The sequence below is a fragment of the Enhydra lutris genome, unplaced genomic scaffold, assembly GCF_002288905.1.
Source record: "Enhydra lutris kenyoni isolate GAN:26980312 unplaced genomic scaffold, ASM228890v2 scaffoldscaffold4, whole genome shotgun sequence".
Taxonomy (NCBI): Eukaryota; Metazoa; Chordata; class Mammalia; order Carnivora; family Mustelidae; genus Enhydra; species Enhydra lutris.
This window is the reverse complement of record NW_019154088.1, coordinates 19,492,438-19,636,616: the sequence shown is the minus strand read 5'-3', so window position 1 is coordinate 19,636,616 and position 144,179 is coordinate 19,492,438. Positions and strand designations below refer to the sequence as shown.

General features: G+C 41.3%; 2 protein-coding genes across 4 annotated transcripts in view; both read right to left on the bottom strand.

Annotated features, from left to right (window-relative positions):
* The window catches only part of LOC111160149 (tropomodulin 3), an 83,763-nt gene extending 26,948 nt beyond the window's left edge, over positions 1 to 56,815 (bottom strand). The window contains exons 1-3 of the mRNA XM_022523020.1: positions 56,630 to 56,815; positions 24,153 to 24,352; positions 18,656 to 18,812 (exon numbers count right to left, since the gene is read on the bottom strand). Of these exons, the coding sequence (XP_022378728.1) occupies positions 18,656 to 18,812; positions 24,153 to 24,278 (283 nt within the window). The 5' untranslated portion in view covers positions 24,279 to 24,352; positions 56,630 to 56,815. The remainder of the gene's footprint in view (positions 1 to 18,655; positions 18,813 to 24,152; positions 24,353 to 56,629) is intronic.
* A 15,840-nt stretch (positions 56,816 to 72,655) lies between these two features.
* On the bottom strand, positions 72,656 to 140,110 carry LOC111161406 (tropomodulin 2). Of its 3 annotated transcripts, XM_022525033.1 has the most exons (10): positions 140,028 to 140,110; positions 126,311 to 126,505; positions 124,409 to 124,565; positions 119,785 to 119,907; positions 115,768 to 115,854; positions 112,025 to 112,155; positions 109,902 to 110,009; positions 82,078 to 82,221; positions 76,436 to 76,580; positions 72,656 to 74,542 (listed from the first exon to the last, which is right to left on the bottom strand). In XM_022525033.1, the coding sequence occupies exons 2-10, from the start codon at positions 126,434 to 126,436 to the stop codon at positions 74,508 to 74,510; spliced, it is 1,056 nt and encodes a 351-aa protein (XP_022380741.1). In that variant the 5' UTR covers positions 126,437 to 126,505; positions 140,028 to 140,110; the 3' UTR covers positions 72,656 to 74,507. The 3 variants fall into 3 exon arrangements, with proteins under 3 accessions (XP_022380741.1, XP_022380733.1, XP_022380750.1); XM_022525025.1 differs by lacking the exons at positions 109,902 to 110,009; positions 112,025 to 112,155; positions 115,768 to 115,854; ... (2 more) ...; positions 126,311 to 126,505; positions 140,028 to 140,110 and adding exons at positions 90,871 to 90,978; positions 92,994 to 93,124; positions 96,737 to 96,823; ... (1 more) ...; positions 105,378 to 105,534; positions 107,280 to 107,475 and having other exon boundaries at positions 74,498 to 74,542; XM_022525042.1 differs by lacking the exons at positions 109,902 to 110,009; positions 112,025 to 112,155; positions 115,768 to 115,854; ... (2 more) ...; positions 126,311 to 126,505; positions 140,028 to 140,110 and adding exons at positions 92,994 to 93,124; positions 96,737 to 96,823; positions 100,754 to 100,876; positions 105,378 to 105,534; positions 107,280 to 107,475 and having other exon boundaries at positions 74,498 to 74,542.
* Between the last annotated feature and the right edge of the window lie 4,069 nt (positions 140,111 to 144,179).

The following is a 144,179-nucleotide window of genomic DNA, read 5'->3' as shown; positions in this document are numbered from 1 at the left end:
TAAAAAAAAAAAAAGAAAGTGAAGAAAAAAGCTACAGAATGGTTAAAAAATGTTTTTTAAATCATGTACCTGATAAGGAACTTGTACCCAGAACATATAAAGAAAGCTCATCAATAGTAAGTCAATGACTGATGTAAAACATCAGGAATTTTTTTTAAGGTTTTATTTTAATCACTCAGTGCTCATCATAACAAGTGCGTTACTTAATCCTCATCACCTATTTTACCCATGCCCCTACCCACCTCCCTTCTGGTAATCGTTAATTAGTCTGTTCTCTATAGTTAAGAATCTTTTTCGTGGTTTGTCTGCTTTTTTCTTCTTTTTCAACTGTTCTGTTTCTTAAATTCCACATATGAGTGATATCGTACGGCATTTGTCTTTGACTGACTTATTTCACTTAGCATTATACTCTAACTCCATCCAAGTCATTGCAAATGGCAAAATATCATTCTTTTTTATGGCTGAGTAATATTTGTGTGTGTGTGAGAGAGAGAGAGAGAGAGAGAGATCTGCTTTATCCATTCATCTACTGATGGACACTTGGGCTATTGTACATAATGCTGCTATAAACTTAAGTGTGGATATATTCCTTTGAATTCGTGTTTTTGTATTCTTTGGGTAAATAACTAGTAGTGTGATTGCTAGATCATAGGGTAGTTCTATTTTTAACTTTTTGAGGAACCCTCATACTCATAATGCTACACCAGTTTGCATTCCCACCAACAGTGCAAGACGGTTCCTTTTTCTCCACATCCTTGCCAACACTTGATTCTTGTTTTTGATTTTAGCCATTCTGACAGGTATGAGGTGATAAAACTGTAGTTTTAATTTGCATTTCCCTGATGATGAGTGATGTTGAGCATGTTTTCATGTGTCTGTTGGCCAGCTATATGTCTTCTTTGGAGAAATGTCTGTTCATGTCTTCTGCCCATTTTCTAATTAAGTGTTTGGTTTTGGGGTGTTCAGATGTGTGAGTTCTTTCTATACTTTGGATACTAACCCTTCATCAGATAGATCATTTGCAAATATCTTCTCCCATTCAGTAGGTTGCCTTTTAATTATATTGTTCCTTTGTTGTGCAGAAGCTTTTTATTTTGATGTGGTCTCAATACTTTATTTTTGCTTTTGTTTCCCTGTTCTCAAAGGACCTAGCAAAATAATTTTTAAAAACCTAATTTCAAAATGGGCAAAAGATTTGAACAGACATTTCTCCAAAGAAGATACACAGATGTCTAACAGCACATGAAAAAAAAAAAGTTTAATGTCATTAGTCATTGGGGAAATGCAAATCAAAACCACAACACATTATCACTTCACACCTACTAGTATGACTACATTCAAAAGGACAGACAAGTGACAAGGATGTGGAGAAACTGGAACCGTAATATACTGCTGATGGGAATATAAAATGGTGCAGCCACTTTGGAACAGTTTGGCAGCTCTTCAAATTGTTAAACATAGTTAACATGTGACCCAGTAATTCTATTCCTAAGCAGACACCTAAGAGAAATGAAAACATGTGTCTACACAACAACTTGTACACAAATATTCACAGCAGCATTATCCATAATAGCTAAAAAGTGAAACGATCCAAATGTCCACCAACTTATGACATTTATTCATACAATGACATATGATTCAGCCATAAAAAGAAACGAAACACTGATACATGCCACAACAGGGGTGAAACCCCAAAATATTTTGCTAAATGAAAAAAGCTCATCATAAATACAGATTGCATTAATTTATTTATACAAAATGTCCAGACAGGCAAATTTAAAGAGACAGAAAGTAGATCAGTGGCTAGAAATAGAGTGAGGAATTGGCCGCTAGTGAGTGAGTGAGACTGACTGCTAATGGGTAGGTACATGATTTGTTTTTGGGTGATGAAGATGTTCTAACCTGAAGACTGTGGTGACATTTGCACAACTCTGCAATATACTAAAAACCATTAAATTGTATACTCCAAATGGGTAGTGTTATGGTATGGACTGCATCTTAATAAAGATTTCAAAAAACCATGAAGGGGCTGATATATCAAATATAGGTTTTCTGTCTTCCCAAGTGAATTTATATTCACCCCCTAAAATGTAAAGAAAAAAGATAATGTTCTAGGATATATTAAGTGAGACAGCAGGTTTGGGCTTCTTAACCAAAACCAGCTGTTTTCTGAGAAGTACATCATTAGCAAAATGCTAGACTGATCCCATATACCAGAAAATCCCTTTCTAAACGTGTGCCCTAATTAAGTCTTTTATCAGTTAGATTTAAGCTAAAAATCTTAATGACTATGAGACATCAACAAATATAACAGACCTTTATAATGGTTAGTTTGATTTGCGCCCTCAATATCTCACAGGATGAGTGAAATGTTAGGCTTCTGTCAGATGCAGAGGTGTTTTGTTCGGGGGTGTTTCTGCAGACAGTAAGGAAGTGCACCACAAATTTGGTATTGCTTTTACATAAAACTATTGAGCTTATTAGTATCATACTTTAGTATGATCATCTTGATTCTTTTGTGTTTTTTCAAAACACAGATTATTTCTTTAAAGAAATCTCCATCTCATTCTGGTAAAATGACTTAACATATACAAAGGAATTGGTATATAACAAACATAATAGATACACATTAATTCTTTATTCTTACATTCTCATTCTTAATACTCTTATATTTCTCCTGGAATTTCTTGCATATGTGTGTGTGACAGAAACAGAGATGGAGTTTTCCAAAACAAACTAACAAACCAAGAAGACTGAAAACTATATAGTCCCAGGTATCTTTGTTAGTGGTTCTTAAACTCAAGAATGGAAATAGGCTAGGCATGGTTATTTTTAAAAAAGCTCCCTAGGTGATTCTGATAATTACCTACTCAAATTAATAACTACTAATCTGTATAATTAGAGTTCTGAAAAGATTAGGATGAGTTACCCTGGACTAGTCTAATTTAATTTCCATCTCCTTGAACTATGGTCAAAAAGCCCTGACTTATAACTTTAAATATGTGCATTTATTTGAAATAATATAAATGTGTGAGGAAATAACTGCTCATTTTTGTCCTTCAGTAGACAGCACTCAATCTAAATGACATTAATTTCCTTGTTTAACATAGCAAAGTCCGAAACTGGAATTTTTTTAAAAATTGAAACTACAATTCTTTATATTGAAGCAAAATAAGAAAATAAACAATGACTAGATCAGAAAAAAATCTGTCAGACAAGTATGATATGACATGTTCCCCCCCCCACCTCAAATGGAACAAAACAAACAAAAAAAGGGTTATGACTCCTGGTTGCTAAGAATATTAAAATAGTTCAGTAATGTTTATGCAACTACCAATGACAGCTAAGGAAATAAAAGAAACCAAGATAAGAATTCATATAATAGCAATTTAAATGCATGGCACTGAGCCAAACTCCTGTTTGTGCCAAGGGGGAGCAGCAGGGAAGGAAAACCTTGCCAAGACTCTTGTTATTGTCACAAAATCAGTAAGAGATATTGCTAACCATGTTAACAATTTTATTGCCAGACCTTTCTTCACTAGTCCTCATCTCTTTTGCTATGATACCAAGTTACAGGTACCACAAATGCTAAGAATTATCTTAGTCATAGCTTCAGCCTTGCTGAGCATATAAAAGGTATAGTAACAAGAAACAGAGATGGCTCTTATTTATTTCATTTCTACAGAGGTGGAAGGCCCTAGCTAATTTTACTGTTTGTTTGTTTGTTTGTAAGCTACCTGTTCCAAAACAGAAATGAGGTAATTAGGCCACTTTAATGTCCAAGGGGCTTGGGGATATGCCTTTTGACCAGATGCAAACCAACCTCCAATCAACCAAACTAAAGAATGAAAGATTGACTAATCCTGGAAAGGCATTTTTGCTTTCATCCAATGACACATGATAGCTGCTTAATACTGTAATATGATCACCGATAAATGCTCATTTATTCAACAAATGTTTAGTGAGTTTCTGCATACTAGATAATGAGCTAGAAGACACTATAAGGAAAGTAAGAGATCTTTACTTTGCGGAGAGATGATTCTGGAGACTTCTACTTCTGACCAAAGTGAAATTATAAAGACAGGATTTACCCATATGCCTGAAGCCCAAAAATGGGCAGACTATACGAAAGTTTTCAAGACACTAATAATCATCAGGCAACTTAGGACAGTGATCCCTGAAAGATGAGAAACAAAGCGAGCCCTGTGACCGCTCAGCTTCCTGCCTAGAGAAAAGTGTCCAGCCACAGCACAAGGGAATGGGAACCCAGGCAGGGCCTGGGAAATGTTCTGAACTAGGAGCCAGAGCTGACAGAAAGACCAAAGCAGCTGGCATCTGCAGAACAGCATACCAGAGAGGACAGAGTTACAGAGATGAAGCTCTGGAGTTCTGGAGCTCTGCAGAGGGCTACCTTTTCATCCTCAGCAGAGTACTACTTGGCTTATGTGTGAGGAAACTACCTGGGGCCAAGGAAAACACACCTGAGAAGATGCCAGGTAATAGTGCCTGTGCTCATGCAGAGCTGGGAGTAAGACCTGTTCCCAGCAGCCAGACTGAGAAACCTCATAAATCACAGGGCCCTGGGGAGGGAACTCAGAAGGGTCTTGTCTAGTGGAACAAAAATTAGCCCTAGAACGAGCACTGCTCCAGTCCCACCCAACAAGTCGTAAAAATAAGACACTAAAAATCAAACTGTTTCTAAGTCACTTAATCATGTTCCAGAATGAAACTCAAGGATATTTACAGGGATACCAAAATATCTAGTACCCAACAAGTTAAAATTCATGTCTGAATCCAATAAAATAAAAAAATGACCACTATGGTAAGTAGCAGGAAAATTCAATCCATAAGGAAGGAAAAATAGTCTATCATAACTGAGCAATGGCAGATGTAAAATTAGCAGGTAAGGATATTAAAAGTTATTCTATTTCATGGGTTCTAAAGTTAAATACGGACATGGAAGATACAAAATAAAAAGGAGGAAAAAGAGAAGAACTGATGGGACAACAAAAAAGATATAACATCCTAGCACTAATGAAAAGATTGGCTGTATTAATATTAGTGTGATTTCAGAGTAAAGAATATTTTACCAGGAGCAAAGAAGATCACTTTATAATGACAAATGGTCAATTCATCAAGAGTATCTGCCAATCCTAAACGAATAGAAACTAGTAGGAGAGCCTCACAGTATATGATTCCAGAATAATTAATACTAGTATTGAATAGTATGTAAATCATATACAAAAATGTTAGAAAGGAATATCCAGGCCCTGGATATGGTTATCTAGGGAAAGTTTCCCATAAAACGAGGTCTTAACATGAGTGATGAATGGTCCATCTGGTTAACTCCTTACCCCAAAGAGATAGTGAGTGAATTGTTAAAAAGACACAGTGGGAGGTCTGAAAAGGAGACCCAGCATCTGCACTGCTAACTTAAAGAGCTCCTTTCAAACACCAGCTTCAGTGCCAGAGAAAACCACTCTTTGGAGGTCCATATAAGGTACATTTAGACTCATAAGACATGAACAGAAAAATAAGATCCCATCTACATCTTGAATTTAGTGAAAACCAACTGCCCACTGGCAGTTACATAATCCTGCTGATTTAGGCAGGTTATAATCACGATCTTTCTGGTTTACTAAGGGATGACGCCTGCCTTTTCTCAAAGAAATCATGTATTCAGCAAGGTGAGGGAAGCTTCCTTTAGTGTAAGAGTGAATACAGTTAAGTTTTCTGGAAAGCCAATATAATTGTGAATAACTTGGAAAGTGTATGAGAAGTTTTTAGTTTAAAATAATCTGGTTAAATTTGCCTTCAGTAATAAGCGGGGTAAGGTAGGGCCTATAGCATTTGTGGGAAAGAAACCCAAGGGCATTCTCTTCCCCGGGAGGGGAAGGGGGGGGCGTGGGAAAAGGCATAAATGACTCTACTCTGAGGGCCAACAGGGAAAACAGGAGGCTTGGCAAGGAAGGGAGGAGCCTCATGTGGGTGAGCCAGTGGCTCAAAAGGAACTCTCTGGTGCACCTGAGTATAGTGGACACGGTGCATGCAGCCTGGCTCCGGTCTTTCAATGAAATAAGGGACGCTCGGGGGGGAAAACTTAGGCTAGGTTAAGGGTGAAGTGTGATATCAGAAATGCAGAGGAAGACTCCTGGCAACGAAAAGCAAAATGAGAGGCAGTAAAAAATATTAAAGACTAGGGCAAATTATTTCTCCAAGTGTCAAATTCATGGCAAGGATCTATGCCTTCTCTGTCTTGGAGACAGAATATTCAAGATATATAAAAATACGATGGGAAACAATCACCAGCTAAACAGTCAGCACTGTGCATTTTCACCATTCTCAAGAGGGAGAAAGAACTGGATGAATGCTCTCCTTCACCCTTGTCTTGGTCTCTACTGCAGTTACATATTCTGTAAAATTTCAAGGAAAAAGAGATAAAAATCTCCCAAATATTTTAATATTTTATTTTCAAATACAAGGGATGTATGTTGGAATTACATTGTTTTGACTTTCTTACATACTTAGTTTCTCAACATTTTGAAAATAGTAGACTCCTAAGAAAGATCTTTTTAATACTTGCCCAGACTCTTGATACCATATCAGACCTAGCAAGAGCTTATTCGACTTCGATGAACTTAACAGATGCATCCTGTGAATTCTACTATACATGATGCACTTAAAAACAATCTTTAATACATCTTTTGTCAGCTATGCCTTACCTTCTTTTTGCTAATAAACTACAGTATTAAAAGCAGAACATTTACTAGTGTTGGACAAAATGTTCCCCAAATGCACCTAAGACAAAATGCCTTGAAGTTCACTTCATTAGGATTAATTCCCCCTTCACGGATGTTGATACACTTTAAATTCTGTAAAATAGACAATTATAATCATTTCACAAATCACAAAATGCAATTACTTGTTTATCTATAAATCCAACTCTCAAGCGTCCTTCTTAGTCTGTCGTATCTTTTTTAAAACATCTTGAGGTGGTCTAGAAAGACAAAATTTGGCGTGAGTATAGTTTTTGTTCATGGCCAAAAGGAAAAAAATCCCAAAATGTCCAATTTTCAGTTTTATGGATTCCCTTCTGTCACACCAATCCTGTGTAATTTTAGCTCCACAAAGAAGGTGTGTCTTTTAGGTGAACAACAAGTATAATTAATCATTTAATTAATCTCAGAGTATGAAAAAGTAGTCAACTTTAATGACTGGATAATCATTTTAGTGGTTCCCAATTCTTGGCTTAAAAAAAAAAACCCTGGTGGGACTCTTGGGTGGCTCAGGCAGTTAAGCATCAGACTCTTGATCTCAGCTCAGGTTTTGATCTCAGAGTCATGAGTTCAAGCCCCACACTGGACTCCATGCTGGGTGTGGAGCCTACTTAAAAAATAAAATACAGGGGCGCCTGGGTGGCTCAGTGGGTTAAGCCGCTGCCTTCGGCTCAGGTCATGATCTCAGGGTCCTGGGATTGAGTCCCGCATCGGGCTCTCTGCTCAGCCGGGAGCCTGCTTCCCTCTCTCTCTCTCTCTCTCTCTCTCTCTCTGTCTGCCTCTCTGCCTACTTGTGATCTCTGTCAAATAAATAAATAAAATATTAAAAAAATAATAATAAAATAAAATACAAAAAACTGAGTAATAATTTTTTTGACAGTGTTAACCATGTGACAATAATTTACAATGTGAGATCACTATGTGATTTTGGCATACAACCTGGAGCTGAATGACTTTGCTAAAACGCCCTGGCACCTGTTACTGGTACTCAACTCTGCAACATGTCATCCTAGTGTGACAAAAAAAAAAAAATTGAGAGACTAATGGCACATCTTATAAGATCTAACGAGTCCAAGTACACCAAAAAAGTGCATGCTTTTGTTTCTTAACAGGTTTGCCAACTTTTTTACAAAGAACTAGGAGAACCTCTACTGCCTAGAATGCATCCTCAATCTGAAAGGCTATCTCCTATGTAGTAAGTTAAGAAATTTGGGGCTCAATGAAGGTGTTCAGGGTAAAAAATCATAGGAGAGGCACTGAAAAAAAACAAAACAAAAAAACAAGCTTTGGGATTTTCAGAGCTAAGGAGGGGATTCACATTTAGCTCAACTGGGAGGTATGCTAATAAGCTGTGGGTGAATTATTGTCAGAATCTTCCGGAATGTGATCAAGAGCTTGAGGATGAAACCCAAAGAAAGGAAGACATATTAGTGACAAAGGATAAGCAAAGCTAACTGACTGAAGGCTGGAGTCGAGGCTGGATTTGAGAACATGAGAGCTGGCTTTGAGCTCTAGTTCAAAGTAGAGCTCTACAACCAAAGTTTTCCAACTGCTGAAGACGAGTTTGTGCCTCTTGGGGTCTAAGGCACTGTAAGGCTTTTATGGCTTGACCCATCCCATCTAGGGTGGTGGCATTTGCTTCCATCAGTGGGACTGCTGATAGTAGGCAAAGCAGATACTCAGACTGTATGGTTCCTTTTACAGAAATTTTCAAAATAGGCAGAACTAATTTACTGTATTAGAAGCTCAGATGATGATTACCTCTCAGAAGGGAAAAGTGAGTAGGAAGAAGCCAGGTAGTGACTACACGGCTATGTAGGTGCTCACTATATAATCCACTGAGCTATATCCTTCTGATTTGTGCATTTGCTTTTAAGAGTGTTATGCTTCAAAATAAAGTTCATTATTTTTAAAAATGCCAGTCTTAGCCACTGATCATAGCTGCCCATAAACAGTATTTAACAAACATACACAGCTAGAAGAAACAGTAAAAATACTGAATGTATTTTTTTTTAAAAAGACTTTACGTATTTATTTGAGACAGAGAATGAGTGAGCAAGCGTGAGTGGGGGTAGGGAGAGAGGGACAAGCAGACTCCTTGCTGCACACAGAGCCCAACACAGGACTTGATCCCAGGACCCTGAGGTCATGACACGAGCTGAAGTCAGACCCTAAAAGAATAAGCCCCCCAGATGCCCCCCAAATACTCAATGTATTATAAAAAGAAAACACTAAGGGGTACCTGGGTGGCTCAGTTGGTTAGGTGTCTCTTAAGTTTGGCTCAGGGCATGATATCGGGGTCACGAGATTGAGCTCTGCTTCAGATTCTGAGCCAGCAGGGAGCCTGCTTGAGATTCTCCCTCTCCCCTCACACGTATGAGTACGTGCATGCATGAGGACACATGCACTTTCTCTCTCTCTCTCTCAAAAATCTTAAAAAACAAACAAAAAACCCCCAAACCCCCCCCACGGATTATGAATGCAAAATTACCTGCTTTTTAACCCAACTATTTCTGTTTATTTCATACCCATCCAAAACCTAATAAGATAAAATTTTAAAAAGTTAAAAAAGGAGGTTGGTTGGAGTCAAGATGGCGGAGAAGTAGCAGGCTGAGACTACTTCAGGTAGCGGGAGATCAGCTAGATAGCTTATCTAAAGATTGCAAACACCTACAAATCCAATGGGAGATCGAAGAGAAGAACTGCAATTCTAGAAACAGAAAATCAACCACTTTCTGAAAGGTAGGACTGGCGGAGAAGTGAATTCAAAGCGACGGGAAGATAGACCATGGGGGGAGGGGCCGGCTCCCGGCAAGCAGCAGAGCAACGGAGCACAGAATCGGGACTTTTAAAAGTCTGTTCCGCTGAGGGACATCGCTCCAGAGGCTTAACCGGGGTGAAGCCAGCGCAGGGTCAGCGTGGCCTCAGGTCCCACAGGGTCACAGAAGGATCGGGGGTGTCTGAGTGTCGCAGAGCTTACAGGTATTAGAACGGGGAAGCCGGCTACAGAGACAGAGCGGAGGAGTGAGCTCTAAACTCGGGGTTACCTTGAACCGGTGGCAGGCTTGGTCACCTCGGAGCGCAGCCGGAGGCCAGGGTGAAGGGAGTAATTGGGCGCTGTTCTCTGAGGGCGCACTGAGGAGTGGGGCCCGGGGCTCTTGGCTCCTCTGGGCCAGAGAACGGGAGGCCGCCATCTTCCTGTCCTCCAGAACTCTACAGAAAGCGCTCAGGGAACAAAAGCTCCCGAAAGCAAACCCGAGCAGATTACTCAGCCCGGCCCCTGGTAAGGGCGGTGCAACTCCGCCTGGGGCAAAGACACTTGAGAATCACTACAACAGGCCCCTCCCCCAGAAGATCAACAAGAAATCCAGCCAGGACCCAAGTTCACCTACCAAGGAGTGCACTTTCAATACCAAGGAGAGCAGCGGAATTGCAGAGGAGGAGAAAGCAAAGCCGGAGCTCACGGCTTTCTCCCCATGATTCTTTAGCCTTGCAGTTAATTTTTTTTTTCAATTTTTTTCTCTTCTTCTGCTAAAGTTTTAAAACTTTTACCCTTTTCTTTTTTAACGTTTTTTAACTAGTTTATCTAATACATTTTTTCCTTTTTATATTTTTTCTTTATTCATTTTCTTCTTTTAATTGTTTCATTTCTTTTTTTTTTTCTTTCTGAACCTCTTTTTATTCCCTTTCTTCCCCCTCACGATTTGGGATCTCTTCTGATTTGGTTAAAGCATATTTTCCTGGGGTTGTTGACACCCTTCTAGTATTTTACTTGCTCCTTCATATACTCTTATCTGGACAAAATGACAAGGCGGAAAAATTCACCACAAAAAAAAGAACAAGAGGCAGTACCAAAGGCTAGGGACCTAATCAATACAGACATTGGTAATATGTCAGATCTAGAGTTCAGAATGATGATTCTCAAGGTTCTAGCTGGGCTCGAAAAAGGCATGGAAGATATTAGAGAAACCCTCTCGGGAGACATAAAAGCCCTTTCTGGAGAAATAAAAGAACTAAAATCTAACCAAGTTGAAATCAAAAAAGCTATTAATGAGGTGCAATAAAAAATAGAGGCTCTCACTGCTAGGATGAATGAGGCAGAAGAAAGAATTAGCGATATAGAAGACCAAATGACAGAGAATAAAGAAGCTGAGCAAAAGAGGGACAAACAGCTACTGGACCACGAGGGGAGAATTCGAGAGATAAGTGACACCATAAGACGAAACAACATTAGAATAATTGGGATTCCAGAAGAAGAGGAAACAGAGAGGGGAGCAGAAGGTATATTGGAGAGAATTATTGGAGAGAATTTCCCCAATATGGCAAAGGGAACAAGCATCAAAATCCAGGAGGTTCAGAGAACCCCCCTCAAAATCAATAAGAATAGGTCCACACCCCGTCACCTAATAGTAAAATTTACAAGTCTTAGTGACAAAGAGAAGATCCTGAAAGCAGCCCGGGAAAAGAAGTCTGTAACGTACAATGGTAAAAATATTAGATTGGCAGCAGACTTATCCACAGAGACCTGGCAGGCCAGAAAGAGCTGGCATGATATATTCAGAGTACTAAACGAGAAAAACATGCAGCCAAGAATACTATATCCAGCTAGGCTATCATTGAAAATAGAAGGAGAGATTAAAAGCTTCCAGGACAAACAAAAACTGAAAGAATTTGCAAATACCAAACCAGCTCTACAGGAAATATTGAAAGGGGTCCTCTAAGCAAAGAGAGACCCTAAAAGTAGTAGATCAGAAAGAAACAGAGACAATATACAATAACAGTCACCTTACAGGCAATACAATGGCACTAAATTCATATCTCTCAATACTTACCCTGAATGTTAATGGGCTAAATGCCCCAATCAAAAGACACAGGGTATCAGAATGGATAAAAAAACAAAACCCATCTATATGTTGCCTACAAGAAACTCATCTTAAACCTGAAGACACCTCCAGATTTAAAGTGAGGGGGTGGAAAAGAATTTACCATGCTAATGGACATCAGAAAAAAGCAGGAGTGGCAATCCTTATATCAGATCAATTAGATTTTAAGCCAAAGACTATAATAAGAGATGAGGAAGGACACTATATCATACTCAAAGGAACTGTCCAACAAGAAGATCTAACAATTTTAAATATCTATGCCCCTAACATGGGAGCAGCCAACTATATAAACCAATTAATAACAAAATCAAAGAAACACATCGACAATAATACAATAATCGTAGGGGACTTTAACACTCCCCTCACTGAAATGGACAGATCATCCAAGCAAAAGATCAACAAGGAAATCAAGGCCTTAAATGACACACTGGACCAGATGGACATCACAGATATATTCAGAACATTTCATCCCAAAGCAACAGAATACACATTCTTCTCTAGTGCACATGGAACATTCTCCAGAATAGATCACATCCTCGGTCCTAAATCAGGTCTCAACCGGTATCAAAAGATTGGGATCGTTCCCTGCATATTTTCAGACCACAACGCTCTGAAGCTAGAACTCAATCACAAGAGGAAATTTGGAAAGAACCCAAATACATGGAGACTAAACAGCATCCTTCTAAAGAATGAATGGGTCAACCAGGAAATTAAAGAAGAATTGAAAAAATTCATGGAAACAAATGATAATGAAAACACAACGGTTCAAAATCTGTGGGACACAACAAAGGCAGTCCTGAGAGGAAAATATATAGCGGTACAAGCCTTTCTCAAGAAACAAGAAAGGTCTCAGGTACTCAACCTAACCCTACACCTAAAGGAGCTGGAGAAAGAACAAGAAAGAAACCCTAAACCCAGCAGGAGAAGAGAAATCATAAAGATCAGAGCAGAAATCAATGAAATAGAAACCAAAAAAACAATAGAACAAATCAACGAAACTAGGAGCTGGTTCTTTGAAAGAATTAATAAGATCGATAAACCCCTGGCCAGACTTATCAAAAAGAAAAGAGAAAGGACCCAAATAAATAAAATCATGAATGAAAGAGGATAGATCACAACGAACACCAAAGAAATACAGACAATTATAAGAACATACTATGAGCAACTCTACGCCAACAAATTTGACAATCTGGAAGAAATGGATGCATTCCTAGAGACATATAAACTACCACAACTGAACCAGGAAGAAATAGAAAGCCTGAACAGACCCATAACCAGTAAGGAGATTGAAACAGTCATCAAAAATCTCCAAACAAACAAAAGCCCAGGGCCAGATGGCTTCCCGGGGGAATTCTACCAAACATTTAAAGAAGAACTAATTCCTATTCTCCTGAAACTGTTCCAAAAAATAGAAATGGAAGGAAAACTTCCAAACTCATTTTATGAGGCCAGCATCACCTTGATCCCAAAACCAGACAAGGATCCCATCAAAAAAGAGAACTACAGACCAATATCCTTGATGAACACAGATACAAAAATTCTCGCCAAAATACTAGCCAATAGGATTCAACAGTACATTAAAAGGATTATTCACCATGACCAAGTGGGATTTATTCCAGGGCTGCAAGGTTGGTTCAACATCCGCAAATCAATCAATGTGATACAACACATTAATAAAAGAAAGAACAAGAACCATATGATACTCTCAATAGATGCTGAAAAGACATTTGACAAAGTACAGCATCCCTTCCTGATCAAAACTCTTCAAAGTGTAGGGATAGAGGGCACATACCTCAATATTATCAAAGCCATCTATGAAAAACCCACCGCAAATATCATTCTCAATGGAGAAAAACTGAAAGCTTTTCCGCTAAGGTCAGGAACACGGCAGGGATGTCCATTTCACCACTGCTATTCAACATAGTACTAGAAGTCCTAGCCTCAGCAATCAGACAACAAAAGGAAATTAAAGGCATCCATATCGGCAAAGAAGAAGTCAAACTCTCACTCTTCGCAGATGATATGATACTATATGTGGAAAACCCAAAAGACTCCACTCCAAAACTGCTAGAACTTGTACAGGAATTCAGTAAAGTGTCAGGATATAAAATCAACGCAAAGAAATCAGTTGCATTTCTCTACACCAACAGCAAGACAGAAGAAAGAGAAATTAAGGAGTCAATACAATTGCACCCAAAACTATAAGATACCTAGGAATAAACCTAACCAAAGAGACTAAGAATCTATACTCAGAAAACTATAAAGTACTCATGAAAGAAATTGAGGAAGACACAAAGAAATGGAAAAACGTTCCATGCTCCTGGATTGGAAGAATAAATATTGTGAAAATGTCTATGCTACCCAAAGTAATCTACACATTTAATGCAATTCCTATCAAAGTACCATCCATTTTTTTTAAAGAAATGGAACAAATAATCCTAAAATTTATATGGAACCAGAAAAGACCTCGAATAGCCAGAGGAATATTGAAAAAGAAAGCCAAAGTTGGTGGCATCATAATTCCGGACCTCAAGCTCTATTACAAAGCTGTCATCATCAAGACAGCATGGTACTGGCACAAAAACAGACATATAGATCAATGGAACAGAATAGAGAGCCCAGAAATAGACCCTCAACTCTATGGTCAACTAATCTTCGACAAACCAGGAAAGAATGTCCAATGGAAAAAAGACAGCCTCTTCAACAAATGGTGTTGGGAAAATTGGACAGCCACATGCAGAAAAATGAAACTGGATCATTTCCTTACACCACACACGAAAATAGACTCAAAATGGTTGAAGGACCTCAATGTGAGAAAGGAATCCATCAAAATCCTTGAGGAGAACACAGGCAGCAACCTCTTCGACCTCAGCCGCAGCAACATCTTCCTAGGAACATCGCTAAAGGCAAGGGAAGCAAGGGCAAAAATGAACTATTGGGATTTTATCAAGATCAAAAGCTTTTGCACAGCAAAGGAAACAGTTAACAAAACCAAAAGACAACTGACAGAATGGGAGAAGATATTTGCAAACGACATATCAGATAAAGGGCTAGTGTCCAAAATCTATAAAGAAATTAGCAAACTCAACACCCAAAGAACAAATAATCCAATCAAGAAATGGGCAGAGGACATGAACAGAGATTTCTGCAAAGAAGACATCCACATGGCCAACAGACACATGAAAAAGTGCTCCACATCACTCGGCATCAGGGAAATACAAATCAAAACCACAATGAGATATCACCTCACACCAGTCAGAATGGCTAAAATTAACAAGTCAGGAAATGACAGATGCTGGCGAGGATGCGGAGAAAGGGGAACCCTCCTACACTGTTGGTGGGAATGCAAGCTGGTGCAACCACTCTGGAAAACAGCATGGAGGTTCCTCAAAATGTTGAAAATAGAACTACCCTATGACCCAGCAATTGCACTGCTGGGTATTTATCCTAAAGATACAAACGTAGTGATTCGAAGGGGCACATGCACCCGAATGTTTATAGCAGCAATGTCTACAATAGCCAAACTATGGAAAGAACCTAGATGTCCATCAACAGACGAATGGATAAAGAAGATGTGGTATATATACACAATGGAATACCATGCAGCCATCAAAAGAAATGAAATCTTGCCATTTGCGACGACGTGGATGGAACTAGAGGGTATCATGCTTAGCGAAATAAGTCAATCGGAGAAAGACAACTATCATATGATCTCCCTGATATGAGGGAGAGAAGATGCAACATGGGGGGTTAAGGGGGTAGGAGAAGAGTAAATGAAACAAGATGGGATTGGGAGGGAGACAAACCATAAGTGACTCTCAATCTCACAAAACAAACTGAGGGTTGATGGGGGGAGGGGGGTTGGGAGGCTGGAGTGGGGTTATGGACATTGGGGAGGGTATGTGCTATGGTGAGTGCTGTGAAGTGTGTAAACCTGGCGATTCACAGACCTGTACCCCTGGGGATAAAAATATATTATATGTTTAAAAAGAAATAAAAATAAAATTTAAATTAAAAAAAAAGTTAAAAAAGGAAACAAAAGTTATTACACTCCAGTTGAAGATAGTGTTTTTTGACTTTTCACTCATATTCCTCACCTCTATCATTTCTCCCCTCTGATAATTTTTTGTTTTCCACAACTCTTCTCTACCTTCTTTCCTACGTCCTCTAATCCTCCAAGATCTTTCCCTAGGCAACTGGAGATTATGAAACAAGAGTATACTGGAAAGCTTCCTGGGTCAGCCCAGGACAAACTCAGCTCTTTCACATCTCTTATTTTCTCTTCTTGTCCTCAAATTCCACATTTTTTCCTGACATCTTTTTCTCACATCTTTTCCTCTGCTTCTATCTCCATAACTATACCCCTTGAGTTTACCTGAAACACACATAATAGTTAAAGGTAATCAATATTTATTCTCATAAAACTATGTTTTCCTATATAAACAGGACTGAAGCTATAAATACTGTGTTATTGTAGGTATGGCTGTTCAGATGAAAACATAACCAATAGTTGTTTCTGTAAAAAACAAAGAACTGATGCTTTTACTCATCTCTGTGATTCTCCATACTTCAAACTATGCATTAATTGGTTCTTAATCCTTTTTTCTGGCCGTAGACATCTGAGGGACAAAACACTCCCATCTCGAACAGTAGTAACATGGTTAACTTTATGAGCCAATGTGGTTGGGCATGGTGCCCAGATAATTGGTCAAATATCATTCTGGGTGTTTCTGGGAAGGCGTATTTTAGATGAGACTGACATTTGAATCAGTGGACTTCAAGTAAAGTCATATGTGGTGGGCCTCATCCAATCAGCTGAAGACCTTAACAGAACAAAGACTGATCTCCTCTGAGAAGAAGGAATTGTGCTGGCAGACTACCTTTGGACTTGAACTGCAACTCTTCCCTAGGTCTCCACCCTGCTGGCCTATCCTATAGATTTCAGATTTAGTAAGCCTCCATAATCACACAAGCCAATTCCTTACAATAAATCTCATCCTCTCCTCAACACAGGCTTCTGGTTCTGCTTCTATTTCTCTGGGGAACTCTAATACAAATAGCTACAGTAGTGTGCTGAATTACAGATAAGGGGGAAGTGGGGTCTAGTGAAAGAGCAGAGGAACTGGGGATGACAGATAATTTTTTTTTTTTAAAGATTTTATTTATTTATTTGACAGAGAGATCACAAGCAGGCAGAGAGGCAGGCAGAGAGAGAGAGAGGAGGAAGCAGGCTCCCCACTGAGCAGAGAGCCTGACGCAGGGCTCGATCCCAGGACTCTGAGATCATGACCTGAGCCGAAGGCAGCGGCCTAACCCACTGAGCCACCCAGGTGCCCCGACAGATAATTTTTTAAAAGGCTTAATGCAGACCTCATGAATTACCTACTCAAAAGTCATTTGCTAGCCTTCTGCTATTACAGAGACCAGAATGCTAAAATGAATTTTCCAGCCTCCCTTGCCACTAAAGGGTAGCCATGTAACAGACTAATTCTTGAGAAGGGCTTCCTTCCTAAGTTAAACGCTAAAGCCTTACCAGGAGAAAGCACTACGCTCTTATCCTTCTTCTGGTCTGGACTACTAAGGATTCAGATGTAAAAACAATCCCTGGAAGAGCTCATCTTCAGATCTTGCAACTGCTGCCATCATTCCCTAATGTTCCACACCCTCAACAAGAGAGTGCAAGTACACTGTGGCTTCTTAAGCCAATCTGTATTGAAAGTGGAGAAACTTAACCTACTTCACATTGTGTTATATAGAGAACTTTAAGATATATATCTGTACTTGGTCTCCAGTCGGTTTGCCTAAGGTCTAACTCTGCAGTGGGAGGGACCTAGACTAGAAAACTTTCCTGAAAGTAACGGTTATGAAGCGATGACAACTATAGCTATGAATTACTAAGGAAGGCTGTAGGATACCCTTTAAAAAGGGTCTTTGAGGGTGCCTGAGTGGCTCAGTGGGTTAAGCCTCTGCCTTCGGCTCAGGTCATGATCTTAGGGTCCTGGGATCGAGTCCCGCATCGGGCTCTCTGCTCGGTGGGGAGCCTGCTTCCTCCTCTCTCTCTCTGTGCCTGCCTCTCTGCCTACTTGTGATCTCTGTCTGTCAAATAAATAAATAAAGTTTTTTTGGGGGAAAAAAAAGGGTCTTTGAAAATATGGCTTGGGGCGCCTGGGTGGCTCAGTGAGTTAAAGCCTCTGCCTTTGGCTCAGGTCTTGATCTCAGGGTCCTGGGATCGAGCCCTGCAACGGGCTCTCTGCTTAGCAGGGAGCCTGCTTCCCTTCCTGTCTCTGCCTACCTCTCAGCCTACTTGTGATCTCTACTGTCAAATAAATAAATAAAATCTTAAAAAAAAAAAGAAAAGAAAAGAAAAAGAAAATGGCCTGAATTATTTGATGGCACGTATCCTTAGAGAGAGGAGTTGAAACAGAGAAGTGTTTTGTCGTCATTTGCATTCTGAAATACACTACTGAATTTAAAATTTTACCTCAGCACACTTTTAAATTTATTACAGTAGAGAACTAGAGTGCTATATAAAATCACTGTATTATAAAACCTCACTTACAAATCATTAAAAAGGAACTTATTGGCCAAGTTGATGAAAAATGCAAATGAACTGCCAAATTACCTAACAACTTTTTAAGTCAACAGTCAACAGCGTCCCGTCTTTAAAGCTACTAATGAGGCATCTCTACAAATATTATTTTTCCAGACTTACCCTACCTATAAAAAGAAAAATCAAGGGGCGCCTGGGTGGCTCAGTGGGTTAAAGCCTCTGCCTTCGGCTCAGGTCATGATCCCAGGGTCCTGGGATCGAGCCCCACATCGGGCTTTCTGCTCAGCGGGGAGCCTGCTTCTCCCTCTCTCTCTCTGCCTGCCTCTCTGCCTACTTGTGATCTCTCTCTCTCTCTCTGTCAAATAAATAAAGAAAATCTTTTAAAAAAAAAAAAAGAAAGAAAAATCAAGTGCTACCAAAAAATGACTTCAAAGTTCTGTGTTTACCTTTCTTTTCTCCAGTGTAGGGCACATAGTCTTCCCTGTCCTTATGCTCCAATGCTTCCTTCTCCAGGTATGAAAGGAGGTGTTCTCTATCAAATGGCCCCGTGGCGGACTTTGATGTCTGGTTCTTCTGCCGGAACCCTGCAGGCAGAAGGGCATTCTGCCAAAGAGAACGAATCAGCCATTATGACCACCAAGAATGCCAATACTATATGCTTCCATAGATTACCCATTTAAGAAAGAATTACAGACTGGAATGTGATACAGACACTAAACACCTCGTTAGAGGATTTTAGGGTAGCAATGTAAAAGTGTCTCACACAAAGTTTTTCATTAGGTAGAATTCAATCACGTTATTAAAATAAGCACATACACATTTTCTCCAGAAGTACTCTACTAGAAGGAAACACCCTTTATTTTTTAAATGTCCTAGATGGTAATAAAAAAAAGTTTTCTTAATGACTACTAACTGCTCAGCATATATGCATATATGGAAAATAATTCTATTACACAAGAATTTTAAATGATATATACATTGTATTCCTTCATAGATTACTATTTCACAGTAAAGACTTTTTCATATAAAACCATGTATGCTGTATAGTAAGCTATCAGGACATTAATGTTCACTTGTTTGTGTCTAAACACAATGTGAAAGGTTCAACTTCTTCAAGCATGTATGTACACGTCAGTACTAGGATGTATTTGCAGCAACCACTGTCATTGCTATTCATGCACCAAGGCATGCCTCGGTAGTCATAGCAGGAGCTACATCCCCGGGTTTCCCTGTGGGTACAGTCTTTTTGAGTGCATGGAGGGACTCAGAGTGGGGAAGGGGGTGAGATGATAGACTAAAGTTGTCTCTTACAAGAAAATTTTCTGAATTTTTACTAAGTCCAGGAATAACAAGCAGTGATTAGACAACATGAGCTCCATCCTTATGCTCAGTGAAAGGCAAAAGTGGTAATATGGCTTTGTCTCACTATTCCTAGATATTCCTTTGCTTTGGAAATTGAAGGCAGCCTGAGAAGTCACACAAAAGGGCCACCTTCTTTTGTAACATATCCCAAAGTTGGCAATAATGCTGAATCTTATGGATGTTATAATTTTCATTATAAAGGGAGATCTTACATAGATAATAATAGGGAATGTACATTTTATAACTAGAAAATATAGCACTTCGATTATGGCCATTTGCTGAGATCCATAGTAATTTTCATAAAATCCACCTTTGTGTTTTCCTCTAACGGTAGGCATTACACAGAAAGCTCACCTATAAATATGAAACACAAAGAAGGTCTGTTCCTAACCCTACACTAAAAACGTTTTTTGTAACACAAAATTGTATATGGGGACATAAATAAAGAAACAAGATTTCTACCTACCAACTTCGAAAAAGGGAGCTACACTTGAAGAATCCACTCCCAATGAACCATCAAGTTCTACCCATTTACTTCCTAAAAAGCTTATTCATCTGTTTACCTTCCTCTATCTCCAACACCATTATTTTGATCCAAACTATGATCAAGCTGGCATGGAATATTACCTTAGCTTCTCAAATGGTCTCCCCAGCTCAGTTGTCTGATACTCTTCATACCTCAGTCTCACACTCCATGATGTTTCTCTAGCCTCACCTCACATACTCTCCCCATTCTAGCCACTCTAGCCCTTGTTCCTCCCCTGTGCCTGTGACATACTTCCTTCTACCAGAAGCCTTCTCTAGAAAGCTCTGTCCACCATTTTTTGCTACTCATTTTTGAAAAAGATTTTTTTATTTATTCATTTGAGAGAGAGCAAGAACATCAGCAAGAGGGAGAGTCTGAGTGAGAGAGACAAGCACACTCCCTGCTGAGCAGGATGCCTGACTTGGGGCTTGATCCCAGAACCAGGGGATCATGACATGAGTCAAAGGCAGACACTTAATTGAGCCACCTACGTGCCCCTTACTACTTGTTTTTAAGACTGCAGCTCCATTTCCTCAAAGAAAGCTTTTCCTGACCTACCATTATATGCTCTTATATTAATATGGCATGATTATTCGATTAATGCCAACCCCCTCCCATTCCTCCCAGCCTGCATCATGAGGGCAAAGACCACATTTGTTTTGCTTACTCTTATATTCCTAAGCCTAGCATAGTACCAGAATCTATTAGTTGCTCCCCAAATATTTACTCAATAAAGACTTGAGAATACTTTTTTTTTTTTAAGATTTTATTTTTTAGAAAGAAAGAGAGAGCACAAACAGGGGGAGGGGGAGATAGAGAAGCAGACTACCCACTGAGCAGGGAGTCTGATGCGGGGCTCCATCCCAGGACCTCAAGATCATGACCTGAGCCAAAGGCAGATGCTCAACTGACTGAGCCACCCCGGCGCCCCTGAGAATACTTTTAAGGAAAAATGCTCATTAAGGCAAATTAATCAAAGTTACTCTCCATCCCAGTCAATAATGCATACTGCTCTTTCACTGTGGTAGTAAGGGAGTTGCACTATTCACTGTGGTAGTGAGGGAGTTGCACTATTCCCAGGTATGCTCAAGCCCATGCAAAACATGGAAGTTTTGAGTGATACGTCATCTGGAATCATGGTTCCTTAAATACAGTCTCTGAACACAAAATAAATGACAGGTAACTGGCTTTGTAGGGTTATTGGAAGTATACTTTAGTCAAGTTAATAGATCATAATTACTCAAGAAACAGGTAAAGATCTCATTAAAATGACTGCCACTAAGAAGTACAGGTTTCTCCCTCATAGAATTTTGTTGTAATTATATATTCCAAGCCTTGGAAATGGGGGGAAAAAAAAAAAGCTTTTGCCTAGGCTGGCTAGCTGGCTGTCTTTAGAGATGGGTGTTTTGAGAAAATGCAGTAAATTGGCAAGTAAATATACTGAATGCAGCATAAGGAAAATAAAGTGGCCCTCCAAAACACAACAAGGAATCATATACAACCTCTGTCCACTCTTCTCTTCCTTATCTTCTGAGACTTTGTAAGTTCCAGAGGGGTTTCTCTGCCTGGAGTAGCTGCTACTACCCTTGTTCTCTTTTCTTACCTCATCTTTCACTGGTACTCTTCCCCCAAATTTTACCCAACAAGTGGCATGTTGTCAATAAACATCATTGTTCTTCTAGTTTCAACTAATAGTATCTGAGGTTGGGGGAGTTGCAACTGGGGTTGGGGAGCTGGAAAAATACATCTAAAAGTTAGAACTCAAGCCTCCCCATATAAGAGCAGGCCACAGTTTTGCAAACAAGAAAATATAAACCATGGGCTTTTTCACACGTATAGCATAGAGCACGCATTAACAGGGGCCTCACTGCAGCTGAACAGAAGGACCACTAGACTTTGCCAGGAGCAATGAGGCAATAAGGGATCTGGTCTCAGTTCTTTCTCTAACTGCAGTAATTGAGGCAAGTCACCCAACTTTTGTTTTCCATCTGTAAAACAGAGGGCAAGTGCTAACCCAGTGTTTCTCAACCAAGGTGCTCCCAATAGGGGACAACTGCCAATGTCCAGAAATATTTTTGGTTGTCAGAAGTAAGGAGAGGAAGTATTAATCACGTTTTTTATTTTTTGGATTTCATGATTCTTTGCCTCTGGGAGCCTTGCTAATGTTAGAAAGACTACCCCTCCTTGGGCTACCTAATTCCTAGAGATAGCAAACAACTCTCCCTGCCCCTACCCAACAGTGTGCTTTCCATATGAAAACTAACCAATCCAGAGCTCAAACCCCAACCACATCCTTTCTCTCTCTCACACCAAGCCAATATCCCCTGCAGACACACCCTGAATCATCCAGAACTAGTTAACTAGACAACTGGAGACTACTCCTCTGGCCCAAAGCCCACTGAAATTACTCAAATTATCCAATACTAAACTTGCTCAAACTTGCCAACCATGTCCCACCCATTCCTTCCCTTGGAAACCATAAGAAAGGTTCTGGGCCCCTTGCTGCTTCTGCTTCCTGACCAATCCAGGTGCTTTCCCGGGCGGCCCTGTGTGCTTCCTGCTTTTGGAAACTAAGAATTAAACTATTTCTCCATGTCTGTAATCTTACCCTAGCTAATTAAAACAAAGTCCCAGGCCCATTTTTAAGCAGGGGACTGTGCTATTGGCATGTAATGAGTAGAGATCAGGATACAGGATAACTTAAAGACACAGGATAACCGCCATAACAAAGAATAATTCAAGCCCCCAAATGTCAATCGTGTCAAGGTTAAGAAACACTGGGCTAGGTGAGCACTTAACACTCCTGCCAGTTGTACAATCACTTGATTCCAACAGGTCTAACAGGGTGAACTGCCTGTAGAAGATATTGCCGTGACATGATCAAAACAATACTGTTATCCTGAGTTATCCCCCAGACTCAGGAGTACCACAAACTTTTCCTTGTGATAACAATTATGGTTAAGGGTTTTGATCTGCATAGACACATTATTGAAGTGCTCAAGTAATGCTGAGAAAAAGAGTTAATTCTCAATAAAAATTTAAACACATGCCAGCAGGAAATGTGTTGTAATAACAAGAACAATTTTATAGAACAACCTCTGCCTCATTCTTAAAAGGCACTAAAAATCAATGTCTCAACATAAAGAAACATGTAGTAAAAAGAAGCCTAGCAAACAACCCTTACCTTCAAGTTAAGCAGCCATAACCTTTGGGCTCTGCCTTCAATGACTAACCCCCTCCCCATGTACCTACCAGGGAATAACAGTTCAGAAGTCAAGGGGCTCTACCTTAGCCCCGTGTAACTTATAAGACGAATAACACCCACTACGCAAATTAAAACATTTATACATATATTCAGATCTATCTGCTCCACATAGATTGCAATATTGCTGTGTACTTAGATCTAGTCTACTAAGGGCTAGAAACTTACTCAATTTGGTCAGCATGTTTCAGAAAGGTACAGTTAGATTTAAGGTCACAAAGAACCTTCGAGAGACACTCTACACAGGGCCATCATAGTATAGAAGCTCTGAAGAGGCACAGGGGTTGGCAGACATCAAAGAGCTAATCATCTGCTTCAAAAATGTTCCTCCCTGCCCAGAGAGAAAAAATTTTTTCTTTTTTTTTTTAAGACATTATTTGAGAGGGAGAAAGAGAGAGAGCAAGAGAGAGCACAAGAGCAGGAGGAGAGAGGAGAAGATTCCCTACTGAGCAGGGAGCTGATGTGGGGCTTGATCCGAGGACCCAGGGGTCATGACCTGAGGAGAAGGCAGACTCTTAACCAACAGAACCACCTAGGCACCAGAGAAAAAATTTCTTCCAGGACAGACTTCATAAACTTGAGAATAAGGGTGCTGGTGAAAGTAGTTCAGAACAGGCATGTCAGTGGAGCTGAGGGGGCAGAAGTGGGGGAACTGAGAAGAGGGAAAAAGTTCATCTGGATAAAGAGAGAATGGTGGGGGCGGAGAGTGCCAGAGAAAAGTCATGAGAAAGATAACTGCTCAAAGGAAGTTATTTAGTTTCAAAGGGTCTGAAGTTATCTCATTACCACCTACCTCAGGGTCAAGGTCATCCAGAACAGTCTCCAGTTGTTTCAGTTCTGTTTCTGATAGATTCCCAAGGAGCTCATCTTCATCTAGATCCTTGTACTTTTCTAAGTCCTTCCGGAATGGTAGTGCCATGATTTGCAGTATAGGAAATCACTAAATTTTTGCTATGCAGTATAGTCAGGAGTGATTTCCACTTTTCCTTAAAGCTATAGAGAGAAAGAACATACACATTTCAAATATTAAGTCATCTCCACCTACTTCGATCTATTTTTAGGTTGAGTGAAATGTAATTTCCAGCTGTTGTATATTCTTTGGCCATCTACTACACACTACCCTTGTCTATGATCATTCAATATCCTTACCTTTTATTTTTTGTTGCTGAAAAACAAAATCAACTGGGAAAAATAGGAGGAGGAGGGAATATAAAATTCAAATCTATAAAACATCCATTTGGTAAAATTTAGAATTTCTCATAACTAAGTTTTAGGAGGAAAGAACTCATGTGTGCCAAAATAAAATTTTTCCCATCAGTGACTTTCAAATTATTGCTACTAGAGTACTTTGCTTAAGCACATTATGTTTAAGACACATCTGTTTTACTGTAAATTGTACAGAACACTATCTTCTGACTCAATATTAATAAGGGGGGATATTAACATACTCCCCCAGTAAGGAGTGGCCAGTTGCCACTAGAAAAAAAACAAAAACAAAAACAAAAAATGAAACAAAAACAAAAACATGGGTTTTGTTCTAAAATTTTTTTTGGAAAGGTCCTTTTAAAGGAAAAAATGCAGCTTTTTTAAAATGTTTCTATAAAAAACTCCAAATCATGGTGGGATATGTCACCCACTGACTGGCAAGGGTGGTCACGAGGGTCTCATTATAGGAAAAGACCTTTGTCATTTCTTCACCGTGTGAATCTTTCCTAAATGAGGTAAAGCTCAACAAGCAGCCTTTTTCCAGGTACAGAATTGTTCCTATGAAAGATAGTTTGAATAAATCCCACAAAATGTGCAAAGTAAAAATAAGGTATTTCTGTAAGTTCTAGCTGTAAATATGGATCATTTGTTTCATAAAATGTTCCTATGTGAACAAGGAATAATCCTTAGACTGTGATTTGGCTCAATTTTTCTTGGCTACAAAATACCCAGTACTTCAAAGTCTGGATATATTTCTTTTACTACTCCTTTCTCCCAAGTTTTCCCAACTTAATATTTAAACAAATATATTTTCCTCCTCAAACCAGTAACAGTTTATGGATCCTTTTACATGTTTTCATCCCCTAAGAAGAAAGGAAGGTTCACCGCAGGGGTCAGCTCCTGACCTGACTAGCAGCCACCTGGGTCCAATAACAAGCAAATTAACAGAACTGTACTGATGCAGACGTTAAACTGCAGGCATTTTGTGTAACTGCCCGAGACAGGTCTGGCTTCCACCTGTTCTACTTGGCATCTCATCTGGTTTAGCAATTACCCTGGATTTTTTCGGGTTTTTTTTTTTTTAATCAAATTATTATCATTGTTGTTATTACTAAGTTTGGTAAATGTCCACTTGATACTTCCAACTTAAGATACTAAGCTTATGAGGTATCTTCAGGATATATCTTTCTCAGTTACCACTCTGGGCACCTGAGTGGCTCAGTCATTAAGCATCTGCCTTTGATCATGATCCCAGGGTCCTGGGACGGACTCCCCGCTCTGTGGGAAGCCTACTTCTCCCTCTCCCACTCCAACTGCTTATGTTCTCTCTCTCTCTCATGGTCTCTCTCTGTCAAACAAATAAATAAAATCTTTTTAAAAAAAATAATACACTCTGCAGAGAAGATTTAATAGAAGGTATAAGTACTTTCAAATATATTAACCATCAAATGCAGTTTTAAAGAAACTGGCAGGCAATTTGGGGGGTAAAAAGAAAAATTAGGGGGACACCTGGGTGGCTCAGTCGGTTAAGCCACTGCCCTTGGCTCAGGTCGTAATCCCAGGGTACTGGGATCGAGTCCCACATCGGGCTCCTTGCTCAGCAGGGATCCTGCTCCTCTCTCTGCTTCTGCCTGCCACTCTGCCTGCTTGTGTGTGCGCTCTCTCATTCTCTCTCTTTCTCTCTCTGACAAATAAATAAATAAAATCTTAAAAAAAAAAAAAAAGAAAAATTAGGAACATTTGGAAAAAATAGTCCCTTCATAAAAATACCAATGACATGGTATTTGAGACAGATAAGGGTATGAAATTGATAAAAGCTTATGAGCACATACCAAGAGTAATTATTTAGCATATACTGTTTTTTAATGCTTAGACAATCATTATAAAAAAGTTTTTACTGTGGTTCAACAGAATTTATTTTTGAGGTTTACAGTATATAATAAAGCCAATCTCTTAGTCAATAAATATTTAAAAAAAAAAACTAATTATTTTGTGTATCCGCTCCCTTTACTTTCAAAAGTGTTCCAGTATAGGCCATAAATTCAACAGCCATCCTACTACTACAGCACTATAATGGACAAGATAATGTTAGAGGCGAAGGCAATGTTGTGTCACCCAGGTTCTATAGGTTTGGAACACAATAGTCCTTGGAATGATGAAGAGCTTACTCCAACACATTGCTCTTTATCTCAGAGTAAACTCTGTCACACAAAGCATGTTTATAGTATGGCTGAAAGAATAATAAAATATAAAAAAAAAATAAAAATAAAAAAAGAATAATAAAATAAATACCCACAAACACAGTGTCCAGCTTCAGAAAGAGAACATTAGAAGGACTCACATGTTCCCCTTTCCAGCTGCATCTCCTTCCCCCAACAAAGCAGCTACTGGACTGCATTTGGAATTAACCATTCTCTTGCTTTCCCCTACAGCTTTACATTACATGTATACATCCTTAACAGGTTTAGGTTTGTTCTTTTTTTTTGAACTTTATACAAATGGACTCTTACAACATATTATCTTTTAGTGACTTGCTCAACTTTTTTTGAGACCATGCTTAGAGCTGTACTTCTTACATTTTCATTTTTGTATAGTATTTCATTGTGTAACTGAACACTTGACTGAACTTGCTCTTTCCCTGTTTTTCTGCTATAAACAATCTTGTTACCTATTTCCTGGTATACATGTGCAAGAGTTTCTCCAAGTTATTGAAACCTGGGAATGGGAATTGCTAGGGAAAGCATATAGTAATACTCAACTTCACTAGGTAATGTTAAACTATTTTCAAACTGGTTTTATCAATCCACATTCCTAGAAGATTCAGCGCATGATGATTCACACTGCTCATCCTTGCTAACAGGTTAGCTGTTAGCTAATTGTTGGTCCTAATGGTTCCTTATCTATGTTGCCATTATCCCTGTATATATCTCCATTTTAACCACAGATTGTACCTAAGTATCTTCAAGACTTAAGGGTTTAACTGATATTTATCAACATACAATGGTAAGAGATGATTTCCCAAAGAAGCAGATAGAATAATTTACTACTGAATGGTGGTAACATAACTAAAGAAGCCAGTAAGAATGCAGGTGTAAAGAAAATGCGGGTCATCAAGCAAGATCTGGCCACGTTCAGTAAGCACAAGGGAGGCATGACATCCTGACCAGCAGATGTGACTGGCTTGCTCTCATTCCAATTACAGTGCTGGTATGGAGAAGCAGCATCAGGCAACCAAAGCCTGATACCATTTGACATTTACATCACTCAATTACTTCCCTTTATTCTTCTACATGCTCACCAAGTAATCTTCTTATTAAAACTTGCGCTATTCACATAGCTTTCCTCACTGTAAATTACTCAACTGGTATTTTGGCTTATGGGTGTGGTTAGTATGGACCACTTTTTAGGAGATTAGGCACTTACTGGTGGATTGAGATCAGGTCTCTTTAAAAGTAAAGCTGAGGACCACCATGTGAAATCCTAAGCATGGACTGGCTGACCAGCAACTCCTAAAGATATCTATCTCCTATCAAACCTACAATAATACTGCATTAGAAGTCATCATTCATCTGTCTTCCTTGCTAGACACTGTAAGCCCCCGAAGAGCAGACATTCCCTCCTATGTCTCATTCCTCTGGGTTGCCATCACCAGGGACAGCACCTGATGCCAGGTAATTAAACCAAATTTGACTGAATTGGATCATATATCACCTTCCTTTGCCCTTTTTAATAGTTCCTCTTCCTCCCCCAGATATCTAGAGTCCCTCCGGCTCCCTAACTCTACTCTCTTTACCATAATTCAAAAAGCACTGACAATTCGTTTTTGATACTTCTGTCAATCCTGTGCAGCCTCTGCATTACTCACCTTCTCTTCCCTCAGTGTCAGCCCATTCTGGCTTGATATCCAGAGTTCTCCACTATCTAATCTTCCCCAGTTAAAACAAACACATCTAACTGTCAGTCATCAGAGCTCTGTAATTAAATACAAACCCTGATGAAAATTTCATTTTCTTTTGGGTAAAGAAATGAGTTTTGTCCTCAGGAGGCACCAAACCTCACTGTTCAGATTTACTAGGCTCAAGACTGTGTGTCTGTTCCTCACTGGCTTCCCCTAGGACCCCTGGGTACTGAACCAAGGTGACCTACCACATCAGAAAGTTTTCTCTCAAGATCCCAGATGAATATTTGTTTTCCAGTATATGTGCTGTTCACTCAACAAATATTTTTGAGCATCCTCTGTATCAGCAATTGATTTGTTCCAGACAATAGACATGCATAGTATACAACACAGACTAGTTCCTTGCTCTATTCTGAAGGTGACATACAGACAAAAAATGACAAAGGAACAAGATAATATCAGATAACAACAAATACTGTAACGAAAAACCCCTGGACAACTTGCTATGGGGGAGATGAGGATCAGGAAGGTTACTGTAAGTGGTTCAGAAAGCTGTTCTGAAAGGTGACTTTTGAGCCGGGACCAAAAAGTCCCTAGCCACTCTCCCAGTCTAGGACTCTGCTATCTAGGTGAGAAACAATAGTTGTAGGGTTGTAGCTGCGCAGATGGAGAAGTGAATAAATGTGTGACATATTTTGGAAGCAAACTAAAAGGACTTGTGCACAGATTGATTGTAAGGGGTAAGGACAAGAGATGCACTAAGGGATGACTCTTATGTTAATTTCAGTTAGTAGTTAGTATTATTTTTTTGTTCTATATCTATTTTTTCCGAGAGTTTAATATGGCCCTGCAACACCTCTATTTCTCAGTCTGGTTAAATAAAAAATTTCTTGGTTAGTATTTTCATAATGGCTTTGAGATCCACGCTGTGAACTGTTCACTATGACTACTGTTGAACAAATTTTTGAACAAACAATTTTTGGACAAATTTTTTAATTATAACCAATGAACTAAAAAAACAAACCAACTGTAAATTACTAAATAAAACAATGGCTGGCTATGGCCTTTAATACATTTTTATGCTAAACTAAGGCACATGTGTTTGTTAATATTATTTCTGGTATCATCTTTTCCAAAGAGCTGAATCTAAAAAGTGAAACAAGCAAATAATTTGTCATGATTTTTAAAAAATGTTACACAATTACTCTTTCTAATTTATTTTCTTTCCAATATTTTGCATTAGGATCACATAGGTGGCAGGGGTCCTGGGATCAAGCCCTGTATCAGGCTCACTGCTCAGCAGGGAGTTTGCTTCTCCCTCTCCTTCTGCCCCTCCCCTCCCTCTACTTGTATTCTCTCTCTCTCTCAAATAAAATCTTTTTAAAAAGCCCCCAGGGCACCTGGGTGGCTCAGTTGGTTGGGCGACTGCCTTTGGCTCAGGTCATGATCCCAGAGTCCCAGGATCGAGTCCCGCATCAGGCTCCCAGCTTCATGGGGAGTCTGCTTCTCCCTCTGACCTTCTCCCCTCTCATGCTCTCTCACTCTCTCTCTCAAATAAATAAATAAAATCTTTTAAAAAATAAAGAAAAAAAAGCCCCCAAACCCCAAAATAGTCATTTCAATATTTTCCGTGCTTCAAGTCAAATTGCTAAACAAGAGATGGTCATGAATTTGGCACCCAGCAATCATAGTGATTTTAAGATCTGCACAGCTACCCTTCTAACACCTAGTCTCTGATCTCTCTTCTGATGGTACAGTCCTTCACCCTACCTCAGTCCTACAGTCCCATGGTTGTAACCTAATCCTTGTCATTACCAATAATTGTACCACTCCACTACTCTCAACAATTTTGATCCTCTCTGTCTCTGACCTCCTCTAACAGCATCCCACCCCTGGTTAAAACTCTCTTCCTACTCCTCCCAAGAACAGGGTGGCAGATCAAGTGTGAGAAAAACACACATACTGAATGGCCATATTTAAAATTTATAAAGAATACTGCCTAGGAATCCTATGGCATGTCCCTCATCCAGTCACTCTCCCACTCTCTTATATGACTATTTTGCCTCTTTTTCCCCCTCAAATCTTTAATATTTCTTATCACTCACTCTCACACAAAGACCTAATCCTAATATTTCACTGAGACCGTGGAAACAATCATAAAAAGACAGACACCTAAGCTCCCACTGCTACACATAACAGCCTACCTACATCAATGCCCCTATACTCTATCTTCCTTTTTGCCTTTCCTTTTTAAGATTTTATTTATTTATTTGTCAGTGAGAGAAAGAAAGAGAGGGAGCATACAAGAAGGGAGAGCAGCAGGCAGAGGGAGAAGCAGGCTCCTCACTGAACAAAGAGCCCAATGCAGGGTCTATCCCAGGACCCTGGGACAGTGACCTGAGCTGAAGGCAGACACCTAACTGACTGAGCCACCCAGGCACCCCTGTTTTTTTTGCTTCTATAGATGAAATGTCCACACTTTCATCTAAAGCCAATCTCACCTCTTGTAATTGCACCCCACCTCTTTGCCTTTATACATGATTGCTCCAGTAATTGTGACCCTTCTTTACTGGATCATGTCCATGAGCATACTAACTGTAATATATCCCCCCAATTAAAAACAAACTTTCCTTTGACTTCATATTCCCCTCCAGATACTACCTTACTTCTTGGTTTCTCTCTATAGAAAACTCCTTAGGGTAGGGTGCCTGGGGGCTCAGTAGGTTAAGTGTCTCTCTTCAGCTCAGAATGTGATCCCAGTATCCTGGGATCCAGCTCCAAGAGTCGGGCTCCCTGCTCAGCAGGGAATCTGCTACTCCCTCTGCCCCTCCCCTTATTCATGCTTTCTCTCTCACCCTCTCTCAAATAAAATCTTAAAAAAACAAACAAACAACTCCTTGAAAGAAAAACTAGTATCCCTAGCCCTCTCCCTCCTATTTTCTCAAAACTTCTCCAGTCTAGCTCTCGTCCTCAGCACTCACTCCACCCCAACTGATCTGGTTAGCAATAACCTGCACAATGCCAAACCCAAGTGTCAGTTCTTAACCCTCATCTTAAGGAGCCTATCAGCATTTGACAAAAGATCATTCCTTCCATCCTCAGTTGGCCCTGGAGACATTATTTGCTCTTGGTCGCCCTTTACTTCTTTGGCTGTCCCATCTCATTCTCCTCTACTGGTTCCTCCTCATCTTTCCTATCTTCAAGTGTTGGAGTATCCCCAGGACTTAGTTTTCCAGACAGCTTCTTTCTATATTCACTTACCAGGTGATTCACATATTGACAGTTCTTGGATTTATATCTTTAATCTGGACCTCTCTCCTAAATGCCAGACTTAGAAATATTTCTAAATTTCTTCCCTATACCTGCTCTTACTGTATTTTTCACCTTTTAATAAATGGCAACTCCATCCTTTTAGGTGATTGAGCCAAAAATCTTGCTGTTCATTTTGACTACTCTCACACTCTACATCTGTAGATGTAGCAGTTGTCTGCTACAAATCCTGTTGTCTCTAACTTAAAAACATCATGTTATACTACCTCCACTGCTTCCATTATAGCCCAAGTCATCATCACTTCTTACATGCCTACTGCAATAGCCTGGGGACCATACTCCCACTCTAACACCCATACAGTCTATAGTGTATCTTCTGCAAAGGTGCCAGAACTATCTTGTTCTTTTTAACTGAAGTTTTTATTGAGATCATTATAGATTCACATGTAAGAAATAAAACAGAGGGATCCCTTGTACACTCTGTTCAGTTTCCCAGTGGTAACATTTTGCAAAAGTGTAGTACACCTACATACTGACATTTATATAGTCTGCTAATCTTATTTTGATGTCCCCAGTTTTACTGGTACTCGTGTGTGTCTGTGGGGGAGTCCATACCATATTATCACCTAGTAGGTTTGTATATCCACCACCACAGTCAAGATACTGAGTAGTTTCCACACAAGAAGTCTTCGTGTGGTCCTTTTATAACCACATCTGCCTCGTTCTCTAAGCCCTGGTCAACTACTGATCTGCCTCTATTTCTAAAATTTGGTTTCAAAAGTGTTACATACATAGAATCATACAATATGCAACTTTAGGAACTGACATCATTAAACATAAATCTCTAGAGAGTCATCCAAGTAGCTGTATCAATAGTTCATTCTTCTGTTTTTTAAAGAGACTTTTTTTTTTTTAAGATTTTATTCATTTGACAGACAGAGATCACAAGTAAGCAGAGAGGCAGGCAGAGAGAGAGGGGGAAGCATGCTCCCTGCTGAGCAGAGAGCCCAATGCGGGGCTCCATCCCAGGACCCTGAGATCACGACCAGAGCCAAAGGCAGAGGCTTAACTCACTGAGCCACCCAGGTGCCCCATTCTTTTTTTTTAAGATTTTATTTATTTCTTTGCCAGAGAGAGAGCGCATGTGTACAAGCAGGGGAGCAGCAGGTAGAGGGAGAAGCAGACTCCCTGCTGAGCAAGGAGCCCGATGTGGGACTCGATCCCAGGACCCCAGAATCATGACCTGAGCCCAAGGCAGATGCTTAAACGACTGAGCCACCCAGGCGTCCCAGGTCATTCCCTTTTATTGTATTCCATGGTATGTATGTACTACAGTTTAACCATTTAGATATGGAAAGCCATCAGGTATGATTCCAGTTCTTGACTATTACAAATAAAGTGTCAGTGAACATTTGTGTACAGATTTTTATGTGATATTAGTCAAATCGCGTTAATTCTATTGCTCACAATCTTCTAATGGCATAAAATAAAATAAAAAAATGAGAATAAAAGCCAAATGGTCTAGAAGGCCCTATATGATCTCCCTACAAGCCCCAACTAATTTTCAACCATTTCAAACTGGGCAAATACTGCCTCAGGGCCTTTGCACTTAATGTTCCTTCTGTGTAGCACACTCTTCCCTAACACAGCTAAATAACCTGCTCCCTCACTTCCAGAAGGTCTCCGCTTAAGTGTCAACTGATTAGCGAAGTCTTCTCTGTTTATTATATATAAAAGATGAACCCCACAGCCCCCCCCGCCGTGCTGTATATTGTTACTTGACATTACATATTTATTGATTCACTGTCTGTATTCTGTCACTAAAATCTAAATTATATTCAAGCAAAGCCTTTGTTTTGTTCACTCCTGTATCCTCAATAGAGAACAGACTGTGGAACATGCTAATAAAAAACAGCCAATATAATTAATTTCAATGCTAACAGTGAACTTACAAAAGTCATATAAGTTAACCTGGAGTTGGGGTACCTGGGTGGCTTAGTCAGATTCCTGGGATTAAGCCCCACATCAGGCTGCCTGCTCAGGGGGAACCTGCTTCTCCCTCTCCCTGGGCTGCTCTCCCTGCTTGTGCTCTCTCACTCATGCTCTCAAATAAATAAAATCTTAAAAAAAAAAAAAGAAAAGAAAAGAAAAGAAAACGTTAACCTGGAGTTACACTAACCTCTTAACTTTATATGAAAGTAACTTTGTTTTAGGATGGTTCTTCCTGGATCAGACCTTCCTAAATTAGGAAGCTATTTAAGAAATAAAAAAATCAAGGGGCGTCTGGGTGGCTCAATCAGTTGAGCGTCTGCCTTGGGTGCAGGTCATGATCCTGGAGTCCCAGGATAGAGCTCTGTCAGGCTTCCTGCTCAGTAGGGAGTTGCTTCTCCCTCTCACTCTGCCCCTCCCCCCACTTGTGCTCACTTGCTCTCAAATAAAATCTTATTTTAAAAAAACTTAAAAAAAAAATCAATAAATGTTTATTTCTTTTTTACACCAAAAATAGAAAACTTAACGCTCGATTAATATGGCTCACTCCATATTCTTAAGTTTTTCATGTTAAATTGCTAGGCCTAAGTTCTTCAAAATTTGCCTTTTATTTTAAAAGTTGTATTTATTTAAGTAATCTCTACACTCAACGTGGTGTTCAAACTCATGACCCCAAGATCGAGTCCCATACTCCCCCAACTGTGCCAGCCAGAGGCTCCCCACCAATTTGCCTTTTTTAAACACACACACACACACACACACACACACACACACACACCCCGGCAAGGCTAAACTAAAAAATGATGAAACTGCCAAGTGCTGACAAAAAGACATGAAACAACTGCAACTCTCATAAGTTGCTAGTGGAACGCAAATGGATTCAACCACTTTGGAGAACAATCTGGCAGTTATCTACCAGAACTAAACACACTCATACCATAATAACACAGGAATTTCTTATGTCCAAGGATATTAGTGTTTGTTAATAAAATAAGATAAACAAAAATCTTAATGCAGCTTTATTCATAATATCCCCAAACTAGAAATGATGCAAATGCCCATTACCAGGAGAATACACAAATGAATTGTGGTACAGTCTTAAATAGAACACTCACAGTAATAAAGTTCTGGACATGTAAAAACATGAGTGAACTTAACATGTATTATGTCGAAAGGAATATAAAAAGCTAGACATGAAATACATACTGCATGTTTTTATTATAAATGAAATTCAAGAAGAGGCAAAAATAATCCATGTGGATGGAAATCAGAATAGCTATTGGGGGGTTACTGATTAGGTATGGACATTAGAGAACATCCTGAGGTGATGAAAATAGTTATATCTTAAACTGAGTGATAGTTATACAAGTATATACACATGCATAACATTTATTAAGCTGCTCTCAAAGTTTTCTTCCTTTACTCTAAGTTACATATCAAAAAATCAAATAATATACTTGCTTTGTGCAAGTAATGACATGTACTTGATGTTGAGGATTAAAGTTCCCACAAACAGAAAAGGCTGATTTATCTGTAGCCATGGTAACAAACAGTCATCAAAAACCCCAAAAACCAAAACCAAGGATTTGCCTTTGCAAACCAATCAATCACTGGCAGCTTCTCAGTTCTGAAGGTCAGCCAATCAGGAGGAGACTCACTCCATTAAGCACTCCTCAGTGGCAACCAATGAACAGACTCACCCAAATAACCATGCTTCTCTATGATGTCATTTGGGCCTTGGAAAAATTTGCCAGTTCCGGAATTCCACACTTCCCAAAACCCTATATAGAAAATTGGTCTCCTTGTTCAGGCTATACCTAGCCAGCACAGCTTTCCCTTATTATAGTTTAGTATTATTTAGCTTTATCTTCTTGTTTCAGATACTGACTACTGACTGATAGTCCTATTATCCTTTCATGCTAAAGTAAACTTTTAGTCATTATTTGTGTTTAATTCAAATAAAAGTATTTCAGTGTTGATACATAGTAGCTAATAGTAGTTAGGATCAAAATATTCCCTCTAGACAAATACCCATCTAATCATTTAAACTGGATTACAGCTCACCATTCAATAACTTCTAAGTATCTGCTTCAATTTGCTTTCAAGAAAAAAAAAATTCAAATCAACATTGCCTTTTATTGTTTGAATCTGGCTTCAGAATTAATCCAGAAACAATTTTAAAGTAAATTAACTCTGTCTGGAGATTTTAACATTTAAAGCATCTAAAATGCTCTCTTATTTGAATGCTAGGCTTGAGTTTCATCTCTGCTGGTTTGAGGAACAGTCCCTGTGATGGAGAGGCTGGAGTAAAAGAGAGTCATCTGTTCCTTCCCGGCATTATCAAAGCAGAGGCTGAGTATGAATATCTGTCAGGGACAGTGTGCAGCTGCTTCCTCAGCTAGAAGGGAGTTGAAGAGTCTCATAAGATCATTTCCCCTTTATGAGCTAATGGTCTTAGATAACACTAATTATAACCAAAACATGTACTTCATGTCCACTGCATCCAAAGTACTATGCATGGCGTTTACCTTCTAAAAAGTAAAACCATTTTATTTTTAGTTATACATAATATGTATTACTTTTATAGCAAATAAGACGTTTTTTAAAGAGAAAAAATCGGATGCTAAATCCATCCTTCTGCTCACTACATCTTTTATACAATGAGGCCTAAAAGACAGTACATGAAATAATTTTGTGAAGTTCCTGGGATGCTATGATTGACCCGGATGAGGACACATCTGAGTGAGGTAGCTGCTTTGCAGACAGACGTTTGAGAAAATGGTAGCTGATTATTCTGTGTAAAAATTCCATGAAAAGAAACCAACCCATATATGAGATTAGCTAAGTAGCCCCATCCTTCTGCCATTGCTACTGACACTACCACAAATTGCAAAAAATGAGATCTACAGATCTCATAAAGAAAGAAAATAAAATGTGAAGTCTGAAGGCAACCCAGAAAAACTTGTTAGGGTGAGAAAAAAGAAGAGATTTAATTAGAAGCAGGTCACTCAGGGCATCCCGAACGTAGAAAGCAGCCAGATAATTTCTGTGACTATTACAAGAAAATACTTCACAGGTTACTCATACAACTACAAAAACCACCTCTCGACAAAACTGAGAGACTTTGTGGCTCCCATGTACCCCACTTCCTTCTCTGGTTCAAAGCAGCAAAGCCAGCTCCCAGTCCTGGCCCACCTCCTCTCTTTTTATACTTCTTGGTGGTATTGTGGCATCAGAAATACAGGCCAACGTCAGAGAGGAACCCACTCTGTGCACACCACTGGTGAATGCCAAAACAGCCACACCCTTGGCACACCCAGTTTCTTAGAACCAAATATTTTTCAGTCTTCTCCTTTTCCTCCTCCTCCGTTTTGATTTAATAGATTGGGTAGGTTAGGAAATGCTGAAGCTTTTTAAAAAATTGTTGCAAACTCAAAAAATCTTAAAATAGCAATTACATCATATGAACAAGTCTCTCGGGGTAAGAAGGTTACAGAGCTCTTTATCTTTGCTGGTTAACCTAAAAGAGCCTTCTACCAGCCATACTGTGGACAAAACCAAATATGAGATGAGGTAGTTTGGGGGAAGCTTAACAGTGCTCAGCCATCAATCAAAACGCTGAATCCATTCCAAGTATATAATGGAGAGAACAATGTGAGGGCCTTCTTTCTCTTTCTCTCCCAAAGGGAAGTATCGCTATGACTCATTCCTCCTCTACCAAGAATTTTCTTAATCCACCAAGTTAGTAAGCATTGAACTATACACACAATCTTAAAATAAACGAGGCTAGGTCTAAAAGAAATCATGCTGAGAGCAAGCTGAATTTCATGCAGTGAATAAAAGGTGAATGGTAACATCTTTCCTCAGTTTCATCCCTTCTGAATTTCCTGGGCTTCAGACCAGGTTCTTTACTTCTCTTCATTCTGAAAAGCTCTCCTTTTTCAACCTCACCAACTACTGTATCTTCAAATCAATATATATTTGTATGCATTTATGAAGTACCTATTATTATATTTAATGTACTGTCCTGGGGAAGGGGGAGCAATGAACTGGAGGGGTAGGACATGGATAGAGAAAGGGACCGTGGGACAGGAGGAAAAGAATTTGAGAAAATTTATAGAACAGATTCTTGGTTTTTTTTCTCCCCACTTTATAAATGCTTCTCAAACTGGAATTTAAGACATCACAGGAATCAAAGACGGTACAAATAGGGCATAAAGACTTTAATAATCATAGACTTAATGTTAAATGTAGGTACATACTTAATAGTATCAATTTTGATACAGTGTCCCTCTCTCTCTGTTTTCAAAAGTGGTGACCAGAAAAGTTGGGTATACAGCAAAAGTAAATCTGATTCCCTCTCAGACCCTCCTGCCCCCTTGACACCAGAGTGTAGCCTGGGCAGCACACTGCAAAGAAGCCATCACTGGGATGTCTCTTCTTTCTCCACTCTACCTTTTCATCCAAGGGTATGCAGAACCCTATTCTCTAGCAATGCTATACCAACTGTGCCACAAAAAAGATTAAGAAGCAAACTGCTATTAAACTGAAAATGGGTTTATACAGAAAAATATACTTCCAAATGAGAAACTATCCTGGGAAAAATCAACAAAATGTGCCTGGATGAAGATATACATGATGGTTGTTAGCCATACTGGCATGGCTGCTGATTAACAGTTAATAAGGCATGGAAATGCCTTATTATGAAAGCTGCCCCAGCATTCTATAGACTGTAAAAAGGTAAGGTTTTGGTAAAACATGGGAGAAAGTGCTCTAAGGGCTTACCACAACTAATTTAAACCACCAAAACAAACCTACAAGATGTGGAAAATGGCAGAGAGAATATTTTTTATATGAAGATTTCCCAAATCAATGTTTAAAAAATACTAGTGAGCATACAGTATAGAGTAGTATTATTTGTGTTTATTGTATTATTTGTAATTGCAAAATAATACACTATCTTGACCAAAATGGCAAGCATTACAGTAGACAAACATCTAAAATAAAAAATTCTTTTTTAAAAAAGATTTTTATTTATTTATTTGACAGACAAAGACAAAGATCACAAGTAGGCAGAGAGGCAGGCAGAGAGAGAAGAGGGGAAGCAGACTCCCTGCCGATCAGGGAGCCCGATGCAGGGCTCGATCCCAGGAACCTGAGATCACCACCTGAGCCGAAAGCAGAGGCTTTACCCCACTGAGCCACCTAAAATAAAAAAATCTTAAAGTATCTCCTTATCCTGTGTCTCATGCTGCTAGTATTTTAATCCTTCATGACCAGATTTTGTTTTTAACCAACAACTGATCTTCAAATAAAATACATTCTTTCTAAATAAAATTCTACTTTTCCCTCCTTTTTGAGGAGGGTGAGTCTGGCTGATTATAATGGGGATACAATAGTATGAAGTTCTAAAAATTGAATGGGAAAGCCTTCAGTCTTAAAAACAGATGAAAAGAAAATTCTCAATTTTAGATAGACTATGTAACTTCAGCCCCTATTCTCTGCCAAAATAAGGACAATCCTATCTTTAGACTCCCTGACGAATACTTCTGAGTCTTTCCCGAAGATACAACAAACTGTGACAAACTTAAGTACCTGACAGAATTCAGTTATTATTTTTTTAAGATTTTATTTATTTGACAGACAGAGAGATCACAACTATGCAGAGAGGCAGGCAGAGAGGGAGGGGGAAGCAGGCTCCCCGCTGAGCAGAGAGCCCGATGAAGGGCTCGATCCCAGGACCCTGGGATCATGACCTAAGTTGAAGTCAGAGGCTTTAACCCACTGAGCCACCCATGCACCCCCATAATTCAGTTATTACTCAAGGAGGAAAAACGACCCAAAAAATCCAGAAGGAATATCAGAATTCTTAGGGAGAAAATGCCTAGCACTTAGCTCCTAGCACTGAACTGGGCTTAAGAGCTCTGTGACTGGGGCACCTGGGTGGCTCAGTGGATTAAGCCTCTGCCTTCAGCTCAGGTCGTGACTCCAGGATCCTGGAATCGAGGCCTGGGATCAAGCCCTGCATGGGCTCTCTGCTCAGCGGGGAGCCTGCTTCCTCCTCTCTCTCTCTCTCTCTCTCTCTGCCTGCCTCTCTGCCTACTTGTGATCTCTGTCTGTCAAGTAAATAAAATCTCAAAAAAAAAAAAAAAAAAGAGCTCTGTGACTATGAGCAAGTCACCTCCCTTCTCAATTTGCTTGGGTAGATAAGGAATAACCCAATCATGGCCTCAGTTCTGACAATGGATTCATCCACATGCACAGTGGACACTGCAAATCAAACAGCCTGTTCCCCAGGGAGCACAGACTCCACCTCAGTCCTTAAGCAAGCCACTACCAACAGATGAGAAGTGGCAAGAGGACGAAGCTTGTTCACTTTATCCCTGGGCTCATGGGCCTCCGGTTTTTTCCTAGCTCTAATAGTCCATCATCTTAAGGAAACCCTATTTAACTCGACCTTGGAAAAAAATAGTAACTTGCCCTCATCATTGCCAAGATGAACAATGTAGAAGTAGGAAGGAAATATATGAAAAGCTGAATCATGCTAGATAAGCACAAAAACAATAAAGTAAAATACTTCAGGAAAGGGACCTGAAAAACCAGAACAGACAGATTAAGCAACAAGAAAAGTAAATAATGAAGTCAAACATGGGCCAATGTTGTGTAATAGAGAAAAAGAAATTAAAGTGGAATGACCATATTAATAAATGCTTTCCTGAAAAGTCACCAAATAAAGCAAATTTCTATCATTTCCTATTTTCCTGTAATAAAATAGACATGGTTTATGAAAACATGTATTCCCAAGACATAAATTATATGAATGCAAAACAATTTTAATCACAAAATATAAATTTTATTAATACAGTAAAAATCTAAAGTAGCACATTCATTTCTGCCTTGTTCTTTATTTCATTTTCTCTTTTTAAATTTAAAAGTATCTAACTATTGTCGCTATTTTTATTAAATTTTAAAACCAAGACACTCAAGAGTATGACAGTACTGGATATTACAAAGACTTAAGAGTAAGGAAAATAGGTGAGGATTTGGAATTTTAGGAAAGAGATCTTTGGGAAACAAGCTTCATAAAGGGTTCAGTTTCAGACAGTGACACTTATTCTAAGGAATTTTAGAGAGGTCACCCAACCCCATTATTAGTCTACATCCATTCCTCAAATGTGGTCCACTTTTCTCCTTTAGCACAAGAAACTGCAAGGGTTTCTGTGGCTCAGGTCATGGTTTACGGGGAAAGTCCTGGGATTGAGCCCCGTGCTATCATTCATCATGTCCCCTGCTCAGTGGGAAGTCTGCTTCTCCCTCTGCCCCTCCCCCTGCTTGTGCTCTCTTTCTCTCAGATAAGTAAAATCAGAAAGAAAGAAAGAGAGGGAAGGAGAAAGAAAAGGGAAGAGAAGAAACGAAATGAAACTGTAAGGGTTAACAAATGACTCCTAAGATGCTTCCAGATCTGAGTCTAAGATCATTCAACTTTTAAAAATGGGTGTCTTGGGAATAACTCTGGAAAGATTCACAAGAACCAAAGACAAACTGGAAAACTAAAGACACAGGGAGAGTCTCTCTCTCTGTATATATACAGTGGTCACTGTATATCCAGTGGTCTCTTTTGAGTTATGTTTCATATGCATTTATTTTATTTTGAACTTAAAGAACCTATCAGCTGTTGCATTGTGATGCTGTATATGAAAAAATAGTAACAAACACTGTCTTTGACTTTTGAATTATGCATGTTACACCCAGGAACAGCAAAAGTATTTTGGTGGAAAAGCAAAACAACAAAAAGCATTAGCCATCAGAGTCCTGGTAAAAGAATTTCAGAATGTTAATTAAGAAAAAACCTAACAATCTATGAGACCAATATTAAAACCATTTAAAGAGTTTTAGGAGGTTTTTTCCTTTTCCCTAAAGAAACATCAAGAGAATAACTAACTTTTCTGAAGTTCTGCTCAGGCCTTCAAAGCCTTGTGTTTCTGGACCCTGCCCCTTCCAGGAACAATTCCAATACCTAGCGAAATTTCTGGAGGCTTATAAAGAGAGGAAGTAAAAACAATGCTTTTACCAAGCCCTCTCTCCCAGGGACAAGAAAACTCCTAGTCTGACTCTAAGCTCTCGTTCTCCACTCTAACGATCTGGCTTACAGTCATTTAACTATGCTTCCTCTAACAGTGCTTTTATATTTCATTCTTTTGCTTAAAATTTTTGATTTGTTAGGTGTTTGTATTTTAATAGTTTCTCAGGTGATTTTGGTAAAATTCCACCTTCCTTTCACTAGGAATTACTAGGAATCCTCTGCTCTAACCTGACTGGCTTCCTCAGGGTCTCACAAATAAGTTCACTACACCCCTTTGCCTCATTTGTTTCCTACAGTGGTGTGTATTTCTCTTCAACAATCTTTCCTATTCCACCCTCAAATTTCACTTCTCCGTTCTATCCATATTCTGTACATGCTACAAACACTAGCTGAAGTCCAACCTCTCAGAAGCCCTTCCTAGCTTTTCCAACACTACTTGGTCTCTTTTCTACTCTGAAGGTCAACAATGCTTCACACCATTTGGCCCTAATATTTGTCACTGATTCAAGTGTCTGGTGCCCTGACCGGTATGAACACAGGCTCCTCCAGACCATGCCTCACTCCAATACGGTGAAGACATTTCATACACCTTCAGAGACACAGCACACTTTTGATTTTTAGAGATACCACCAGTTTTGCTCTAATTAATTTCAGGAGCCTGGGGATATAACAAGCTTTGCTATAGCAATTAAATTAATTTTCAGACTAACATGGAAAAGCAGTTACAATGTCTGAAAAGGCACATGCCCACAATGTGTCTTGATGCCTCAAAGGGGAGAAGGGGACTACAGAACTGATCAAAGAGATTGTAGATCCTGGAGTTAGGGTATAATTATCTTCAGGTGGAGAATATTAAGAGAGAATGAGTTCCATCAGTCAACAGTTAGGCAAAAAAGGAGCCATTCTTCAAGACAATGGCACTAACCTCACCCCAACCTTGACCCAAGTGTAGAGAACCTCATTCTTAACAAGTTACTAGAATATTTAGAATGAATAACTGAAGCCAATACCTGAATACCAAGAGATGTGATACTTGTAAATAACCACATGGCAGCTGGGAGCAACATCCACACAGACCACCTATGTGATCTTGTGAACAGAAAAGGGCAAGTTGACTATCATCTTCTAGACCAAAGAGAGCACTGAAGTGTTTTTGATAGGAAAAGTTATTTGGTATTATTTAATTGTACACTTACAATGGATGAATTTTATAGTATGTAAATTATACCTCAATAAAATTGTTTAAAACAGATTTAGTGACTTGAGCTGGAGTATCTGCATGTGGTGAAGCACCCAACAGTCCAGTAAGGACAGGGTATCACAGGTTTTTATTTGGACTAATTTAAGACAGAAGGCAAAAAAAAACCCTGGTATAAAAATAAATTTTTCTTGATACTAAGATAGGAGAGTTCCTTATAAATAATAAAAACTACAAAAAATAACCTTTGAAAAATACATACACACAGGGACGCCTGGGTGGCTCAGTTGGTTGGACGACTGCCTTCGGCTCATGTCATGATCCCGGAGTTCCAGGATCGAGTCCCGCATCAGGCTCCCAGCTCCATGGGGAGTCTGCTTCTCCCTCTGACCTTCTCCTTGCTCATGCTCTCTCTGTCTCTCTCTCTCAAATAAATAAATAAAATCTTAAAAAAAAAAAAAAAGAAAGAAAGAAAAATACATACACACATACTATAAAAACCAAACCACATAAAACTACTGAAATAATGAGGACCAGACAGCTAATGGGAGTTTCTAGGAAAGGAGAAATGGAAGGGAGTGGGGAGGAAAAGAAAAACTAATATTTAAGACTGATGATAGCTTAAAAAAAAAAAGAAAAAAAAACCCAGAACTGATGAAAGAAGGGATGTCTTAGGAATCACTGCTATTAGCCAAGAAGCTTGGTTACTGCCCTCAGGGTCATAAGGTTTGCCTTGGCACAGGTTCTTTTAAAAGGGGCTGATGGACAGTTTTCCTGTAATAGTAGACAAGGAGAATCAAGAGAGCCACACAGAATTAAAGGCAATTTAATGCAAGGAAGAAGAGGAGGTTGCTGAGAGGACCCAAAACAAATGTTCATGATAATATTTCTCAAATTAACAATTATCATATCAACTGGGGGAAAAAATTTATATATATATATATATATATATATATTTACTCATTTGAGAGAAAGAGAGAGCATACAAGCAGGGGAAAAGGCAGAGGGAGAGGGAGAAGCAGGTTCCCCACCTAGTCAACCAGGAGCCCAATGTGGGACTGGATCCCAGGACCTGGAGATCATGACCTAAGCTAAAGGCAGATCCCTAACCATCTGAGCCACCCAAGCGCCCCTGAAATTTATTTTTAGTGATAGAATAAGACCATATCTTACATCTTAAAAACATAATTTCTTTCATTTGCCTGAGTTTCTCAAATTAACAAGGAATCCAGATGCCATATCCTGATATTATGGAAACAAACAAAAAAAAAGGAATCAACTTTTATCTGCATACCTACTATATGCCAAGTACTTTACTATATACATCACTTCATACTAATTCTGAAAAATATTACTATCCCCATATCATAAATGAAGAAACTGCAGCTCAGACAATAAAGTGCCTGCCCAAGGATATAGCTTCTTCCTCAACAGTGGATGTGAGATTTGAACCTGACCCCAAAATCCATGCTTTTTACACTGTATCACACTGCCTCTATAAAATACTTTCTACCAAGGTTTTACTTTTATGTGACAACACACTACACAGTAACAGAAACAAATTACGAAAGTGAGAGTAAATGGCAACAAGAAGCCACAGCTAGAGGCAAAAGAGAAGGACAAACAATAAAATAACAAAAACACAAAATTGTGGAACAATGTAATGCAATTACTAACAGCCTATAAATCAAAAATCTCAGAAGGCAAATCAGTAGCACAGAATAATACCCAATGCACACAATGAATTCTCAATTTTATATCCTCCAAATCATCTTGGTTAAATTAAGTTTGAAGGATTCCATTTAAGAATTTCATTTCATCAACAAATGGTGCTGGGAAAACTGGACAGCTACGTGCAAAAGACGCCACTAGACTACTTTCTTTCACATACACAAAAATAAACTCAAAATGGGTTAAAGACCAAATGTGAGATCTGAAACTTATTAAAATCCTTGAAGAGAGCACAAAAAGTAATTTCTCTAACATCAGCTGTAGCAACACATTTCTAGATACGTCTCCAGAGGCAAGGGAAACAAAAGCAAAAATAAACTATCAGAACTATGACAAAATAAAAAGCTTCTGCACAGCAAAGGAAACAATCAACAAAACTGAAAGGCAACCCACTGAAAAGAAAATATTTGCAAAATATATATTCAATAAAGGGTTAGTACCCAAAATATATAAGGAACTGATACAACTCAACACCCAAAATTAACAAATAATCCAATTAAAAAATGGGTAGAAGAACATGAACAGACTTTCTCCAAAGAAGACATACAAATGGCCACAGACACATGAAAAAATGCTTAACATCACTCATCATAAGGAAATGCAAATTAAAACTACAATGAGATACCGCCTCACAGCTGTCAGAATGTCTAAAATTAAAAAAAAAAAAAAAAAAAACACAAGAAACAACAAGTGCTGGTGAGGATGTGGAGAAAAAGGAACCCTCTTGCATGGTGGGAATGCAAACTGGTGCAGCCACAATGGAAAACACTATGGAGGTTCCTCAAAAAATTAAAAAAGAACTACCCTACAACTCAGCAATTGTACTACTAGGTATTTACCCAAAGGATACAAAAATATTGATATGGAAGCAGTCCAAGTGTCCATCAACAGATGAATAAAGAAGATGTGGTATAGAGTGGAATATTATACAACCATAAAAAAGAATGAAATCTTACAATGTGCAACAATTAAATCTCCCCAGGTGGGGTTTGTATTCTAGGATGCTGGTGGGAACAGATGGTTACCGGAGAGGCGGGGAGAGGAACAGGTGAAATAGATGATGGAAATGATATAGTACACTTATCATGAAGAAAAAGAAAGAAAAGAAGAAAGGAAGAAAGAAGATTAGGAAAAACTTTATAATACATTTTACAAAAAATGACATTTAAAATAGCTTTGAAAAGATTTCAGTCTTCCCACAAAGATTTCAATTGGTAACCTTGGACAATATGATGAACTATCTTTGTCCCTGTGTTCTCATCTGTGAAACAAAAATAATAATAGAACCTATCTCATGGGCCTGATATATTAATTCATTAGATGAATTAATATACTATATGTATTAATATATTCTATGTTATATATTATATGAATATATATTAATATATTATATGAATTAATATATTATATGTATTAATTCATTAGATGAATAAATACATATAAATCACTTAGAATACTTATTGACACATGGCAGGTGTTCACTAAATGTTAGCTAATGAAGTCATTAATTATTCTCAAAGTTCATTTTAAAGTTCATTCTCATACTTCATTAGTTCATATTACTATGCTATAATCCATATAATGCAGTTAATTGCAGAGATTAGGTAAGAAAGATGAAGACTAAAAAAGAATACATAAAAGTGAGAGATGGATGTATACAAAGAGAACAGTAGAAGATAGGTGCCAAATTACCATCTTGCCCACATTTCTATCAAAATTTATCAAAATATCTCTTTCCTCCATAGGCTGTGAGCACTTTGAAGGCAGGTACTGTTATATTATTTTATATTTTACGTTACTTTATGTCATTATTTATATTATGCCATCATATTGCCTGCAACACAAGAGACACTAAATACGTGTATAATAAGGGGGGAGCAGAAAGTTTTTGTTTTTTGTTTTTTAAGATTTTTATTTATTTGTCAGAGAGAGAGAGCAAAGAAGCAGGTTCTCCATGTAGCAAGGAGCCTGATGTGGGGCTCGATCACAACCTGAGCGGAAGGTAGCCGCTTAACCAAGTGAGCGACCCAGGTATCCCTGGGGATCAGTAAGCTTTGAGATCAATGATGGGAGTACCTGATTTAACCATATCCTAACTGGGCCAGGGGTTAGAGTCAATAAAGACCTATTATCACTTTTTACTCAATGGATTATCAACACGCTATTTCCCTTTTCTTTCTGAACTAGAAAATAAATTTCTAAAATGTTTAAAAATAGTTAACTTGTTCTAAAATTAGAAATCATTCAAATGATAAAACAAATTTCAGTAATTTATGTTAAATATTACAAATATTGCTCTGATTAGTCTGTTATCTCCAAGGTTAATTCTAATGGTCAAAAGGTCAGAGTTATAGCAATAAACAGACACTACATAAGAGACACACCTACTTTTTAGCTGTTAATCTGCCACATGCAGTGCAGATACAAAAAAGTAAAGGCACAGGTACCTCTGACCTCTGGTACCAGAATAAGCATGTTTGGGGATGACCAACCCTAAGCCCCCTTGTCTGGGACCAACCTTACCCCAGATCCTATTTAGTATACAGCCTAAGCAACCATCAATTCCCCTCCCTCACAGTTATTTGGTGCAAGGGATATCCCTACCCCGAGCAGGAGAGCAGTCCAATTCTTCACCAGGAATATGGAAAGCTGGGAAACAAAACCTGAATTGAGAGATCACATGTCTCTCGTCTGGGGGCAGCATCACAGCAAGTTTAAGTCATATGCTGAAGCTAAGGGGAAAGCAAAAGTCAAGAGAAAGCCAGTCCAAAAAGGAGATAATGAAGCAGGGCTGGGGCAAGGGTGAGGGAGAAAGGCACTTGCCCTGGGTGCAGGATTTAAGAGGGCACCAAAAAAACCTCAGTGATCAAGAAAGGTAAATACTATAATGCAGTCTTAAAAAATCCAGATTAGTGTCCTACAATAGAGCAGAGGCACAACAGGAAAAAGAGAGTCCATGCAAGCTGCAGGCGGAGGAGGGAGTACAAAGGCTTTCCAAGTGCCGGCTCTGGGTTCCCAGCTGAGAACCCAGCTGTAAGAGAGATCAGCTATCTTAAAAACAATCCACTGCAATTCCCAACCCTGCCACCATACCTTCTGGAAACCTAGCTTAAGTGTCAGTCGTTTTCCCTGAGACCTAAAAACCTTGGCTAATGCATAATACACCTTTGGGAAAATGAGACATGCACATAAAACTACTTTAAAAAAAATCAAAGCAAAATAAAATTAACTGATTAAAGAATGGGACTGGTAAATAGTGCTACAAAAGATCAGAGATCACTGTGGGTGGTAAGGGAAGGACAGATTTAGCTAGAGAGGAGAAGCATATACTAAGCAAAGAGATCAAAGTACGTGCAAGGGGTGGGGAAGGAATAGGAAAGGAGCCAGCAAAAGGACAGGAAAGGAAAAGGGAAGGAGTGATCTTCACATACCCTGTATTCTGGCAAAGTAGTACAGTTCCTTGCTTTTCTGCCTCCAACCCTCAGATCACACTGCTCATTATCTCTTTTCCCCTTTTCTCCTGTTCAAATCCTTTCATATCTTTCAGGGACAGTTCAAACAACATTTCTTTGAAGAGGCTTCCCTGGTATCCTTTTTTTTTTTTTTTTTTAAGATTTTATTTATTTGACACAGAGATCAGAAGTAGGCAGAGAGGCAGGCGGAGAGAGAGGAGGAAGCAGGCTCCCCACTGAGTGGAGAGCCAGGACCCTGGGATCATGATCTGAGCCGAAGGCAGAGGCTTCAACCCACTGAGCCACCCAAGTGCTCCTTCCCTGGTATTCTCTTCAGAAGGAGATATATGCCAGAAGTGAGGTATTGGCAGTGGGAAAAGACAAAAAGAGAAGAGGGTATGGCAGGGGGGAAGGCTAAGGAGCTGAATGCAGTGATAAGCATTACTCTCTTGAGAGCAAACTATACCCAGGAGTTCACCTGGGATGCAGTACCATGTCTTAGGAGAGCAGAAAGATTGTTTGAATAGCCAAACTATGGAAACAGCCCAGATGTCCATCAATAGTTGAACAGATAAAGAAGATGTGGGATATTAGTCAGCCATCAAAAATAAAATAAAACAAAATCAAATCAAATCAAATCATACCATTTGCAATGACATGGATGGAGCTAGAGGGTATTATGTTAAGCAAAATAAGTTAATCAGAGAAAGACAATTATATTATTTCACTCATATGTGGAGTTTAAGAAACAAAACAGAGGATCGTAGAGGAAGGAAGGGAAAAATAAAATTAAATGAAATCAGAGACAAACTGTAAGAAACTCTTAACTATAGAGAACAAACAGGGTCACTGGAGGGAAGGTGGGTGAAGGAAGGGGTCACCGGGTTACGGGCATAAAGGAAGGCACTTGACATAATGAGCACTGGGTGTTAAATGCAACTGATAAATCACTAAACTCTACCTCTGAAACTAACAATACACTATGTTAATTGGATTAAAAAAAAGATTGTTTGACAAAAAGTAATAATGAGGGCTCAAAGTGGCAAAGCAAAGGCAGGTGGAAAGGGTGTGCTGATGACTTACAAGGGCTTGGAGAGGTGAAAATATGCATTTGACTTTCAAATAATCACACATTTATTGATATTTGCCAATCTAATTAAGCATTCTGCCCCACCACCAACCCACTTCCACCTACTCCCATACTTTCACTAAGGAGGTATAACACTCCAGTGGCAATATTAAAGCGGAAACAAAGAAAGAGGTCTTTAAGAATACTAACTTAGGTTAATGATCACCCACCATGAACAAAAATAAATCTTGGGATTATTTCAAATTTTGCAATACCTGCCCCAGGGTAAGGGTTGCCTGAATAGACATGGCACTTAAAATGTATACATTAAGGGGCCTCCTCTCTTTTCACTGCATGCATATCAAAGAAATACTCCATAATGACACTTCATTAAAAAGATAACACCACACCCAGGGAACCAAAATATTTTGTTGGTTATAGTTCCCCATATAGAAATCCCTTTACCTTATAATAACAATTAATAACCTCCTGCTCAAAGGGTCTTCTATGCAATAGGCTCAGGAACTTTAAGACTCTTTCCTATATGCCTATATACGTATTTAAATAATACATAAACGCCAGACCGTTGCTTCTGGTTAAAACAACTAAAAGCTCTGGGGAGTGTCTTAAACACCCAGAGAATACACGTGAAATAAATTCAACCTGCCATCACATTCTCCTCTACTCTTGTCCTCAGCCCTCATTTTCTTTCAGCTTGCCCTATTTTCATCCATTTTTTTCTCACCCACTTCAGGAACTGTATTCACTTGCATGTACTTGTAATGATATTAGTGCTCAGATATGCTCTGATAGGAAAGTGTTTATTTGTAAAGGGTTATCTCTGTGTATCAGGTACCTTAGTTTGCAAGTTTGTCTTGGTGTGTTTGTGTTCTTTAGTGAGTAGGTGTAGGTGTTTGAGCATATGTACCTGAGGGAGTGTATATCTTTACAGGTCAAAAAGTGTGCACATCTGTGAATGATAGCTGCTTCTCTGTATTTCAACAACTCTCAAACTATTCAGAGCATAAGAGCAAAAGAAATAAGTCACAAAAGATTATATACTGTATGATTCCATTTTGATGAAATGTCCAGAATAGGCAAACCCACATAGACAGAAAGCAGACTAATGGCTGCCTGGGGTGGCAGGGGACGGGAGAGGTTGGGGAAAGCCATCAGCAGCTGTTAATGTGTAAGGGGTTTCTTTTTCAGCATGATGAAAATGTTCTAAAATGGATTATGGTGATGGTTGCTCAACTCTCTGAATATACTAAAATTCACTGACTGGTACTCTTCCAGTGGGTGAATTGGATGGTGTGTGAATTTCAATAAAGCTGTTATATATTAAAGAGAGAAAATAAGGAAACCAGAGCTGTCCTGTATTTCTACAGAAAGGTAACCTGTCTTTGAAAATGTTAACTTTGCTTTATTTTACTTAAGCTTTGGATTCAAGATTCCCCACTAAAAAGTCCCCTAACTGCTCTTTTCTCCATCTCCAGCTTTCTCTTTACTAACAATGACACACATGTGGGAGACAGTGTTTCCTGATTATTGTTCAGTGTCATAACAGAAAAGAACAGATACACCATGATACACCCATATAAAAGTATGTATATGGATGAACAAAGCCTGGAAGGAAATGAGGAAAAATTGAAATAGTTACATTGGAGTAATACAGTTTGGCATGGAAAACAAAGGCAAAGGAAAAACTATACTTCCTTACTACCTGCAGTCCATTGACAAGTCCCTGAGACAGGCAGAGTAACATTCCTCTAGGAACTCAGCTGCCTGGATGTTAATGCTTTGCTAGGGGCAAAAGGCATCTTAGCCCCACCCCCAGAATCCTGGGGGTCTACCTTAGGGTACGAAAGTTCCTTTGGAAACTTGCTTTATCTCTATCCCCAAGATATATGCTGGCAGTTATCCCCCATATAACCCACTGATATACACCAGAAGGGTCTCATGACTAAGGTTTATTTAGACAGTAAAAAATGACCTTTTCCTAACAACACCTAGCCCTATTCAAGGTCCTCGAAACCTTGCTTCCAAAATTCCTTAGAGACATCCCCATCTCTAACCCCCTCCCAACTTGAAAGTATACAATGGGCCACTCTTCACAACCCTAGTACAGCCCCTTCTGCCCACAAGTTCTTCCCCATGCTTTAATAAAACTACCTTTTTGCACCAAAGATGTCTCGAGAATTCTTTCTTGGCTGTCGGCTCCAAATCCCAACATCTTTCCTACCTCACAGTTGACGTGACACTCTTTAAAAAATAATATTGTATTGTGTTATATTGGTCAGTAAAATCTGGGAGAAGAAAAAACCAACCTGTCTCCTTAGAAATTGTTCCAAGTCAAAGTCAGGAATTGTGTTGCACAAAGGACAGGACTAGAGTAGTGGAGTAAAAAGATGGAAACTAAAACACATGGATTATATATAGTTTTATTTATTTTCAGCAAATCAATAAACAAGAAAATATTAAGCTCTCTATAGCTTGCTCTAATAGAGGAGATCTCTCTGGGCTTGAATCTCCTTTCTCCTGGCTTATGGGCCTGGGTGTAACTGCCTGGCTTATGGGCAGGGTTTAACTGCTACTGAAACTAAGGGTGCCTCCATTACCTCAACCCACAGGAAAGCCATTTCAAATTCAAATTCATTATTGGCATTTCTGCATCAAAAAATATAAGGTAACCAGCCCTGGATTAATCTCAGGGTAGCTGCAGTCTGGAAGAAGTGCATAAAAGGTTTTTGTATTTTCCTTTTGCTTTTAAAGATACAGGGCCCACGCTTAAGACACTACAAATAAAAGCACAATGAAAATAAAAAGTAGCCCTACTGATTTTCAATTAAGATACCAAGTCCATCTAAGGGAGAAAGGCAAAAAATTTTTTAACTATGTTGCTGGCACAACTAGATATCTGTATGAAGGGAAAATGAACCTAAATCCTACCTCCCATCTTTACAAAAAAGTTAATTTGAGAGGGATCACAGACCTAAATGTAAAACGTGGAACAAGTATGCTTCAGAAAAGAAACAGAGAATATCTTTGCAACCCTAGGGATAGGCACAAAAAACACTAACCATAAAGTTAAAAACTGATAAAATTGACTTCATAACAATTAAAAATTTCTGCTCATCAAATCATCAAGAAAATAAATAGAAAAGCCAAAGACTGGGTAAAAAACTACATCTGAAAAGGACTTGTACTCACAATATATAAAGAACTCCTACAAACAACAGTTAAAAGATGAATCACCCAGTGAAAAAAATAGGCTACTTTAACAGATACTTTACAAAAGAAGTCAATTACTACATAGTGAAGTTCCTTAATTGTCCAAAAAAAACCCACAAACAAACAAACAAACAAATTAAGGAACACCTGGGTGGCTCAGTCAGTTAAGCAGCTGCCTTTGGCTCAGGTAATGATCCCAGCGTCCTGGGATGGATTCCTGCATAGGGTCCTTGCTTGGTGGGGAGCCTGCTTCTCTCTCTCCCTCTGCCTGCCGCTCCCTCTGCTTGTGCATGCATGCTCTTTCTCTGACAAGTAAATAAAGTCTTAAAAAAAATATATGAATTAAAACCACAACGAGGTACCATTTTACAGCTTCTAATGTGGCTAAAATAAAGTCTGACAGCACTAAAATTCACCAACATTAAAAAAATGTGAAGCAACTGGAACTCATATATAAACCACTTTGGAGAACTGTGTGGCAGTTTTTTAGTAAAGTTAAACATACATCTACCCTATGACTCAGTAATTCCACTCCTAGGTATTTATCAAGAAAAATGAAAACATCTATCCCCAAGAGATTTGTAAAGGAAATGTTCATAACAACTTTATTTCTAATAACCCAATCCTGGAAAAAACCCAAACATCCATCAAAAATAAAACAGATAAAGAGCTTAGGCTATATTCTTATAATGGAATACATTCTTCAATAAAAATGTACCAACTGGGGCACCTGGGTGGCTCAGTCTGTTAAACACTCAGGTCATGATCTCATGGTCCTGGGATCAAGCCCCCCCCCCACCTCCCGCTAAGCCTTGAACTCCCTCCCTGCCAAGCTCTGAGCTGAGTCTGCTTGTCCCTCTCCTTCTCCCTCTGCCCCTCCCCCTGCTTATGCTCTCTCTGGCAAAATCTTTTTTTAAAAAAAAGTACCAGCACACACAGATCAATCTCAAAAACATTATATAACACAAAAGAAGCCAGACACACAAAAAAGCATATACTACTGTACAACTCCATTTATGTCAAGTCCAAGACTAGGCAAAACAAATCTATGGTGTCAGAAACACGAGGCTGAAAGTGGTTGCTTTAGTGGAGGAGTGTGGGTGAGGAATGACTAGAAAGGGGCATGAGGGAACTTTCTATGGTGATAAAAATGTTTTCTATCTTATTTTGCTAGAAGTTACAGTGTATAAAGTTGTTAGAACTCCTTGAACTGGACACTCAACATATGTGCATTTTATTGAACGTTACTGATACCTCAATAAAAATACAAAGTAGCACTTTGCTTTAAGATACGTTAATCATTTTGTTTCAAATGAAATTCTAGAATATGGCATAATAGACAACTACATTTTCAATTATTTGCCACTCTCAATTACTCACATCTCTATTCCTTCATACTGCAAATACCAAAATGGATTACAGACACAGCTATCAGAATATATGTTCACGTTTAATTTTCATAAATAGCAAATTTAGTTTGATCCTACACAATTTTAATAGGTACCTACGGACTGTCAGAAATCCAGTAGACTTTTCTGTTTTCTATAGTATTTTCCTCTCAATATGATTTTATAGCTGTGATTTATAATTGTGTTGATCTGCTATAAAAATGAGATAAGTGGCGGCTCCTGGCTGTTTTGGTTGGTGGAACATGACTGAATCTTGGGGTTGCAGGGTATAGAGATTACTTAAAATAACAACAGCAAAACAAACAAACAAACAAAAAAAACCTTAAAAAAACAAACAAAAAGAATAAGTAAGACATATAAATCAAATGTCTTCAAGGAAAGTCACTGACAGAACAATAATGCTTTAGCCACTATGACAGCCTAGAAAATAATGCCCTCCTCAACTATTTTAATCAAGACAGAGCCCATACATATTTAACTTTAAGAACAATTGAAAAGCAAAAAGCATGATGAATAGTTTGCCAGCTAATTGGAACCATAAAAAATAACAGCCTAAATAACAAGATTTACTATATTAGTAATATATATTAGTACATCCAACTGATACCTGAAAACCCACGAGGCCCTTTTCTCCTGTTTTACCAAGTCCTCTTTCATCTTTCTTTCTCATCTTTTCCTCTCCCTCTTTTGGTCTCTATCCCGGTATAGTTTTATCCCCACCGCCTCTCACTCTCCCTATGATATTGCTAATTGATTTTCATACAGCCAGCTCGCCCCAGGTTCCAAATAAATTTACAAAATTGTAGTGTATTCTATGTAGATTTGTCACATACTCAAAACTGTATAGAGAGTATAGGTATAGCCTGAGGGCTACCTTCAGGTGAAGTTATTAACTGCAGAATAATTTGGCTTGGAGGGTATACCACAAAACTTTAGTATTAGTCATAAAAACATGATTAAAAGAAATTGAGAACTGGGACAGTAACATTCTCAGGAAATCATTTTTGTTCCTTCAGGTCTACCACAGGACTTGGAATGACAAATGGGGCCAATGTTTCCTGAATGAATAAAATAAATGAATATTAAAAATCAGAGATATTTAGGGCTAGAATAATCTTGGGATCATCTGGTCTAATAACCTCATTTTATTTATTTATTTAATTTATTTATTAAGTTTATTTGTCAGAAAGGGGATAGCATGAGCGGGGGAGGACCAGAGGGAGAAGCAGTCTCCCCACTGAGCAGGGCAGCAGAATGGGGGCTGGATCCCAGGACCCTGGAACCAGCACTTTAGCAAAAGCAGACCCTTAACCAACTGAGCCACTCAGGTGTCCCTAATAACGAACTCCAGACACCTGGCTAGCTGGGTAGAGCGCACGATTCTTGATCTCTGGGTTCTAAATTGGAGCCCCAGATGAGGAGCAGAGATTACTTAAAAAAATAAATAAATAAAGATAAGCAAACAAGAAATCCTCACCAGAGGGAAAGTAAGGAAGCTTATAGAGTTAGAATATACTGGGTTTTGCATTTTAATTCTCTTTTTCTTTCCTAGAAATGAGTTAGAAAGGGGACTGTAAATATAATGACTTCGGACTCTGAAAGAAGGGGTAGGATAAAAGAAGCCAAAGACTAGAAGGAAGAGACTAGCAAAAATAAATGAGGCTGGACAAAACTATTTTTCTAAGCCTAATATATTTTTTGACAGGCCAATTAATTAATCAAACTAATCCTCCAAAAAATTAATCTGAAGGATTCTCAGAAAAAGAAACATGAGCTGCATGAAAATGTTACAAACCATGGGAGACAGCACAGAGCTAACTTAAATGTCCACAGGCTTATTTCCTGTGCAAGTATGACCTCCTGGGATAAGTTTTACTGCAGTGTTCATCACCAGACGGCTTTTGGTTTTAAGAGAAGCACGTTGGAAATGCGATTCTTAACTAAACACTAAAAAAAAAAAAAAAAAAAAAAGAAAGAAAGAAAAAAGCTCTTTCCCATTTGTTTGTAATTAGATTGCAGGCTTGCAGAGGAAACACACCAACTTCATAAGCAGGAATACAACGACCCAGTCACGTCCTCAAAACAAATCAACACACAAACTTCACAGCTGGATCCAGCTGTGCTGCACAGGAGCCAGGAATTTATTTTAAGGCAGAGGATATAGATCAAAAACGGCAAATCCAAGACAAGCCAGATTTAAACCCCCCTCCCCGCCCGCAAAAGGGTGTGACCTAAGGTTCGTTTTTTTGTTTTTTTTTTTTCTTTCTCCTCTTTCTTTCTAACTTTCAACTAGCAGAAGCCTTTGAAGGAGTGTTGCTGAGAAAGCCTGTTTAAGAGGATCGCCCCTCAGCTACTCCTCCGTGGAGTAGAAGGGGCGGACAGGCACCGCGAGCTCGCACAGCTTCGGCAGGCGCGGGCTCCGGCGGGAGGGGAAGGGGCCGGTCCCGAACCCGGGGAGGCTGGGCCCCCGAGTGATTCATCAGCAACCGGGGGTTCGCGCGCCTCCAGCGCGGGCGACGCCCAGCGCGCCCCACGGCCCCTACCCGGGCCCGTCCCCCACCCTCAAGCAGCCCCCAATGTCTCCACGCTCCTCCCAAGAGACACCGGTAGGGTTAGGAAATCGGGGCTGGCGGCTGAAGGGCAGCAACCTCTCCCTCCTCAGCCACCATGGCCGGTGCGACTCCCTGCCTGAGCCCGCAGACGGACTTCCTGGAAAGCACCGGGCTAGGTTTACCTGACTGGCACCCGTTGGGGCCGCCGACCTTCTTCACAGACCCGCGGGAAAGGTCTGTCCCTCGATTCCCGGGACCCGCCCGTAAGCCCGCTTCTTTCTCCTTGGGAGTTGCCCGATCCACTCGCGGATGCCCCAACCCGACGGCTCTGTCTGTGCTGCTGGTTCCCCCTCCGCCACAGACGCGCGTGCGCACTCCTGGGTTGCGGGGCATCTTGGGAGTTGTAGTTCCGGCAAGGAGGGCGACGCTCTGAGCTGACCCTGGTTTTTGCAATTTGCAGGATGTTTGAAGCAGCTGCTGATAGCAAGCCTTACTCCAGCCGGCGACAAGGATCTTTACTAGTGGAAATCTCTACCCTGGACCCTTTGGGAGCTATAAACAGCAACTCGAGGCTCTTTGGGATAGACTTCCTCTTTACTTTGACTTTTACTGAAGAGGCATACAAGGCAGGGCTTATATCCTACCCTTGCTTGCTAATGCAAGGACATGACATCGAGCCCTTTAAGCTCGTCGTGAAAAACTGATAGAAAAGTAAACAAAGGCGAAGTCAGAAAAGGGGCATAAATCACGCAGATGTCATCTCAAGGACGTAGTGACCCTAGGGATTTCCTTGGGCATGTACAAGGGATGATGTCTCAGCGATAGCCCCTATATACCCGGACAGTTTGGGCCGCAACCCATCTTCCCATTCCAGCCTCAAGCTCTACACCAGGTGGTGAAGCTGGGTTAGTATGAGTGGGAGAAAAAACCAGAAGTGCCGCTCAAAGAAGGGGACTGGGACAGATGGGTAGCCTATAAGGAAGGATGAGGAAAGTGGGAACACCTCAGAGGGCGGTGCTACGGTGGCCAATGAAGTGGCTGCCTTTTGTGCAGGGCTCTGTGGAGAGGGGACAGCAATGGCCTTCCGTTCATTGGTAGTTGCTCATTGGTAATTTTTCTGTCCTGCTCTTCATGACTAAACCTTTCCCAGGAGTCATGCTCGGCTTTGATACACCATCTCTGAAGAACGCAACCAGGAAGAGGACGAAGTGCCTGCTTGAGGTACATTCCAGCTACTCCTAGTGTGGAAACCGACTAATGGTTAATCCTCTCCTGTCATTTACGTGTTCCCTTCAGAGCAGGAAGCACCCTAGGTAAAGTAAACACCCTGGAATTTCATGCTAGTTGTATCCATTAATCCCTGAAATGAAAATCACTCATAATTTGGAGTTTTTAAGGAAAAAAAAAAAAACAAAACCTTGTAGGTTGCAAGTACTCTTAGAAGACCGTTGACATTAAATCTCATAGCCACTACACCTTATTTTCTGTAGCATTTTAGTGTTTATGGATTTCTCCAATATTCTTGGATATAGCAGCTTTCTGAGAGCAACTTCCTACAGAATTCAGTTTCAACTAATATTGAGTACTTAATCCACACCATGCACTGTACCAGCACATTTATAATATTTCATCCAGTCCTCCAAATAACCCTACAAAGAATATATTTGTATCTTCCATTTCTACAGATGAGAAAGCTAAGACTCAGAAAAGTTAAGTAATTTGCACAAAGTCACACAATCATAATTCGGAGATCCAGAAATAAAGCACAGGTATGCTGATTAAAATTCTAGCATGCTTTCCACTGTTGATCAGACTGATGTATCTCCTAAACTCATCAAATTCTTGAAGGTAATATAATCTGTGACTGTATCCACTGTACATGAAAAGAATTCTCTCACACAGTCCAGGAACATTGTACTCTGACTGGATAAGAGATTCATTTGATCTGGATTCATTTGATAGTTCTATATTTCATTATATATTAATATATAGGAATTTTGGCTTACCAGCAAATGTCCTATAAATTCCTGTAACACCTCTGGGGCATCACTCCTGGGAAAACTGACAAAATTTCCTGAACAAGTTGAGTTCTTGAACAAGCAAAGCAAACTACAGCCGTCGAGATATAGTTTGTGTCTTTAGGCATGGAGGGCTTTTAATTCAGTATCTGATAATCTATGACATGTTTCCTCTCTGGTCTTCCAATATGGGGTGTTAAGAATACCTTCAATGTATTTTATCTTTCTCACTCTCCCTCTCTCTCTCTCTCTTTTTTAAGAGAGAGAGAGAGAGCACACATGTGCATGGGGAAGGTGTAGAGGGAGACAGAGAGAATTTCAAGCAAGCTCCACACTAAGCTGAGCGCAAAGCCCCAAACTCATAACCCTGAAATCATGACCTGAGCTGAAATCAACAGTTGAATACTTAACCAACTGAGCAACCCAGGTGTCCTTGTATTTTCTCTTTTAGATAAGTTACTCATTTAAAATTTTTCCCAACAAGTGTCTAACTCTTTTTTTAGTTGCTTTTTCTAAAATAATGTGATTCGGTGCTGGGTTTTTCCCCCTTTCCTCAGACAAATATTAACATATTATAACCACAGAGCTCACAGACATGAATCTCCTAACCCCATGTGATTTAAATATTACATATGAGTGGGGGGGGCACCTGGGTGGTACAGTCAGTGACTCTTGGTTTTGGCTCAGGTCTTGATCTCAGGATCATGAGATAGAACCCCAAGTGGTGCTCCACGCTGAACACAGAGTCTGCTAAAGTTTCTCTCTCTCTCTCTCTCTCTCTCTCCCTCTGCCTCTCCCTGCCTTATGCTCTCTCTAAAGTAAAAAAATCTTTAAAAAATAATTTAGAAATACTACACATGGGACCTGCGGTGTTAACAATCATATCCTGGTGTTGAATAAGACTGTAAAAAATAGAACGTGCTTCCACTGCTGTGATTCTCCGCACTAACAGTTTCTGATTTAAAAACAAATGAGATCATGTCACCTTTCTGCTCCAAACCACTCATAGCCTCTCAATCCATTTTGAATAAATCCCCAAGTTACCACCCCTACAAGTTCTTATGTGACTTTTTCCTACCATACTCTCTCACTCTGCTCCAGTACCCTGGTTTCCTTGAGGTTTCTCCATATTGCCAAGTACATTCCCACCTCAAGATCTTTGCACTACACAGGAGAATGCTTTTCCTTCCAAATACTCATGGCTCGTGCCATCATTTTAATGAAGGTTCTGCTCAAGTGTCACCTCCTCTGGTCACCCTACCTTGCCTTCCTCTCCTTTCCTTACTGTCTTTAGAGCACTTGTCACTACCTAATATCATCTTGCTTGTATACTCAGTGTAAGCTCATGGAGGACTTTGTGTTGTTTACAACACATCTTTGCATCTGCTACAGTGCCTGACACAGGCTGGAGATTCAATAAATATTTGTAAATATGAATATTGAATCCTTCCCTCCCCCTCCTCTTCTCAGTTGAGGACACAGAACAAGAGGGTTTGCCTGTAAATGCCAGCCAGTGACCTCATGCAGATATAAACACCAGCTGTGAGAGGGTTGGCTCCACAGGACAAGATACAGTGAAGCTCATCCTGAAATGGAGACAGAGCTCTCTTTTAAAAAAGACTATGCTTTGGGGCGCCTGGATGGCTCAGTCACTAAGTGTCTGCCTTTGGCTCAGGATCCTGGGATCGAGCCCCGCATGGGGCTCCCTGCTCAACAGAAAGCTTGCTTCTCCCTCTCCCACTCCTTCTGCTCGCATTCCCTCTCCTGCTCTCTTTCTCCCTGTCAAATAAATAAATAAAAATCTAAAAAATAAAAAGACTATGCTTTATGGGTTGTCATTACTAGCTTACGGTTAGCAAAACACATTCTTTTTTTTTTTTTTTAAGATTATTTATTTATTTATTTGACAGACAGAGATCACAGGTAGGCAGAGAGGCAGGCAGAGAGAGAGGAGGAAGCAGGCTCCCCGCAGAGCAGAGAGCCTGATGTGGGGCTCGATCCCAGGACCCTGGGATCATGACCCGAGCCGAAGGCAGAGGCTTTAACCCACTGAGCCACCCAGGCGCCCCAGCAAAACACATTCTTTTTTTTTTTTTTTTTGCAAAACACATTCTTAAAAAGAGAAAAAGAAAAGGAAAACCCTACAAGTTAGATTGATATAAATAAGTGAAAAGATAAAGCCACTGAAGTCCTGTGGTAGATTGAGATATTTTCCCCAAATATTTGCTCTCCTCTACAGGACAGAACAGCCCTACCCACTGCTATGTGACTTGCAATGTCCTATAGACATTTTCAGGCTTGGCTATGATCTGGTAATACATTTTTCCTTCTTTCTTCACACAGATCTTGTTATACTGTAATCTCAAAGTTTATATACATGGACCTTTTTTTGAGCCAATGAGATGTGAGTGGAAGGGACAACAGGACAGCTCTGAATAGAAGCTTTAAGAGTCATTGGTATTTCTGGGGTGCCTCAGTCAGTTAAGCATCTGCCTTGAGTTCAGATCATGATCCTGGGGTCCTGGGATCAAGCCCTGCATCAAGCTCTCTGCTTGGCGAGGAGTCTGCTTCTCCCTCTTCTCACTCTCCCTCTGTGTGAGCTCTCTCTCAAGTAAATAAATAAAATCTTTAAAAAAAAAAATCACTGGTGTTTCCCACTAGTGTGCTTACTCTCTCTCTCCGGGAGGAGTGTGACATGTCCCAAACGGCAGTTGGTCCACCGGCCCGGGGTTGTAGAATGAGAAGTCACATGGGGCAGCGCCTGAGACAGACACAGGTGCTGACATGTAATGTGCACAAGAAGTAAACTGAGATCTAGGTTTGTTTGTTCCTAGAGACTCACCCAGCAAGAGCTGACTGCTGCACTGCCTATTCAGTGAAAGGCAATAGAAACAGAAGAGGTATGGCAACCCTTCCCCATGCAGTGAATCCCACTTTGAATAATGGAAAACGGGAAGTTCAGCATACTGTCAAGAACAAATATGAGACTGTTAAGTAAAATACATGAATGAGGGACAGAGTATGGTTCCTATTAGTTTTTGGGGTTTGGTTAGAGTGAATGTGATTGTTAAAATGTCACTGTAACTCTACTTAATGTACTATAAGCCCTAATTACTGTTATATTTAAACTTCCAGCCAGGGGCACGGGGGTGGCTCAGTCGGTTAAGTGTCTATCACTGGCTCAGGTCATGATCCCAGGGTCCTGGGATCGAGCCCTGTATCGGGATCCCTGATCAGCAGGGAGCCCGCTTCTCCCTTTGCCTGCTACTTCCCCTATTTGTGCTCTTTCTCTCTGTGTCGAATAAATAAATAAAATTTAAAAATAAATGAATGAATGAATGAATGAATGAATAAACTTCCAGCCAGAGTAATTCATAAAGCATGTCACACTGACTCAATATATGCAAATCAACACCAGTAGCACTGGTGTTCCTTTAGCAAATAGTGTCCCTGATATATTTATGCATTTTTTTAAACACACACATATAAATTAAATATCTTATTTATTTATTTGAAGGAGAGCAAGAGAGGGAGCAGGAGTGTGGCAGGGGGAGGGGCTGAGACAGAGAGAAGCTGGCTCCATGCAGGGCTCCATGCTGGACTCGATCCCCAGACCCTGTGATCATTACCTGAGCCAAAGGTAGATGCTTAACTGACTGAGCCACCTAGGCACCCCTTAAACGTGTATTTTATAGGAGAGCTAAGAAAACTTAAGCTAAAGATGTAAACTTGAAACTAAGAGGTAAGGATTTCATTCTGGGAGCTTGGAGTTGGTTAAAGTGGGAGGTAGGAATCAGAGAAGACAAACACCAAGTTTGGAATATACAATTTTATAGAAAGGATTCAAGTAAACTCTATTTGTTTTTTCAAGCAAGCTCTTTAGCTTGAAATGTCCTTACCTATCACCCACCTCTGTCAGTTAGAAGCTTTCTCGTGTTTCCTTGTCCATCTCAAATGCCTCTTTCTCCCTCCAACTTCCCTAATGCCATCAGCTGGAATTAATTTTGCTATTCCTCTTATTTTCATATCCTATTATGCCTTCACCGGAGGTGCATTGAATATACATCTCAGCCAAACACCAGAGAGCTGAGAACTAAAATTTTCAGTTGAAGCCAAGGTTGCTGGAAAATATCACTACCAACGAATAATTTCTAGAATACACAAATAAACCTCAAATTTTATGCCAAAAGTTAATTATTTTAGTGTTATTATGTAAAATATTAGTGCTAAAATGGTGAAGTTTTACACTGTACAGAAATAATAATTTCCCAGCATTGTCAGCTGTTAAGACTCATCTGCAGACACTAGAGAGTCAAATTCAGCTGATGGAAGGGGATGAACAAGATCCATGTCCTAAATGGAATTAAGTAAGAATTAAATTCTGGTCTTATTTTATTTTTTTTAAAAGATTTTATTTATTTATTTGACAGAGAGAGATCACAAGTAGGCAGAGAGGCAGGCAGAGAGAGAGAGGAGGAAGCAGGCTCCCCACCGAGCAGACAGCCCGATGCAGGACTCGATCCCAGGACCCCGAGACCACGACCCGAGCCGAAGGCAGAGGCCCAACCCACTGAGCCACCCAGGTGCCCCTAAATTCTGGTTTTAAATTATAAACGCTGGTTATACCAAACAATTCTACAAAGAACTGAGTTATGATATGAAGTAACCTCTATTTATGCTTCCTTATATTGTTTAAATTTTTATAAACATTTGCTGACTAAAAAAAATTTACTGTTCTTCGTATGTTATCTAGGTAATGTGTACTCTGTGTTTGTAGTTACTGTCATTTATCTATTTGAAAGTTCTTAATGATTTTTAATCATTTTGAATTGATTATTAAATTAGTTTTGAACATAAAATAAACCTTTCACAATCAGCAGTTATTACAGCATTTTACTTACCAATAATTAGTACATATTTATACCTACATAGAATTTTGACAAATAATACAGAGATTTTTCATTCAGATTATATCTAAAACACTTGCCTGTATCTGAAAATGATTATTCATATAATAAAAGCAAATCCAAGTTACATACTTGGTTCTTATCAGTGTTACTGTTGACTGATTAGCCATATGAATAACCTTTATAGGGGCACCTGGGTGGCTCAGTTGGTTGGGCACCTGCCTTCAGCTTGGGTCATGATCCCAGAGTCTAGAGATGATTCCCACATCAGGTTCCCCGCTCAGGGGAGAGCCTGCTTCTCCCTCTGCCCCTCTCCCCACTTGTGCACACTCTCTCTCTCGCTCTCTCTCTCATAAATAAAATCTTAAAAAAAGAATAACGTTTATAAACACATAAATACTTACCATGCCAAAGTTCGACGATAATGGAAATATCAAAGTACACATTCCAAAAACTGAGGCCCAGAGCCCAAGACAAATAGATTTTTTTTAAAAGATTATTTATTTGAGAGAGAGAGTGTGCCAGAGAGAGAAAGCACGAGTAAGGGGAGGGGCAAAGGGAGAGAGAGAAGCAGACTCACCACTGAGCAGGGAGCCCGATGAGGGCTTGTTCCCAGGACCCTGAGATTACAACCTGAGCCAAAGGCAGACGCTTAACCAACTGAGCCACGCAAGTGCCCAAATAGGAGACTTTTGGCCAAATGTCAAGATTCTTTGTCTAATGTGACTTAAGATAGAGTTAGCTTTTAGGTAGGACATTCTACTTCTTATCTGCAGTTAAGATTTTAGCCAAGACCAAAGTCTCTATCTATACAGATGGCAGTTGAGTCATATTTTTCCCATTCTATCTTCCATAGTTTATTTTTTTGGATTAAAAATTGACAACTACATTGTTACTTGTATTAAATTTTACCTGATTATATACAGGCTTAGACTTTGGCCTGTTCAGATATTTTTGCACCTCTCAAAGAATTCCTCATTCCTTTGAAGACTCAGTATTCTAGCAGTATACCTCTAAATTCCTGATGAAATGCTGATCCAAACATATCAAGGAAAGAGCTGTGTGGCGGCTACTAAGCCCTTCTGTTTGAAATTCTTCCATTCGTCAGCATTTACTTATGATTAAGAGTCAAGAAAGATTGTTTAAAACAGTCATTTCACTATTAAGTTTCACTATTATGCAACCCACATTTTCTCAAGGATGTTGCGAGACTCTGTCAAATGTCTTGCTGAAAATTACAGTGTGTTCTTTTCCCTGGACTCTCATGATTTTCGATTTTCTCTAAATGAATCTGTGCTTCATCTTAGAGATCACTGTTTCATTTCTAAGTGCCTAAAAACGACTAAAGCACTAAAAAACACTAAAATTTTGCTGAGGATTGCTAAGTTGAGAGAGTGTGTGTTGGGGGAGGGGGTTCTCCAAATTGTAGGTTTACAATTTGGAGAACCCCCTCCCCCAACACACACATACCTTTTGAGTCATGAAGCTGCCTGATTTTCCCATTTTATCTCCTTAGGTTGCTTGGGCCCCCTGCACAGTCCACTCTCAGTCAAGAACACTTACATCTAATTCCTCCTACTGAGGTCCTGTAACCTGTGGGACACCTGCTGGAGGCTGTGGGCGTCTCATCATGTTCCCCAGCTGGTGGAACCAGGACAGGGGTAAGTACTGGGGCAGAGGAGGCATGGGACACTACTTCTCATAGCCATAAGAGGAAGGCTGAATAATCAATCTAAGAGAAGGAGGTCCATCACAGAGTCAAGCCCAGCACAAGACAGACCCAAAAGTCAAGGAGTTGCTCCTGGATCCTGACTGCCAAAAGCCAAGGAGGGTACCAAGAAAGCAGAGCAGGTACAAACAAATGAAAACATCAAGGAAGAGACAAGCAGAGCTAAATGACAGGGCATGTTAGGAGTAACTCTTGAGTCAGCTCTATCTTGTTTATATTCAATTACTGGAGTGAGGAGGGAGGGCTTGTTTGCCAGAAGGCTTTGACAGTAGAAACACAAAAATAACTAAGATAGAGTCCTGCTTAAATTCCTGACATTGTCAACATAAAAGGGACAGCTGTATTGGCACTAATATTCATGGATATTTAAGTTACGGTTTAGGATAGTAATACCACGTGCCTTCTACATGTCAGGCACTGTCCTAAGTGTTTTACACATTAATCCTCATAACAGTACTACTGTCACTACTGTCACGTAGGATTATGATTCCTATTATACTGGTGAAGAAATGGAGGCTATGAAATCTATACAAATTTATACAAGTGAGATTTGAACTAGCAAGTTGGACTACAAAGTGCATATTTGTTTTTTTTTTGTTTTTTTTTTTAATTTTTTTTAAAAGATTTTATTTATTTATTTCACAGAGAGAGATCACAAGTAGGCAGAGAGGCAGGCAGAGAGAGAGATAGAGGAGGAAGCAGGTTCTCCGCTGAGCGGAGAGCCCGATGCGGGACTCGATCCCAGGACCCCGAGATCATGACCTGAGCCAAAGGCAGAGGCTTAACCCACTGAGCCACCCAGGTGCCCCCAAAGTGCATATTTGTAACTCCTATTCATTAAAGGCCCACAGCCTGAAGGAATCCTTTAAACAAAATAATTACTGTACTTGTGCACAAGAAGGTGTGGAACAGCAAATACAGAAGTTAGACATAGGCCCTCTGTGTTTTTTCTTGGACCTTTCCAACAGTCTAAGTTGACAAAGAGGGTAGAGTTCAGCAGGAGGACAGGAAAAATAGGTTTTCTTATTTTTCCAGGGCAAATCTTTATAACTTTGTTATTTTTAGTGTTCTGGGTTACCAATCCCAGCATAGTTTTTTAAAAACCCACACATAGGGGTGCCTGGGTGGCTCAGTGGGTTAAAGCCTCTGTCTTCGGCTTGGGTCATGATCCCAGGGTCCTGGGATCGAGCCCCGCATCGGGCTCTCTGCTCTATGGGGAGCCTGCTTCCTCCTCTCTCTCTCTCCCTGCCTCTCTGGCTACTTGTAGATCTCTGTCTGTCAAAAAAACAAAAAACAAAAAACAAAAAACAAACAAAACAAAACAAAACCCCACACAAACCCTAAATCCAAAGTTAACATAAGAAAATCAAGGTAAAACAATGAACCCATTGGGATTATCTATATTCCTGCTCCCATTTATTCTAACAATTTTTAACTGTTTAGCCAAGTGTGTGCATATTGTTTTAATAATGTTTTTTTTTCCCTCTGGCTACTTCTCATTGTCCATACTTCTTATCTTCTTCATAATGACACTTTGTAGTCCTTTCTGAAAATGTACTCGTCTAATATGAGAACTCAGTGCCAACCATTCATTTTAAAAAGAAAACCCATCTAAAAATTAGCCAGATTAAATCAGTCTTTACTTTCATTTTAAAAGGAAAGTTTATTAATTCCTAGCGTTCTGTAAATTTTCACTTGGAAACTTCATTCCAGACATAAATGAATACATCATATCTTTGAAAGCAGAAAGATCTTGATGAATTAAAACAGTATACATTTACCTTACCATTAGGTCTGGCTGGTTAATTCCAAAGGGTCAAACATTGCACCTGTTTGTGTCCATTGGGATTCTTATTAATTATCCCAATAAGAGGATGTCACACCTCATACATTTTGCTTTATCACATACTTATTTCCCACAATATCCACTTTCACATTTAAAAGGCAAATTAGTCTTTAATCCCCTAATGAATAAATGTCTACCATTGATTGAAAAGTTTCAAAATGAAAAGTGAAACTATATGAATTTTTCAATAACTGCCTAGCCAAATAAATGTCGCCAATATAAGTTTAAACAGTTTACAAAGTATTATTTCCTTTGTTCTCTTCAAAACAACACAGGTACACATAAGGTCACACATTACAGGCATCCAAACTGGTAAGATATTACGATTGATGGCATGCAAGTATTTTACATTTTTAAATGCAATGAAAAATGCTGCTTGTTTTCCTTGCGTAGATGAAACAGAATTAAGATAAATGTTTAATTAAAATATCAATATAATTCCATGAATATTGTGGGGTTTTTTAAAAACCAAAATAACAGAGATAAGAATTTTAGGTCAGAATAATTTCATTCTTAACTAAAGATTGTCACTGGCAATGTTTGGAACTAAAAATTTCCTTTAAAAGCACATTTTCTATTCATCTCATTCCACCATATGGCCAATTCCTATCTATTTGGATTTAGATTATCCATGGGAAATTTTAAAACCTGGGCCAGCTTGCCTCCAATTGCACAGTGTATTTCCGATTGGTTTCTCTGTGTTATCAATATGTGCTCAGAAACGCACACTCATACACACACACACTTTAAGCAAAAGCCTGTGAAAAACCCGCTGTGTTTACTGCACTCAGTTTCCCTCTTTGCATTTCCTCTTCTCCGCCAATTTTGAGAAGAAAATATTGTGTATTTTAAAATCTCCTTTCAGAGAAGGCTGCTCCTCCAGCACTATCCTGAAGACAGTAAAAGCCGCTGAAGAGGAACAGATAACTGTCTGTGGAATGTTCAGACCTCTTCTGGCTAAGAAACCTTCTGAAGAGAGATGGAACTGCAGTGGAGGCATTACTCATGCATGCTCAGAGGCAATGGAAACTTCAGAATCACAGGGTTATTGTAAAGCTTGGAAGCTGGGAGGATCTTAGAGAGCATCTAATCCACTCACTTCATTTTACAGACGAAATAAAGACGAGAGAGATGGAAAGTCTTGCCCAAAGTCACACACAGCCAGCATCTGAGTAAGCACTGTTTTCCAAAAATCATGTGATGACCAATGGAGCATCATTCTTGGGGGACAGGAGGACAGTTCAACTCAAGCAACATTTATGAAGCACCTGATATATATAAAGCACCTCACTAGATGCTACTGAAGACACAAAGCTTGATGAGATGGTCCCTGCCTCCACGTGCTTATGAAAGCCCCGTGATACCATGTTTCAGTATTTTTCTAAGCACAAAAATACTGACTAGGGCAAAGGTTGCTGGTGATAACAAGGCAGTTGCTGCCCGGGAGAGCTGATCTCACAGGTGACACTTCCTCCCCTTCGCTATCAGGACTTGAGCCTGTCAAGTAGCTGCTAGAGCCTTAAGGATAATCTTTTCTCCTAGGTCTCCTGTCCACACCTCAAGTCATAGATTACCCCGGTGGTGTCAGAGCCTGGCAGGAGTAGCACTGCCCCAGACTCTCCCCTCAATTCTTAATCACTATTTGCTCCCCCAAGTGTCCAGCCTTAGACTCACTGCAAGGGTCCTTACCACGTCCAGGTACTGTCAAGATGACCCAGGGAAAATGCTCTACCACACACATCACTGGTATATAACACCCACCTGTCAACTACCTCTCCCGTCTCTGTGTTAAAAATGAAATAATTCCAGTCCCCTATGTCATCTCCATGCTGTGATTGCTCATACTCAATGCTCGGAAGGAAAAAAAAAACAGATTTAAGAAGCAGTGGAAAACATTAGTGAATAGATGATGAAAATGATCTCCAACTTCTGTAGAGCCCTTTCCAGTATAGTGTTTTCATCCCATTATCTGATTATTTTCTCACCACAAATCTGTGAGGTAGTTAGTGAAGATATTATTCCCATTATAATATAGCTGAAGAATCTTAGGCTTGAGAAACTAAGTGGCTTGCCACAAAGTCACCCAGCTAAGAAAGTGTGGAGCCAAGTGTCCAGGTGTCTTGACTCCAAATCCAGTGCTCTTCCCCCTATGTAGACTATAATTGTCAGGCAATTGAATGAATTGCCCATGATCATATACCTGCTAAGTGTTGGTGATGGGATTGGGAGTCAGCCTCTGAGTCTGTTAGTATGGTGCCCTTCCACCATACCAACTAACAGAGCCGGTGTGCTCAAAATGACTACCATGGAAGATGTCAGAGGAAAGTCCAGTCTCCTTCATCCTCTCCCAAGTCAATGATGCATCACAAAACTGGGATGACTTCTGCTAAGTGTATGGCCTTCCTAAAACAGTACCCAGAGCCAGGTAGCAACTTTAAACTTTGAAGCACTTTCTCCACCCATCTCCTGGATGTTTAATCATTACTGTTATGGGCAGATAGGAAGGCGGTGAGCTGAGCAGAGCTTACTTCTCCCCTTAAGCAAATGGAGACCTTCAATTTCCATCTTCCTCCCCACCTCACCCAGCCCCTCCACTTAATAACTTCTGAACCACAAAACAAAATTTGATCTAACCTAGAGTTGGGGGCAAGAAAACGATAAATCCATCTTGAGGTTCTGGGTACTCTTCTTTCTCAGGCTTGTTCCTGGGGGGGCCCAACCCTGTGACTTTCATCCAGAGGGCTCAGCCTGGTTCTGCCAAGCGTTCTCACACCTTGTGTCCCAATCCTTGAGCTTTGAGGGGGGTCTGGTAAATGGCAGGGATATTTGAAGTGAGGAGCAGTAAGGGGAACCTGGTACTGGAAGGCAGAGCTAAAACATTTCTTTTTTGTTCTCTGCTCATTAAAATGAAAACCGCTATTATTGCATCATTAGTGGAAGAGAGGAAGGAAGCTTCAGGATCACGATTCAAAATCTGACACTAGAAACAATTCCAATTCAGTAGAGAGAACATACCACAGAATGTAGTATTTGTACCTTACTGCCCCCTGCCCGCTTCCACTGATGCTATCAAAACTTGAACTAAAAAGATGGTATCCACTTTGCAAAAAGGCACTCTACCCCCAAGACCCAGAAACACATATCAAATTGTATTAATCCAGAATTCTTACACTTTCTCAGTCTGCTTTACACTGCCTGGGAGAGGGCTAAGTACATCATTATCTCTGAAAAAAGGAAGTATCTACAAATCTTATGTAAATTTAAATGCCTCTCCCACATTGAAAACATGCTGAAGCTTCACACTGGTTTCAAGTTTGAGCGTCTGAAATGTTCTCATGGTAGTTCTTCAGAGCACACTGGTTTCCCTCATGGTGGTGCCCTGCCGGGGGCCACCTTTCTGTCTGGAAGAGAAGCAGGTGTTCTTTTGGTGGGCTGTACCAAGCTTCCCTTAGGGAAATTGTTCTGAGGAGTATAGGCATTGGGATGATTTCTGAGTTTTTAAATGGAGATGGGCTTTTATTGTAAGATGAACTGGTGTTCTAAGATGGGGGAGCTGCGCGTGCCCCTCTAGGCTAGCAATTCTCTAAGTTAGGCTCGCAGCAACTCCAAGAGGGTAAGGGAAGAGGGACTGGGAGATAGCATCTCCCATCGATGTGGCGTCCAGCTTTAGCCAAATACCACTTACAGTATTTGGTGATCTTTATGTACAAAATATTTATATACAGCCTACCCTACCACGATGGAAGGAAGGGGCGTAATAATCACATTGATGAAGATGAATGTGTTTGTACTTACACACTTTAGGCATATGAAGAGTTTGGTGCTGGAACAATAAAATGATTTCCAGGCTTCTAATAATTACTCCCTAAGAGTTATCTTCTATACATGCTGTGAAATTTGGTGCTTGGTGACCTAAGCTGCCAACTCCAGGCAGTGATCTGCATTGAACCTGGGCCTGCAGCAGTGCTAAAAAGGATAAGGGCAATGGAGCCGGGGAGAGCACATCTCCCTTCAATCAGTGGTCCAGATGTAGCCACATACCTCATTAGATAATTAGGTATTTGGCCACACACCCACACATGCACACACACACACCCACACATTTATTTACATTATGCCCTTCCAAGAGGAAAGGAAAGGATGTAATTGTGTTAATGAGGATAAAATAGCTTCCATTACATGCTTCAGGCAGATGGGGAGTTGTAGTGCTGGACTAATTATATGATCTCTAGACTTCCAAAATTCTCTCCTAAAGAGTTGTCCTCCACATGTGCTGGGATGGGTGCCAGTGATAGGAGCCCGCATATCCTAATGAGTGATCTGACACTAGCATGGGCCTGTACAAGCCCCAAAGGGGAAGGGAGGTGGTCTGGGGAGAGACTGTCTCCCTTCAATCAGTTGTCCAGATGTTGCCAAATATCTCAAAACATAGTATTTGGCAAAATGCACACATATAAAAATATTTTATATACCTTATGCACCACCATGATGGATGGTAAGGGGTTAATCATGTGCAGGATTATGTAAAAGCTTCTACTTACACACTTTGGGCAAATGGGGAAATGAAGTCCTGGGCTAATTCAATGATTTGTAGGGTCCCCAAAAAGTAAGTTTATCTTCCAACATTTAATATGTGAATATTTACGGAAATGTCACCTTTCAAGCTACTTTAAAAACACAATTAATGAAAAGATAAACTAATTAGTAATAAATATTTGGTTTTATAAACTCTATTACCTGTGACCCAACTATTTCACTAGCTAAAAACAGGGCTAAGTTTTGTTAACAGCCCACTATTTTGCTTTAATACTATCAACAACCACAGAATGGTCACCATCAAATTCTGACTTTTTTTTTTCTTGCTTTCTGCCAGAGTTTGTCAGGAACTGCTTTAGCCCCCAGCCCTTAGGGCTGCAGGGAACACTCTGTAGGATAGAGGATTTTGTAGAGGTGAAGGTAAGAAAGAGAATGAAAGAGAAAAGAAAGGAAAAAGTTTTCCTTGAAGGGCATGTCAGGGACTTGGCACTTATATCTGCAACAAATCTAAAGGGACAGGAGAAAGACACTTAAGAGAAAGGTACTTCCCTTACCATGTTGGTTACCATATTGTAACCAAAACGTGTACACAAAAAAGGAACTGTGTACATTCTACCCTGTGGTGTGCTGATGAATGTTTATCAACCAGCAACCTAGGGGGGCAAACATCTGATTTGTAACATTTGCTAATTTTCATAGTAAAAGTACTCCCACCATGGCCAAGTTCAAACAACCAACAAGAAACCCTAAACTTCTGAGTTGGGAAGAGATTCACAACAGCACATCATTAGACAATAATTTCTGTCACATAGACACAATATAGTTGTGAAGAATCTCAAGAGTAAAGAAAACTAAAAGATAGTTTTGAGTATTACTTTTGTTTTAAAAATAAACAAACTAATTTCAAGTGCATGCTATTTAATTTTTAATAATGGCTGTATTTAATGAGTTTGCAAAAATTCTTGAAAATTTAATACTTGAGGGGTGCCTGGGTGGCTCGTTGTTAGGTGTCTGCCTTTGGCTCGGGTCGTTGTCCTATGGTCTTGGGGTCGAGCCCTGCCTGGGGCTCCCTGCTCCGTGCTTGGCTGGAGGCCTGCTTCTCCCTCTCCCACTCCCCCTACTTGTGTTCCCTCTCTCGCTGTGTCTCTGTCAAACAGATGAATAAAATCTTTAAAAAAAGAAAGAAAATTTAGTACTTGGTAAGCCTGTATGAGTTGGCTCCAATATACCACACCTATATGAATAGGGAAGGAAAAATCAAATTGAAAACCACCAAAAGGTATTTACTATGTCTTTTGTAGAGAGAGATATAGTCAAAAGCTAAAGGATTTGAGGATTCAAAATCTATCAACATATTCTGCTCATTATTCCCTCAAAAAAATGTAAAATATTGTCAAGAAAATGAGATGTCTCAAAGGATTTTAGAGATGTGAGTTCTTACAAATCAGATAAAACAGCCAATGTCATGAAGGCTCTCCTAGCCAGATTCCATACGTTTTACAAGCTAACTGGAATAATACACACATTGTTTTCCCATTAGCTTGTCTTACTACTATCGAGCAACTCAGGAACGCTCAGTCACTGAACACTTTTGGACTTGGGCCCATCTTCTTCTGAGTCAGCACTCTCTTTAGCTCCAGGTGGAGGGAGGTCGCCTTTACAAGGCTCAGGATTTCAGACAAAAGGGAAAAGAGAAAGAGTTGGAAGGAAGCGCGGGGAGAAGAGAGAAGAAGGGAGAGAGGCCGAGGTGCCTGAGGCAGGGTCCGAGTGCCACCAACGACAGCCTCTGGCACTGTCTGCCATCAGAGGCCTGGGAGCTTCAGCCAAAGGCTGAAGTCCTGAGTTTCCTTAGTTGAGCATCATACTGTTGCAATGCTAGATGAGAAGCTACTGCACACAACCACACAATCATCTCAGCTGTACATTCACAGGCTTTGTTCTTGAGATGACATCTGGAGAAGCGATCATTCCCATTTTAACCCCTGATGTCTGCAAACGTCTGGATAAAGCATGCTGTATGGACAAATGTCTGTATACATAACGGGAACATTCACATTTCATTCTGTGATCTCGTCACACTAAAGGTAAAGCAATAAATGCTTTTAAATTTTGCCCAAATGACTCAGTCATATGTATCAGACGATTCTGACTAAGGTGCAATTATTTTTGTTTTATTGAGGAATGTACTGTTTTAAAAGCCACCCTGTTTCTAAAATTTAAAAATTTCCCATCACGTCTGGAAAAGTTTAAAACAGCTTTGTAGAAAGTTATCTATTAGAGTCATGTTAAAGATCGAATTTGTGTTGAATCATCAATAAAAGTAGGTGTGCTGATTAATTTTGCTGCCTGTAAGTCTGCCTTGAAGACCGTTCATGGGTGACTATTTCAGACTTATTTGCTGATGTTGTATTAAAAGTATCATAATGCTGCCTTGCTTTCAAGAAGATGATTCCACTGGTCTTCAAACAGTGGGGCATGTGCATTTAGTGATTTTTCTGGAACTAGGGGAGAATTTGTTCCAAGTTAGTCACATTTTCTCATCCAGTGAAAGATTGGCAATACTAACTTCTTATGTGGTCAGAAGAGTACTTCTGATGTATTCAGCCTAACTCAAAGCTATGCATGTAAACAGAGATAGGCCTCTATCGTAATCAGTTATAAATACATGTATATACTAAATTCCTTTCAGTGATTTGAAAAAAAAAATTCACATAAGAAAGCCAGACAACCCAACATGAAAGTGGTGAAGTAATTTCCAATTGCTGTTACCCACTTAAGGTCTGCTGAGGTCCACTGGTACAAGTGGCCAGAGGTGCCCGTGAGCAAATGAGACAACTGTATATATTAAAAAATCCAAGATAAATAAGTAGTGCTAAAAAAGAACAACAATTACATGATTAGCTGGGTGGTTAACGGAAATGCACAACCTTGGGTAAAATGGTCCTGACGGGGAAGGAGAAGAGTTTTTGCTTGCTTCTTTTTCATTGGCCACCATGGTACAACTCTGCCTTCTCTTGCAGAAGTTTACCTTCGGTCTCCTTCAACTCGCTTTTTACGAACTAGGTGAGAAATAAAGACAGGAAAAAGAAAAGGTAAATTGAAGGAACGGTCCTTCAATTCCAGACCAACAACATTAATCACACTAACAGCAATACCACCTGTTTAAGGATATGATTTTCTTAAATTTCAATACTCAATTACCCACTACATGATATAAATGGAAATTACTTCACTACCTAGTGTCTTGTGGAATTTACATTTTAAATAAAGTCATGTCTGATATTTGGGAACTTGAGTGTTAGAAATTTCTACGGAGTAGCAGGTCCGGAATAGACCCATGAAACAGTGAACTTGTGAGTATTTCCATGGTCACTTATCCACAGCACAGCTCAGCCTCTGTGCAATCTGACCTCCAGCTGCCTTTAACTCCCCAGGACGACACATTTATAATCTATGAATGCTGCTTACGGCCTGACAACCAGGAGGAGCTGCAAACAATGTTCCAAGTTTCTAAACCCATTTTATATAAAACCCCCCAAGTATCAGCTTCCAAGGAAAGGATGATTCAGATGGCAGGCAAACTCAGAGATCAGGGTTCCCCAATGGCCCATTCCCAGTTTCTGCAACCCATGTCCCCCTTTCACCTTTCCACCTGCAGGCCTGTCTGGTGGGTCAGAAAAGGGTTACTGTAACCTTCCTCGATTTCGCAGAAAAGGTGCCCTGGCTGCGGTCCTGCTCTAACTTTCCACTTTAAATAGCCCAGCCCACAGAAAATGAGACAAAAGCTATTGCCCATCACCACCACTCCTGGGCTCATGATCGTTTTTCCATTTACTCCCAGCCTCTTCTTTTGCCTGTTTCTTTTTGGTCCCCATGTTGTTCAGCTGCGGACTCCCTGCCGTTCTCCTAGTTGTCCTCTGACTGCTGTCTCTATCCTTCCCCAAAGCCCTATTTGCGGGGCCGCCCCCCTCGCCTCATTCCCCACGGGAAGAACTGCCATATGCCTGGCCAGCCTCTAGAGGCCACATAACCTACCTCGCCCGGGGCTCAGCATCTTGGCTGAGGATGCCTGGGCAGGGAGATGTGCATTTATCTTTACCTGCCCCTTCTGGCTCCAGCTCCTGGTTTCTGTCTGGTCTACAACCCAAATCCTCCCTGTGGCCAGCACGCTTCTTGGTAGAACAAATGTGCCCAGTTCTCCTGTTCAAGGTCTAGCATCTGTCCCTGAACCTCAAACTGGGGACAGAGTTCTGCTATTGGCTGGCTGCTTGCCAAGTGACTGTCTGCTCCTGAATGTCCTTTTGCCATGCTGCTTCAGGTGACTGAGCTGTGCCCAGAACAAGCCTTCCCAGTCTGTCCCAGTCTTCTGTGCTGCGGTTGACCAGGATATGCCCCCTCTCATCCTAACAGAAGAAATGTCAAGGATCCTCAGCAAAGAGTAAGGAGCAGGAAAAATTAATGAGGGGCTACCTGAAAAAGCTACTTCTAAGTTTAACCTTTATAACATAGCTCCACTAGTTTATTTCACGTGGAAATCACCAAAGTATCAGACATAACTGTATTTAAACCCAAGTGCAAGAGAGGAGTGTCGGGGGTCAAACATAAGTGAACTGGGAATCTCCATGTCACTGTATCCATCGTCTGGTGCAGATAACAACATAGGGTAATACGTGTAAGAAAGGAGAACCAAATACATAAAGAAAACCAAGCAAAAATCAAAGGCTGTCTGGAAAAAAAGAACAAACAGCTCTTCTTGAGAGAATGTTACAATAAAACTGAAACACTGTGAAATTCATGAGAATTCCTACGATAACGTAACAATGTGCCTTTGATCCAGGGCTGATAGGAAAGGCCAGGGGAATGAGGTCTGTGAGATACCGTATCTGAAGTGGAGAAATAAACCGTCATCCTGCTCTTCTAATTGCTAACAGCACACATTAGGGCTGCATTACCCAGGTCATTATTCTTTGTGATGGCAGCTGCCACCCTTGTTCGAGGCCCTTGCTTGGTAAACTGATATCCAAACTTGAGGATCCTTGAATTCTCCTCGAGCATCTGGGCAATTTCCATCTCCACAGCCGTTCCCAACTGCTGCCTCTGGTTACAGGTGCGGAACAGACACAGGACGATCAGGAAGAAAGAGGAAACAGTTACTTGCATGGGAGAGATGCAAAGCTACTTGCTGGACAAAAAGGGAAGGGGGCAAAAGTCTCACATGGAAAGGAATAAAGTCACTGGAGATATTTTCTCCCATAGTCATTTGAGACCTGCTCCTTGTCTAGAAGCAAAATGCAACAGACAGCCAAATCTGCTGACATGCTGAACTGAAAAGACTAAGCAAATTATTTATGAGGGAAAAAATGATTCCACATGTAAAATTAGAGCAAAACTAAATATTCAGTGTTTCCAATTTACCCCAGTTTCTACAGTTTAAACAAAGGTGTTTTTTTTTTCTTTTTTAAAACAAAGGGTGTTTTTAAGTAGTTGAAACTGTCTTACAGCAATCAATCCAATTACTGAAATTTCTATTCTGGAATCCATTTCCAAAAATAATTAAAGGTCATCAACCAGCTGGCCATTCTTTCTCACCAGCGTCTCAGTGGGAGTTCCCAAAGAAACTACATTGTGGTTTGAACCATAGCCACCGGAATTAAAAAACACTGAAGGGGTTATTGGGCTGTAGATAAATCCCCAAGTTTTTTAAGTTGGTGAAAAGAGGTTTCTTGGTTGGTTTGTTTTTTTTTTTTTGGAAGTTGAGATATATAAGAAAAAAACAATTAGAATTAAAAAGAAAACCCAGGGGCATACAAATATAGGAATTTAAAATCAAAATTTAACAAAAATTAAAATTCAAAAAAAATTCCATAATATATTTATTAAAAATTTTTAAATTAAAAAGTATAGGCTTACTTAGAAAAAGCACACAAGAAGTGTATAAAATACAAAAGCTCCCTTCCCTCAGTATTTCCACTCCCCATAGAGAAAGCCAGTTTGGCATATAGTATTTATTTAAAGACATTTTCTATACATTCATATGTCTGCCTAATATGTACATGTGTGCTTTTTCATATAAATGGATTATATGAGCATTTTGTTATGAAACATTTTATTTTTCCATTTCTACTATTCCAAACAATGCTGCAGTGAATTTCCCTTGCACATATAGTATATCCTAGGACATTTCTGCAAGTGTGCCTGTAAGGCAAATTAGGGCTGGGCCCAAGAGTAAACATGTTTCAAATTTTGATATTCACTTACCCTCAAAAGTATGACAGTTTTTTACTCCTACTAACAGTGTTTCAGATTTACTATTTTCCCTATGCTGGCCAACATGGGATATTATCAATCTTTTCCCCCTCTGTCAATTTAACAGGTGAAGATTTATATTTCACTTGTATTTATTTAATTGCCTTAATTTGCATTTCTCAAATTATGAATAAGAACAATTACTTTTCTTATGCATCTGTATTTCTCTTTTTGAAAATACCAATCTTGGGCGCCTGGGTGGCTTAATGGACTAAGCCTCTGCCTTCAGCTCAGGTCATGATCTCAGGGTCCTGGGATCGAGTCCCGCTGGGGCTCTCTGCTCAGTGGGGAGCCTGCTTCCCCCTCTCTCTCTGCCTGCCTCTCTGCCTACTTGTGATCTCCGTCTGTCAAATAAATAAATAAATAAATAAATAAATAAGAAAATACCAATCTCTGTCATTTGTGTATTTTCTTTTTTTACCAGCCCGTGGTTCCTTTTTTCTTGTTATTAATTTGTAAGTTTCTTATATATTAGGAAACTACCCTTCTGTCAAATGTGTTGTTAAGTTTGTCTTTTGACTTTCTTTTTGATTCTCTTTTCATTTCATATGGCTAAATTTGTATCAATCTCCTAGATTTTACATCATGTTTAGGAAGGCTCTTTTGATCTCTTCTATCAGAAAACCTTCTGACTTCTTCCATTTTATGATTCCATATATTTTCATATTCAAATCTTCATTTCATCTGGAATGAATTTAAGTATAAGAGTCAAGATAGAGCCCCAACTTAATCTTGTTTCAAAATGCTAATGAAATAGTCCCACTATCTTCTACTTTATCCTTTCCTCACAGGAACTTCGTTACAAAATTCTCAGGTATACTTGGATGTGTTTCTGGAATCCATTGTTCTGCCAAGTCTATTTCTGTGCCAGGATCCTGCAGTTTAAAATTTTTTTTTTAAAGATTTTATTTATTTATTTGACAGACAGAGATCACAAGTAGGCAGAGAGAGGAGGAAGCAGGCTCCCTGCTGAACAGAGAGCCCGATTCGGGGCTCAATCCCAGGACCCTGGGATCAAGACCTGAGCTGAAGGCAGAGGCTTTAACCCACTGAGCCACCCAGGCACCCCAGGATCCTGCAGTTTTGATTGTTTGTTATATTTTTATTATATTTTAAAATATACCTTTTAAATTTGGAAAATTTAAGTATTGAGTAGATGAAGGAGAAAAGTTTAGGGAAAAACTTTTGTGTTCTAGGTGAGTCCAAAGGTTTAATTCTTTGCTCCTTTTCTTTCTTTTCACCCAGCAACCTGTCAAACCAGTCTCTCCCCCCCAAGAAATTAACAAAATGTGGTATTTCCAGTCAGACAATAACAACTCTGGGTATCCAGTTTAGAGCTTAGCATTCCAGGCTAATAGGAGGGAGAGGCAGCAAAAAAGGGATCCTGACCTCACAGTTCCATGAACAACTTTAGCTCACAACATGCTTTAGAATAGTGGGCTGTGCTAAAGATTGAGACCTGAGCTACGGTTGGGGCCCCCTTAGCTATGCCCTATGCCCCTGAATTAAGCCAAGTAGTGCTATCCAAGTGCAGAAGGAGCTCATGCTGGATGTGGCTGATGGGGAAGGATGACATAAAAGTCCCTTTACTACCCCTCACAGTTCTCACGCCTTCGGAGTCCTGTGCTTGGGTAACATGCAGGATGGGTTTGCTGCTGGCTATATAAGGGATGTAGGAGCTGCAGAAAAGCATACTGGGGAGGGGCTGAAAATGGAGGGGAGAAAGTAATGTAACATAGGGCATCTTTCTTTCTCAGCCTGAGTCTTTTTATTTGAGGTCTTTTGTGTTATATAAACCCAGGGCAACAAATGGAGGTCTAAATTTCTTATAATTTATTTGTTTCCTCTTTATAAGTCACTAAATACAAAGGAGAAGGGAAATAAAAGTTTAAACATACATTTCTTCTGTTTTTTTTTCAAATGACCTTTTTTGTTTACTCAAATTTATTTAGCAGTTACCCATCTGTTTCATTAATATGCGTCACCGATTGTTCCTCTCACATGGAGCATCTGATTAAATCATTACCTATTTACCTGGAGCCTAGCCACGGCAGCCTGCCCCAGTGACAGGTTCTCAGCAGGCCTTCATTTCAGTGCAGCTGCCCACTCCAAAGGATGCTAAATTGGTCTAAGCTGCTGAGACCAAACGGTCTTGCAGATTATTTTATTTCAAACCCTTCATTACACAGATGAGGAAACTGAGGTCTACTTCTAATAGCCTATGAGTCAATAAACAAAATTTGGATGGAAATCAAGTTCTGACTCTGAATTTCCTCTTTCTTGGAATAAAGCAAAGAATTTTTCCAGTTGCTCTAGAAAGTCTCAATCCTCTTATAACAAATGCAAAGAAGATATTTCAGAGGCATATTGGGGAATAAAGTGGAAAAATGACATGCTCTCATCCCAGAGGACTGAAGAAGGGTGATAAGGTTGATGTAAGGAGATTTAAGACAGCAAATTCAGGCTTTGTATTTCAGGATCTTCTTCACATGCATTATGAAAAGCTGTTCTATTCTCAATGTTTGGGATTCCATCTCATTCATCAGATGTCAGGTTGCCAGGTTTAGCAAATAAAAATACAGGACACCTAGTTAAACCTGAATTTTGATTAATAATAACAAATAATTTCAATAAATAAAAAGAAATATATATATATTTTAGTATAGTGTGTCCCAAATATTCCATGGTACATACTTATACTAATAATTATTTTTCATTTATCTGAAATTCAAATTTAACTATATTTTAAATGGCCATCTTAACAGGTGGTATCTTACAAGAAATCAGGAACACAGTATCTGGAACATCAGGTCAGATATGGGGTTTTATAATGACGTAAACCAACATAAGAAGTTAAATACACATATCCACCTCTGTTGTAGATGTCCTGGAAATAATATGCTAAGAGCTCATTTCACTTCTTCCTAATACTAGTTCATTTGGTAAATATTCCTGAGCTATCCCTGCTTTTCTCTCAGTTCATATTTCTTTCTGGCTCATTTCCCCACTCTCCCACTCCCTGACAAATCCTCTTCTTAAATATACTAGCAGCTGGACACACACCAGGATAACGGCTTTGAGCTTCCTGAGGGTGTATGGCTGGGTGTGCATACTCCCTTCACATATCATCCTTTGGGAAAGCTGCTTTGGGGATGCATCCCTTCTGGGGAGAGAAAGAGGAAAGGAGCACCTGTCTTCTGTATGTTCCCCTGCTCCCCCAGCAGCAAGCCTCTGGAGGAGTGGAGAGGAGGAAGACCTGCACTGCAGCAGCCCACATGTCCTCATTAGCCAAAAAAAGGGAAGTAGAGTTATTCATGGGACCTATTCATGGGGGGTTTCCATACTTAGGGAATAAGTCCTGGTACAATCCTGGAGCTCTATCAGCTGTTAGACTGGGGAATTTCCAGACATGCAGGGGGCACTCTCAGCAGGTGCTCCCCCCATGGTCCCTGCCACCACTCCATAGGAGAACTGTTCCATTGCAGGGTCCTTTCTTCCCACTAAACAGGGTCTAGGCCTTTCAGAATCACAGAGTCCCATGGCAGACAGTTCCCTGTACGGAAAGGGGCAGGGCACAGCATGGTGCTGAGAACTGAGAATTGCCGTCCAGCAGGAGCCAGCTGAAGGCTGCAGAGCAAGTAGAAACATGGCAGGCGGATGCTGGGAAAAGGTCTTCGGGATCTGGGAGGATGTGGCCGCAGGGACAAGCAGCTTGCTTTGGCTGTTGATGGGAACCTAAGAGACACTGCAAAGAGCTGAGACTGTGACTGCACTGTGGGTGTGGCCTGCTCCTCTAAGCCAGACCATCTTCTAGAACCTGGATTCCTCCAAACAGGCTTGACAGCTAGCCACAAACTGCAGGAGTCCAGTTCTGCTCGTTTTTTGTTGTTTTTATCCCCCCAGCACTGGCAACCTCCAACTGAGAGCAAGGAGTCTGTTTCTGGGTACGGCCAATCTGTCACAGCCCCAGTGAGATGCAACAGCAAGGCTGGAACAGGACTGGCTGAGATTCCTGGTGGGAGGCAAGGGTGGTGATGGCTGTCAACACTTCTGGCCCCACCTCCTGTCTCCCCTGGTGTCTGACTAGCCGAGGACTGGGGGAGAGCTGGCCCTTTCTGTCTTACCATATGTCATATTTTGTTACTGACAAGCACGCTCACACACACTCCACCGGACCCCAGATATTGTAACTTACAGGAAAGCCAGAACATCAAATTGAGTCACAGAATTTGACTTTGAACTCACTGCCGTGTGGCTCCCCAGTTCACATGTACCCTGTGAGTCATACCTGGTTGTCGATCTTGATCTCGGTCAGGGTGTCATTCTCTCTCAATGCCTCCACCAGGGCCAGGATCCCAGTCCCAGTGATGAAATTGGATTCGATGTTGAGGCTTTTCAAGGTCTTATTCACTTTCAGCATATCTGCAAAAGCCTTATTATGCAAAAAGTAACCATTAATGCTTCCAAAAATTGATTTACTGAACTCCCCAGCCCCAAATTAAACACAGAGGTTTTTTATACACTTAAAGAAAAACTTAGTTAAATCAAACTAAGAATAATTCAGTCCAGCAGCCCAGACTTATGAATTTTGTATACCTGCAAAGCAAAAACAAAAAACAAAAAATCCTGACATAGGATTACAAAGTGTTGGGTTGCCTGAGTGGCTCAGTTGGTTAAGTGGCTGCCTTTGGCTCAGGTCACGATCCCAGGGTCCTGGGATGGAGTTTCGCATCGGGCTCCTTGCTCAGTGGGGAGTCTGCTTCTCTCTTTGCCTCTGCCTGCCACTCTGCCTCCTTGTGCTCTCTCTCTCTCTCTCTGACAAATAAATAAATAAATTTAATTTAATTTAAAAAAAGGATTACAAAGTGTTTACCTTTGTTGGGTTAGAACATTAAGTAAAATCCCACTACCATCTATTATCATTATCAGTTTGTTTTCTGTGTGTGTGGGGGGGGGTCTGTTTTTTGCCTTTTTTGTTTTTTGAGAAAAAGACATTTATTTATTTTTAAAGATTTTATTTATTTGGCAGAGAGAGAAATCACGAGTAGGCAGAGCAGCAGGCAGAGAGAGGGGGAAGCAAGCTCCCTGCTGAGCAGAGAGCTTGACACGGCGCTCGATCCCAGGACCCTGAGATCATGACCTGAGCCGAAGGCAGAGGCTTAACCCACTGAGCCACCCAGGAGCCCCAAGAAAAAGACATTTAAACATTAGAAGAAATGTAGAAAGGACCTGATCTCAGAATTATTTTGCTGTTGACTAGAACACTTTATTGTTGACTAGCATGTGGCACTACTGGTTTAGTCATATTATTTCAGGTCATCTATAAATTAGAATTCCTCGAAAATAACTTTTGGAATATAATTACCATTCAGAGTGGCAAATCCACTGGACACTTCTAGTTCAAAACAAGAGATATATACATGCACCAGCCTGTTCTCCTTTTACCCAAAGTTTGCCACAGGCATGAAGAAAAGATACCATTTTTAAGTGACCGAACTCTCACAGTGCAAGAAAAACAAAAAACAGAGGGCCACTACTTTGAAGAATTGCTGAAATACAGAAAAAAGACAGACTGGTGGAGAAATGACCACCAAAAAAGCTGTTGCCTGAGACACCAGAAGTAAGTCCCGACCAGGGCATCTCATTAAAGAACTGTCTTAAGAATGGACTGGGGGCACCTGGGTGCCTCAGTGGGTTAAGCCTCTGCCTTCAGCTCAGGTCATGATCTCAGGTCCTGGGATCAAGCCCCACATCGGGCTCTCTGCTCAGTGGGGAGCCTGCTTCCCTTCCTCTCTCTCTGCCTGCCTCTCTGCCTACTTGTGATCCCTCTCTCCCTGTCCAAAAAAAAAAAAAAAAAAAAAAAAATCTTTAAAAAAGAACAGACTGGAACAGCTAGAGCAGATGGAAAGCACATCCTCCCTGCATCTTCCTGGAAAAGAAACACCTGCCAGCACCACTGTCAATGAAAACCTTCCCAGGAAGAGCCTCTTGTGAGGCTAGGACCTGAGATGGAAGGTGTGCAGAAACAGAGGCACCTTCACACCTCCCATCAGATACTATGTGGGAGAAATGGAGAGGAGAGGCAGCCATGTGCAGGAATGAACCCCTCCCAGAGTGAAGCCCTCCTAGCTGTGACTTGTGGCATACTCCCAGCCACCTGTCAGCTCCTCACTCTTCAGAGGGCGCTGCCAGTGAATCCACCTGCCTGCTTACAAAAGCATTCATTCATTCACAAAAGACTATTTATTGGGCTACTACAATGTGTCAGCTGCAGAGAAAACAAAAATCTCTGTCCTAAGAAGGCAGTTGATAAATTAATAAAATACATAGCCTGTTGGATGGTGACAAATAGGAAACAGAAAGGGCTTCCCTTTTAAGGAGAGGTCTATTGGTGAAACAGATCAACACAACTTCGAGGAAATGATCCAGGTTTACACAATACCACCTCGTTCTCTGCAAGTCTGGCAACCAGTGATTGCCAGAAAAAGTAGGAAAACCAACCTCATGGAAGAGAAAAGTCAAGTTAGCCAAATGGACAATATGCCATAGAGAGAACAGAGATTATTCAGGGAACAGAAACTAATGTAAAATTTCTAATTGTTATTCTCCCTCTTCTTTCCCACCAAAAAAGAAAAAGAAAGAAAATACACTGTATCCATAAAATAAACACTGGCTATTGTGGGGAGAAAAAAAGAGGAATTTGAATAAGAAAATGTTCTGAGAAGTTCAAATACTACCTTGAAATAAGGAAAAGTAATGGACATCCAGAATTACAAAATGAGCATGGCTGAAAGACTAAGTTGGTGAGTGAGAACATAAATCTGGGGATATTCTTGAGAAGGATAGAGTAAAAAGACAAAGCTAGGAAATATGAGACAAATTAAAAGGTATGGGTAAAGACAAAGGAGTTCAACACTCATTTAGTAGGAGTTTCAGAAGGACAAAAGAAAAAAAAAAGACAAGAGAAGGGAAAAAAATTAAATAGGAAACAAATTTCCTAGAGTTGAGAGTTATGAGTCTTCATCTGAAAGAACCCACTGGATGCTCGGGCACATACAAGTGAAATTTCAGAACTCCAAGGGAAAAGAGAGAGTCCTAAAAGTTTCTAGTAAGAAAAAACAAGTTACTTACAAAGGAACAAGACTCAGACCAGCATTAGTCAGTAGATAGCAAGGCCCATGAAAACGGAGATTTACACATTTACATAGCCAGGTAATTGTAAATACTGGTGAAAAGTTTTAAATTTTTGTAATTAATCCATATACAAAACATAGACTATAAGGGCATAAACATATATAAAGCTGAAATATGTGAAAACAATGGAATAGCTACAATTTAGAGAAAGAAAAAGGAGAGGGATGAAGGCAGAGTATAGAATCGCTCTCAGCTTTTCTAATAGAGAAACAAAAATTACCTAAGATGATAAATCAAAAACAAAAAAGTATGTATATCAGGGGTTTTCTACTCTGCCTGCATGTTAGAATGATCTAGAAGCTTTAAATATATAAACCGCCCCAGATGAATTAAATCAGAATCTTGGGCTGTAGCTTGGATTGCTATATAATTTTTTAAAAGATTTTATTTATTTATTTATTTATTTATTTATTTATTTATTTGAGAGAGAGAGAGAGAGAGAGAGTGAGAGAGAGAGTAGAAGCAGGGGGAGGGGGTGGTGGTCGTGGGGAGGGAGAGGGACAAGCAGAATCTATGCAGAGCACACGGCCTGACACCAGGGCTCAATCCCACCACCCTGAAACCACAACTGGAGACAAAACCAAGCAGCAGGACACCCAACTGACTGAGCCACCCAGGCATCTCTGGACTTCTGTATTTTTAAAAAGCCCTGAGATCATGGCCTAAGCTGAAGGCAAATGCTTATCTGACTGAGCCACCCAGGTGCCCCCCCTTTTTTCTTTTTTAAGAAAAGATTTTATTTCAGGATTGAGAACCACTTTGATTAAAGTCATAAAGACAACAATTAAAAGAATGAAAAACAAATTGCTAATACTGATTGCTCTGGGAAATGGAACAAGGAACTTCTTAATGATTTTAATTGTTTTTATGGTGGAAAACATAGGAAGAAGGAAGAGAAGGAATCTAACTTGGGACCAGAACAGGATTTCTCAACCTTGGCACCAATGACGTTTGAGACCAGAGGATTCTTTGTTGTGGGACGTTATCCTGTGTCCTGCAGGATGTTTAGCAGCTTCTGAGACCCATTAAAAGCCAACAGCACTCTTCCCAGTCATGACAACCAAAAAATATCTTCAGACCCTGCCAAATGTCCCCTGGAGGGCAAAATTACCCCAAGTTGAGAAGCACCAGACTAGAAGAATAATCCTTTTGTATTAGTCAAACAGTTGCTTTAACTGCAAAGAAAGCTCAAAGATTTGGACTGACATCATTGTACACCATGTAAATTAAAGCGTTATTTATTCACTGCTAGGTCCTTAATTAGAATTAAATGTACACATTTTAATTACAGCATCAGAAGGAAATACATCAGGCTTTTCCTTATGGACACTCAAGGCTTCAAGATTTATGTTCATTATTAGAATAACAGAATGTCGAAGCAATTAGGCCTTTATAAAAAAAAGTTGCAGGACTTCCTGGCAAGTAGCCAGGATCTTGCCACTTTCTTTTAAACTGAGAAAACACTTTTCTCATACTGAACAAAACAGGGGAGACCCAGCCAAACATAACCCTGGGCTGCAGGCCCAAGTTAATTTCAGTTCAGCAAATATTTAAGCATCTATTACATGTGCTAGGGATAGCATCAGTAAAACGAAGACTAGATTTCTTAAATGTTATATAAATAGTTACAGTAGAAATACATTTTTAAAAAAGATTTTATTTATTTATTTGACAGGCAGAGATCACAAGTAGGTAGAGAGGCAGGCAGAGAGAGAGAGAGAGAGAGGAAGCAGGCTCCCTGCTGAGCAGAGAGCCCAATGCGGGGCTTGATCCCAGGACCCTGGGATCACAGCCCAAGCCAAAGGCAGAGGTTTTAACCCACTGAGCCACCCAGGTGCCCCTAGAAGTACATTTTTAAAGAGGAGGTTTTGCTTTCTGTGCTTTACAGGATTATATGGAAAGCTAGGGTCCTGCATTATCCAAACCTGGACCATCCAGAGGGTAGCCTCAAGACGCATGTGGCTCTTAAGCCCTTGGAAAATGGTTGGTCTGAATTAAGACATGCTGTAAATGGAAAATTTGCACTGGATTTCAAATATGTGGTATGAAAAAAAGTAAGGAAAATACCTTATTACACTTTCAAATTATATTTTGAAATAATATTTGGGACATACTGGTTTAAATAAAATACATTATTAAAATGATTTCCATTGATTTCTTTTTTTTTAATGTGGCTACTAGAAAAATTTTTAAATCATACCTGTGGCTTACATCTGTGGCTCTCATTTTATTTGTTATGAACAGTGTCATCCTAAACTCATGACTTATATGGCATCATTGTTAATAGTAAAAGCATTTTTTAATGTATCTGGACTTTTCTGCTCCCTGCTAAAGATGTGGCTACACAGAAGTGCTTGGGGCATGGTGAACTGAACTTGATTACAGGTTCCTTAAATGCACTTCCTGGCTTGTCTACATGCTGTGTAATCTTAGTGAAGTTACTCAAGCCTCAGTTGCCTCATCTGTAGAATGGGGATAACGCCATCTCACATACACATAATCTGCGTACGTTCACAATAATCCCACAAGTGCCTCACTGAATCTGTTTCTGAACTTAATTTTCTGCAGCTTTTTAAAAGATTTTATTTATTTGACATGGGGCAGGGTGGGCAGAGAAAGAGAATGAGTGAGGTGGGCAGAGGGAGAGGGAAAAGCAGGCTACCCTGAGAGCAGGGAGCCTGATGTGGCACTCAATCCCAGGACCTGGGGATCGTGACTTGAGCCAAAGACAGATGCTTAACTGACTGAGCCATACAGGCACCCTTCTGTTTGTGAATTTTAAAAAGAAAAATTTCTTGAAATTCTTTGCTTTAACACTGATCTTTAATTCTTTTCTTCTTCTTCTTTTTTTTTTTTAAAGTAATCTCTATACCCAAAGTGGGGCTCAAACTCACAACCCCAAGATCAAGAGCCGCATGCTGTATCAACTGAGCCAGCCCAGCCAGGCAGGAGCCCCCATCTTTAATTCTTTACAGTGAGTTGTTCAGTCATAATCACCTTTTGAAGCTCTCTGTTGCCTCTGGGGTAATCAACCAATTTTCAACCTACAGAAAGGTTCTTTCTTGGATCTGGCATGGCTGAAAAGAGAACCATCTGAGGGCTACCAGGTGAGGGCTGGACCATAGGATCCCACCCAGGAATCAGGCCAGAGAGGCTTGTCGCTTCACACCCTAAGGACTGCAACTATTCCTTTCAGTTGTGTGGTGTGCTTGTCACATGATATGCAATCAACACATGGTTGCTGCATTAGAAACAGTATGGAAGAGTTTACTAGATTTAGAATTTATTTAGTCCTTTAGCAAGTTATCTATTTGACCAGGTAAAAGAGTTAGACTATTAGCTGGTGGTACTGACAATGGACTATAACCTATTTCCATCCCTGCAATTTTACTGCAACGTATTATATTGAGGTGACAATCATTTCTTTATTCATCCCTTTAGTCACTTAGATACAAAATGTACTGCGAATATTTTGCTTTATTGAAAACAAATCTACCAAACAACAGAGGTTATATAAATCATATACTGATAAAAATCCTTAAATTGTTAACTTCACCTTTACCAATGATCTGGTTCTGCTCTTTTTCTTTTTCTTTTTTTTAAGATTTTATTTATTTATTTGACAGAGAGAGAGATCACAAATAGACAGAGAGGCAGGCAGAGAGAGAGGAGGAAGCAGGCTCCCCGCTGAGCAGAGAGCTGGATGGGCTCAATCCCAGGACCCTGGAATCATGACCTGAGCCAAACGCAGAGGCTTTAACCCACTGAGTCACCCAGACACCCTCTCTTTTTCTATTTTAATTATAGGTTTCAAATTCAAAACTGCTTTCAACTTACACATTTACATATGTAGTAACTGCTGGTGAAAACATCAGTTCTGTAGCTTAGGCCCTGTTACATGAATACTTACACTTTTTATACATGCTATTGACAGCATGGAAATAGTCTTGATTGCTGAGAATTTGGAGAGCATGTTCATTCATTCTTTTAACAAGTGGTGTTCGAACATGTACTGTGCCAGCACTGGGATAGGTAGCCACTACTTTCATGTTGTCTGTTATTTTATTTTAGTTATTTTATTTTATTTTATTTTATTTTTTAGGGATGGAGCAGAGGGAAAGAGAGAGAATCTTAAACAGGTTCCACGCTCAGTGCAGAGCCCAGCTTGGGGCTGGATCTCACCATCCTGAGATTATGACCTGAACCGAAATCCAAAGAGTCAGATGCTTAACTGACTGAGCCACCCAGGAACCTCCCACAAGTTACCTATTTTTAACGCTATTTTAGGTCTTCCAACAGACATGTTACTTTAAATCACATCAAGTCAAGAAAACTTGTTTTTCCAGCTTGATTCAAGGGCTGAGCATTAGATGTTTATAGAACCACAGCCTGATGCTCAGGCTGCCCCAAACTGACATATTTTAGCAATTGTATGACAGGGAGGCATGGTGTACAAATGTACATCAAGCATAGCTTGATGGCTAAAGCATCCTGCTTATAGTACCAGAAAAACCCAGCGGTACCACTTATTGGCTGTGTTACCCTGGAAAAGATACTTAACCTCTCTGAGCCTGAGACTGCTTATTTGTTAAAGTGGGAACTAATAATAGTACATACCTCGTAATATTACTGTGAGGATTAGGTTAGCTGATGTGTGTAAAGCACAGAGATTACTGCTGACATTTACTAATTGCCCAAGAAATGTTAGCTATTAATAGTAATAACATTGATGGTGGTAATAGTTGTAGTGCTTACTTGGGTCCAGGGAGTCCTTATTTAGTCAAATTACCTAAAATGCATGGAAGGAACAGGGCTTTTTTTTTTTTAATTTTTATTTATTTTTAAAATTTCTTTTCAGTGTTCCAGAATTCATTGTTTATGCACCACACCCAGTGCTCCATGCAATACGTGCCCTCCTTAATACCCACCACAAGGCTCACCCAATCTCCCACCCAGGAACAGGGCTTTTGATTGGTTATTCTTTTCACATTCTGGTTAACAGTGTTAAAAAAGTGTTTTAAGATTTCATTGTTTAAAGTATTTTTGAAACATACTACTCCATTTCAAAGATTAAAATGAAATATCCTTTTATATGTGCTGACTTCCTATGGGATTTGGGGGTCTTATAATATCCATGGACTGTGCCAGAATGTTCACGTAGATACAAAAGTTTCAGAAAACTTGTACTAAGCGCAGAGCAAACTCTAAATATTTATTTAGCTAAATGACAAATCCAATCTTATTTCTTTCACCTAAAAGTGTAGTGCTCACAAAATTTTATTTAATTCAAAGTGCCTAACATTTGGGTTCTGTTTTATTGTCTCATTATAACTGATGGTGTTTAACTGTGTAGAAAATACATTTATCAGATCTAAAAATTGTTAATTGGTAAAACAAATTAAAGATAGTTTCTTTTTTTTTAAAGATTTTATTTATTTATTTGACAGAGAGATCACAAGTAGGGAGAGAGGCAGGCAGAGAGAGAGGAGGAAGCAGGCTCCCTGCCGAGCAGAGAGCCCGATGCGGGGCTCGATCCCAGGACTCTGAGATCATGACCCGAGCCGAAGGCAGCGGCTTAACCCACTGAGCCACCCAGGCGCCCCTTAAAGATAGTTTCTATTGAATTAAATACTTTCATGTTATATTTCTTTTTTTTTTTTTAAGATTGTATTTATTTGAGAGAGAGAGAGAATGAGAGAGAGGGAGGGGGGTGGGTGAGAGGGAAATACAGACTCCCCACTGAGCAGGGAGCCTGATGTGGGACTTGATCCTGGGACTCCAGGATCATGACCGGAGCCAAAGGCAGTCACTTAACCAACTGAGCCACCCAGGCACTCTTAGGTTATATTTCTAAAAAAAAATTTTTTTTTTCTAAAATTTTACTCACAATTGCCACAGGGTCATTGCTACGGGTTGCAGCCAGGCTGAACTTCTTTACGTGAGTGTTGGTTTCCAGAGCTTTTGCAAATTCCTTCAGGGTTGGAATTGGAATGTTCTAAAATGAAGAAGACACAGACAGTTGATAAACCGTTCTGTAGTCCCAGCTACCCCAAGTCAAGGACCCACAGCTTTTAAATACCTGATGGGTTTAGATAGCTAAATCCTTTCTAAAAGACTCATTAGCCATCTTCCAGCCACCACGCCTTCCTGGCCAGTAGCACCACTTAGTGTCTAATAAGGGAATCTAACACAATAAGACATTCTAGCATCACCTTTCTGTTCACTTTAGCCAAGAAATTATGTACATACCCAACTTCCCTCCTTTTCTCTTTCATTCTCTATATTCTAGCCAGACTGACCTACTTGCCAATCTTTAAACATATCATGCTCTTTCTCTCCTCCACACCCTCAGGTAGGCTTTTCCCTTCACCTGGAAATTCTATTGTCCTTTTCTTTGATTAATTCCTAGCTGAAATATCACCTCCTTTGTTTATTGACTCCCCTAGGCAAGATGAAAAAATTCCTCAGCTGCAATTCCATAACACTTGGGGGTTTACCACATCACGTTGTAATTATTTATTTAGTGTTTTTCTCCTAATATAAGACTTTCAGAATAAAGACCAAATGATTCCTACTCCCTCTTCCACAGCACTCAGCACGGTCCTGACCACTGGGAGGGAGGCAACATGGGGTGCACTAGAGGGTGACATGAGTCCTGGATGCCTACAGATTATCTCTGTGGCCATGAGCAACTTAACCCCTTTAAGTGGCACTGAAGATTAAATGAGATGCAGTAGTCTCCCCTTATCCATGGGTGCCTGCAACCACAGATAGCACTAAACAATATATGTATTTTGTTTTTTTCCTATACATACATACATACCTATGATAGAGTTCAATTTATAAGTTAGGCACAGTAAGAGACTGACAACAGTAACCAATAATAGAGTAACTATAAAAATATATTATAATAAAAGTTATATGACTGTGGTCTCTCTCTCTCTCAAAATATAGCTATACTCACTCTTCTTCTTGTGATGTGAGATAATAAAATGCCCATGTGATGAGGTGAGGTGAGGTGAGGTGAGGTAAATGACATAGCACCGTGATATAAGGTTAGGCTACTCCTGATTTTCTGACAGTACGTCAGGAGGATCACCTACTTCTGCACTGTGGTTGACTGAGGGTAAATCATGAAAAGCAAAACCACAGACAACAGGGAACTACTGTAATAAATTTCAAGTATTTAGCAAAGGGTATGGCACAGAGTGAGTACTCAATGTAAGCCAATTATTATTATTAAATGGCAGATGTTGGCCCAAAAAGAAGCAACAAAATAGATACAGGCAATGTTCTCTCTCTCTCCCTCTATCTGTCCACCTATCTATCTCACACACACCCTTCTTTCCCCTCTCTTTGAGAGTGACATGACTAATTACCAAAGAGAATAAAGCAGAAGTAACAATTGTAACTTCAGGGAATAGGCCATAAAAGGCACCGTGGCTTCCTGTTTGTTCTTTTTCTCTTTGACCGCTTGCACTGAGGGAAGCACATCGTCATGACACGAGGACACTGAGACAGCTCTATGGAGAGACCCATGCATGTGGTGAGAAAAGGAGGCCTCCTGCCGACAACCGCATGAGTGTGCCATCTTGAAAGTGGATCCTTCCACCCCAGTCAGGCCTTCAGATGATTACACCCCTGATGACAGCTTTACTAACAGCCTCACTTGAGACCCCGAGCCACAACTACCCAGCTAAGTCCAGATTCCTGACACTCAAAAACTATGTGAAATAATGTTTGTTGTTTTAAGCCTCCAGGTTTTAGAGTAATTTACTACCCAGCAGTAGGTAACCAATATTATATGTTTAACACAAATACTATGATTCTTTCCGAAGAATTCCAGAAATCACTTTTTAAAAATTCCTTCTTTGCAACAGGATATCTTGCCTCATAATTGGGGACTACAAGGGATTGGAACCAGGTGTGAAAGCAGGCAATCGGTTATTGCTGTTAAATTTTCTAACTTCATGATACATCAAGTGACTGACAATAACCATAATGAAATACCTTAATGTTGTTGAGGTTGACTTCTTGCAGGCTGGGATCATTGGCTTTCATCTGCTGCAGACTCACTTCCACATTAGTAGGATTGGGCGGTTCCTCAAATATTGGCTTGACCTTCTCACCTTTGACCACATCTAACACATACATTTTAATTATATTTTATTTTTGCCCTTTTTTTAAAACAAATTTTAATTTTAAAAAGAAAATGTAGGGGCTCTCCTGCCAAAATCAGAGATGACTTCCCCCAAAACGCACTTTCCTTCCTATGCTCAGATTCCGATAATACTCTAATATCAATGATAGTACAGCTTATTCTCAACAAAGTAAGCATAGGAATGGTATGGTTCGGAGTTACAGTTTCACCTGCTGTATATGGACTACTTTCAGACTATAATAATCAAGCCACAGGATCTGAGATGCAAAAAAGAAATAGAGTCTTTTCATTTCCAAAACCATACTGTTCTTCTGGAATATTTTTTAAAAATATTTGTTTACTTATTCTTTTTAAGTAGGGTCCATGCCCAACATGGGGTTCAAACTCATGACCCCAAGATCAAGAGCCAGCCAGGTGTCCCCTCTGGCCTCTTGACTCTACCCACCCTTCTCAGATACCCATTTTGGAGCTTTAATTTTGACAAAGATATGGAAAGAGAAAGGGATAGAAAGGCAAAATGGAACAATTCTCAAAAGCAGTTAACAGAAAATGTTTGCAGCATATATTAAACATACACAGTGTTAATATCTCAATATACACAGAGCTCCTACAGATCAGTAGACAAGTCAATTAGAAATGAACAAATAATATGATCAGAAGAGTCTTTGCCACTCAACCAAAAATATAAAAAGTCATTAAACTGTGAAATAAAAAAATGAAATACCTTTTGAGTAGCAAAAAAAAAAAAAAAGTGAAAAGAGATAACATGTGCCATTGGCAGCAATGTGGAGGGAAACACATTGTCTTATGTTGTTGGTGAGAAGATAAACTGATGCAAACTTTCTGGGAGAGTCATGTGGCCTCACCTATCAAAATGGAAAATGTCGGTACTCTATGACTCAACAGTTATGTATTTAGAGTCTAATCTACAGAAAAAATAGCATGGACACATAAAGACATATATTAGGGTTGTTCACTGACCTGTTGCTTGTGACAGCAAAACATGATAAACAAAATTTCACCAATGTGAAAATGGCTAAAGAACTTACAGCATATCACATAATAAGGTGCTACCTATTCATTAAAAGAATATGGCAAACCTACATGTACCGATAAAAGAAGAGAACCACAGTTTGAAAAAAAGTTAATGTAAAAGGAAATACATATAAATATAACAAAATATGTACAAGATCTATATGAGGCAAACAATACAACTTTATTGAAAAGAATAAAAGAGAACTAAATGGAGAGATACTGGGAGATGTCAGTTGTCAAGATGTCAAGATGTCAGTTCTTCTCAACTTGAGCTATAGATTAATGCAATTGCAGTAAAAAACCCAGCAAGTTCTTTTGTATTTATCAACAAACTACTTTTAAAGTTTATATGGAGAGGCAAAAGACCCAAAACAACCAACACAATATTGAAAATGAAAAACAAAGTTAGAGTGACACTACCAGACTTTAAGACTTAATATAAAGCTACAGTAATCAAGACAGTGTGGCAGTAGTGAAAGACTAGACAAAGAGATCAATGGAACAGAAGAGAGAGCCGAGAAATAGAGCCACATAAATACAGTCAACTCATTTTTGACAAAGGAGCAAAGGCAACGCAATGGAGAAAAGATGGTCTTTACAACAAATGGTGCTAGCATAATGAGACAACCACATGCAAAAAAAAAAAAAAAAGGAATCTAGACATAGACCTTATACTGTTCATAAAAACTAACTCAAAATGTATCACCTAGATGTAAAATGCAAAACTATAGAACTCCTAGAAGACAACCCAGGAGAAAATCTAGATAACCTAGGGTTTGGCAATGACTCTTCAGATACAACACCAAAGGCTTGGTCCATGAAAAGAAAGAATTGAAAAGCTGGACTTCACTAAAATTAATACAGATCTAATAAAGGATTATTATCCAAAATACACAAAGAATCTTAAAACTTAACAATAGGACAACAATCTGGGTAAAAATTGGGCCAAAGACCTTAATAGACACCTGAAAAAAGAAGATATACAGATGGCAAGCAAGCATATGAAAAGATGCTCCACATAATATGTCATTGGAGAAGTGCAAATGGAAATCATGAGATACTACTACCCACTTAGAATAACCTCAATCTGGAACACTGATAAAACCGAATGCTAGCTAATGAGTGGGGCAACAGAAACCTTCATTCTTTGCTAGTGAGAATGCAAAATGTTACAACCACTATGGTAGATAATGGTGGCTTCTTACAAAACTAAACATGCCGTTATCATTTGATCTAGCAATCATGCCCCTTCGTGTTTACCCAAAGGAGTTGAAAGCTCATATACACACAAAAAATCCACACATCGATGCTTATAGAAGCTTTATTCATAATTGCCAAGACTTGGAAGCAACCATGATGTCCTTCAGTAAGTGAATGGATAAACACATCCTTACAACAGGGTATTATGCAGTGCTAAAAAGAAATGAGCTATCAAGCCTGAAAAGGCACGGGGGAAATTTAAATGTATATTACTAAGTGAAAGAAGTCAATCTGAAAAGGCTACAAATTGTATGATTCTGACCATATGATGGTCTGGAAATGGCAAAATTATAGAATAAGAAGGTGAGTGGTCATCAGGAGCTAGAGGGGAGAAAGATGAATAGGTGAGCAGAGGAGATTTTTAAGATGGTGAAACTACTCTGCATGATACTATAATGGGGGACACATGTCACTAGACATTTGTCCAAACCCCAAGAGTGAACCCAAATGTAAACAATGGACTTTGGGTGGTAAAGATGTGTCAAGGTAGGTTCATCAAGTGTAACATACTGATGGGGGAAGTTGATACTGGGGGAGTCTGTGCATGAATTGGGGCAAGGAGTATATGGGAAATCTTTGTGCCTTCTGCTCAATTTTGCTGTGTACCTAAAATTTCCCTAAAAAAATAGTCTTAAAAAGACTTAATGATATGTATATGCACAAAAGCCCAGAAGACAATGCATCAGACTTTTAATAGCCAACGTGTTGTCAGAATGTTACCCGTTGATATCCAAGTTTAAAAGGATAAACATTTTCATCTGCACATATTAAAAGCTAAAAAAAAAAAAAAAAGAAAAGTAACATTGCTATGGTCTGGATAAATAGCCCAGTATAAATGATGGTTTGTAAACATGCTGCTCAGACTAGAAAGTACCTGCTCAAACTCCTTCAAAGAGAATAAAATACAATTAATCTAAGAAGAGCTATGATCTTCTGTAAGTTTTTACAGCACCTAGATCATGCTGGAGCAAAATTACTGATTTTATTGGTCCATCCTAACCCTGGATAGGTAAGTTCCTTTGGGCAGAGGCCATTTTTTATCTTTGTACCTAAGCCTAGAACCTTCCTGACACACGGCAGGTATTCAGTAGATGACTAATGAATGAGTCAGTGAGAGAACCTAATAAACTGTACACTTCTCCAGTGACTGACCCTTGGCAAACTGACAGAATCCACCTGCGGAGTCTACAGGGTAGAAATCTGATTCAACAGGCAGCCCAGTCAATAGGCCTCCCTCTTACCAACAAACTCTTGGAGCTCCCAAGTTTCACAGACCATGGACTCCACATTAACTTACTTCTCACAGGTGCTTTGCCACCTTTAGCGCTGGTCACTTCTTCATCAAACTTTGGATTGTTGAGTAAATTGTGTACCCCAAGAACAGCTAGAAACAAAGATAATCAGTAAATGTATCATAAGCTTGGGAAGGCATGTTAGGATGTCCACAATGTTAACTTGCCCCTTGAATATCAACTCTTCATATTATAAAGTAAGTCTCCAGAACCCCCTTGCCTTGCACAGTGTGTGGGACACATGTAGTGTTGAATAAGCTTACATATTTTAAAAAATCCCTTTCCAATCCTTCTCCATTGCCACTAGCAATCTTCACATATCTTTCTGTGGCTATATAGGGAGACCCATCTGCAGGGCAGTGGTCTAGTTATGCCTCAAGTTACTGAAAACTTGCTTAGACCTCCTAGTTAAGTAGACTCAACCTTTCTGTTTTCTTGCCTGTAAAATGTGAGTGTGGGACTGAGTCTAAGGATATTGTAGGATCTAACATTATACAGATTATAGCAAACGGCAGAAAGATCATGAGCCTCTTTCAGGGAAAGCCACCCCAATCTCTCAGTACCAACAGCAGTTGTTCTCTCCAGTTTAGAGCACTGTGGGATGGGAAAGAAAACAGATGTCAGCAGTAAAAGGTCGGATATGCATACCAAGATTTTGCAGCTCCTGTATTATGGGGAGCTTACACCAGGAGGCAGCAAAGGATGGAAGAAGAAGCACCCGGCCAGAATGTGCTGAAAGGCAACCACTGCCTTTGATAGTGAAATTATACAAAAGAGACTGGCAGCCTGGAGAAGGATCCCAGAGCAGGTCATCTGTCAGCAGGAGGCAGAGGAATATCTCAGAGCTCCTCAGCTGTACTGTAATCTACACATTAGGAGAAGGGAGGCAGCCAGTAGCAGCCTAGTAAAGGGCAAATGTTTAGAGCCAGCAAGTCTAGGGTTAAGGGCGGCACTCGGGAGCATCAGCCAGATCCGGAATCCTGGTTCTGTCCCATAATACCTGTGTGCCTTGGGAAGTTCTAAATGCCTCTGAGCATGCTTCATCATTGGCAAGGTAGGGAAAATAATTATACTTTAAGTGTTACAAAGGGGAAATCACTTCTCATGCGTCAGACACTGTTCTGAGCACTTTACAAATTCTTGTTAAATAAATAAGAATTTGTCACTATGTATCTGGCACTGCCTAGAGAGGAGACACCCTATTTAATAAACATAGGCCACGGATCATCCAAATATATCTTGCTTTGGCCCTATACTCACTAAGCAACTTCTAATTATAATTTGGCTCCCACTGCCAACTTTTAACTTTTGTTTCATCCATTCCCTGTGAATCTGGCTAGTAGATTAGCCTCAAACCGACGGCTCCTATGTGCACTGACAAGATGGACTCTCTAGACCCTCAGAATTGTGACCATGCTGAGCTCCAGCTGCTGTAGGAAGGGCTGTCTTGGAAGTCAGCTGCTGCTCCCTTGATGACTGTCTTTCTGCTCTCTACCAGCCAGAACAACATGCACAGAGACTGGCATTCTTTCTTACCTAAACCTCACTGCTGTCAGCCCATTCACTCATGGGGTTGCTCTCAACCTTCCAGAAAGATCCACCCTAGAGAAGATGCTGTCACCCACCCCCCAGGTGGGCTTTCTCCCGAGTTTTAAGGGAGTATCTGATGAGGGAATGAGGGTAAGCAGAGAGGAACAAGACAGTTTTCTATCTGGAGTATTCCCCTGGTTTTATTGTATGAATTTCAGAATCTAGACTCTTCCAGATGACTGGAATTTTTCTCCTTCTCCTTTCTTAAGCATTTCCTGGGAATTTAAGCCCAGCCCTGCATTCTCCCTTTGGGGAATTCTAGTAGAAACCATAAGACAACCCGTGAGAGGAGCAGTAACCATGACAGGATCTCTCCACAGCAACCAAAGGGCTCAGAAGAAAGGTCACTGCAAAATGCCTTCTTAACTGTGTGATGCAGGTGCTTCAATTCCTGCAATTATTTCTTTTTTTCTTTCTTTCTTTTTTTGATTTTATTTATTTATTTGACAGAGAGAGGCACAGCAAGAGAGGGAACACAAGCAGGGGGAGTGGGAAAGGGAGAAGCAGGTTTCCCACTGAGCAGGGAGCCCGATTAGGGCTCGATCGATCCCAGGCCCTGTGCTCATGACCTGAGCCGAAGGCAGACACTTAATGACTGAGCCACCCAGGTGCCCCATCCTGCGGTGATTTCTTTTTTTTTTTTTTTTTAAAGATTTTATTTATTTATTTGACACAGAGAGAGAGATCATAAGTAGGCAGAGAGGCAGGCAGAGAGAGAGGGGGAAGAAGGCTCCCCGCTGAGCAGAGAGCCCAATGCGGGGCTTGATCCCAGGACCCTGGGATCATGACCTGAGCCGAAGGCAGAGGCCTCAACCCACTGAGCCACCCAGGTACCCCCCTGCGGTGATTTCTGAGAGAGGTTCAAATATGTGAACTTGTATTGACCACTGACATCATCACAGTAGGAATGAAGATGTAGCTGAGATAGTAGGCATGCTATTAGAATAAGGCATAGCTGGTTCTCCTGGGAGGGAGGATGGATTATTATTACAAATGTCTTTCTGTGGAATAAAGATGTGAGGATTCTTGCTAAGGCTCATGGACTGTTTTTTATTTATTTTTTTTTTTAAAGGTTTTTTTCTTGGGGCACCTGGGTGGCTCAGTGGGTTAAAGCCTCTGCCTTTGGCTCAGGTCATGATCCCAGGGTCCTCACAGCTCAGCGGGAAGCCTGCTTCCCCAATCCCCCTGCCCCGCCTGCCTCTCTGCCTACTTGTAATCTCTGTCTGTCAAATAAATAAATAAAATCTTGAAAGGGGGGGGGTTCCTTTCTTTCTTTCTTTTTTTTTTTTTCCAGAGAAAGAGAGCACAAGTGGGAGGGGTAGAGGGAGATGGAAAGAGAATCTCAAGCAGACTCCACATGGAGGATAGAGCCCAACTCAAGGCTTGATCCCACAACCCTGAGATCAGGACCTGAGCTGGAATCCAGAGTCGGGCACTTGACCAACTGTGCCACCCAGGCACCCAACTATGGGCTATTTTTAAAGCACCTTAACCTCTAGTGACCTAATGACCCTAATAATCTAAATTTACATCCCACTTGGAAAAAAAAAACATCCCATGAATGCATAAATATGCTGGTAGATGCATGGGATCTTTCTCCAACGATATAGTAGAAAATGGGAGAGGACTTAATTAGGGTGAGAAACTTACTTTCATTACATATTCTTTTGTTGTTGTTGCTATGTTCCAGTAAAAGTTTATTTACAAGCCCAGGAGGCACGTCGCGGTTTGCAGACCCCTAATCTAGTGCCATCTTGTCTACCCATTCTTTGTCTACCACGTCTAGCGCCATCTTGTCTATCCATTCTTTTATACCATGTGTGTTTTGTCTCTCTGCATGTGTAACCAATTCAAATAATAACACCAATTATTATTTTGTTGCTACTGTTTAGAAAGCTAGACAAAGATGAGCAGATCGGGCTGAATGTGGCTTTCATTACTGTGTGGGTGTAATGGTAAATAACTCCTGCTCTGTGGTTAGGCTAACAGCCCTCTTTGTGGCAATCAAAATGGAACAGCGACCATGGGGAACAGCAGGAACTTCACGGATGCTCCGTGATGGTAAAATGTGATAAAATGCCAAATGTGAAAGCTTCTTAGAGGAACGGCTATTATTTCATTGTTTAAGTTTGCAACACTCTTTTAGATTCCTTTTTTTTGGTTTCTCTAACTCTTGAATTTCGTAGGAAGGGTATTATTAGGGCATTTTATAGCTGAAATAGGATTTTACATTTTACAGCTGAGATACAGCAAAGTAAGATTTGCTTAGAGAGGTGAAGTCACTTCCGTCAAGTCTGATGGCTACATACAAGCTGAAGTCACCTGGTATTGCAATATTGATGAGTAGTTATCCAAAAGCTCAGAGGCTGCTGCCAGTGTGTGCCTGAAGGTCCAGAGCCAGACAGAAAAGTGTCCCAGAGCTGAGGACTAACCTGCAAGATCATAGAGTTCGGTGTCGGAGGCACTGGCCAAAGCTTCTTCCAGTTCTGGGTCAAGGGTCACTTTTTCTTCTTTACGAGTTTCTATGGGCTTTTCTTTGGGGATGAAGACTCTCCCTTTAAATCAGAAGGAAAACAAAAACCACACTGTGCTGCTGACCAAGGCAGGGTAAAAGGACTGACCAGACAATGCAGTTCTGAGAGCCACTGAGAGCCAAACCTTAAGCCCATTGCGCACGCAACTGGGATTCCTTCATTGCTGGGATAATGTCAGTATCATTAATCCACCATTAGAGGGAGGGAACGTCAGAGGAGGAATCCTGCATTCTGCAACACAGAGATGTGAGGAGACTATGGTCCTTAAACGTAGAAGGAAATGGTGGTTTCTACCTCTCTACTATGGATTGCCAGCATTGCCCTTAGACCTGGGCAAGAGAGGCCCTGCCATGGGCCCCGTGCTTTATAGGGCCCACTGTGGTCCTCTTCTCCTGCAATCTCCCTGGTCCCTGGCCCCTGGTCATGGGGCCAAAGGGACATTCCCACCGAGAATCCCATCTGCTAGGCTCCACTCCAGGCATCTGGGACCTTGGAATTCCCTGCTCAAAGACCCCTGAACTTGCTTCCAGGGCCTGTATGCATCCCTTCCCCATGTCCATCCACCCAAAGGCATGTCACATTGCTGGAGTGGGCACCCCTAGGCCAAGGGGAGGTTATTTGTGGGTGAGATGAATGCAGCTTCAATCTGTAGGCTGTGTGCCAAATATGTGTGAGGCTCTAGCAGTATAGGACAGATCCATATGCTTGCATGGAACTTTTGGAAGCCCAAGAATCCTGGGCTTCTAGGTGTATGTGTAACAGGATAGAACATATTTTAACAGTTTATTAGTTTTTAAACATTTATTAAAAATGGCACATGGGCTTCTATTTGTATTCTTCCCTTGGATCCTGCAAATACTGGAGGCAGAGTTAGCCACACAGCCCCAGGGGTTCCTGAGGGACAAACCAGAGCTCTCTTGAGTTTTTCTTGCTAGACTGAGATTGTAGACCACTAGGATGCTCTATCTGGGGTCACTTGGAGTAGCGTAGTGACCCGGGGATACAGCTACTCTCCAGACATACCAAAGGAAGTCAAATATAAAAGGAGAACTCAGGATTGACGTGTTTAGAAGTTGTAGAGGTCTGTGAACAGCAAGGTACAATGTGCTTCCCACATGGGGATACTTTGCCTTCACCTCCCACTTCGTCCTCGCAGTCAGATTCCATTTGTCTTGCCCCTGCCTCACTTCTGAATATGCTGACATCTATGCCCTACCTCCTCAGCCCCAACCTCTGAAGATCACATCGCTGGGAGGATGGCATATTACCTGCTCCTAACTTTCAGCCAGTGCAACGTACCCACATCCCACACGCGCAATGACTCATAAGGGTAAACCTAGGACATCCCAGAGTTGCCATAGCAATACTCCAAACCTGCTTACACTCTTTCCCAATTCCTGCCAGCTTTTCACTCTTCATTTCTTTTCTGGAGCTGCTCTTCTTGGCATGATCTTTGAAATTGGTCTCCTCCAATTTGATCTTTGGAGTTCCCTATAGACTCACCCTTCCACTGCCTTCTCTTTGTCATCTTGGGTAGAACACAGAGCTGGCTCCCGGTTCAGCCAATGGAGACCAACACTCTTTCCAGATCTCTCTGGCTGGCCAGCCCTCCCCACTCCCACTGGAAAGGTAAAAGTCAAACCCAAAGTCAGTAACTCTCCTTCATAAATCCTCTCCAACAGCTGTCCCTGGTTGCAGGGGCTGCTGACTTCTTGATAGCTGACCAGATCTTCAAATGGCTAGACATGAAATCAGGGACCAGGCAGCACTGGGCACCCTAGGGAAATACCACTGCTTGTGGTCAGACTGGGGTATCCTGGCCACAATGTCTCCTCCACTGACCATCACCCTGCTTCCTGCCTCCCCATCATGTAAATTGCCACCTTTCCCAGAAAGAAAGAAAATACACTGGAGCTTAATGAAAAATATAAGGAGAATGGCCAGAAGATAGAAAATGGAAAAGAAAACAACCAATCAATAACATTTCAGACACTGGGGTTTATCCCAGACTTCTTTTTCAGAATATCTGCAACCTGAAGCATTTTCTTTGTGGCTCCAGTGACTTTGGTTCCAGAGTTACTGAGATGTCTACATTCCACCTTCCCATGAGTGTTCAGGATTACCCTCAACACCATGTGCAGAGGGGACCCACAGCTTTTGAACTTTAGGACAGCTGCTGCTGCACATCATTCCTGGGGGGCGGGGGGGCGGGCAACCAAACAAGTTCTAAGTGCATAAAGCTACTGCAGAGAGTAAAACGTGGCCCAGGCACCCGAGGGCTTAGTGCATACGGTGTTCAGAGCTGAGGTTGCATACCCCTCCCATGAGACCTTTACTGTAGCTTCCACTGCCTCCAGATCACCCATTGGTCCTTCTGGTGGTGGTGGGGGGGTGGGTCTGCACGTTCCACTCTATTCCTTCTGCTCTGTTTGGAAAACTTGCTTTCTGAGTATTTTGCCCAAACAGTGTTGATTTCCAACCTTCTCCTAAGCTACTCCGGGCAACTGTATACCCCTTTTGTCTCCCCATTTACTACTCAGACTGCCCCTTTTTTTCCCTGTGAATCACCTGCAGATTAATCTGGATCAAGAGATAATTTACTGTGACTGTTTCTCAGACCTTGACTCTAAGAAGAAGAGACAAAGCTTTCCCCTTATTATTGTCACTACCCTAATACTGGATGTTTGTTGGGATTTTATTGAAGATTTGACATTGTAACTTTTCTTTCACAATGAACTCAGTCCAGTAGCAGCTACACTGCCATAGAGACAGCTCCGTATTTCTATGGTAATCCTTAGTTATCTGCTCAATATTTCACTGTCCAACATCACTTTCTTAATAAATTGACACGATCAGTGGTGCACGATCCATCAAATGAGCACGATTCAGAGGAGAGCCAGATGTTGCGTAACAGAAGGCAGCAGCGCTCAGACTCACGCCAGCTGAGGAAGCATGTTCCTGCTGCCCAAGGCCGCTTCATACGCTCCCAGGTAGCGGCCATTCGAACCTGTATTTCTCAAGAGCCTCCCCTGGGCCAGCGTCTATGCTGGGGGGCAAGAGAGACACAATCCCACAGTGGAGACCTCATCTAAGGTGGGAAACGCACAAAACCCAAAGTAAATAAACCAAACAATGAACGTAGCGCCATGAAAGCAATCCACGAGTGTCATGGCAGAGAGAAGGGATCTATTTTAGACAGAAGGGTCAGGAAAAGAAAGCCCGAAGCCCTGTGTTTAAGCTCAGACTTACAGAATGTGAAAACTGGGGACGTGGGTTGGAGGCAAGAGATCATGAGGAGACCCCGGGGTGGGAAAAGAGCTGGGCAGTTTTGGGGAACTAAATGCAGACAGCGGGGCTGAGGCTTGGCAGGGAAAGGGGAAGGTGATCAGAGAAGTGGGTAAGACGAGCTCTCCCTGGGCGCTGAGGACCACAGTGAGGCTTTGAGGTTTCAAGCAGGGCAGTGACATGATCTGATTTGCATTTTGAAAAGACTGTCATTGCCATGAGGTTATAGATGATTCTGTTAGGATCTGCGGGCCCAAGTCCCTCTCTGTAGCTGAGGAAACCACACAGGCTCTTGGTAACTACTTTTTGTCCCAAAGGGAGCCCAGGGTTGGGAGCTAAGGCGGACTGTTTTCCCTGTCTTGGTTCTAAGCTCAGTCGCGGCATGGAGGAACATCCCTTTGCTCCTCGGAGCCTCTCCAGGACAATCACAGAGCTTCTCTCACTAGACCAGAAACTCCCTGAGGGCAAGACAGGAACCTATGCACTGTGGTGCCAACACCTGGCACATGGCTCTGCACAGAGCAGATGCCTGGTAAATGCTGGGTGAGGGAATGCTTGACTGCATTGGTCTCTAAGAGTAGCATCTTAGGTTAGGGGTCTGGTGCCACAGCTATCCTAGATATGGAACAGAAAGGCCTGGAGCGGATATCTGCAACTGGTAAAGGCTCAGGCTAAGAGCAACGCACCAATGCCTACCGGACCTTCTCTCAGGCACAACACCTCACACTGCCAGAGCTTTTGCTTTGGGGCTTCAGATATTTTTCATAGAACTAATTTGAGTACCTTGAGCATTAATTTAATTAGCTTCTATATTCTCATATTATTCTTACAGAATTTTTTGGGTAACTAATAAACCTTATTTTTTCAGAGCAGTTTTAGGTGTGTAGAGGATAGTATAGAGAGCTGCCATATACTCCTTGTCCCATGCTTACAAACCCTCCCCCAATGACATCCTGCAGCAGAGCGCGACATTTGTCACAACTGATGAAACCTACGCTGCCATCGTTATTATCCAAAGTCCATAGTTTATGTCAGGGTCCTCCTGACCCTGGGTAGTGCACAATCTATAGGTCTGGACAAAAGTATACTGATGTGTCTCTACCAGCCATGATTCTTTTTACTAATGAATCCAGTTCTTGGCTTCTTTCCCACTTCTAGGTCAGTTCACTTGCTGGAGCCACCGTGACAAGACATGAGGAGTACCTTAGTCCCGGGATGTGGTGCCTGGAGTCCTTACCTTTCTTTTCTCCAGTGAAGGGCACAAAGTCTTCCCTGTCCTTCTGTTCCAAAGCCTCCTTCTCCAGGTACATGAGGAGGTGCTCACGGTCAAACGGGCCGGTGGCTGCTTTCTGGGTCTGGTCTTTCTGTCGGAATCCAGCTGGTAGCAGTGCGCTCTAACGAAACAGAGATGTGAGCAGGAAGGACGGTGTTCGCCCTACTGACACTCTGGGACTTGGCCCCCACCCCTGGCCCTGCTGTCTATGGGGGAGGCAGGGAGAAGGACACCTGTGCAGAGATGCAGGTGTGCACTGAGGGCTGGGGACTCTGGCACGTGCCCGAGGCCCTACCTGCTCTAACCTCCTGTGCTGAGAGGGAGCCCCTGCCATGCACACAGGCAGAATACAGCCGGCCAGAGCCATCTCTGGGTCTTCAGAGCTGCATTCTAGAATGTGGTAGCAAAAGGCCAGGTACCCTCCATGGCCTCCTTCCTCGTAGATCACACTTGGGTTTGGCCAGATCTCTATCCAGGGTTCTCCCAAGCAGGCATACAGACACTAACAAGGAGCCAACATGGCTATACTCTCTTATTTCTAGCCTCTTTCCTGGGAAATCACCCAGCACATAAGCAAGTATTAGGGTAGATGCTGACACCTGCTTGACTGAGCTGGACGATTCCTTCCTTAATGTTCAAACATAAAAACTTTTTTTTAAGACTGTGTTTTGGGTTATTTATTTATTTTTAATCTATTTTTTAAATTTAAAAATTATGTATACATATTCTTTGGTTCAAGGGTACAGGTCTGTGATTTGTCAGTCTTATATAATACTCGGTGCTCATTACAACACATACACTCCCCAATGTCTATCAAAGATAAAAACATTTTTTTTTTTAAAGATTTTATTTATTTATTTTTCAGAGAGAGAGAGGGAGAGAGCGATCACAGGCAGACAGAATGGCAAGCAGAGGCAGAGGGAGAAGCAGGTTCCCTGACGAGCAAGGAGCCCGATATGGGACTCGATCCCAGGACGCTGGGATCATGACCTGAGCCGAAGGCAGCTGCTTAACCAACTGAGTCACCCAGGTGTCCCAAAGATAAAAACATTTTTAAAAGTAAATAAAATACCCAAAATGTCTGGCATATCAGCACATTGTATATATAATTTTTAGTGATATTTTTCTTTATAGTAAAATCACTACTTTGGATGCCTCTGATTCTAATTTTAAGAAAATACCATCAGGACTGAAGAAAGTGCTTGCGAAACAAACACTCTAACAAGCTACTTTGTTTTTCAAGAGCTCATAAAAATATTAGAATCTCCACTTAAATTCACATGATATTGTTGTTATAATTCAAACATCTCCATTGTTGTGAGATCACCAAAGATTTCTAGTTATTTATGCATTTAAAAAAAATGAAGTATAAAAAAGATCTACTTAGGGGGTTAAAGACCTGGTTTAAATAGCATCTCTGACGTTTACTAGTATGAGCTCTTCTGTAAATTACTTCTTCACATCTGTTCCCCTCATTTATGAAATGGGAGTAATATGATTTACCCCTAGGGATTCTGTGCCCAGTAGGGTATAAGACCTCAAAGAATAAATTTGGTAAGATTTGTCCTCTTTTCCTCTTTCCTTTCTTCTTCCCTAAGTCAAAGTAGTCCTTTCTCAAGCAATGGAAAATATGTTTTACCATTTACATTAAATTGGTTTTTGAGAAATTTGCCATATCATATTGTAGACGTGGCTACTGAGTTTCTTTATGAATCTGTCAGAGTAAGTGATCAAGAACCAATCAGGGAAAGAACACGGAATTTGTATTTGGAGCTAAGGGATTTCTGCACTATTGTTTAAGGACCAAGCCACACCATTTATCCCCTACTACCACTGACCACGATGTTTCCGTTGCAGCTCACGAACCTTGGGATCCAGGTCATCAAGAACATTTTCCAACTGTTTCAGTTCCTCTTCTGAGAGTTTGCCAAGAAGCTCATCTTCATCAATGTTCTTGTATTTCTCCAGCTCTTTTTGAAAAGGGAGTGCCATGGCTTCTTATAAGTCCTTCTCATGGGTCGCGGACATTTAAACAGGCCAGCCTCCTGAGACTTCAGAATACTACCAATCAGAAAGAAACACCATGATCGTACTCTGCAAACAGGACTTAGTCACAGGAGACAAAGCCTGTGCTATCTGCCAATGGAGTCTTTATTGGACAAAGGATTCCACAAAACGGTCACACCACCTCCATTTGCAGAGCGACCTGACAGCTTAGAATGGGTTTCCATGTGTACTCTTTCACTTACTTAGATCTTTACAAACACCCCAGAAAGGAAGTCTGGACAGATACTACTATCCCATCTGACAGGCAAAGATTCTGAGGCAAAGGTGGCTAAGTGCCTTGCTCGAGGCTCCAGAGCTGCCATGTGCCAGACCTCCTGGTTCCCAGCGTGCAGAGTGCCTTTCTGCCACACTACTCTGCCTCCTCCGCTTTCCATAGAAAACAGAGAAAAACAATGAGCTAATTGTAAGGCCTTTGTAAGAAGCATACTTGTGTCTTTTCAGGGAGAGAGTGATGTGAAGAATATAAAATGGGGCTCATTCAGGAAAGAGAGTTTGGAACGTCCATGTGAGAAAGCATTGTCCAGTAACTCCCTGCAATTAATCTCAGTAAGATCCTAACATCCTGACTGCATAGTCTCTCCACACTTCTCTCTTTTTGTTCTTCCCCCGTCTCCTGTTCTCTTTCTAGTCCTGTGTTTTTTTGTGTCCTTAATCACGCTGCCTAGTTCGTTAAACCTCTAGTCTGCTCTCCTTTCAACCCCTTCTTTTATCCTACCTCACTGCTAAACTTCCATTCAGAATGTAATTCTTACTCAATCCCATCTTTCTTGCAAAGGATTTTCCATCTCTCCTCTAGAAGGATAATATTGCATTTAGGAAATAGCAAGGCACTTAGCTGATTGTGTTTCTCCCTAGGCAATATTAAACTCAATCAGATCTTTCAAGACAATTAGTATTTGCTGTGCACCTACTGTTTGCCAGGCACACACCTAGAAAGCAGGAACCTAAAGATGAACAAGACGCAACCCCTTCTTCAAGAAGATCACAGCTCAGTGAGACACACAAATAGAGATAATGCCATTTGATAAGTGCTACAATAGAAGTAAAGCATAAAATAGGTCTAAAAACACACGAAGTAATCATTGGGTAAAGTGGGGGAGGGGGGTTAAGGGGAAACTGTGAAAAAGAGGTTGCCTTTGAGCCTTGAAGGAAGAGACCATAGTGGGGATGTGGGTGGGGAAGGGTTATTCCAGGAAAAAAGGAACAGCATAAACAAAGGCACAAAGATAAGAAAGGTGGATGGTGGTGTGTTGGTGAATGGTTGGTGTGCTACAGGGAGAGGAAAGAACTAAAGTCAAGAAAGGGACATTTGTGAAGGGCCTTCCTTGTAATCCCTGCCAAGGAACCTGGGCTCTGTCCTGTTGGAAATGGGAGCCACTATAGATGTTTAAAACAGAGGAATCATCTGAGAAGCCAGTTTTTTACATAAAGTAATTCAAAAGGTAAGAATAAAGAATGGGTTGGCATAGGAAGAGACCATTTGAAGGTGAGCCACTGAACAGTTATTAGAATGTTGCTTCCTTCTCTAATTCAGCTGCTCACCACATTCAAGTTTGTGGTTTTCTGTTTAGATACCTTTTCTATGTACAACGTAACTGTCTTTTCCACTAGCCAACCTTCTTTTAATCTTCCATTGCTATAGTACAGGAAAATGAACAAATAAACAGAACCCTCCCCCAAAAACCATCCCACTAAAGTCAGAGACCAATTAGATCATGGGTACTCTGTTTTGGTCCCAGTTACCACTAATTTATCATGTGACACTGGGCACAGACCTAAATCTGCCAGGCCCTTAACCATCAAATGAACTGGCTGAACCATCCTTCTTAATGGACTTGACGTTACACAGTTTCCCACATTTAACATTCTGAAATTCAGATGTGTTTTACAATTGATGATCCTACAATTACTGTGGGCCCAACAGCAGTCAAGATGTCCCTGACATTGCTTATAAATGCGTAATAGCAAAAGCACCAGCTTCAAAACTAGAAGAATGGGTGTCAGGGATTCGGAAAACAAAACAAAACAAAAAAGTCCCAGGGACTTGTAGCCCGATGCGGGGCTCGATCCCAGGACTCTGAGATCATGACCCGAGCCGAAGGCAGCGGCTTAACCCACTGAGCCACCCAGGCGCCCCTTAAAGATAGTTTCTATTGAATTAAATACTTTCATGTTATATTTCTTTTTTTTTTTTTAAGATTGTATTTATTTGAGAGAGAGAGAGAATGAGAGAGAGGGAGGGGGGTGGGTGAGAGGGAAATACAGACTCCCCACTGAGCAGGGAGCCTGATGTGGGACTTGATCCTGGGACTCCAGGATCATGACCGGAGCCAAAGGCAGTCACTTAACCAACTGAGCCACCCAGGCACTCTTAGGTTATATTTCTAAAAAAAAATTTTTTTTTTCTAAAATTTTACTCACAATTGCCACAGGGTCATTGCTACGGGTTGCAGCCAGGCTGAACTTCTTTACGTGAGTGTTGGTTTCCAGAGCTTTTGCAAATTCCTTCAGGGTTGGAATTGGAATGTTCTAAAATGAAGAAGACACAGACAGTTGATAAACCGTTCTGTAGTCCCAGCTACCCCAAGTCAAGGACCCACAGCTTTTAAATACCTGATGGGTTTAGATAGCTAAATCCTTTCTAAAAGACTCATTAGCCATCTTCCAGCCACCACGCCTTCCTGGCCAGTAGCACCACTTAGTGTCTAATAAGGGAATCTAACACAATAAGACATTCTAGCATCACCTTTCTGTTCACTTTAGCCAAGAAATTATGTACATACCCAACTTCCCTCCTTTTCTCTTTCATTCTCTATATTCTAGCCAGACTGACCTACTTGCCAATCTTTAAACATATCATGCTCTTTCTCTCCTCCACACCCTCAGGTAGGCTTTTCCCTTCACCTGGAAATTCTATTGTCCTTTTCTTTGATTAATTCCTAGCTGAAATATCACCTCCTTTGTTTATTGACTCCCCTAGGCAAGATGAAAAAATTCCTCAGCTGCAATTCCATAACACTTGGGGGTTTACCACATCACGTTGTAATTATTTATTTAGTGTTTTTCTCCTAATATAAGACTTTCAGAATAAAGACCAAATGATTCCTACTCCCTCTTCCACAGCACTCAGCACGGTCCTGACCACTGGGAGGGAGGCAACATGGGGTGCACTAGAGGGTGACATGAGTCCTGGATGCCTACAGATTATCTCTGTGGCCATGAGCAACTTAACCCCTTTAAGTGGCACTGAAGATTAAATGAGATGCAGTAGTCTCCCCTTATCCATGGGTGCCTGCAACCACAGATAGCACTAAACAATATATGTATTTTGTTTTTTTCCTATACATACATACATACCTATGATAGAGTTCAATTTATAAGTTAGGCACAGTAAGAGACTGACAACAGTAACCAATAATAGAGTAACTATAAAAATATATTATAATAAAAGTTATATGACTGTGGTCTCTCTCTCTCTCAAAATATAGCTATACTCACTCTTCTTCTTGTGATGTGAGATAATAAAATGCCCATGTGATGAGGTGAGGTGAGGTGAGGTGAGGTAAATGACATAGCACCGTGATATAAGGTTAGGCTACTCCTGATTTTCTGACAGTACGTCAGGAGGATCACCTACTTCTGCACTGTGGTTGACTGAGGGTAAATCATGAAAAGCAAAACCACAGACAACAGGGAACTACTGTAATAAATTTCAAGTATTTAGCAAAGGGTATGGCACAGAGTGAGTACTCAATGTAAGCCAATTATTATTATTAAATGGCAGATGTTGGCCCAAAAAGAAGCAACAAAATAGATACAGGCAATGTTCTCTCTCTCTCCCTCTATCTGTCCACCTATCTATCTCACACACACCCTTCTTTCCCCTCTCTTTGAGAGTGACATGACTAATTACCAAAGAGAATAAAGCAGAAGTAACAATTGTAACTTCAGGGAATAGGCCATAAAAGGCACCGTGGCTTCCTGTTTGTTCTTTTTCTCTTTGACCGCTTGCACTGAGGGAAGCACATCGTCATGACACGAGGACACTGAGACAGCTCTATGGAGAGACCCATGCATGTGGTGAGAAAAGGAGGCCTCCTGCCGACAACCGCATGAGTGTGCCATCTTGAAAGTGGATCCTTCCACCCCAGTCAGGCCTTCAGATGATTACACCCCTGATGACAGCTTTACTAACAGCCTCACTTGAGACCCCGAGCCACAACTACCCAGCTAAGTCCAGATTCCTGACACTCAAAAACTATGTGAAATAATGTTTGTTGTTTTAAGCCTCCAGGTTTTAGAGTAATTTACTACCCAGCAGTAGGTAACCAATATTATATGTTTAACACAAATACTATGATTCTTTCCGAAGAATTCCAGAAATCACTTTTTAAAAATTCCTTCTTTGCAACAGGATATCTTGCCTCATAATTGGGGACTACAAGGGATTGGAACCAGGTGTGAAAGCAGGCAATCGGTTATTGCTGTTAAATTTTCTAACTTCATGATACATCAAGTGACTGACAATAACCATAATGAAATACCTTAATGTTGTTGAGGTTGACTTCTTGCAGGCTGGGATCATTGGCTTTCATCTGCTGCAGACTCACTTCCACATTAGTAGGATTGGGCGGTTCCTCAAATATTGGCTTGACCTTCTCACCTTTGACCACATCTAACACATACATTTTAATTATATTTTATTTTTGCCCTTTTTTTAAAACAAATTTTAATTTTAAAAAGAAAATGTAGGGGCTCTCCTGCCAAAATCAGAGATGACTTCCCCCAAAACGCACTTTCCTTCCTATGCTCAGATTCCGATAATACTCTAATATCAATGATAGTACAGCTTATTCTCAACAAAGTAAGCATAGGAATGGTATGGTTCGGAGTTACAGTTTCACCTGCTGTATATGGACTACTTTCAGACTATAATAATCAAGCCACAGGATCTGAGATGCAAAAAAGAAATAGAGTCTTTTCATTTCCAAAACCATACTGTTCTTCTGGAATATTTTTTAAAAATATTTGTTTACTTATTCTTTTTAAGTAGGGTCCATGCCCAACATGGGGTTCAAACTCATGACCCCAAGATCAAGAGCCAGCCAGGTGTCCCCTCTGGCCTCTTGACTCTACCCACCCTTCTCAGATACCCATTTTGGAGCTTTAATTTTGACAAAGATATGGAAAGAGAAAGGGATAGAAAGGCAAAATGGAACAATTCTCAAAAGCAGTTAACAGAAAATGTTTGCAGCATATATTAAACATACACAGTGTTAATATCTCAATATACACAGAGCTCCTACAGATCAGTAGACAAGTCAATTAGAAATGAACAAATAATATGATCAGAAGAGTCTTTGCCACTCAACCAAAAATATAAAAAGTCATTAAACTGTGAAATAAAAAAATGAAATACCTTTTGAGTAGCAAAAAAAAAAAAAAAGTGAAAAGAGATAACATGTGCCATTGGCAGCAATGTGGAGGGAAACACATTGTCTTATGTTGTTGGTGAGAAGATAAACTGATGCAAACTTTCTGGGAGAGTCATGTGGCCTCACCTATCAAAATGGAAAATGTCGGTACTCTATGACTCAACAGTTATGTATTTAGAGTCTAATCTACAGAAAAAATAGCATGGACACATAAAGACATATATTAGGGTTGTTCACTGACCTGTTGCTTGTGACAGCAAAACATGATAAACAAAATTTCACCAATGTGAAAATGGCTAAAGAACTTACAGCATATCACATAATAAGGTGCTACCTATTCATTAAAAGAATATGGCAAACCTACATGTACCGATAAAAGAAGAGAACCACAGTTTGAAAAAAAGTTAATGTAAAAGGAAATACATATAAATATAACAAAATATGTACAAGATCTATATGAGGCAAACAATACAACTTTATTGAAAAGAATAAAAGAGAACTAAATGGAGAGATACTGGGAGATGTCAGTTGTCAAGATGTCAAGATGTCAGTTCTTCTCAACTTGAGCTATAGATTAATGCAATTGCAGTAAAAAACCCAGCAAGTTCTTTTGTATTTATCAACAAACTACTTTTAAAGTTTATATGGAGAGGCAAAAGACCCAAAACAACCAACACAATATTGAAAATGAAAAACAAAGTTAGAGTGACACTACCAGACTTTAAGACTTAATATAAAGCTACAGTAATCAAGACAGTGTGGCAGTAGTGAAAGACTAGACAAAGAGATCAATGGAACAGAAGAGAGAGCCGAGAAATAGAGCCACATAAATACAGTCAACTCATTTTTGACAAAGGAGCAAAGGCAACGCAATGGAGAAAAGATGGTCTTTACAACAAATGGTGCTAGCATAATGAGACAACCACATGCAAAAAAAAAAAAAAAAGGAATCTAGACATAGACCTTATACTGTTCATAAAAACTAACTCAAAATGTATCACCTAGATGTAAAATGCAAAACTATAGAACTCCTAGAAGACAACCCAGGAGAAAATCTAGATAACCTAGGGTTTGGCAATGACTCTTCAGATACAACACCAAAGGCTTGGTCCATGAAAAGAAAGAATTGAAAAGCTGGACTTCACTAAAATTAATACAGATCTAATAAAGGATTATTATCCAAAATACACAAAGAATCTTAAAACTTAACAATAGGACAACAATCTGGGTAAAAATTGGGCCAAAGACCTTAATAGACACCTGAAAAAAGAAGATATACAGATGGCAAGCAAGCATATGAAAAGATGCTCCACATAATATGTCATTGGAGAAGTGCAAATGGAAATCATGAGATACTACTACCCACTTAGAATAACCTCAATCTGGAACACTGATAAAACCGAATGCTAGCTAATGAGTGGGGCAACAGAAACCTTCATTCTTTGCTAGTGAGAATGCAAAATGTTACAACCACTATGGTAGATAATGGTGGCTTCTTACAAAACTAAACATGCCGTTATCATTTGATCTAGCAATCATGCCCCTTCGTGTTTACCCAAAGGAGTTGAAAGCTCATATACACACAAAAAATCCACACATCGATGCTTATAGAAGCTTTATTCATAATTGCCAAGACTTGGAAGCAACCATGATGTCCTTCAGTAAGTGAATGGATAAACACATCCTTACAACAGGGTATTATGCAGTGCTAAAAAGAAATGAGCTATCAAGCCTGAAAAGGCACGGGGGAAATTTAAATGTATATTACTAAGTGAAAGAAGTCAATCTGAAAAGGCTACAAATTGTATGATTCTGACCATATGATGGTCTGGAAATGGCAAAATTATAGAATAAGAAGGTGAGTGGTCATCAGGAGCTAGAGGGGAGAAAGATGAATAGGTGAGCAGAGGAGATTTTTAAGATGGTGAAACTACTCTGCATGATACTATAATGGGGGACACATGTCACTAGACATTTGTCCAAACCCCAAGAGTGAACCCAAATGTAAACAATGGACTTTGGGTGGTAAAGATGTGTCAAGGTAGGTTCATCAAGTGTAACATACTGATGGGGGAAGTTGATACTGGGGGAGTCTGTGCATGAATTGGGGCAAGGAGTATATGGGAAATCTTTGTGCCTTCTGCTCAATTTTGCTGTGTACCTAAAATTTCCCTAAAAAAATAGTCTTAAAAAGACTTAATGATATGTATATGCACAAAAGCCCAGAAGACAATGCATCAGACTTTTAATAGCCAACGTGTTGTCAGAATGTTACCCGTTGATATCCAAGTTTAAAAGGATAAACATTTTCATCTGCACATATTAAAAGCTAAAAAAAAAAAAAAAAGAAAAGTAACATTGCTATGGTCTGGATAAATAGCCCAGTATAAATGATGGTTTGTAAACATGCTGCTCAGACTAGAAAGTACCTGCTCAAACTCCTTCAAAGAGAATAAAATACAATTAATCTAAGAAGAGCTATGATCTTCTGTAAGTTTTTACAGCACCTAGATCATGCTGGAGCAAAATTACTGATTTTATTGGTCCATCCTAACCCTGGATAGGTAAGTTCCTTTGGGCAGAGGCCATTTTTTATCTTTGTACCTAAGCCTAGAACCTTCCTGACACACGGCAGGTATTCAGTAGATGACTAATGAATGAGTCAGTGAGAGAACCTAATAAACTGTACACTTCTCCAGTGACTGACCCTTGGCAAACTGACAGAATCCACCTGCGGAGTCTACAGGGTAGAAATCTGATTCAACAGGCAGCCCAGTCAATAGGCCTCCCTCTTACCAACAAACTCTTGGAGCTCCCAAGTTTCACAGACCATGGACTCCACATTAACTTACTTCTCACAGGTGCTTTGCCACCTTTAGCGCTGGTCACTTCTTCATCAAACTTTGGATTGTTGAGTAAATTGTGTACCCCAAGAACAGCTAGAAACAAAGATAATCAGTAAATGTATCATAAGCTTGGGAAGGCATGTTAGGATGTCCACAATGTTAACTTGCCCCTTGAATATCAACTCTTCATATTATAAAGTAAGTCTCCAGAACCCCCTTGCCTTGCACAGTGTGTGGGACACATGTAGTGTTGAATAAGCTTACATATTTTAAAAAATCCCTTTCCAATCCTTCTCCATTGCCACTAGCAATCTTCACATATCTTTCTGTGGCTATATAGGGAGACCCATCTGCAGGGCAGTGGTCTAGTTATGCCTCAAGTTACTGAAAACTTGCTTAGACCTCCTAGTTAAGTAGACTCAACCTTTCTGTTTTCTTGCCTGTAAAATGTGAGTGTGGGACTGAGTCTAAGGATATTGTAGGATCTAACATTATACAGATTATAGCAAACGGCAGAAAGATCATGAGCCTCTTTCAGGGAAAGCCACCCCAATCTCTCAGTACCAACAGCAGTTGTTCTCTCCAGTTTAGAGCACTGTGGGATGGGAAAGAAAACAGATGTCAGCAGTAAAAGGTCGGATATGCATACCAAGATTTTGCAGCTCCTGTATTATGGGGAGCTTACACCAGGAGGCAGCAAAGGATGGAAGAAGAAGCACCCGGCCAGAATGTGCTGAAAGGCAACCACTGCCTTTGATAGTGAAATTATACAAAAGAGACTGGCAGCCTGGAGAAGGATCCCAGAGCAGGTCATCTGTCAGCAGGAGGCAGAGGAATATCTCAGAGCTCCTCAGCTGTACTGTAATCTACACATTAGGAGAAGGGAGGCAGCCAGTAGCAGCCTAGTAAAGGGCAAATGTTTAGAGCCAGCAAGTCTAGGGTTAAGGGCGGCACTCGGGAGCATCAGCCAGATCCGGAATCCTGGTTCTGTCCCATAATACCTGTGTGCCTTGGGAAGTTCTAAATGCCTCTGAGCATGCTTCATCATTGGCAAGGTAGGGAAAATAATTATACTTTAAGTGTTACAAAGGGGAAATCACTTCTCATGCGTCAGACACTGTTCTGAGCACTTTACAAATTCTTGTTAAATAAATAAGAATTTGTCACTATGTATCTGGCACTGCCTAGAGAGGAGACACCCTATTTAATAAACATAGGCCACGGATCATCCAAATATATCTTGCTTTGGCCCTATACTCACTAAGCAACTTCTAATTATAATTTGGCTCCCACTGCCAACTTTTAACTTTTGTTTCATCCATTCCCTGTGAATCTGGCTAGTAGATTAGCCTCAAACCGACGGCTCCTATGTGCACTGACAAGATGGACTCTCTAGACCCTCAGAATTGTGACCATGCTGAGCTCCAGCTGCTGTAGGAAGGGCTGTCTTGGAAGTCAGCTGCTGCTCCCTTGATGACTGTCTTTCTGCTCTCTACCAGCCAGAACAACATGCACAGAGACTGGCATTCTTTCTTACCTAAACCTCACTGCTGTCAGCCCATTCACTCATGGGGTTGCTCTCAACCTTCCAGAAAGATCCACCCTAGAGAAGATGCTGTCACCCACCCCCCAGGTGGGCTTTCTCCCGAGTTTTAAGGGAGTATCTGATGAGGGAATGAGGGTAAGCAGAGAGGAACAAGACAGTTTTCTATCTGGAGTATTCCCCTGGTTTTATTGTATGAATTTCAGAATCTAGACTCTTCCAGATGACTGGAATTTTTCTCCTTCTCCTTTCTTAAGCATTTCCTGGGAATTTAAGCCCAGCCCTGCATTCTCCCTTTGGGGAATTCTAGTAGAAACCATAAGACAACCCGTGAGAGGAGCAGTAACCATGACAGGATCTCTCCACAGCAACCAAAGGGCTCAGAAGAAAGGTCACTGCAAAATGCCTTCTTAACTGTGTGATGCAGGTGCTTCAATTCCTGCAATTATTTCTTTTTTTCTTTCTTTCTTTTTTTGATTTTATTTATTTATTTGACAGAGAGAGGCACAGCAAGAGAGGGAACACAAGCAGGGGGAGTGGGAAAGGGAGAAGCAGGTTTCCCACTGAGCAGGGAGCCCGATTAGGGCTCGATCGATCCCAGGCCCTGTGCTCATGACCTGAGCCGAAGGCAGACACTTAATGACTGAGCCACCCAGGTGCCCCATCCTGCGGTGATTTCTTTTTTTTTTTTTTTTTAAAGATTTTATTTATTTATTTGACACAGAGAGAGAGATCATAAGTAGGCAGAGAGGCAGGCAGAGAGAGAGGGGGAAGAAGGCTCCCCGCTGAGCAGAGAGCCCAATGCGGGGCTTGATCCCAGGACCCTGGGATCATGACCTGAGCCGAAGGCAGAGGCCTCAACCCACTGAGCCACCCAGGTACCCCCCTGCGGTGATTTCTGAGAGAGGTTCAAATATGTGAACTTGTATTGACCACTGACATCATCACAGTAGGAATGAAGATGTAGCTGAGATAGTAGGCATGCTATTAGAATAAGGCATAGCTGGTTCTCCTGGGAGGGAGGATGGATTATTATTACAAATGTCTTTCTGTGGAATAAAGATGTGAGGATTCTTGCTAAGGCTCATGGACTGTTTTTTATTTATTTTTTTTTTTAAAGGTTTTTTTCTTGGGGCACCTGGGTGGCTCAGTGGGTTAAAGCCTCTGCCTTTGGCTCAGGTCATGATCCCAGGGTCCTCACAGCTCAGCGGGAAGCCTGCTTCCCCAATCCCCCTGCCCCGCCTGCCTCTCTGCCTACTTGTAATCTCTGTCTGTCAAATAAATAAATAAAATCTTGAAAGGGGGGGGGTTCCTTTCTTTCTTTCTTTTTTTTTTTTTCCAGAGAAAGAGAGCACAAGTGGGAGGGGTAGAGGGAGATGGAAAGAGAATCTCAAGCAGACTCCACATGGAGGATAGAGCCCAACTCAAGGCTTGATCCCACAACCCTGAGATCAGGACCTGAGCTGGAATCCAGAGTCGGGCACTTGACCAACTGTGCCACCCAGGCACCCAACTATGGGCTATTTTTAAAGCACCTTAACCTCTAGTGACCTAATGACCCTAATAATCTAAATTTACATCCCACTTGGAAAAAAAAAACATCCCATGAATGCATAAATATGCTGGTAGATGCATGGGATCTTTCTCCAACGATATAGTAGAAAATGGGAGAGGACTTAATTAGGGTGAGAAACTTACTTTCATTACATATTCTTTTGTTGTTGTTGCTATGTTCCAGTAAAAGTTTATTTACAAGCCCAGGAGGCACGTCGCGGTTTGCAGACCCCTAATCTAGTGCCATCTTGTCTACCCATTCTTTGTCTACCACGTCTAGCGCCATCTTGTCTATCCATTCTTTTATACCATGTGTGTTTTGTCTCTCTGCATGTGTAACCAATTCAAATAATAACACCAATTATTATTTTGTTGCTACTGTTTAGAAAGCTAGACAAAGATGAGCAGATCGGGCTGAATGTGGCTTTCATTACTGTGTGGGTGTAATGGTAAATAACTCCTGCTCTGTGGTTAGGCTAACAGCCCTCTTTGTGGCAATCAAAATGGAACAGCGACCATGGGGAACAGCAGGAACTTCACGGATGCTCCGTGATGGTAAAATGTGATAAAATGCCAAATGTGAAAGCTTCTTAGAGGAACGGCTATTATTTCATTGTTTAAGTTTGCAACACTCTTTTAGATTCCTTTTTTTTGGTTTCTCTAACTCTTGAATTTCGTAGGAAGGGTATTATTAGGGCATTTTATAGCTGAAATAGGATTTTACATTTTACAGCTGAGATACAGCAAAGTAAGATTTGCTTAGAGAGGTGAAGTCACTTCCGTCAAGTCTGATGGCTACATACAAGCTGAAGTCACCTGGTATTGCAATATTGATGAGTAGTTATCCAAAAGCTCAGAGGCTGCTGCCAGTGTGTGCCTGAAGGTCCAGAGCCAGACAGAAAAGTGTCCCAGAGCTGAGGACTAACCTGCAAGATCATAGAGTTCGGTGTCGGAGGCACTGGCCAAAGCTTCTTCCAGTTCTGGGTCAAGGGTCACTTTTTCTTCTTTACGAGTTTCTATGGGCTTTTCTTTGGGGATGAAGACTCTCCCTTTAAATCAGAAGGAAAACAAAAACCACACTGTGCTGCTGACCAAGGCAGGGTAAAAGGACTGACCAGACAATGCAGTTCTGAGAGCCACTGAGAGCCAAACCTTAAGCCCATTGCGCACGCAACTGGGATTCCTTCATTGCTGGGATAATGTCAGTATCATTAATCCACCATTAGAGGGAGGGAACGTCAGAGGAGGAATCCTGCATTCTGCAACACAGAGATGTGAGGAGACTATGGTCCTTAAACGTAGAAGGAAATGGTGGTTTCTACCTCTCTACTATGGATTGCCAGCATTGCCCTTAGACCTGGGCAAGAGAGGCCCTGCCATGGGCCCCGTGCTTTATAGGGCCCACTGTGGTCCTCTTCTCCTGCAATCTCCCTGGTCCCTGGCCCCTGGTCATGGGGCCAAAGGGACATTCCCACCGAGAATCCCATCTGCTAGGCTCCACTCCAGGCATCTGGGACCTTGGAATTCCCTGCTCAAAGACCCCTGAACTTGCTTCCAGGGCCTGTATGCATCCCTTCCCCATGTCCATCCACCCAAAGGCATGTCACATTGCTGGAGTGGGCACCCCTAGGCCAAGGGGAGGTTATTTGTGGGTGAGATGAATGCAGCTTCAATCTGTAGGCTGTGTGCCAAATATGTGTGAGGCTCTAGCAGTATAGGACAGATCCATATGCTTGCATGGAACTTTTGGAAGCCCAAGAATCCTGGGCTTCTAGGTGTATGTGTAACAGGATAGAACATATTTTAACAGTTTATTAGTTTTTAAACATTTATTAAAAATGGCACATGGGCTTCTATTTGTATTCTTCCCTTGGATCCTGCAAATACTGGAGGCAGAGTTAGCCACACAGCCCCAGGGGTTCCTGAGGGACAAACCAGAGCTCTCTTGAGTTTTTCTTGCTAGACTGAGATTGTAGACCACTAGGATGCTCTATCTGGGGTCACTTGGAGTAGCGTAGTGACCCGGGGATACAGCTACTCTCCAGACATACCAAAGGAAGTCAAATATAAAAGGAGAACTCAGGATTGACGTGTTTAGAAGTTGTAGAGGTCTGTGAACAGCAAGGTACAATGTGCTTCCCACATGGGGATACTTTGCCTTCACCTCCCACTTCGTCCTCGCAGTCAGATTCCATTTGTCTTGCCCCTGCCTCACTTCTGAATATGCTGACATCTATGCCCTACCTCCTCAGCCCCAACCTCTGAAGATCACATCGCTGGGAGGATGGCATATTACCTGCTCCTAACTTTCAGCCAGTGCAACGTACCCACATCCCACACGCGCAATGACTCATAAGGGTAAACCTAGGACATCCCAGAGTTGCCATAGCAATACTCCAAACCTGCTTACACTCTTTCCCAATTCCTGCCAGCTTTTCACTCTTCATTTCTTTTCTGGAGCTGCTCTTCTTGGCATGATCTTTGAAATTGGTCTCCTCCAATTTGATCTTTGGAGTTCCCTATAGACTCACCCTTCCACTGCCTTCTCTTTGTCATCTTGGGTAGAACACAGAGCTGGCTCCCGGTTCAGCCAATGGAGACCAACACTCTTTCCAGATCTCTCTGGCTGGCCAGCCCTCCCCACTCCCACTGGAAAGGTAAAAGTCAAACCCAAAGTCAGTAACTCTCCTTCATAAATCCTCTCCAACAGCTGTCCCTGGTTGCAGGGGCTGCTGACTTCTTGATAGCTGACCAGATCTTCAAATGGCTAGACATGAAATCAGGGACCAGGCAGCACTGGGCACCCTAGGGAAATACCACTGCTTGTGGTCAGACTGGGGTATCCTGGCCACAATGTCTCCTCCACTGACCATCACCCTGCTTCCTGCCTCCCCATCATGTAAATTGCCACCTTTCCCAGAAAGAAAGAAAATACACTGGAGCTTAATGAAAAATATAAGGAGAATGGCCAGAAGATAGAAAATGGAAAAGAAAACAACCAATCAATAACATTTCAGACACTGGGGTTTATCCCAGACTTCTTTTTCAGAATATCTGCAACCTGAAGCATTTTCTTTGTGGCTCCAGTGACTTTGGTTCCAGAGTTACTGAGATGTCTACATTCCACCTTCCCATGAGTGTTCAGGATTACCCTCAACACCATGTGCAGAGGGGACCCACAGCTTTTGAACTTTAGGACAGCTGCTGCTGCACATCATTCCTGGGGGGCGGGGGGGCGGGCAACCAAACAAGTTCTAAGTGCATAAAGCTACTGCAGAGAGTAAAACGTGGCCCAGGCACCCGAGGGCTTAGTGCATACGGTGTTCAGAGCTGAGGTTGCATACCCCTCCCATGAGACCTTTACTGTAGCTTCCACTGCCTCCAGATCACCCATTGGTCCTTCTGGTGGTGGTGGGGGGGTGGGTCTGCACGTTCCACTCTATTCCTTCTGCTCTGTTTGGAAAACTTGCTTTCTGAGTATTTTGCCCAAACAGTGTTGATTTCCAACCTTCTCCTAAGCTACTCCGGGCAACTGTATACCCCTTTTGTCTCCCCATTTACTACTCAGACTGCCCCTTTTTTTCCCTGTGAATCACCTGCAGATTAATCTGGATCAAGAGATAATTTACTGTGACTGTTTCTCAGACCTTGACTCTAAGAAGAAGAGACAAAGCTTTCCCCTTATTATTGTCACTACCCTAATACTGGATGTTTGTTGGGATTTTATTGAAGATTTGACATTGTAACTTTTCTTTCACAATGAACTCAGTCCAGTAGCAGCTACACTGCCATAGAGACAGCTCCGTATTTCTATGGTAATCCTTAGTTATCTGCTCAATATTTCACTGTCCAACATCACTTTCTTAATAAATTGACACGATCAGTGGTGCACGATCCATCAAATGAGCACGATTCAGAGGAGAGCCAGATGTTGCGTAACAGAAGGCAGCAGCGCTCAGACTCACGCCAGCTGAGGAAGCATGTTCCTGCTGCCCAAGGCCGCTTCATACGCTCCCAGGTAGCGGCCATTCGAACCTGTATTTCTCAAGAGCCTCCCCTGGGCCAGCGTCTATGCTGGGGGGCAAGAGAGACACAATCCCACAGTGGAGACCTCATCTAAGGTGGGAAACGCACAAAACCCAAAGTAAATAAACCAAACAATGAACGTAGCGCCATGAAAGCAATCCACGAGTGTCATGGCAGAGAGAAGGGATCTATTTTAGACAGAAGGGTCAGGAAAAGAAAGCCCGAAGCCCTGTGTTTAAGCTCAGACTTACAGAATGTGAAAACTGGGGACGTGGGTTGGAGGCAAGAGATCATGAGGAGACCCCGGGGTGGGAAAAGAGCTGGGCAGTTTTGGGGAACTAAATGCAGACAGCGGGGCTGAGGCTTGGCAGGGAAAGGGGAAGGTGATCAGAGAAGTGGGTAAGACGAGCTCTCCCTGGGCGCTGAGGACCACAGTGAGGCTTTGAGGTTTCAAGCAGGGCAGTGACATGATCTGATTTGCATTTTGAAAAGACTGTCATTGCCATGAGGTTATAGATGATTCTGTTAGGATCTGCGGGCCCAAGTCCCTCTCTGTAGCTGAGGAAACCACACAGGCTCTTGGTAACTACTTTTTGTCCCAAAGGGAGCCCAGGGTTGGGAGCTAAGGCGGACTGTTTTCCCTGTCTTGGTTCTAAGCTCAGTCGCGGCATGGAGGAACATCCCTTTGCTCCTCGGAGCCTCTCCAGGACAATCACAGAGCTTCTCTCACTAGACCAGAAACTCCCTGAGGGCAAGACAGGAACCTATGCACTGTGGTGCCAACACCTGGCACATGGCTCTGCACAGAGCAGATGCCTGGTAAATGCTGGGTGAGGGAATGCTTGACTGCATTGGTCTCTAAGAGTAGCATCTTAGGTTAGGGGTCTGGTGCCACAGCTATCCTAGATATGGAACAGAAAGGCCTGGAGCGGATATCTGCAACTGGTAAAGGCTCAGGCTAAGAGCAACGCACCAATGCCTACCGGACCTTCTCTCAGGCACAACACCTCACACTGCCAGAGCTTTTGCTTTGGGGCTTCAGATATTTTTCATAGAACTAATTTGAGTACCTTGAGCATTAATTTAATTAGCTTCTATATTCTCATATTATTCTTACAGAATTTTTTGGGTAACTAATAAACCTTATTTTTTCAGAGCAGTTTTAGGTGTGTAGAGGATAGTATAGAGAGCTGCCATATACTCCTTGTCCCATGCTTACAAACCCTCCCCCAATGACATCCTGCAGCAGAGCGCGACATTTGTCACAACTGATGAAACCTACGCTGCCATCGTTATTATCCAAAGTCCATAGTTTATGTCAGGGTCCTCCTGACCCTGGGTAGTGCACAATCTATAGGTCTGGACAAAAGTATACTGATGTGTCTCTACCAGCCATGATTCTTTTTACTAATGAATCCAGTTCTTGGCTTCTTTCCCACTTCTAGGTCAGTTCACTTGCTGGAGCCACCGTGACAAGACATGAGGAGTACCTTAGTCCCGGGATGTGGTGCCTGGAGTCCTTACCTTTCTTTTCTCCAGTGAAGGGCACAAAGTCTTCCCTGTCCTTCTGTTCCAAAGCCTCCTTCTCCAGGTACATGAGGAGGTGCTCACGGTCAAACGGGCCGGTGGCTGCTTTCTGGGTCTGGTCTTTCTGTCGGAATCCAGCTGGTAGCAGTGCGCTCTAACGAAACAGAGATGTGAGCAGGAAGGACGGTGTTCGCCCTACTGACACTCTGGGACTTGGCCCCCACCCCTGGCCCTGCTGTCTATGGGGGAGGCAGGGAGAAGGACACCTGTGCAGAGATGCAGGTGTGCACTGAGGGCTGGGGACTCTGGCACGTGCCCGAGGCCCTACCTGCTCTAACCTCCTGTGCTGAGAGGGAGCCCCTGCCATGCACACAGGCAGAATACAGCCGGCCAGAGCCATCTCTGGGTCTTCAGAGCTGCATTCTAGAATGTGGTAGCAAAAGGCCAGGTACCCTCCATGGCCTCCTTCCTCGTAGATCACACTTGGGTTTGGCCAGATCTCTATCCAGGGTTCTCCCAAGCAGGCATACAGACACTAACAAGGAGCCAACATGGCTATACTCTCTTATTTCTAGCCTCTTTCCTGGGAAATCACCCAGCACATAAGCAAGTATTAGGGTAGATGCTGACACCTGCTTGACTGAGCTGGACGATTCCTTCCTTAATGTTCAAACATAAAAACTTTTTTTTAAGACTGTGTTTTGGGTTATTTATTTATTTTTAATCTATTTTTTAAATTTAAAAATTATGTATACATATTCTTTGGTTCAAGGGTACAGGTCTGTGATTTGTCAGTCTTATATAATACTCGGTGCTCATTACAACACATACACTCCCCAATGTCTATCAAAGATAAAAACATTTTTTTTTTTAAAGATTTTATTTATTTATTTTTCAGAGAGAGAGAGGGAGAGAGCGATCACAGGCAGACAGAATGGCAAGCAGAGGCAGAGGGAGAAGCAGGTTCCCTGACGAGCAAGGAGCCCGATATGGGACTCGATCCCAGGACGCTGGGATCATGACCTGAGCCGAAGGCAGCTGCTTAACCAACTGAGTCACCCAGGTGTCCCAAAGATAAAAACATTTTTAAAAGTAAATAAAATACCCAAAATGTCTGGCATATCAGCACATTGTATATATAATTTTTAGTGATATTTTTCTTTATAGTAAAATCACTACTTTGGATGCCTCTGATTCTAATTTTAAGAAAATACCATCAGGACTGAAGAAAGTGCTTGCGAAACAAACACTCTAACAAGCTACTTTGTTTTTCAAGAGCTCATAAAAATATTAGAATCTCCACTTAAATTCACATGATATTGTTGTTATAATTCAAACATCTCCATTGTTGTGAGATCACCAAAGATTTCTAGTTATTTATGCATTTAAAAAAAATGAAGTATAAAAAAGATCTACTTAGGGGGTTAAAGACCTGGTTTAAATAGCATCTCTGACGTTTACTAGTATGAGCTCTTCTGTAAATTACTTCTTCACATCTGTTCCCCTCATTTATGAAATGGGAGTAATATGATTTACCCCTAGGGATTCTGTGCCCAGTAGGGTATAAGACCTCAAAGAATAAATTTGGTAAGATTTGTCCTCTTTTCCTCTTTCCTTTCTTCTTCCCTAAGTCAAAGTAGTCCTTTCTCAAGCAATGGAAAATATGTTTTACCATTTACATTAAATTGGTTTTTGAGAAATTTGCCATATCATATTGTAGACATGGCTACTGAGTTTCTTTATGAATCTGTCAGAGTAAGTGATCAAGAACCAATCAGGGAAAGAACACGGAATTTGTATTTGGAGCTAAGGGATTTCTGCACTATTGTTTAAGGACCAAGCCACACCATTTATCCCCTACTACCACTGACCACGATGTTTCCGTTGCAGCTCACGAACCTTGGGATCCAGGTCATCAAGAACATTTTCCAACTGTTTCAGTTCCTCTTCTGAGAGTTTGCCAAGAAGCTCATCTTCATCAATGTTCTTGTATTTCTCCAGCTCTTTTTGAAAAGGGAGTGCCATGGCTTCTTATAAGTCCTTCTCATGGGTCGCGGACATTTAAACAGGCCAGCCTCCTGAGACTTCAGAATACTACCAATCAGAAAGAAACACCATGATCGTACTCTGCAAACAGGACTTAGTCACAGGAGACAAAGCCTGTGCTATCTGCCAATGGAGTCTTTATTGGACAAAGGATTCCACAAAACGGTCACACCACCTCCATTTGCAGAGCGACCTGACAGCTTAGAATGGGTTTCCATGTGTACTCTTTCACTTACTTAGATCTTTACAAACACCCCAGAAAGGAAGTCTGGACAGATACTACTATCCCATCTGACAGGCAAAGATTCTGAGGCAAAGGTGGCTAAGTGCCTTGCTCGAGGCTCCAGAGCTGCCATGTGCCAGACCTCCTGGTTCCCAGCGTGCAGAGTGCCTTTCTGCCACACTACTCTGCCTCCTCCGCTTTCCATAGAAAACAGAGAAAAACAATGAGCTAATTGTAAGGCCTTTGTAAGAAGCATACTTGTGTCTTTTCAGGGAGAGAGTGATGTGAAGAATATAAAATGGGGCTCATTCAGGAAAGAGAGTTTGGAACGTCCATGTGAGAAAGCATTGTCCAGTAACTCCCTGCAATTAATCTCAGTAAGATCCTAACATCCTGACTGCATAGTCTCTCCACACTTCTCTCTTTTTGTTCTTCCCCCGTCTCCTGTTCTCTTTCTAGTCCTGTGTTTTTTTGTGTCCTTAATCACGCTGCCTAGTTCGTTAAACCTCTAGTCTGCTCTCCTTTCAACCCCTTCTTTTATCCTACCTCACTGCTAAACTTCCATTCAGAATGTAATTCTTACTCAATCCCATCTTTCTTGCAAAGGATTTTCCATCTCTCCTCTAGAAGGATAATATTGCATTTAGGAAATAGCAAGGCACTTAGCTGATTGTGTTTCTCCCTAGGCAATATTAAACTCAATCAGATCTTTCAAGACAATTAGTATTTGCTGTGCACCTACTGTTTGCCAGGCACACACCTAGAAAGCAGGAACCTAAAGATGAACAAGACGCAACCCCTTCTTCAAGAAGATCACAGCTCAGTGAGACACACAAATAGAGATAATGCCATTTGATAAGTGCTACAATAGAAGTAAAGCATAAAATAGGTCTAAAAACACACGAAGTAATCATTGGGTAAAGTGGGGGAGGGGGGTTAAGGGGAAACTGTGAAAAAGAGGTTGCCTTTGAGCCTTGAAGGAAGAGACCATAGTGGGGATGTGGGTGGGGAAGGGTTATTCCAGGAAAAAAGGAACAGCATAAACAAAGGCACAAAGATAAGAAAGGTGGATGGTGGTGTGTTGGTGAATGGTTGGTGTGCTACAGGGAGAGGAAAGAACTAAAGTCAAGAAAGGGACATTTGTGAAGGGCCTTCCTTGTAATCCCTGCCAAGGAACCTGGGCTCTGTCCTGTTGGAAATGGGAGCCACTATAGATGTTTAAAACAGAGGAATCATCTGAGAAGCCAGTTTTTTACATAAAGTAATTCAAAAGGTAAGAATAAAGAATGGGTTGGCATAGGAAGAGACCATTTGAAGGTGAGCCACTGAACAGTTATTAGAATGTTGCTTCCTTCTCTAATTCAGCTGCTCACCACATTCAAGTTTGTGGTTTTCTGTTTAGATACCTTTTCTATGTACAACGTAACTGTCTTTTCCACTAGCCAACCTTCTTTTAATCTTCCATTGCTATAGTACAGGAAAATGAACAAATAAACAGAACCCTCCCCCAAAAACCATCCCACTAAAGTCAGAGACCAATTAGATCATGGGTACTCTGTTTTGGTCCCAGTTACCACTAATTTATCATGTGACACTGGGCACAGACCTAAATCTGCCAGGCCCTTAACCATCAAATGAACTGGCTGAACCATCCTTCTTAATGGACTTGACGTTACACAGTTTCCCACATTTAACATTCTGAAATTCAGATGTGTTTTACAATTGATGATCCTACAATTACTGTGGGCCCAACAGCAGTCAAGATGTCCCTGACATTGCTTATAAATGCGTAATAGCAAAAGCACCAGCTTCAAAACTAGAAGAATGGGTGTCAGGGATTCGGAAAACAAAACAAAACAAAAAAGTCCCAGGGACTTGTAAAAATAGTGGACCACTCTTTTGAAACCTAAAGGGGAGGGAGTGAGACAGGTGGCAACTCCCTCCCCTTTAGGTGAAAATAGTGGACCACTCTTTTGAAACCTAAAGGGGAGGGAGTGAGACAGGTGGCAACTCCCTCCCCTTTAAGCTAGTGCCACATAATTACAGAGTGGGCTTAAAAGCCCAGCATTAATGGCTTTTAGCTCTTTCACAGGTTTTTTAAAAAAAATGACCACTCTTGATGATGCAGCAGCGATACTGGATGGAAAAAAAGGACATTCGGTATTGTGAATCAAAAAGTGATACAAAAAGTTACACTCTAAACGTGAAGAACTTTTAAGAATATTAACCAATTCATTTCAATTGTATCTTCCTTTTCTATGCCTGGTGTGATCTATAATTAAAAAAATCTATTCATAGAAGCTTTATTTCAAATAGCCAAAAACTATAAGTAAACTGAATGATCATTGGTGGGTGAATGGATTAAAAAATCATGGTATATCCACATAACGGAAACTACTGGGAAGTAAAAAGGAATAAACTACTGAAACACGCATCGACATGGATGAACATCAAAATAATTACACTAATGAAAGAAGCCAGACCCAAAAGAATGCATCGGGTATGACTCCATGTATCTAAAATGCTAGAGACTGTAATTTATATGACAGAAAACAAAGTCGTAGTTGCTTGGGGATGGAAGAGAGAGAGGTAGGGAGGGGGAAAGGGAGGGATCATGAAGGGACATAAAGAAAATTTTGAGTTTTAGGGGTGCCTGGGTGGCTCAGTAGGTTAGGCTGCTGCCTTCGGCTCGGGTCATGATCTCAGGGTCCTGGGATCGAGCCCCGCATCGGGCTCCCTGCTCAGCAGTAAGCCTGCTATCCCTTCCTCTCTCTCTGCCTGCCTCTCTGCCTACTTGTGATCTCTCTCTGTCAAATAAGTAAATAAAATCTTAAAAAAAAAAAAAAGAAAATTTTGAGTTTTACATATGTTTATTCACTACCTTGATTGTGGTGGTTTCACAGGTGCGTGCATACCTTTATACTTAGCAAACTCTACACTTTACATATATGCAATTTGTTGTATTTAAGTTAAAAGATTTCAAAAAAGTCTCTGTAAGTCTAAAACTGTTCTTTCAATAAAGTGAAAATTATATATATATATATATATATTTTTTTTTTTTTTAAGATTTATTTATTTACTTATTTACATGGCACAGAGAGAGACAGCAAAAGAGGGAACACAAACAGGGAGAGTGGGAGAGGGAGAAGCAGGCTTCCCGCCAAGCAGCGAGCCTCACCTGGGGCTTGATTCCAGGACCCTGGGATCATGACCTGAGCCAAAGGCAGACGCTTAACGACTGAGCCGCTAAGTGCCCCGAAAATTATGTTTTTAAGGAAGCATGTATCATATTTTATCTGGCAGCATTTTTTCCTTAGTGGTACATAAAATATTGGTGTGTTTTAAATTGGTGATATCTTAGGCCTGGTAAAATTCTATTTGTACTTCTAGTCCAGGATTCTAAAGCTATCCTCCTAACTTCACATTTTTCTATGAAACTGACTTGCTCTCCTGATTTTCTAGATCCTATCATTAATCTACCAGTCACTCACTTTAAAAACTTGGACCACCCTTCGATTCTCCCCCCTCTTTCCATGGCCACCTGGTTAGCATTTCCTGCAGATTCTGACTGCACAGAACCTTTCACACCACCCCTCTTCCTGTCACTCTTGTTTTGCACCTCTGTCCTTTGGGTCTGGAGTACTCTAACAGCATTTTGAATGGCTTCTGTTCTTCCTTCTGAGCCACCAGAACACCACAATCAGGTCATCTCTCTTTACACTGCTAAAAAGCCACTTCTCTGAGTAAGGACTTACAATGGCTCCCTCTTGTCTACGGAATGAAATTCAGACAGTCTAACATCCAAAACTCCCACAATTTGGCTTCAGTTTGCACTTTCTGCTTTCGGTCTTCATTACTTTCCCAGGGAGTTACTCTACTCCAGCCAGAAGGCTTATTGGCTCCCTGTGACAGGCAGGATAATGACCCCCCTACCTATGTCCAAGCTGGGATCCTCTGGGACCTGGGGATACACTACTTTACACGGCAAAAGGGACCGGGTGGGTTAAATAAAGGATCTTAAAATAGGGAGATTATCCTGGATTATCTGGGTGGGTCCAACAGAATCACAAGGGCTCTTAAAAGATGGAAGAGGCAGGCAGGAGAGCCAGAGGAGGTGTGATGACAGGAGCAGAGGGTCTAGTGATATGATTCCTGGCTCTGAAGACGACAGAGGAAGGGGCTGAGAGCCAGGAAATGCGGCTGGCCTCTAGAAGCTGGGGAAAAAAAGGGAAATGGATTCTCTTCCAGAGCTTTCAGAAAGGATCACAGACCTGCTGACACCTTGACATTAGGCCAATGACACCAGTCTTGGATTTCTGACCTCCAAAACTGCAATGTAACAAATCCTCGTTGCCTGAAGCCACTGAATTTGTGACAGCAGCAACAGAAAACGAAGACACTCTCTTTCCCATATATTTCCATTTTTCAAGATAATTGTTCCGGCTATCTTCTGTTTGCTCCTCTACATCCACTTTCTGCCTTGCTCCGTGCCCCAGGAACATAACATATTTAAACTGCGCCCACGGGCTCTATTGCTCTCCGGCGCATGTTTGGCCAACAGCAGGCCCTGGTGAGAAGCCAGAGGGCAGGGAGAAAGGGAGGAAGCTGGTCCAGAAGGCCACAGCTCCTCCAGGCAGCTCCTCATTCTCAGCTGCTCTCCCCTTCAGCGGACTCTAGGCCTGGGGTGGTGAAGGGTCTCTGTTGTGGCCCGTGCCTGAGTTCTGCCATCCTGCATTCCCGAAACTCACCCCACATCTTTGTGAATAGCCTCTTTATTAAAACTTCTTCAAATTATTCAGTTTGAGTGTGTCCTCTGTTTCTTGTTGGGACTTTGGCTGATACAGTAATATTCCTTGGAATGCCCTTCTCTGTTCTCATGGCCTATCCATGTGCTTTGCTTTTGAGATCTGGCTCAAATCCCAGCTCTGCAGGACCACAGCATGTCAGAGGCGACTGAGGCCTTAGAGATCATCCAGTCTGGTGGCAGAGACGGTTTTCCCTCTCTTCCCTGGTCACTCTGTCTCGGTTTCTTGTGGCAATTCCTCTTCCTCCACTTGAAATGCTGGCATCCTCCATAGTCCTGTTTTATTATTTTTTTATTTTTTAAAGATTTTATTTATTTATTTGACAGAGAGACAGAGAGAGAGATCACAAGTAGGCAGAGAGAGAGAGAGAAGGAAACAGGCTCCCCGCTGAGCAGAGAGCCAATGTGGGGCTCAATCCCAGGACCCTGGGATCATGACCTGAGCCGAAGGCAGAGGCTTTAACCCACTGAACCACCCAGGCACCCTCATAGTCCTGTTTTAGAACTTCTCTTCTCATACTATCATTCTCCCTGGCGGAACTCACTGCCTCCAAACTTTTAACTATAATCCATATGTTAAAGACTCCCAAAATCCATATCTTTGTCCTAGACCCCATTCCTGAGGGCTAGGTCCAAATATTTCTAGCTGCCAAACCAACATCTTCACTTGGCTCCCTCAAGCACCTCTGAGGACTCTCATCAACCAGGGAGCCATCCTTGACACCATCTTTTCCTTGTCTCCTCCCCCTCCCCATTAATCACCAAATTCTGTCCTTACCTAAACATGTTAGAATCCACCCACCGGACTTGTCTGCTCTGCCACATCCAGCCTTACCCACTCTCCATCCATTCTCCATGTAAATAGCCAAAGTGACCTTTTTTAAACAACTTTGCCCTATTACTTAAAATTCTCCAAGGCTTCCCACTGCCTTGAGGATAAGGATCAGATTCACAGTCTGGCCCCTGTCCTCCTCATCAGCCTCATCCTGCACCACACTCCCCATCTCCTCCTGGCTCCAGCCTCCTGGACCACTTCCAATTCCTGGATTGTGCCTTATGCCGCTCTCTCTGCTCAGAGTACTAGTGACCCCCATCCTCCTTGGCTGAATACTGTCATATTCATCTTCTGGTCTCATGTAATCTTCAGTTCCTCAGGGAGGCCTTGTTCAGACACTAAGACAAGGTCTGGGTCACTTCTCTCCCCTATGGCATACCCCTTGATCACTGCTCTTGACTTTATTACCATTGCTTGTTTTATCTCTATCTTCCTTGTAATCTCTGGGAGGATGGGGGACTGTATCAGTTTTAGTCACTGTTATAATTCTGGTTCCCCAACACAAGTATTTTTTTTTTAATTTTATTTATTTATTTGGGAGAGAGAGAGACAGAGACAGAGCGAGCACGGCAGTGGGGAGAGGGAGAAGCAGGCTTCCCACTGAGCAGGGAGCAAGACGCGGGGCTCCATCCCAGGACCCTGGAATCATGACCTGAGCCAAAGGCAGACACTTGACCCACTGAGCCACCCAGGCACCCCAACACAAGTCTTGACCCAGAGTAGGCATCCTACAAATGCAAATGAAGAAAATGAGCACAGAGGTGAAGTGACCCCCTGGTCCAGAGCTCATTCCACTATATGCAGTGCCTCTACTCTGTGTCATGGAAATTTTTGAGGCCACCTAAGACCACAGAAATTGCTCCTCTTCCTAAATTCACATTGCCTATTCACCAATTTGGTGTTCATCTCTTGTTCTCTCGTTATCTTTTCATGTTTGTTACATATATGGTTCTCTCTTCAACTATACCACGAATTCCCAGAGGATAGGGTCAACATGGTAATTCTTTATATTCTTAGGCTTTGCAAGCTCAGGTTTGCATATTCATTCAACAAGTATCTACTGAAAGCCCATCATTTCCAGATACTGCTGGGACAACAGCAGTGAACTAAATAAATGATACCCTGTGCCTCAACCAAGCTTAACAGTTTAGTAGGGTGAGTAGTTACAATAACATGTTAATACTATGTAACAGTACCTGTTAAGACAAATTGCATATGTTGCATAAATGAGGGGGTGTCAAAGCCAGAGGAGAAAAAAAAGTAGTGCATCCTCCTGGAGCACAACTTTGACTTGAAGATTTGGGGGAGAGCCAATTACTATCGTTTAATACAAAATACAGACATACTGTGGAGAAGAATGCAGCATTCACAGAGCTTTTAATGTCAAACTGCAGATTTCTGGCTCATGGCTGGCTGGCCTGCTGTAGCTCCTGCCTGGGCCCCACAAGGGTTCACATCTGTTCTCTCCTCATGTTGGTGATGCCACAGTAGAAAGTCTGCACAAAGCACTGCAGCAGCGTCACCTCCGGCAGAGTGTCTGTCTCACGGCAAGCACTCAGCAGGCAACAAGATACTGACGCACATGCTGGAATGAAGCAAGTGCCCAGCAAGGCTTCCCAGAATCCAGGTGGGAGTGTACACCAAGGCAGTTAGGAACACAGAAGACAGGAGTAAGGACTAGAACTGAAGGTAGAATGCTTGGGCCCTCTAATAACTCTTTGGTTACCCAAAGACACAGGCTCTAGTAAGGAAAACAAGGAGTATAGCTTTCTTGCTTCAATTTCCACTGCCTTATTCATATAACTGCAGGGTGAAAGAGGAAAAAATCAGATACCACACCAAATGGCCAGCCTTTGGCACAAAGACTCGGAACCACTGTCAAAACAAGCAGCCCTATTTATTAAACCCTGTCCAAACCAGAGACTAATTTTTGCAAAAGAGTAAACAAAAAATACTCTGAAAAACCTAGTGAAAAACTAGTGAAAAGTTTTTTAAACTAGCAAAACAGTGCCATAAGTTATGTCAGAGGATGTACATTTCTAGGAAAGCTACATAGGACTGCGCATGGAAAAGACATACCACACTAGACGGTGGAGGGGGTATTGCCTGGAGAAAGGGGACTTGGGCTTCAACTATAGTGGTGATGATTTATTCCCAAGTAAGGATAGGGAAATGAGAATTTATCATTCTCTATTATAAATATTTAATATTTCATAATTATTTTTAAATAATCAGGGAACCAAAGTGCATGAGGGCCATATCTACGTTTTTCTAAAATTAGTAAATTAGAACAAAATCAACATATCAACATATTCTCCAACAAGACATGAGTTGTTCCTATATATTTAATTCCTTTCTAGCTGTGGGTAAATACAAAATGTATACAAAACACACAGCCTAGGTTTTAAAATCTAGCTATTTGGGTTTTTTAAAAAGATTTTATTTGAGAGAGAGAGAGAGAATGTGTGTGTGTGTTCACAAGCAGGGGGAGGGGCAGAGGAAGAAGGCTCTCTGCTGAGCAGGGAGCCAGATGTGGGGCTCCATCCCAAGACCCTGGGATCATGACCTAAGCTAAAGGCAGACACTTAACTGACTGTGCTGCCCATGTGCCCCAAAATCAAGCTATTTGAAGATGGCCCAGTCATGTATGTTTCTCTCTCTCTCTCTTTTTTAAAAAACCAAATGGCTCCTACCATATTCTGGGAATACTTGCAGAGGATGAAGGACAGAGAATGGGGTGAGATAAGAAGGAATTTCAGGCAAAAAGTACAACAGGTCAATCGAAGGGAACAAGCTGAAGGGGGAATGAGGAACAGATCTTACCAGAATGAAGAGTTTGTATCTGAGACTATTTGGTCTTAACTTCCCAAACGTATCACACAAAAGTTGCCATGGCTCAAATTTTGCTTGAAAACAGTCTCCTTTTAAAACAATGTGCCCACCAGTGAACCACCCCCTCCGGGTTCAGAAGACTTAAAGCTGGGGCCTTGGAGATAACCAGCCCTGGGTGTGATCATTACAGGTCTGAGTGCAAGTGAAACTTCTCCAAGCCTCTGTTCCTTCCTCTGTAAAACAGGCTAAAGAGCAGTATTCATCTCAGAAGGTGGAGGTGAAGCTTAATGTGATAATGTGTGCACTAGGAGCAATGCCTACACACAAAGACTTGGAACCAAAGTCAAAATGAGCAGCCCTCTTTATTAAACCGTGCCTAGTGCAACACACATACAAATCCTCAGTCAAAGCCATTTCTCTTTTGTCCTTGGTCTGGGAATAGTCTTTTATTTGGGGTATCTGTTCCCTCTGTTATCCTTATTGGGATCTGTTGAATACAGAGAGGCAGCATCTTCTAAGAGCCCTGGGTCAGAGTTGCCAGGTGTAGTAAGCCACTATGTAGAGGCTGACCAGAGGAGGAGGTAGGTTCCCCCCTTGGCAGGAAGCAGCCAAGAAGCTTCCTGATGGGGGCAGAAGCTCCTCAGCATGGAAGACTGAGACTCTGCCCAGACTGCTACCTGGTTTCTCACTCTCTTGGCAGGTGCTACTTCCTGCTGCTGCTTGATCCCTTTGTCTGGCCCTATTCTCTGTTTTCTGAGGCGCTCCCATTTCCCGACTTCCATCTCCTTGCCTTGTACGTGGGTATCTGTGTCTGTTGGTTCACCCTGCCTTTGGAAGTTGATGGCTTCTCACTTCTGGACCAGCATTATGGGTTCCTACGTTCTGTCTTTTGATTCCCGTGCCCTTCTGGCTCCTGCCGGCTTATGTAGCCTTTGACTCACCTACCTTGTCTCTTACTCTAGCCTCTGTATTCCAGCCAGGTTTGATCAATGTTTTGCTGTGCCATACTGGTACTACGCGCAGCACCTTGACTCATGACTACTTATCAAGATGATATGCAAAAGACTTAGTGAATGGTATGGAATGGGCACTGCCCAGTCAGAATGGTTGTCATCTCTAAACAACAGGGATGGCTATCCCTGCATGTACGGGCTGAACAGCAGCCCAGCTTACCAGACTCTAGACCCCTCCAACTGCTCTGATGAGAGGCCTCGTAGGGCTGGTGCCTCAGATTTGCTCCTTACTCATCTCCAGGCTTAGCACAGCTGGCCTTGTGTCCTGTTTCATGAGTTCCTATTACCCACAGTCCTAGAACTGACCTTCTCATTACCACTCCAACCAGAGGTCAATAGGGGAAACCTAGTGACATACTTAAAGAGAGGGGTAGCATTGATGCTGAAACAGGAGGCAAAACATAAAAGCAGAAATATGTATATTCCAGGTATAGCAAAAGTCTCTTTGCAGCAAAAGGCTCTGTATAAAACTGTGTTGTATCTTAAGAGTTGATTTTGTTTTCCTGGCCTGGCAACAGGAAGTCTTTTCTGCACATGCCTTCTATGAACTTCTATGCACCACTTATAGTCTATAAGAAACCATTTGGGTGTATGTGATTTACAAATAAAGAGAATGAGAGGAAACCCTACACCTTCTGTTCTGTCAAAAGTCTGGATCTGTTCTTTCCCCTAACGCTCCCCTAACTCAAAATAAAAAGAACCACTACTGGGAACTTTCTTCTAGATGGACATAAATCTTGAATGTAGAGAGGAAAGGGACAGTGCTTTCAAGATGGTTCTCGAGTAGAGTTAACATTTCAAAGGTTTGGGAATTATTAATGTTTTGAGGTTGGAGTTAGGGGATGCAGTATCTTTTTTTTTCCCTTCCTTTCTTCTTTTGTTTAAAGTAGGCTCCACACCTAAATATGGGTCTTGAACTCACAACCCCGAGATCAAGAGATGCATGTTCTATCTACTGAGCCTGCCAGGTGCCCCAGCGGATGCAGTACCTTATGAATAAATGATTGTGGGGTGCCTGGGTGGTTCAGTGGGTTGAGCATCTGCCTTTGGCTCAGGTCATGATCCCCAGGTCCTGGATTCAAGCGCCATGTCAGGATCCTTGCTCAGTGGGGAGCCTGCTTCTCCCTCTCCCTGTGCCTGCCGCTCCCCCCTGCTTCTGCTCTCTTTCTCTCTGTCGGATAAATAAATAAAATCTTAAAAAAAAAAAAAAAGAATAAATGATTGAGAGTAGCCGAAACAAACCAAGAAAGGGAATTTGCCCTAAGCCCCCTCACACCTCCAATAGGATTTAAATCCTGGTAACTCAAAGCCACAGATTCACTGCAGCTGTGTGTCACTAACCAACTAGTTCTCTACAATTCTTTCTCTTTATATACTCTCTAATTTCATTGCTCCCGCCCACTTTATTTATTTTATTTTTATTTTTTTAAAGATTTTACTTATTTATTTGACAGGCAGAGATAGATCACAAGTAGGTAGAGAGGCAGGCAGAGAGAGAGAGGGGGAAGCAGGCTCCCTGCTGAGCAGAGAGCCCGATTCCGGGCTCGATCCCAGGACCCTGAGATCATGACCTGAGCCAAAGGCAGAGGCTCCAACCATTAAGTCACCCAGGTGCCCCACTCTCTCCCACTTTAATTTAAAAAGTCCACACTTACTAAAAAGACAAAAGAACATTACAACAAATACCTGCATACTATTCTCTTCAATTCACTGTCATTTTGCCACATTTCCTGAGCTTGCTCCCCCACACTTAGACTTGTCCCTGAACTAGCAGAAAGTTGCAGATATCACGACACATTTCCTCTAATACCGGCACCTCACACGAAGAAGGACAGTGTCCTACATAACCACAGCACCACTATTGTGCCTCAGAAAATGAAAAGTAATTCCATCATATTATATAATATGTAGTCCCTGTTAAAATTTTCCAATTGTCTCCAAATAATCTTATAGCAATATATATATTGCTAAAGGATTTTATATATATATATATATATATATATATATATATATATGCGTGTGTGTGTGTGTATATATATATATATTTTTTTTTTTTTTTTCTGATCTAGGATCCAAAGTTTATGCATCTCAAATTGTTGTTACACCACTTGAGTATTTTAATCTACAAAACTCCCCACCCTCCCAAATTTGACTTTCCAGTCTTTTTGGCAGGAACACTGCATAGGTGAAGTCATGATCTTATTGTATCCCAACAGGAGACTCTTAATAGGTGCTGGTAAGCTTGATCACTAGGCTGAGGTGATGACCTCCTCATCTTTCCATTGTAAGGACACATTTTCTCAAAGTAATCCATGGTGAGATAATCCTATTCTCCAACAACCTCTCACTCAAAGGTTTTGAACCCACGGATGAGTCCTTGCCTGAACTGGTTATGTTAGGGTTTGCTTAGCACTGGTTTTCTGGTTCTGGTATTCCTTTCATTGTGTATTATTCAAACAATGACCCATCAGTACTCATCCTCTCTTTCCTCAGCGCATATGCTCTCTGGTTACTTCTTGCTGGGCTTTCCCCCATGTCTTTGCTGACCACATCTGACCACTTGAGCCCAGACTGGGGGAGCCATTTGCTTCTCCATTAACCCGCCCACCTCATGACTTCACCTTCAGTAAATTAAAAACAAACACAAAGAAACCATGTTGCCCACCAACTTACAGCTCTGCGAACAATAAAGTGGCTATACTACATATTTATTAGGTTGACTGAAGAAAGTAGATAGAGAAAATCAGTTTTAGTTTTTTGAAAAATCAGATTGCCAGAGCCCTGAAAAATCTTTCCTCCTCACTAGGGTAAAGCTGCTCCTTCTGTCACAATCAGGCTTTTTGTAATGGTGTTGAACAGACGCAACCTCATCTCTTCAGTCCCCTGATATGAGAATCTTGGAAGAACAGAGGTTTAGAAATCATGCAGCCCAAATGCCCCATTTTACATGCATAGAGAGACTCAGGTCAAGGGGCTTGCCCAGAGTCCCTCAGCTCCTTAATGGTAGATATAGGACAGGAACCTGATTTGAAAAATACCTCCTCTGATGTTCTTTTCGTTCCCTTCCCAAGTGCCTTGTGATTTGGCTATTTAATGGGCAAGATGATGCCATAGCACTCGCGGCCTCCTTCAACGCTAATTTGCATTTTGCCTGCATCACCTTCCCACCTTGTAATGCTTTAAGTAAAAATTCCCATTAGGAACTTTTTATTAATATTATTTTTTTTAATCCACCTTCATTTTTGCGGGTCAACAGGGACAATTTAGGAAGGCTTAGGGAGCACAAGCTACCATGACTTTAACCAGGAAAAATAAAGGTCTCAATGACCTGCATCAGGCCGCTCCCTGAATGCCGCTTTCCCAGAGGCTGAAACGCCCTGCGGGTTGACAGCTCCAGGGGTCGTAAGACGCCAGCCGGAAGGCACCCTTCCCCGTCGCCCGCTGCAACGATGCGGTGAGAGGCACCGGGCTCCAGGAGCTTGTCTAACAGTCACAGGAGAGGGGAAAGCGGGGAACAAAGCCCAGCGTGGAAAAACCCAGCCCCGCAGCGCGAGGAAGGCAGGAGACCGCGCCCTCACTGCAGCGGCCCGGCGGGCTGCCGAGGCTGCGGAGCCGCAGTGCGGAGCGTGGGACCCACACCCCGGGGGCGTCCCCCGCTCGCGCCGCCCGGCACAGCCCGCCCGGCCGCGGAGGGAGGCCACCGGCGGCCCGGCTCCGGGCGCCGGCTGGGTCAGGCGCGGACGCCGCGGAGCATCCTCCAGCCCGCCAGGAGGGCGCGGCCAACCCCGCGCAGCGGGCTGGGGTATGCACACCGTTCCCCGCCCGGGCCTGCCCCCGCACCCCCCGCACCCCCGCGCGCTCACCCGTCCGTGCGCCCATCCCGGAGCCGGCGGTGCGGGCGGTGCGTCCGTCTGCCCCGAGGTAGCGGGGACCGCCGAGCAGCGGCGGCGCAGTGGCCGGGGCAAGCGCGCGATCAACAGGCGGCTCCCCGCCGGGCGCGGCGCCGGGGCGCGCGGCGGCAGCGGAGCAGCCTGGGAAGCGTAGTTCGCGGCGGCGCGCCCCGGCCGCGCGGAGGCGGGACCCCCTACCGGGACCTCCCCTGCAGGTGTCCTCTCCCGAATCCTCTTCCCGACCGCGTCACCGCCCTGCAGGCGACGAGGACCTCAGCCTTGGGAAAACGCTGTGCTGGCTCTTTTGAGAAGCTCGGGGCTGTGGATAGGGTGGGTGGCAAAGGCTTTTCAAGCCTGTGAGGAGCAGTTGGGTGAGTGAACATCTTTACGCGCAAGCCTTAAGATCTAGTTTTTACCGGCTTTACTGGGGCCTGGGGCGGGGACTCGGGAAGGAGCAGCAGCTAGGGCAGGTGCCTGCAGGGAGGGAGGTAAGCAGGTGGGGTTGAGCGAGGCTGATTTAAAGTTTGGGGGTCAGGGTGTTGAAGAGCTCATGCACACGCAGTGGCTTCTACCAGATGTTTGACTGGACAACGCAGCCTATGCCGAGTGTCGGCATCATCATCCGTAAAGTGGACTTAAAGCCTCAAGATGCATTTTGAGGACTAACCCCATATTAGGTGCATATATGAAAGCAGCTGTGCTGGGCACTTAACACATCCGCAACGAAGTTTCTTCCTTGGGAGTTACAGGGGTGTTCTCGGGCACATGTCTTGCCTGGGAAGACCCACCTATAATACTAAGTTAAAAATAGGTGAGCTTCATTGGGCTGGGTAGATAAATGTTAAAACCCACCTCGCGTTTAGCCGGTTCACTTCATCCCCGAACGTTCTGAAATGTCCTCTCTGCCGGGTTCTTGGGAGCTAAGAAGATAGAGAAAATATGCTCTTGTCTCTGAAGCATGAAAGTGGGGTGGGGTCACACGGGACTAAGGCCGAAATTCCTAAAATACGTGGCATGATGGGATTATCTTTCAGAAGCTTTCTCTAATTAGATGTGCTCTCACTCCTTTTTGAACCCCTTTTGCATACTTCTAGCACAACTCTTGTATATAGCATTTATCTGGACAGTTTAAGTATGTTGACTTTTGTTAAGTAGCTGCTATGCAGTAGTTCACCTTATGGTGAGATTTGCATCTTAGGGATGTGATGGAAGGAAAATAAACAAAGGGATGGATATAATATTGCTGGTATAATGTGCCTGAAACAGTCAAAGGGTGAATGCTTCATAATCTGGCATGACCTGTCAGTTATCATGTGGCAAAAGAAAAAAAAAAAAGAAAAAGAAAAATGCAGAGGAAAATCCATATTCAAAAATAATAACACAATTCTGCATTTTTGAAAATACTTTCCTATTCGTGTGCTCATTTGATTTTGGCAACAATCTGTGAGATACACAGTAAGGCTTTTCCCCAGATTTCTAAGAGGTACAGAGAGGTGATACGACTTGCTCAAGGTCATCTAGTTGATTATTAAGCTGATCTCTCCTTCCACCCTGCACATTCTCTGCCTTCCCCAAAGAGGCACTCTCAGCACTCTTTCCTTTGTACATTTCAAACAGGGCCATGCCTTGCCCACAAAACAGTTAATTCTCTAAAGCTCTTGGGACTAGTGGGATGAACAATGGCACACAGGAGGTGCTTCCCACTCTCCACGGTGGTAATGGATTGTACCCTGGGCCTCTTCACCAGAATGGCACATCTGATCTGGAAATAATGAAATGAAATGGAGGTATGAACAAACCCTTAAATCACGCTCCCAGGTTTTCCTATCATTTGTTATTCCAAATGTCCTGGGAGATCTATGATATCTTTGACTTTTTCATGTTGTGCATTTATCACAAATCATAGCCTCTGTTAAATGAGAATGGAACTACTTACAAATCAAGCCCCCAGTTTTCCCAGAGAAAACTGATGGTAGGCATAAACTCAAATAAAGCAATTTTATTCATATTGAAAGAAAGAGTAGCAAAGGGTTGATATAACGACAATACTCAGTGGTGTACCATCTTTCTTTTTGGTGTTCTTGTGGTTCTCCACAAGGAAAATGCCTGTGTGTGATGAAATGAATGGAGAATTACTTCAGATGAAGTATGGGAAAGGTAGCAGGGATAGAAATGATTTCTTAAGTTAAAGTCATAGTTGGCAGTGAAAGCAAAGGTGGAAGAGCTCTGACAGTCACAGAGCCTTGTATGAGCTCTGGGAGGATGCTGACACCAAGCAAAAGGAAGTAAGTTATGAAAAAGATCTTCTAATTAAACTCTGTAGCATGAGGGCTAGAAGCTAGTAGATGCTAACAGAAGAGGCAGGAAGGTAGAACACTTAACCTTTCTATTTTTAATGTTAAAACTTAATGGAAAGATATAATCAGTACCAGTTTGTTTAGTTCTTTAAATCTAATACCCATGTATAAACTTTTTAAGGGCTAGAAGGACATCAGCCATGCCTAGGACTTGGCAGCAGAAACCCATCAACATTTCTGGACCATATCTTGTAGGTTTGTTTATTTATTTATTTATTTATCAGAGAGAGAGAGAGAGAGAGAGAGCACAAGCAGGCAGAGTGGCAGGCAGAGGCAGAGAGAGAAGCAGGCTCCTTGCCAAACAAGGAGCCTGATGTGGGTCTTGATCCCAGGACCCTGGGATCATGACCTGAGCCGAAGGCAGTGGCTTAACCCACTGAGCCACCCAGGCATCCCCATATCTTGTAGGTTTAATTTTTGAACTTGCTTTTTCCAAAATTTAAAATTGAAACAGCTGGAGCTGGAGGAGACTTTACATATAATCTTATCTAGTGTCTTTGTGCAGGCAAGAAAGCTGATAGCTCAAAAGTAAATATCACTTGATAGAAAGTAGAAAATTCTGTGTGGCATTTATAATGAAGTATTTGTGTTATTCACAATGGACTGTAGCATAGCTCATTAGGAACATGAAGCAAATACTGTTGCTTGCCCACTCAACATCCATTTACCCCTCTTCTTTTTTGCAGAAGCCTTAATAGGTGTTGACCCACCAAGGAAGGTGATCCTATTACCATCTCAGAGGTACACTCCTAAACTACCATGGGCAAGGTTAGAATAAGATCCTCTTGATTGGCTAGTGAGAGGTTAGGGGTGGGCATATGACCCAGTTTTGTCACTGAAACCTGAGGAGAGGTGTGCTGAAAACCTTCTGGGAAAGATTTTTCTTGCTCTTAACAAAGACATACAGGGCGCCTGGGTGGCTCAGTGGGTTAAGCCTCTGCCTTTGGCTCAGGTCATGATCTCAGGGTCCTGGGATTGAGTCCCGAATTGGGCTCTCTGCTCAGCGGGGAGCCAGCTTCCCCCTCTCACTCTGCCTGCCTCTCTGCCTACTTGTGATCTCTCTCTGTCAAATAAATAAATAAAATCTTAAAAAAACAAAACAAAACAGGGACATACAGGAAACATGCCACCATCTCTACTGGGTTTTGTTGCTTCTGGCTGTGTTACCTGAAACTTAACCCTTAGGACAGAGCCAACACATCAGTGATGGCAGAGTATAGAGATAGAATGAACCTGGTCTGTGATGTTGTTGTTAAGTCACCAAATCAATCAGACCTGCTGCTGTCCCACTTCTAGATTTCTTTTTTTTTTCCTTTTTTTTTTTTTTTTTAAAGATTTTATTTATTTATTTGACAGAGATCACAAGTAGGCAGAGAGGCAGGCAGAGAGAGGAAGGGAAGCAGGCTCCCTGCTGAGCAGAGAGCCCGATGCGGGACTCGATCCCAGGACCCTGGGATCATGACCTGAGCTGAAGGCAGCGGCTTAACCCACTGAGCCACCCAGGCGCCCTTTCCTTTCTTTTTTTAAAAAATATTTTATTTTTTTGAGAGAGAGAGAGAAAGACAAGCAGGGGGGAGGGGCAGAGGAAGAGGGAGAAGCAGACTTCCTGCTGAGCAGGGGCTCCATCCTAGGACCCTGGGATCAAGACCTGAGCTGAAGACAGATGCTGAACCCATTGACCCACACAGGCGCCCCTGGATTTCTTGTTCTATGAGATAACAAATGTCCTTATTGCTGAGTCACTTTGAGATGTTTTCTGTTGCTTGAA

What these genes read in the sequence shown, in the direction of transcription:
- LOC111161406 (XM_022525033.1), bottom strand. Translation starts at nt 126,436, where the DNA reads ATGGCACTCCCTTTTCAAAAAGAGCTGGAGAAATACAAGAACATTGAT. An exon ending in CTTCACTGGAGAAAAGAAAG is followed by an intron (nt 119,908 to 124,408) that starts GTAAGGACTCCA and finishes TCTGATTTAAAG; the next exon opens with GGAGAGTCTTCATCCCCAAA. An exon ending in TGGCAAAGCACCTGTGAGAA is followed by an intron (nt 112,156 to 115,767) that starts GTAAGTTAATGT and finishes TGTATGTGTTAG; the next exon opens with ATGTGGTCAAAGGTGAGAAG.